Genomic DNA, 144,179 nt, shown 5'->3' with positions numbered 1-144,179 from the left:
TAGACCTCTTTTATATACAATTTTCCATGTACTATTTCACATATGCACATCTCAAATACTAACCAATTAGTTATATGAGCAGGACTGAGTTTGAAAGTGCAGCATGCAGCACTGATTTGCATCTTATTATTACTAGTTTCCATCACTGAATATGCACAAGTACGTGTGTGTGTCTTCTGGCATCAAAATAAGATCGGATTTTTTAAAAAATGGGGGAAAAAATGGAAACAAAATTAATTGATTTAATCTGTCTTCCTTCTTGACACCTCCAAGAAATGGATTTGGTGATTTCTTGCCTGAACATTGCTTTCCCCAAATGATTGCTAGATTAAAGTGCTGTAGCTTATAATTATAATTTATAACTCATTTAATAGACAATATTAGCTAATCTCCAGCAATATGATAGCAATCTATAAAAACTCTGCCCTCATAATGTAGAATTTATAAAGCACTGCTGCGTTGCTCTACAAGCCTTACTCACAGTGCCCATCCTAAGCATACCCCTCTAAGTACATTGAAGTCAGTGGGGGTATAACACTCCTTAAGATGACATGATTAAATGAAGAAGTGTCAAGAGGCAACGTGAACACCCCAGATAAAGTTTCTCTGCCCCCCACCAACTCACCTAGATCCAACTCTAACTTCTCATATGAAATCATATGAATTCGTCGGTGCCACCTGCCCCCCCCCCCCCCGTCAAGTCACAGCTGACTTATGGCAACCCCACAGTGTTTTCAAGGCAAGAGACGTTTGGAGGTGGTTTGCCATTGCCTGCCTCAGTGTCATGACCCTGATATTCCTTGGAGGTCTCCCATCCAAATGCTAGCCAGGGTCAGGGCTGAAAGTGTATGACTGGCCCAAGGTCACCCAGCAAGCTTCCATGGTGTGAGTGGGGATTTAAACTTCCGTTTCCTAGGACCTAGTATGACACTTTAACCACTACACCATGGTGGCACCATGCCCCCCCAAATTTGTTATTCCCCCTCCCCCAGCAGTCCTGCTGAAATTAATCAGACATGTATGACAACGCTTGATGAATTTATATTTGCTCTTCATTCTTTTATATATCAAGGCCCAGGGCTTTAACTTTGAACCGGCCTCCACTTGCCCTGGGCTCAGTCTCTCAACTCTGCATGCAGGAACACACTTGGCACATTTTCCAGGCACGCTCAGGCACTCTTGCAGCTTAACTGCAGAGATAGCATTTAGAGGCCCACACTGGAAACATTTCAATGCGCACACAACCACATGCAGGGTGGCCAACTGTCCAGTTTTCTGCTACCATGACCTGGTTTTCCCCCTTCTGGCCAGCTGCCAGATTAAGGTTTTTTCCCCTACCATAGTAGAGGGAACAGGAGAAACCCAGTTTTTATCTATTTGATAAATATTTGTTATTTCCTCCATGGTCAAAAGGTCTTGGATGGCTCTGAGGGAAGGTGGTAATTGCACAAACTAAAAATAAACATTTTCAGCTGTAAGACTGATGTATTCTTTCAAGTTTAATAAAAACGTTCCTTAGTTATTTGAAGTTTGGGACATTTTGCACTGATACCTTTAAGACATAACAAAGCCTGGTACACTTTAATCCATCTGTTTAAACAAAAATCACAATTCTTTCATTACCTTCTAAGTCTCCAAATGATGTACACTCAGCCTTGGTTGGCTGCCGCTTTGCTGTCCGTCTGTGTTTTATAGCTACTATCAATTGTTTGCAACCATTTTAAATATCTTGCTGCTGGCTCTTAGCCTAAACTTTCAATCATAATTTTAGTCTAAATTTAATTCTCCTCTTTTATCAAAACTTGATGCTATTAAATATTTTGTAGCTTTCTTGGATTGAACTGATGTTGAAAATCACCCTGAGACTTTTGTTGGGAGTCCAATATATACATATTTTAAACAAGTAATGTTCTATATTTTCAAATTTTGAAATGTTTCACCCATCACAAGAATGTTTTAATTAGTTAATTAGATGTGACAAAGCATGTATTACTCACAGAGAAGACACCTTGGGGCCATCAGAAAGAACGTTTATTTTTTATGAGAGTCACATATAATTGGTAATGTCACGGTGTCATTTTAAGCTTTCCCAGTATCCACCTGAAAGGAAACAAGCAGATGTTAATTTCACTTTAAAAGGTGACTATTTTATAAAAGATTTAAAAGACGGTGTAAACCACCTTGAACTTTGGGTAAAGCGTGGTATAGACTTTCAAATAAATACAAGTGTAAGTTGAGCATGAGTTTATTTTTACTGCATTAGCCAGAACAAGAGTATAAGTGTAAATTGTAAAATACAGTTGTTAGGTTATGAATCCCAGCTTGGGAAATTCCTGGAGAAAGGGGACAGTTCCTGAGGAGGGCAGAGTTGGGAGAGGGAGGATCTTAGCTGGGATATGAGGTCAGTTTAGGGCTTCCATTTATGTTAAGACTATTGTATACGAAGGTATTGGTTTTTACAAAAGTGAGAAGAGAACTAAGATATAAATGGATTTTAGAGGGTAATGAACTAGCCTTTTAAATATCTGGGGATAACTTTCATTGCGCATTTAACTTGGAAACTTCAATGTAATGCTGTGATGACATCAGTGGCCTGCTCTAGTGCAGCAATAAAGCATTTTTTCTAAGGAAAGGTGCACAGGACCTTCTAGCAGCAATTATAGTTTTCAATGCTAAGCTATTGTCTCAACTACTATATGGAGACAAATGGAGCAGCAATCTGGGTCCATGGGATAATTGAGAGTATAGATTGGCCATTAATGCAATTTTTGTGTCTGATCTATGTGTTCTCAAAATATGTGGCTGGTACTGCTCTAAGATTGGATCTTGGCCAGCATTCTATTGAATATCATATGATGCCCAGAGAAAGTAGTTTTTGGGTGAGGGTGGACCCTAGCCCATAAGACTATCAAGCAGTTGATCATGAAGATTGATATCAATAGAACCATCTGCCGGGCTAGGCGTATTTGCTTAACTCTCCATATGGGAATCCCACTGCTCATTACAATCCTAAAATACTTACAATTCCAAGATACATGCGAGCAATTATGAATGCAAGATTAAATGTGCTACCTAGGGTTGCCAACCTCCAGGTAGTAGCAGGAGATCTCCTGCTATTACAATTGAATTCCAGCCGATAGAGATCAGTTTACCTGGAGAAAATGGCCGCTTTGGCAATTGGACTCTATGGCATTGAAGTCCCTCCCCTCCCCAAACCCCGCCCTCCTCAGGCTCCACCCCAAAAACCTCCTGCTGGTGGCAAAGAAGGAACTGGCAACCCTAGTGCTATTGTCTGTGATCTCTGAAGGCCATATATTAGGTGTACCGTTTTCAGACAGATATTGCAGTTGCAGTTTAGGGATCATAGAAACTGCCAGAGAGAAATGGATCAAACCATTTATGTGCCAGCGAAATAAGCTTCCCGTAGATATTTTAGTTACTAAACTTTTTAATGGACTCTAGGCTAGCAAATATTTTTTCATTAGCTAAATTCCTTGTTCAGGCCATGAGTGTACTGGGAGCCTGTGACTAGACATCTTCTCTAATATGGTATAGCCTGCCCTCTCTGGCTTGAATTCTTCCTTTCTTCATCTTATTCCTAGTTGGGATTGATTGATACTACTCAAAACCTGTAGGTCAGAGGAGTAGAGAAAGAAAGAAAGAACTATGGTATACCCTAGACTGTGTCCACCCTCAAAAGTTGTCATTTCCTCCAGGGGAACTGATCTCTGTAGCCATAAGAATGACTTTGGTCAACAAAGGGTTAAACAACTCAGGCCCCGCTGTTTCACAGCTTGCTCCTAAGTTAAGTTGCAGCCTGGCCCAACACTCTTCATCCATTTCCTACAATTCCAAGAGCAATTATGAATGCAAGATTAAATGTGCTACCTAGGGTTGCCAACCTCCAGGTACAAATACCTAGAGGCTAAAGAAAATGAACTTGGAAACAGGGCACTTTAGGGAGTCAAGGTTAAGTTGCAGCCTGGCCCAACACTCTTCACCCATTTCACCCAGGACAGACAAATCAAACAGTCGGTAATGGAAGCTGGGGCATCGGATGCAACAAAATGGGCCAGGGCGGCCAAGCGCTTAGCTGATTTCATCAGTCCCTCAACCGAGTAGTTTCATGCTCTCCGCTCAGAAAGGTTCACAATGGATGGCAGACATCAAAATAGGACAGAAGTACAAAAGGTGTTTTTCTCCTCTTCCTCTTTTTATCTCGTTTCCCTTTTCAGATTTGTTTTTCCCCCTTCTCTTTTATAAGAGCAGTACTAAAGTCTGAATCCAGATAATGCTTGAGGATAAAGTCCTCAGATAATTAGACGCTGAGCCTCAAATGTCTGGGCCTGCATTCATCTTTGTATATCAAGCGGATGCAAGTCCTCAGATATTCTGAGCAAGGTTGGGAGCAGCAGCAGGAAAGCGAGGACTGTTCAACTCCCCTCCCTAAAGATGTACATCCACAGTACACATTTCATCCAAGTTTCAAGATCACCAAAGAGACTGGAGGTCTTGGGAGACTATGTATGTACGGTGTGACAAGCTTGCCGGCTTTCATAATTATACCAAAGACAGATCTACTACTGATGGTGTCTGCCTGTATAATGGATTCAAAGACATGAATATAACTCCTTAATTTTCAAGCCTTTCTTTTTTAAATTAATATTTGAAAAAGAAGGGAAAGTAGCTTGTTAAGAAAGAAGATTTCTAAGGCTGCAGTTCTTGCATAGAAGGACGCAAGCTTGGTGGCCTCTCTTGTTATAAATGTTCTAGTACTCATCTGATACCCACTTATTTATGGATTTTAGACTAAAAGCTCTTTTTTGCCAGTTTTCTTCACAAGCACTTATCTCAACATCCTCATTAGATGGGTTTTCTCTTTTCTTTTTTCCAAGGCCTATCCATGCCCTCGGTACTTCTTTTTGTTCTGTTCTGCAAAAGAAATGGCTTTAAATGATCACTCTCCACCAGTTCCAACTTTTTCCCTTTGTAATTAGCTTTATTTGAAGGCCAGAAAAGTAAAAGGACCAGAAGGAAGTAAAAAAAAAAAACCCCTCACAGTTGTACAAAAGAGATGATGTTCTTTACTTCAGCCATATGCTGTGCAGACCATGTGTACAGAGTGGGTCAGCATGTCTTCATTTTGAAAATTAGCTTAAAAAAAAAAACCTTATTGTCATAGAGACTGCAAAGATGTAATAGGCATGTAAGAAATTTTGCCCAGAATAGAAAGCAGTCATTCTAATAAAATAAAATTACCATTTATTAGAAACAATGCTGGCGAATAATTTCCAAGAGCAAAATATTTTCCAGAAGTGCTATATTTAAATGTACATTTATTTATTTTAAATACTTATATTCTGCTTTGGTTATACACAAAGCAGCTTACTCAAACTGTATATTTTAGCATCGATGGGCTGACAGTCTGTGGTCCACTCCATCATGCTGTGTTTGTACTTACCCTGTCCTTGTTTCTTGAACTGTTAATGGGAGGAGGAAAAGGAGAAGATGGTACATAGACTGGATGAAGAAAATGCAGTGGGCCTTGCTAAGTAGCAACATCCTGAGAATGCTAGGATACGGGGGATTCCACATATGGAAAGCAATTTCCACATATCAATCTCCTCTCTGTGAATCATTATTAATAGAGGTGTGTACTGTGTGGATTAAACTGATGTTGACCGATCTCTTGATCGTTATAAACGTTGGTGGTGATACTACAAGGAGCGGGCATTGATGGGAAGTACATAAAGGAATTCTGGGTCTTTATGAGATTCAGCCCATATAGATGGGATCGTACCATTTCCTTCCAACGGCATCTTTAAATATCACTATAGGTCTATCCCCCCCATAATATCATGACTTACACAGGTTGAATATCCCTTATCCGAGAATCCAATATCCAAAATGATCCAAAACTTTGAGCGCCAACAAAGGGTAATAACAATAATTTATTTGCAGTATTAAGACAGATAAAACACAAATAGTAAATTTACATTGAATTTACATTGCTAATCCAAAACAGCCACTTTGCACATTCCAGTTTATTCATGGAGGTTACTCTTAAGACATTGTATCTTCTACTGCAACCGCAAAGTATTTTGCCACCTGAGATGTAATCAAAGGATTATCTTCCATCAGACACTTATTAGTCCATTCCCCCCTCTACCCTCAAAGGGTAATAAAATGGCACGTGTGCAGGCCGGTTGTGCCAACGGCAGGTTCCCCACAATGCCCCACATGCACAAAATTATTTAAAATATTGTATAAAATTACCTTCAGGCTATGTGCATAAGGTATATATAAAACATAAGTGAATTTCGTGTTTAGACTTGGGTCCGATTCCCGAGAGATCTTATTATGTATATGCAAATATTCCAAAATCCAAAAAAATCTGAATTCCGAAATGCATCTGGTCCCAAGCATTTAGGATAAGGGATACTGAACCTGTACTATGAAAGGCTCTTTCTGTGTAACCGTTTTCTTCATGACCCACATGGTAATCCAGGCTCAGATTAAATGTAGGTTAGATTACTGCACTGTGCGCTACATGGGGCTGCATTTAAAAATGGTCTATACGCTTTAGCTGGTTCAGAGTGCAGCAACCAGGATACAGGAGCAGGATACAGGGATCCTATCACCCTTTGCATAAAAATGTGTACCGGCTGCCCATTCGTTTCTGGGTACTTCAAACTGTTGGTTCTTAGCAACAAGCCATAAATTAGATTGGGGCTGTGAATCTGCAGAGGTAAGGCAGGTGGTGATGAGACACAGGGCATTTTCAGTGGTGGCACCTCACTTGTGGAATTGTCTCCACCTTGAGGGTCACCTGGTGCCTACTCTACCCTTTAGCCACCAGGCAAAAATGTTTCTTTTTTACGCAGGCTTTAAATTAATGGGTTGATCTTCTACCATATTAAAACTTAATTTATTTATTCTAAATATTTATATTCTGCTTTGATGGCCCTTGAAGTGGGTTCTAGCCTGAACTATTTTAGATGTTGCTTGTGCCTTTCTGGTCTGTAAAATAATTAGTGCAGGGAAACAGTTTCCACAAAACGCCTTCAACATTTTTTTCCAGCTTCATATCCATCTATTACAAAGAGCCCCGTGGCGCAGAGTGGTAAGCTGCAGTACTGCAGTCCAAGCTCTGCTCACAACCTGAGTTCGATCCCAACGGAAGTTGGCTTCAGGTAGCCAGCTCAAGGTTGACTCAGCCTTCCATCCTTCCAAGGTCAGTAAAATGAGTACCCAGCTTGCTTGGGGTAAAGGGAAGATGGCTGGGGAGAGCACTAGCAAACCACCCCGTAAACAAAGTCTGCCTAGTAAACGTTGGGATGTCACATCACCCTATGGGTCAGTAATGACCCGATGCTTGCACAGGGGACCTTTACCTTTTCATCCATCTATTGTTATGTATCAAAAACAGCAAAATCTACAGCAGCTGCCCATTGTCCTTTATGACCATTACAATGTCTTTTTAGAAGTTTTCTCCTGTCCTGCAACACACACCCAGACTAGCTTTATAAATTGTGGAGGTCAGCAGCACAACGTACAGCCATCCTAGTCCTCCAGTGTGGTGTAGTGGATAAGAGTGGTGGTTTGGAGCGGTGGAGTCTGATGTGGAGAACCGGGTTTGATTCCCCACTCCTCCACATGAGCGACGAAGGCTAATCTGGTGAACTGGGTTTGTTTCCCCTCTCCTACACACAAAGCCAGCTGGGTGACCTTCGGCTAGTCACAGCTCGCTCAGCCCCCCCCCCCACACCTCACAGGGTGTCTGTTGTGGGGAGGGGGAAGAGAAGGAGATTGTAAGCCGGTTATATTCTCCCTTAAGTGGCAGAGAAAGTCGGCATATAAAAACCAACTCTTCTTCTTCTCCATCCTATCTGTTAGATGTAGTGTAATGTGCTTCCTACTTTCAGTGGATCAGGCTTCAGAGAACACCATGTGAACAATAAAATCCTGTTGGGTTGGGTTTTATCAGATTGCATGGAAAGGCTGAAAGTATCTCTGAACCGAATGGAAATAAACTTGCATGTTATACTTAATCATGACATCACTGTTGCCACTTGCACCGCTAATTAGCAAGTAAATACAAACTGTCTAGAAAGTTTGAAATAAAAAATAGCAGCCATTTTGAGCTGTCCCCCTCACTTCACGGATAGTGCAGATACCTAAAAAGTTTACCTCCGGCCTTCCTCCCAGTGCATAAAATATAATTTAAAATGCTGTTGGGCATCCTAAGGGCATTTCAGCACTGCTAGCAAGATACTTTATCCTACCCTAGTAGGGAAATACATAACAATGTTCTTAAAAAATTAAAAATTTAAAGGAATCTGAATATAAGCCCCCTCTGTCAATTCTCTAGGTTGGCATCATGTTATTCTCCAGCGTTCCATCAGAGTGAATTCATTCTGAAATGTCTACATAGCCCGTGGAAAAGCTGTTTGTGTGCACCAAACACAGCATCTAAATTAAGATTACACTTGCTCTGGGTTTGTTCTGGGGACGATACAATAACTTGAAAAGAGAGCTTTCAAAAGTTGCTAGCCAGGCAACAGAACTGATGTATACGGTAAGTAGCTCCCAATTTTCAGCTACAGCACAATTTCAAAGGAAGCTATTAATGCTGACTGGCCACAGATTTCAATTTTGTATTATTTAAAAAAAACCCAGTATGCTTTTTAGAAAAGAATCAGTAGCCATGCTATTCATATTTTCATACTGGAAAAAATGCTTTGCTTGGAGGTTCACTGCAGTCAGAGCCAGAGTTGTAAACATCCCACTCTTTGGACCACTTCTAAGGGTTTAAGTAAGCACAGGATAATTGTTCCTCAATACAGAATGCAGCAATTTAGACATGAATCGATATTTTGTATCATTGGTTCTGAGAATTGCATTGCTCAGGTAATTAAGAACTATAATGCAAAGAACCTGGAAGCCCCCACCCGTTTACCATTATCTATATTTCTAAATCCGAACTGTGCCCCCTGCCTGTGGATACTTAAATCCCCAAATAGGGGCACACTCACCCCAAACAGATGTTTCTGCAGACTCGGGGTACCCCCTAGGTCTGCAGAAAAAACACCAGGGGGTTTAAATCCCCTCGTTTTTTAACAATCAGAGAGAATGCACTTACTGTTCAGGGCTGCTTCCAACCCCCGCCAACCCAGCCAAGCGTAGGGTTGAGAAGCTGCCACGCCACCGTGCACTCGGGAACTGTTGGGAGGTCCATCCGGCTGCAGCTGGCTTGGAAGGTGAGTGTGGGGCAGGGAGAGGGAGATGGGATTCTCCTCCATAGGTTTTGCAGGCCTCCCCCTCTGGCTCTGGGTGACTGGCTCCAGGCGAACTGGTGAGAGAGTGGAAATAGAAGGGAATAGGCTTCACCGCACCCGCCCGGAGAGGCTCTGGGCAAGCCAGCAAGAGAGCCAGACTGGGGGGAGGGGGAGGCCTGCAGCCATGATAGAGGGGGGAGATGGGATTCCCCCCAACAAGGGGTAGATGGGATACCCTCCATGAGTCTTGTGGGCCCCCACTTGTGGTTAAAAGAATCACAACAAAGGGCATATTTTGATTCTGGACCCCTCCTAGAAAGTTTCCAAGGCATTTGGTCAACCACTGTGAGAAACAGGATACTGGACTACCTGGACCACTGGTTTGATCCAGCAGGGCTCTTCCCAGTTTCTCCTGTTACTTAAATAACCTTGAATTCTGAAGTATGCTATGACTGTTGGAGAAGGTGAGAACAATTAGAAATGAATTCTGTAAAGCTTTAAAACAAGTATTTAAATACATCTTGCTTCAGGACAGAACACAATAGTTTGTCTTTGATGCATATGTTCCATTCTGTTGATCTCACTGACCTTAAAGTATTGCACAGAGTCTTAAATGATTAGGCCAATTCACACATTACAAAGTCTACAGGGGGAACACACGACTGTCAACAGATGTGCGCCTCGAGTTCAATGCTGGGAACTCGATTAGCAGGTGCATGGGGGCATGATTCAGATCAAGGAAATCGTGAGTGAGGAGGCAAGGCTTAAGTCTTCCTCCTTGTTCTCTTTTCTTAACCTGAAATGTCCTTGGGAACTGCTGAGGAAAAGTTATGTGTGTCCATCAGTACTTGTAAATTTCCTCAGTGGCACAAATAATGGCTCTTGGGGCCATTTCAACTCAGGAAAACAGCTGAAGGGGCTTAAGCTCCTTCTCCCCTTGAACTGCAGTCCTGATCTCAGTCAGGTCCCCTCATGCCTGTGAATTGAGTTCCCAGCACAGAACTCCAGGCACACATCTGAAGTAAAGTTCTCAGGGAAGCCAAGTGAACTTTGTGGTCTAATAGAGGCCTCCTACTCCAAGTCATACTTTTTGTGACTTATTTTAAAATTACCAACAAAGCCATCAAAATGGATCTTAGACTTTGCCGTACAACCATATCTATTTGAAAGCACATCTCAGGGTACATTGTTTCAAAAGTAAAGGAGGAAATGCAAGTACTTAATACTCTCCTAATACTGTAGGTATAAACAAAGTATGAAGATCTAATTTTTATATGTACTAATCCCCCAACACTTCTGCAGACCTAAGGACAGTGCTTGCCAAATTGGTGTATTTACTAAAAATAGCCGCTCGTCTGTGCTTTAGTGCCATTTTCTGTCACACCAGCATGACAGCACTAAGTGTTTAGTTGAAATAAGTGGTTCTACGTCCTTTGATAATACAACATGGTTCCAGCATTCTGTTCACTACCATTTTAGCTCCATCAGGGGTGGCACAAGACATCTCAGTATTCCCAGAGATTTTCAAACTGTGGCGCATGTGTTGTATTATGCACTCAACTCATCTGGTCCATTTGGACTAGGTTCATGAGGGAATACAATTAGCCGGCCACTTTATTTACACAGCCTCGCCTGCCACTATGTTTTGAGCCTCAGTTATTTTGATTTCCCCCTCTTTCTTTGATTTAGGTTTCTCTAAGAAAGAAGACCTCAGTAATGTGCTAGACACACACGAGTCTTGCAGGCCTCCCACTTGTATTTTATAATATTGATAGATATTCATTATTCTCACTTAAAACAAAGCACATTCTCACGATATAAAGATACTTTCTATTATGTTTGCAAGTAGGACTCAACTATCTCCACTCTTTCTCCACAGCAGCTGCAGCCACTCCACAGTTCCTCTTTGAGACAGATTAAAGTAGGTTTTGCCCTGACCTGGATAGTCTAGACTAGCCTGATGTCATCAGATCTCGGAAGCAAATCAGAGTCAGCCCTGGTTAGTACCTGGATGGGAGATCATCAGCTTGTTGGCAAAAAAGACGACATTTAATCTGGCTCAAAGGGGGGAAATATGAAAGCCAGAAAAGTCTCAATACTGTGGGGGCATCCCGCTACCAATGCCATGTGGGGAATAAACCCCATGTGGAAAAAGCCCAAGATCAGTGGAAGAGTACTTCATATACTTGGTAAAAGTGCTGTCCCAAAGGCACTCACCCAGAGGCTTCAAGGTTCCAAAGTAGCTCCTTGAGAACACCCAGGAGAAAGATGCATAAGGAAGTTGTGTTAAGGATCTGTGTGTGTGAGAGAGAGCCAGATCAACAAAGGATGTAGTAGGGCTTAAGTATGGGCAAGGAAGAGGACGGCTGTCTCAGTAATACAGTAAAAGTGAAATGGCAGAAAGCATGATAATTGACAGAGCAGACTGGCTGAAGAAACTGCTTCAAAACATATACAGAGTACATTAAACTCACCAATAAATAATCACAAACAGTTTCTCTCCTTCTGGCTTTCAAGCAGCTCTAACCATGGAATCCTATGCAGAGTTACTCAGGTCCAAACCACTGAAATCAATAGATTTAGAATGGAGCAACTCCGCACAGGAGTGCAATGTCACGTTCTTTCTCTGGGTCTGACCTCCCCACCCACCCAAAAAATAATTGCTATATAACCGTCACGGATAGAGCAGATGTTCTAATAAAAGAGTTATTACATTACAAGTTTCAAGGCAGGGATGATCTATGTGAATTTTATTATAGTAGAATTGGAATTACTTGACTTTAAAATGTATGGGTTAAAATCTAGATGCCTCTCCGTAATCTGATGTTACATTTCAGACAATGATGAAACTCAGGCATCCGCAAGCTTATTCCTCTCATCATGGGAATTGATTCATCACACTGCAATCAGTCTTTGGTTCTTATCTGAATACAGATTAAGATGATGAAAAAAGATTTACATGTTTGCACTGTTCAGAGAATGCCCAAGAAAAATAGATTTGAATGGTGATAGGGTTTAGCTCAGTACCAATTACCCATAAAGGTGACCTGCAAAACATGATTTACAAACCGAATTGATGCCATCTTATGTTTTTCCGAATATAACCACCACCACCCCCGAAATATTCTAACCTTTTCTCTGTTTATCACTAACTTCAGAAATAACGTTAAGATTTGATCTTCCTTGGTCTATTCAAATACCCTCCATCGATAGCTTAATGTTTCTTCCTCCTCAAACATCTCACAGAACGTGCAGAAACATGGCTTTAAAATGACGCAAGCAGTTCTTGAACAGACATGACCAATAACAGAATTGCAGAGATGGTTGCCCCTTAAATCTGATGGGGTGGGGAGGGGGGCTGGCAGAATGGGTCCAGGAGGCAGTGTGGAAGCAACTTGTCTACAACCCTTGTATACCTGCTGTTGCTCAGCTCCTCAAAACCCTATGTGCCTGACCTTTGGACTGGATTTGGAGTTTGTTGCTTGGATTTACCCCTGACCTTGGACTGTGACCTAGCTTGTGCTTTCTAGATTTGCCCTCCTGTTTTGGTGCTTGAACTCCTAACTACTTGTGTACTGACCCTGGACTACGCTTACTGCCTGTTGCCCCAAGTGCCTGCCTGAACCGGGACAATATTCTATCCTAACAGTAGCTTCTTGTCCAGAGGTTGCACAATAATAGGATGTTGTGGCACACCCATTTCCTTTAAAACCAGCCATAGCTTTTCATGATCCACACAGTCAAAATTTGTGGTACTGGTAATCTATGAAACACAAACTGATTTTCTTCTGAAATTCTCTCATATGCCCCAGTAACCAACATAAATTTGCAATATGATCTCCAGTGCCTCTTACTTTTCTGAATCCATCTTGAACATCAGGCATGTCTCATTCCATATATGGTAACAGTCTTTTGATAGACTGGGTTTCTGTGGCTTGAAACAGCTCTATCAATATTCCATTTGTACAGCGCAGCCAAATCACAGGAGACTTATAGAGACCCCAGAAAGGGGCTTTCAAGGCAAATGAGAAGCAAAGGTGGTTTGCCATTGCTTTCCTCTGCAGGGTCTCCCTTGGAGGTCTCCCTTCCAAGTACTGACCCTGCTTAGCTTCTGAGATCTGAGGAGATTGGGCTATATACCATGCTGCTTTCCATCCCAGTATCCCATCTACTTCTGGTGACTTGTTTCTGCTGTCAGTGCAGCTTTCACTTTTCTAAAACTGTAGGTTCTTCTTCAAAAGATTCTTCTTGGAAGGGATCTCTCATCTCTTCTGTATAGTTCTTCATTGAACTGTTCCCTTCTTTTCTTTATTTTGTTCTGATCAGTTAATGCATTTCCATGTTGATCTTTCAGCCTGCCTAACTGTGCTTTAAATTTCCCTTTGATTTCTTGGATCTTGTGGAACAGATCTTTTATTTTTCCTTTTTTTGTTGTTCGCTTCTATTACTTTAATAGTTGTCTTTGTCTCTACATGTGAGTTGCTGGAACGCTGCATTTAGACTTTTGCTTCTGTTTCTGTCGCCTTTTTCTTTTGCTTCTCATCTATCTTTAGCAATTTTAAGAGTTTCCTCAGTCATTCAGGGGGGTTTCATTTCTTTTGGCTACAGGAATAGTCTTTGTGCATTCATCCTTGATAATATCTTTGGTTTTAACTTCTAGCTCTTCTGGTTCACATTCACTTAAACATTGTTTAGTTATTTAAAGCTCCTTTTCCAACTTGTTAAAGCAGAACACATTTAAACATACAAGTGCCTTGCTGGATCTGACCTATGATCTGTTTAATCAGACATCCTGTTCCCCATACTGACCAACCAAATGTCCCCCAAAATATCTAGAAACAGGGCACAGATTAACCTTTCATCAATCAGTTATCAATTTCCAGCAACTGTTATTCAGAAGTATGCAGACTCTGGGAATGGAGGCACCATGTGTTTATCTTAGTTTATCACCACTCATGGACCTATCCTCTATTGATCCTTTTAGTTGCACTGTTTCCACATATATGATCCCCTCTTTGAGATGGGGGAACCAGAACTGTACACAGTATTCTAAACACAGCCACAGCATAAATGTATACAAGGGCATTATGCTAAAGCTACTTTATTTTCAATCCCTTCCCTAATAATCCCTCATATGGAAGCTGCCTTTTTCACTGCTGTGACACACGTAACATTAACAATGACCCAGCCACCATGACCCCCAGTATCTTTTGTCTCATCATCACTTACTACCAGTTCAAATATCCTCACTTGCAAACACGCTTAGAAAAAGTTGATAAAGCAGTTTACATTTTTGAAGAGATGCTATCTGACCTGGTTCTGTTCAACTCACTGACAGCAGATACAGTTCATGGCGCATGTTGAACTACACCTTTGCGGAGAGTTATAGTTCTTTTCCTTTATATGGAAAGCAGAAGGTGTGGAGACTTCTGAAATAGATAATTAATCTCTATTGCTATCTATAGTTTCATAGTTAACACTGTCTCGGAAGAAGTGTAAAAACACATTCACACCTTAGAAAATGGGTGATTAACTAATCAAATGACAATATGAATGGTAGACAAACACAGAAATGACTGCAAGCTGGAGCTATTTATGAACAGCCACAGTTTATGCAAGAGAAACTTATTCTTTGTCATTTATAAACTGCAGTTTTTAGTCGTGTCAAGAAGTTCCTAAAACTTTTTTTTGTATTTTTCTGGTTCCAGTCACCATATCTACAAGAAGTACATACTTCCTCCTTTCTCAGGCCACATGCACTCAAGCATAGAATCATAAGAGTTGGAAGGGACCACTAGGGTCATCTAGTCCAACCCCCTGCACAATGCAGGAAATTCACAACGAATGACCTCCCCCACACATCCTCAGGGCCCAGAAGATGGCCAAGATGCCCTCCCTCTCATGAACTGCCTAAGGTCATAGAATCAGCATTGCTGACAGGTGGCCATCTAGTCTCTGCTTAAAAACCTCCAGGGAAGGAGAGCTTACCACCTCCCGAGGAAGCCTGGTCCACTGAGGAAATGCTCCACTGCAACCAGTCCCTAGTCTAAACAGAATCACACCCTTCTAAATTCCCTGTCCAAGTCACTAGACTTGGAATGGTGTAACTCCAGAGTCCCCAACATTTGTGAGCCTGTGGGCACCTCTGGAATTCTGACACAGCAAGGTGGGCACTGCCACAAACCGGCTGCTGCAGCTTACCTCGTCATACCCTTAAAATGACCATGTTGCTGTGGTAGCTGCTGCCAAAGCAAAGCCTTTTAAAAACTTGCCCAGCCAATCAAATCCCCAATGGCCAATAACCTACACCTGGCCATGCCCACTTTCTAAAAAACACTTGGTGGGCACCTTAGCGGGGACTCCTGGTATTACTCTACTTTGGACTGCACTAAACACACACCTTTAGACAGGAGTAATACTCTTAACTCAGTGGTTCCCAAAGTGGGCAGTATCACCCCCTGGGGGGCGGTGGGATTACCTAGGGGAGCAGTAAGAGGCAAGAGAGCAACAGGGGGCGCTAGGGGTGGGCCCCTTCGACTGTGTTGTTGGATAGGGGGCGCTGGGGTTGAGTTTGTGGAACCAAGGGGGCGGTGGCCCCAAAAGTTTGGGAACCACTGTCTTAACTGAGGCACACTGCCCTGTTTGTGTGAATACATCCTATCATTCCTCTCAGGATATCTGCACCCACCACAGAAAGTAGGATCATTTGCACAGTAAAAGGGATCCTTGTAAGGCACAATTCCCCACAGCGCTTCTTAAACAACGTGAGAGAACAGTGCACCCCCCCCCAAAAAAAGGGGGGGTAACGTGCTTTGAACAAACCCTTAAAAAAAAATACCCGAGCATGGTTCTTGTGAACACACAGCTTTGCGTGCCTAGAAATGGAGAGGGATGCACTCTACCAGGACGCAGCAAGATCAACCCAGAACATGGAAATGAGTCAATTCATAGTGGGTCGCCGTGTTAGTCTGTCTGCAGTAGTAGAAAAGGGCAAGAGTCCAATAGCACCTTAAAGACTAACAAAAATATTTTCTGGCAGGGTATGAGCTTTCCTGAGCCACGCTGTGGCTCAGGAAAGCTCATACCCTGCCAGAAAATATTTTTGTTAGTCTTTAAGGTGCTACTGGACTCTTGCTCTTTTCTGCTACTGCAGACAGACTAACTGTGGCTCAGGAAAGCTCATACCCTGCCAGAAAATATTTTTGTTGGTCTTTAAGGTGCTCCTGGACTTTTGCTCTTTTTCTACTAATGGAAATGAGTGACAGCAATGGCTTATGAACCCAGACCCCTCCCCTTTCAGTGCAAGGTGGCGTTAAGGATGACCTTTCTTCCCCAAAGGAAGATACCCCTACACGCTATTCCTTGAGACTTTCCCCATCAGAACTACAAAAAAAACACGAAAGCAAAACACCACTATGGACACAGCCTAAAATCTATCATTGGCATTCACTCTTATTCTTCAGGCTTCACTACCACGCATGCGCACACTTCTACCCCCCCCCCCGGGCATTCTCGTCTCAAGCTGGCGAGCTTTTTCGCGCATGCGTGGCGGGGCCGAGGCCGCTCGAGCCTTCGCCTGTGACGCAAGGGTCACGCGCTGAAGCTGGAAGTGTGGGCAAGTCCGCGCGTGCGCGCAGCGCTTCTGCTCAAGTTGCCGCCGCTTTAGCTGCGCTGCTAAGGGGAGTTGCAAATGGAGCCTGTCTCTGGCATGGAAGGTAGGAGGGTGGTTGTTGCTCCTTCCATTTGCATGCACGACTGTGGTGGATGCCGGGTCCTCTAGAGGCAGACGCGCAGCGCTGGATGCTCTTTCCCTTCCTTTTCCCCACCTTTCTGGATCACCACCGTCATTGCTGTCCTTGTTTCCTCTAGGCTGCCCCACAGTCTCTTAAGAGCACAAGGGGGGGGGTGACCAACGAAGGGACAGTTAAAGCAGAGTTTGGGCTGGCCCATGACTGCCAGCCACCCTCTAGAAGTTTTCCAAGTTTATTGGAAGTTTATTGGCGCTGCTCGCTGTCATAATTACGGGAGGCCAAGTTGTAAAATAAAGTGACAGGGATACAGGTGAATAAGTCGAGCCTGGTCCAAAGGGCAGAGACTGCTAATTGGTCCCTAGATTCAGGATCCATGCCCAACTGTAGTCTACAGTAGGTAGCCATGTTCGTCTGTCTGCAGTAGTAGAAAAGGGCAAGAGTCCAGTAGCACCTTAAAGACTAACAAAAATATTTTCTGGTAGGGTATGAGCTTTCGTGGGCCCCAGCTCACTTCTTCGTGAACCACAGCTCGCCTTCAAGACTAACAAAAATATTTTCTGGTAGGTATGAGCTTTCTATAGTCTGGTTGATAGCTTTCTTCCCCAAGTTGCACACTCTCTTATAGGGCTCGTAAGAGTGCTGACCGTAAAGAGAGGAAGATTACATCTGTCATGAGTTCTAAAAGGCATAATGAAATTTCTAGAGGATGCTGGTTACGGTAATAGATTGCCTTTATTCCCTTTTGTTGCTTTTTTAGCTGTTCAAAATGAATAACTCTGATCTCGTCGTTATTCCATTTTGAACCTTGGCAATGACATACACACCCAGAGTGTGCGATTGTTGTTGTTAGACTTAGCTGATGGAAAGGTAGCGTGTCAGGCTGGTAGCACTGAGTATCTTCTCAGCCAGAAGGTACAGGAAATTTTGCTTTCAAGATCTGATGGCTTTAACTTTCCCTGGTTCCACAGATCCTTCTATAGAGCCTATAGCAATGATATGGTATTTACTCTAAAGGACAATGACCCTAAATGTAAGATGACTCCTTTAAAAATGTTATAGACACAAAACAAAATTTATTACTATAACTGAATGTAAGATGACCCTTCCTTTTTTCATGGGCATACTTGGAAAAAAACTAGTCTTGCGTTTGAGTAAATACAGTAACATTGACACATATGCAGACAGTATATCAGTATGTGGATACATTTTGTCAGGATCTGTATAAGGGTATACCAAACCCATTCTCTCTGCAGTACACTAATGAAGGGGAGGAGGATTACCCAACTGGGTACGAAAGATGTTGTTAACATAGGAGAAGTAGTGCTGACTGTATTGAGATCTCCAGCTAATACCTGAAGGTTGGCAACCCTAAACGGGGCTGTGGGGCTCCAGGGGGGTCACTATCTACCTTGTACTCCGCCCTGCCTCTGTGGTCATGGCAAAACACCTTTGACACTGAGAGGGAAGGAGGTTGACTCCACCTTGTTCCTCCTGTTTTCCCAAGCCTCTTCTCTGTGGCCTGGAGAGATCCTGGAGCCTCCTCCCTGGCCTGCCATTTGGCCCCTTATATATATGGGCTGCGTTTATTCACGTGCAAGGCCAATTGCCTGTTGAACCCCCCTGCACTGTCCCTATGGCCTGGCTGGTCTAGTCAGGCCACAGCATCAGTAAGGGCCCTTAGAGTGGCTGCTTGATGGTGGTGGTGCTGTCCTTCATCCAGTCAGTTGGTGGTAGCCTGCAGGGAGGCCAGGTGGCTGCTGGGGCTATATTAGGGCCTCTGTAAGTCTCTCTGTGCCCTGACCTGGATGGCCCAGGCTAGCCTGATCTCGTCAGATCTCAGACGCTAAGCAGGGTCGGCCCTGGTTAGTATTTGGATGGGAGACCACAAGGAATACCAGGGTTGCTGTGCAGAGGAAGGCACTGGCAAACCACCTCTGTTAGTCTCTTGCCATGAAAACTCCCCAAAAGGGGTCGCCATAAGTTGGCTGCGACTTGACGACACTTCACACACACACACACACACAAGTCTCTCTGTGGCTGCTGTAGCTGTGAGACTTGATGAAGGTTTTACTGTCTTCTTGGAACCAGAAGTCTTCAGTTGTACAACAAATGAAAGCTGATAGCAGTATAGGGTTGCCAACCTCCAGGTGGTGGCTGGGGATCTCCCGCTATTACAACTGAGACAAGAGATCACCTGGAGAAAACAGCTGCTTTGAAAGTTGGGTTCTATGGCATTGCACCTCATTGAAGATCCTCCCCAAACCCTGCCCTCCTCAGGCTCCACCCCCCCCCCCAAACTCCAGGTATTTCCGATCCCGGAGTTGGCAACCCTACAGCAGTAATTGACTTTGTAACCTTGGTGCCTTTGCTTAAGCACAGACTTCCAGGTTATGGTGACAAAGGATTGGCCTTCTTGTATGTGCTTGTTTGGAACAAATGTATTATCAAGTGCCTTGCTCAGTTTTAAGAGAGAGAAATTTCTTAAGGCAATTTTTACTGAATCAACATTTTTTTTAGTGCTGGCACGTGCAAGTTTTTGAACTGTCCAAATTCTCCTTTCTGTGTAATATGAAGAAGAGACTTATGCAACTCGTTAGCTTGGATTAAACCAGAAAAGGTTGATTTAATAAAATATATTCCCAATATCTTGTTCCAAACAGAAGAGAGAACCTGATAACAAATCTCTAAAATGAATTTTAGCCATTAGGTCAGGACTCTTTTTTTGAATGGTACTGTTTGATATTCTCTCTTAAGTGTTTGGGACTAGGTGAAGGTAACCTTTAATATACATAAAATCATAATATAAATCTGTCTAACGTGTCCTTCCATTTCTACAAAAGTTAATGGTAACTTTTCTGTGTACACTTTGCTTCTTGAAAGAACATGGTTCAAAAGCTTGTTGTATTGCTCAACTTGAATGGGTCCATTAAGAGACATGATAATTACCTGCACTAGGTATTGGATTTTGTGAGTGCGACATTATGGTCTTATGGGTTTGACTTCTGGATCCAATAAATTATGTTGGTGATCTCCTAACAAGTATAAGTTGAGATAGAACATTTCAGATATTCTTCAATTGTTGGTCATCAGAGGTCTCTTGATAGTTGAATTTCTGAGAATTTTGTACCTCTGTGCAATTCCTATATAACATGGCCACTCTACAATATCATATATAGCACATTGGCAAATTTTTTCTATGTTATAACTTTTTTCTCCAAAAAATTCACCAGAACTTCCTGTCTACTTAGGTGGTACTTCCTGTTAATGTAGCCCTATTGAAGAATGTCCTAGTTCTAGTACAGAGAATGCAAATTAAAATTCAACAAGTACTGTCCCCAACTAAAGCGGAAGTTGACTTCATCAACACCAACCCTTGGTAATGCTTAACACTAACCAAGGTTTGAAGCAGGTTTCAAAACTTGAGTTAAGAGCAAGCTGTGGTTCACATTAACCATAGCTTAGATAGGAATGGGTTGCCATGGGGTTAAGATGTTGAGGAGAGGAGAAAGAACTCTTGCTTCTAACCCAAGTGCGACCTTCTAGCTGCTGCCCCCTAGAGGTCCCCATGCTAGCGGCATTGTTCCCTATTCTCATCCAGTTTCTAGAAACGTGTTTTTATGTTCATCACTTAACTCACTTGTTTGTCTGAGATGCCCCTCTCAGCTACAAGAGTGTTATACAGAGGGGTGCAAACCTTCTATCATGTTTTCATCTTCACTATCAAAACACTTTTTAGTTTTGAGGAGGCGTACATGCCAGGTTCTGTCAAGGCACATTCTCACCTGTGGTTGGTGATGTGCTAATAAGTGTATGGCTGGTCTGTGGTTGTCAGAGATCCGACTCCTGGGACTGTTCTTCCTAGCAGCAATACATGCTGAAACGCTGCTTGGCGTTGGCAATGTTAAACTCCTTAAGTGACTGCCGTCACCACTTTGTCTTTGCTGTCATGTGTATCTGTTTGGAGTCACAGTGAATGTGGTGGTGCTTATGTGCATCTTTCAGCAAGAAATCCAGATTTAAGAAGTTCAGGGGCGGGTGTGTAGAGTAGTTTACCAGCCAAATTGTCAGTTATGTGTAAGTGTCATTTAGCTTTGTTCAATCACAACTGTAACCCCCTTATAGATTCACGCTGTAACCATATCTACACTTACCTAGAAGTAAGTCCCATTGAATTTAGTGGGGCTTCCTTTAGATAAACATGCTTGGGATTAGGCTGTCTGTCTTCTGTTCCCAGTTTTACTTAACGGATCTGTTAGCCTTGGAGATACCCCTCTGGACACCAACACGCATTAGTTTACCTTGTCTCATTCCTTCCCCTCTCCGCGTACTTATTGGATGTTCTTTATGGTTCCAAGAAAAAATTTTACGCAGTCATTATCAAACTGTATGCCAGGATGCTAGCATGAATAAAGAGATCTTTCCAGTCGCAGCAGTGTAGTGGTTGGAGTTTTGGACTAGGATCTGGGAGACCCATGTTCAAGTCCACTCTGCACCATGAAACCTGCTAGGTGACACCAGGTCAGTCATTCACAGGGTTATGAGGATGAAATGAGGAAGGGAGAACCATGTAGGATACTCCAAGTCCTTCGAAGAAGAGTGGGATAAAACTGTACTAAAGGTAAAGGTCCCCTGTGCAAGCACCGGGTCATTCCTGACCCATGGGGTGACGTCACATCCCGACGTTTACTAGGCAGACTTTGTTTTATGGGGTGGTTTGCCAGTGCCTTCCCCAGTCATCTTCCCTTTACCCCCAGCAAGCTGGGTATTCATTTTACCGACCTCGGAAGGATGGAAGGCTGAGTCAACCTTGAGCCGGCTACCTGAAACCAACTGTACTAGATAGAAACTAATTAGTGCATTGCAAGAAGAAAATAATTGAAATAATCAGAGGCTGCTGTCAGGCTTTGGGATATATCCTATCAACTAGCATCCTTTGTAAAGTTACGGAGTGACCTGATCACCCCAGTGCAGAGATGTATCAGAATGAATTTTCCTGAATTATTAATTTCCCTGAATTGTTATCTTTATGCTTTGATCAATGCTAGGGGGCATGTAAATCTACCTCTTGGACCACCGTGGCTTTTAATAGCTATGGTTGAAGGCAGCACATCTCTTATGCCTTAGCCCCTTTTATTTTAATTTTGTATATTGCTTTTTACTATAAATGGCTCAGAGCGCCATCAGTGGAGTGGCATAAAAAAGTAAAATTAAATCAATTACTACATGATGGTTCACTGCATGGAATGTCAGCAATCTCACTATGGGTTTGAAAAGCAATAGTGACACCATTTCTAATACTCTTCTGAATACTATTTCCTTTTCTTTCTGCTCCCTAAAACTGACCACTCTTGGGAAGTGAATGGTTATGACAGCAGCCCTAAACACTCTAGGAAGTGAGGGCTGTTGAGCTTAATGGTCCTTACTGCTAAACAAAAATGCTTAGGATTGCACCGTGTAAGGTTTGGTTTTACGAACTTATAAGGATTACGGGTTCAGGTCCTGCACTGGACATACATTTTCATTTCACCCAATTGTTAGGTTAATTGTTAACCTAAACTTTAGCTAAAGCAAGATGAGGCTTCTTGTAATAGTACAATAAAGTACTGTGGAATGTGGCGGTGATGTAGCTTGGTCAGAGTGTATGACACAGGGCTGTTTGAAATTTTGTTTTAAAAGTCAAGAAATGTCTCTGTAATGCAGAGTTTCCCTATGTTTTCTTTTATGAACTGTTTGTAGTTTCCCAAAGGACTGTTTCATCTGTCATCTCTCAGTAGCTAAGTTAGTCATTCTGTAATGGCTGTTGATAGCCCTGGTCAAATGAAACCGTTCAAGGAGGGAGCGTTGTATCAGGGTGTGAAAATGTTGCTCTTCCTTTTTTCATATGGTTTTCAGTAGCTCGACATGTATGTATTTTGCATTGTACATTTCTGTTTTGCCCCATAGTGCAGAATTGCTGCAAAACCCGATTCCCGACTTACAAGGCTATAAGCATTGTGATTTTTTTTAGCAAACATGCTTGTCAGTATTCTCATAATCCAGTACTGCTATATTGCAAGAACACATGAGCCCCAAAGCAAAATGTAAGGTAACAGATTCAGCCAGTGAAAAAGGTGAAAATTGACTTCAAGGTGATGATAGAATAGTGAGAAGTTAAAGCTTAGAAGTTTTTTTCCCCTGGTGTTGTCGTCCTTGTGCTCTCTCTTCATTTAAATTGATATGAATGCGAGGTAAGAAAATCTCAAAATATGAAACTTTTGCAAACTATGGAAAGAGACAATTTGCTGAACTGATTTTCAGAAACGAGGGGTATTTAACACAGACCCATGAAGCAAAGTAAACGACATGGACTGAATCTATGCATGTGTAACTGAGGAGGGAGTAAAGTCCTCCAGAAATTCCTTGAGACTGAAATTGCACATGCATTGTAAAAAATTACAATTTGTAAATAAATGTTCTTGAGGCAGAAACTTGGTCAACCACATTAAAACTGCCTTTCTGTTTTGTTGCATGTGCCAACAAACAGAAGAAAGGTTGAAAAGCTCTTTAAGGGGTACAAGTGAATTCTCTCTTATTCCAATAACTGGGATAGGATTGCAGCTCTAATTGTATAAATGTTAGTTCTAAGAATGCAAGCTTCTAATGGAACACATGTGTGTTGCCATCTCTGCTTCCCACTGATAACCAGTTCTGTTGTAATGCTAGTTATGGAGTCATCTTCATCCGAAAGAACAATTTACATCCAAAATCACAAGCCTTTTCCTATAACAATGATGGGGGTTGGTGCTAATGCAGTCATGCTTTAAACTAATCTGTATGTACACCTGAGCTTTTGTCCACTGGTAATTGAAGTATGTGGGGATGAAATAGGGTTGCCAGGTCCCTCTTAGCCACTGGTGGGAGGTCTGGGGGCGAAGCCTGAGGAGGGCAGAGTCTGGAAAGGGAGGGACTTCAATGCCATAGAGTCAAATTGCCAAAGCAGCCATTTTCTCCAGGTGACCTGATCTCGATCGGCTGGAGATCAGTTGTAGTAGCAGGAGTTCTCCTGCCGCCACCTGGAGGGTGGCAACCCTAGGATGAAATGATAGGAGAAGCCGGACAGGGGGGCAGTTTTTACATGTCCTGTGATTTAAACTGAATAAGGGGGCACCTGCAAGAAAGTTGAATCAGATTCCTGGTGTTCTGTAATCCATTAGATGGAAGAAAGAGATGGACAACTTATTCTGTACAGCTGGTGGGGCCAGTGAGTACTTTGCAAATACTGTCTGTGAGGATGGAGAAGCAGGCAGGCAGCAGGGCTGTTCTCTCAGGAATTGTGGCATGAAGGAGTCAAGTGCATCAAATAGGGTGAAAATTATCCGTATTAATGCTCTTCTAGCCCCCGGAAAGGTGCTTAGATTTGAACAAAAATTGGCCCAGTAGGTAGGTTAAGCATTTGTTTCACAATGCTTAGTGTCCATGGTTCTCCCGTCCTCTGTTTTAACCCCCAAATAACCCTTTGAGGTAGGTTAGGCTTAGAGTGTGTGACTGGCCCAAACTCACATAGTGAAGTTTCAAGACAAACGGGGACAAGAACCTGGGTCCAACTCTCTAACCATTACACCTCACTGGCTCTCTTTTACATTGAGTTGGATCCAAGGGTTCCTTTCTACTTAGTGCATAGTCTCTGATGAAAGAAAGGAGCCCCTTGATCCAACCCATTATTTAAAAATATAAATAAAAGTAGTGTCAGCTTTGGTACTGGTGGTGGTGGAAAGTGCTGTCAAATCGCAGCCAACTTATGGCAACCCCGGATAGCCCAGCCTAGCCCGATCTCATGTGATCTCGGAAGCTAAGCAGAGTTGGCCCTGGTTAGTATTTGGATGGGAGTCCACCAGGGAGGTCCAGGGTTGCAATGCAGAGACAGGCAATTCAAACCACCTGTGAATGTCAGCGTTGGTACTACCTCACTGTATCTAGCTGCGTGTGGGAAATTTAAATTGGTAAACAGATATCATGATAAATAGAACAGCTGTTTATATGGTATCAAAGTGACAAATGGACACTGATGGCAATGGCGTCCTTGCAAATATGCTTAAAAACGGTGGGCTTCATACATCATATCTGAACAACCTTCTTATCCTTTCTATTCTTTTGTGACTTGAATGTATTGTTGTTCTCTTGCAGAGGAACCAAAACTCAGACATGTCGAGAAGGATGTTTTGATTCCCAAAATGATGAGAGAGAAGGCCAGAGAGCTATGTTCAGAAAAAGTGCAAGGTAAGAGTAAAATTTACCAAAATAACCATTCTAATTGTTTGTGTCCTGCTAAATGGTATACTGTGGTTTCTTCAGGGGGCTAGTAATGGCCAAGCAGTTGAAGTTCCTACCAAATGCATTAAACCAGCAAGAATTACCAACCCAGTCCTGTGTTTTAAACATGAAATAATCAGCTGCATTAGAGAAGGAAACTGAGACACAAATCATTCTTGACCATAGCTTGTTCAATAGGGCCTAGAAGATATTTTCTTGTCTCCCTCCATCCCCTCCCCCATTGCATTCTAAGTTAGAGGTATGGAGGCTTGGGAAACTGTTTTTTCCTGGAGGGTATCATTTTAATTTTTCCTGCAAAAACCCCCCCCCTCCAATTAAATATTTTCTTTTTTTTTAGCACGAGTGAAATGCTTCTTAAAGCAGGGTTTTTCACATTGAAAATATATTGCATGAGAAGTCCTCAAGACTCAGGTTTTTTCCAATGGAAAAATTGGGAAATTTGGGGGAATACTGGAAAAACTCCTATGATTTTCTTTCCTTTTGGAATGAGTGAAATGAAATATAAGGTTTACTCAAAAAAATATGTAGTGTGAGAATTTTCAAGTTGGTCTACAGCTTTAGATAACAACAAGCAGGGACCCACAAGGAACTTGCTGAGCAAGGGCATCCCATTTCCCCCTGCCTTTAGGTCTTCTCCCCCACCCCTTCTCTGACACCCAGCCCCTCTCTTTTTTATCCCCACCACTTCAGTCATTCACCAACCCCTTTCTTTCTGCCCACAAACACTGTCTGTCCACCCCGCCTATGTTGCCAGCTTGGGGGAGGGCAGTGATAACTCCCACACATTCTCGTTCCCCTTGCTGACCCAGCAAAGCTGATGGTGAACAGCGGCTCCTCCCCCCCTTCAGTTTTGCCAGGTTGGTAGGGAGGGGGGAGTGGCAAATCCTGCACCCCCTCCAGCATTGCAAGTTCAGCTGGAGGGGGCAGCGATGACTCCTCCCCCCCCCCACCACACATCTTTGCCAGCTTGGCGAGGAGGGTAGTGACGGCTCTCACACTGCCCCCCTCCCACCTCCAGTGTTGCCAACTCGGCAGGAGGGGAGCAACAACTTTCACCCCCTTGTCGCCTCCAGCTTCGCCAGCTTGGGGGGGGGGTGCCTCAGTGCTATGCTTATCCAGCCAGCGGCCACTCAGCACATTATGCAGTTCTGCCATGGTTATCCTGGCCACAGGTCCCTTGTAGAACTTCGCCACTGGCTGTGCTCCACACCCGGCTGGAGTGTCATGCTGTGAGTTCATCAGGGCCCCTTAATAGGGGATCCCTAATAGGGCAGCCAGAATTGCTCTCTCCCATTTTCCTGGGATTCACCAGCAAGGAACAGCACTATTCATCCTGTTTGTAGGTTTCGTTGAGGTATCTGTGTGATCTTGGATTATAGTTATTATCTGTACAGACTACAAATATCCTAAAACTCACCCTAGGATGAGAACTAGTATCATTTTGGGGCTGTTTCATATATTATCCTGCAATAAACTCACATTTGCCACTGGGTATGCTGGCTGTGGCTTAAGAACATAAGAACACAAGAAAGGCCCTGTTGGATCAGACCAAGGTCCATCAAGTCCAGCAGTCTGTTCACACAGTGGCCCAACCAGGTGCCTCTTCCTGTCAAAGCTAGGGTTTCTGGCATGTAATGATTTTATATGTTTGTTTAAAACACATATCCCACCTTCTGTCCTTACACTCAGGGTGGGTAACAGTGTAGCCACAAATTGTAAAAACACAAAAAGGTACGTTTGTTTTTTACCTTATTAACATGGAAGTTAAAAAACAAATTAAGAATGATGCACCATGTTTTCAAACATGAATTAGTTACATCCATCTTAGGTGTACGCCTAAATATAACAAGGTTCAACACAATATTGGAAACACCATGGTATGCTGCATTTCTTTGGTATTCTTGGTGGAAGTGGAATACCAGGTTGTGTGAATCTTTATTTGCATGCTGAAACAATCCTCCAGTGAGAGGTAAAGGAATTTCTAGTGGCATCTGGGAGCTTAGCTCTGCTTGCATAGTGTAGTCTGTAATCTCCAGTGGCCAAGGAGTTGTCTATTTTTACCTGTTATGTACTGTACAGTATAGCACTTTATACATCATAATTATTAGTAAATATTAATATTTTATAATACGAATATTAGTAAATATCCACCTTTGTTGCCTTAACAGGGTTTTTCCAGAGGGTATCTGAGTTGGTTTGAAGTAGAAAAGTTAGATTTGAGTACAGTAGAACCTTGCAGACCAACAATATTTTCTGGGTATAAGCTTTCAAGACCCAAAGCTCCCTTTGTACTGAGATTCTTCAGCATCGTTGTCCACTTCCGAATTGTTAGGTAAACTTTTATGTGTGTTCTGTACCCTTAGTATAGGTTGCAGCATCTGTAAGCCAAAATAAATGAAGGTTACATTTCATTTATAATGTTGCATGACAATTGAGGGAACAAGAACTTGGAATCAAATGGCATAAGACGTCTCACCTCTGTGCATTCAGCTAAACTGCCAATGTGAGGAGCAGCTCCCCATATGTTTTGGAATTACAGGGGAAAGAAGTGTGATGTTGTGAAAATTGTAAAATAACCTAAATCTTGTGAACAGGAGGGAAAGAAAGAAAGCATTCACTCAGGGGGAAGTAGGTCAGATAGCTGGGGTACTTCCTGTACTGCCATGTACTATAGTTGTTGCCTTGGATATGTAGATCAGCATAAAAAGACAAATGGGGTGATTTGAGATTCTGTCATTGTCTAAAATATAATTTGTAAGTGTCTGAGACCTAAGGAGCTCAGAAGGGTGCTTGGCTACAGAATTAGCTACTAAAGAATATGAAGAGCTCAGATCATTATAATATCTCAATATACGGTCTATGCAAAAAAAGGAGAAGCAAAATTTTTTTGATAATGATTCCCTTGATTCATTTTTGCAAAAGGAAGACCGTAACACATCCTAGAGAAATGTATTCTGTGAGCTGTAAAGCAAAAGAGCAGTTGCATATCCATTGAGATCAATGCCACGTTGTAATTATTTAAAGCAGTAATTGGATTTACTGATATCTTAGCATAGAGAACATACAGAAAGCTGCAAATGAGTCCCACTTATACTTAGTGAAGTCATTCAGAGCCATTAATATATATGGGGCCTTTGCCATTAATTTAATAGGTATTTGGTGTTAGATACCAGGTGGTAGTACTTCTAACCAAGCAAGGTTTCTGGGGGCCTAGTCAGGTGTGTACGCAACTCCCAGCATTTTTTTTTTTAATCAGGCCTGTGGGAACCTAATTTGGGTTGGGATCACAACATGAGGAGTGGGTTTAAAGTTTAAACCTTCCCCCAGCACCATTTTCCCAACCTGAAATGGTCACAGGGAGCCATTATTTACCCTACTGGGGAAATTTATGGCTTGAACCCCCTTCCCCTTTCATCTCAGTCCCAATCTGAATTGGACTCGAGCATGGATGATAATGAAGATTTAAGAGCACTGGGAGCTGCAGAAACATGCATGTCTGGGTAGACCCTTGGAGTTACTGTGGTTTGCTTTATGGATTATCTCAGTGAGCTGCAGCTATTATGAAGGGAAATAAATATCATTAGAATATATGAAAATATCGTGTGTGTGTAAAGTGCTGTCAAGTCGCAGACGACTTATGGCGACTCCTTTTTGGGGTTTTCATGGCAAGAGACTAACAGAGGTGGTTTGCCAGTGCCTTCCTCTGTACAGCAACCCTGATATTCCTCCTTGGTGCTCTCCCATCCAAATACTAACCAGGGCTGAATTAGCCTAATTTAATTCTCAGGCTTGCAATGAAGCTAAAATACTGCTCTGAACTCCATTATATAATATAATATTGTTATGGGTCATTCTTGATGTTGTTACTAACTGGTGACAATTTTCTGTACACAATTAATTTTAGTCAGATCTTTTCTCCTCTCCCCTTTCCTCCTGTATTTTGTCTCTACCCCCTCCTACCCTCCATTTGTCTTTTTCCTCTTTCTGTGTGGGGGTTAGAGGTGGGCCTGAATTGTTTATTGTAGGGTGAATTGGTTGAAATTGGGGTTAGGATTGTTGTAGGGTGAATTGGTTGGGATTGGGAAGGGTCAGGATTGTTGGATGTGTTTTGAATGAGTGGCTTGCTTTAGACCCCTGAGAAATGCAAATAAAATGTAAGCTTTATTTATTTATTTTATTTAAAACAATATCCTGCCTTAACCTCTTGAACTCAAGGCAGAGCACAGTGTAGTAACCAAGTTGCAAAGGCATAAATTAACAAAATTAAAATTGATCAATACACACAGATTACCAATTTAAAAGTATTTTCAGTGTCAAGTGACTCTTCCTACACACTTGACACTGAGAGACACTGTCCTTCAGTGTTACTCCTCTGAAGATGCCGGCCACAGCTGCTGGCGAAACATCAGGAAAGAAAATACCAAGACCACGGTTACACAGCCCGGATAACCTACGAGAACCAATACTGACGATGGAATGATAGTCTGATTCAGTATAAGGCAGCTTCATGTGTTCATGTGACCAGCAAATTCACCCTTCACCAAAGGCTGTCTGGAAGAGGACTGCCTTCCTAAATATCTATCAAGGAAAGATTTCCTCCTCACCTGCTCTGGCAGTTTCCTCCAAAGGACCAGGCCCATCACAGAAAAGGCCTGTGAGAGGAGAGGAAGGAAAAACAGGAAGAGTTCCAGACCAGCAAAATAGTTACGGGATCTGAAAAACTGCGCATATAGATAAAGGCTAAAAGAAGGCGTCTGTTTTGAAACACAAGAAATATTGAGAAGATTCAGCAAAGCGAACAAATATGCAAATAAATAAACCGTTAGAAATGAACAGAAAATGAAACAAAACATTCAGTCTGAGTCACATTGCAATCAACTGTAGCACCAATCAATAGGATGCTCTTCTACATTAATAATTTTGCACTGAGCCATAGTTTTGGCCACCCACAAAGGATGGTGATCTCCATTTCAATCACTTCTACTCATGACATAAGAAACAGAACTACCATCTTGCTTGATAAGAGAAACCTCAGTGGCTCTAAACCACACAACACAAACTGTTTGAAGTATTTCCTTCTCAGGTACTACAGTCATGGATCAAGAAGTATTTCCTTCTCAGGTACTACAATCATGGATCAACGCAGCCTCTGAAAATGCCCTAATATGGCTGTGTTCAGAATGGTCTAGATCCAATCATGAAAGGTCTAAATCCAATCATGAAAGAAGTGGAGGCAGCTATAAAATCTGGTGACCAAAGTATAGTTGAAATATCCCAGATCAGACTCATCCTAGCTGTTCTCTTCTAGGTATATCTTCGTCTGGATGGAGCATTGACTAGCAATACAGCTAATCTTAAATTCTCCAGCTCTCATTTACACACGGGTATGATATTATAAAGTGCACGCAGATCTTTAAGATACCTCATTCTCAGTTTAATATGACAAGTCTGTTCTGCTGTGTGTGTGTTTCTGTCATGCATACACACCGATTTTTGCCCCTATGTAGAAAAAGTTGCATTCTAATTCCCAACTGCATTAAAATTTGTTAAGAAAGCTATGGAATATTGAATACAGGTGTTCGTATAATTGTGATACATTCCACAGTGTTCAAGTTTACACTTCCACATATGTGTTGTGACCATGTTATCTAGGTGTGAATAAAATACAAACAAAGAGAATTCCCTTTCCATATATTTTTATTAATCTGATTACTCTGTCACAGAGTTTTCGATTCTCTGAACTTCAGGTCAAGCTCAGTATTGCGTTATGAACTGCATATATGGTATTAATACTGCTTACAGGGTTTGTCTTAAATTTAGACTCTTTATCCAAAGTATGTATAGATCTGAATGTTGTGATTTTAAAAGATGGCTATTTCAGTGCAAACACATTCAGATTCTTCTAGGAATGCAGAAGATTTACCTTTTTTGTATTTCCCCCATGTAGAAGATTTCCCTTGTCGTGCTGACTAGGTCTCAAGAACCACCACGTCCCATTTGATCAAATGTGTACAGTTTAAGTAGTCTGAAATGATTGCATTAATTTTTGTAAGTAGTATGTAATGGCTGGATATCCACATAAAAGGCCTTTGAGTTGGTTGACTAATTGCTTGACAGGGCTGTGGCCTCTTTTATTGTATTGTATTTAGCATGATGATTTAATCTTTGTAAATGATATTCTGTGGTTGATATTGGATGCATTGGGGGTCATGTATTGGGACAAAAGGTGGCATAGAAATTGCCTGGATAAATTAATGATAAATACTTGACAAAACTATATTGCTAGAATTGGGGAAAGTGTTTGGACAAAGGCCATTTCCAAATACCACTGTTCTTCTTCTCCCTGGGGACTGCATTGATACTTAGTGAAGATGATGGGATGAAACACCACTTCAGGGTTCCCTATGGAAGAGTAAGGCCAATGTCAACCATAGTTTCAGTAATACACGCTAGTTAACAGTCCTGTAGCTGGGATTTGATATGTCGCCCTTGGGGCCACCTGCGCCAGAGCATGACCCTCGCACCTGACACATCAAGAACCGCAAAAAAGAATGCAATCCCAAAGCTTGGACAAACGTTGGCACTGCCTATTTCAACGCCCAAAGACACCTGAGGTCACACTTAATAAATGTCTTATGCTCTCTCGTCAGAAATGTAGATAACGAAATGGGTGATAGTAGCATCATACTGTGACTGTATTGTGGCCGTTCCTCATTCTCTTTCCTAATTTAAAAAACAAACAAAATTCCAAAGGCTAGAAAAACAGAACATCCTGGTACAGTTAGATGGGATTCTAAAGTATAGCTAGCAATATTTGGGAAGACTTACTTCACAAAGAGGACTTATTGTGCAAAGAGGTTGGAATACTGGCCCTTTAGTAAGCAAGCTTTAAAAAAAAAAAATCTATCTGTTCTGCCCTAAATTACTACGGTACTTATTTAGTTTTCCAATAATATTAGAAAATGTCCAATAAATTGATATCAATCCCGCCTTTCAAACTCTGCCAGTCCTGTGTAGTAGAATAACTATAGAGCTACATAATTTCTCTCACTGGCAACATCTCTGCTATTGTGGGGCCCTTGCTTGCTTTGTATTACAGCGTTGGTCATCGGTGAGCTAGCGTTCCCAATAATGGAGAGTCACGCCCATGATGGCTCATCATTTTCTTACTTTTGTTTAGGGGTTTCTTTTCTTTTTGAAGAAAGAACAAAGGTAGAGATGGAGAAAATGATGGGGGTGCAGGGAATGCCATAGAACAAGGAGGGGGGAAATAGCTGCAGGATTGGAAAGTGGGTACATTTTTAAGCTCAGGTTGGAGTTAGATCCCAGGTCTGGAAGGTTAAATGTAAATGTTAACGTCAAGGTTCAGAGGCCTGATTTAAAGAGATGGAGTGAGTGGTTTGGAAATAAGGTGGTAGGAAAATGTAATGCCTGATCTGCAATCTGTGGTCCATTATAAGTGCCTTCACATTAATCATTCCTTGAAAGCGGAGAACAGGCATACCTCCAAAGGACCGGGCTTTAACCTTTCTCCCTGATGTGATGTTGTTTTATTTGCAGGAAGTTTTTAAAGGGAAAACATTAAAATGTGATTCTCCTTACTTGTGTGTAACGGTATAGCCCATTTTGCCACCTAGACCTTCTTCCATGTAATCCTGCTGCATGTGTGGACCAGGCCTCTGGCAGTGGCTGTAAATGGAGAACTGGTGATCAATACCTAGTTTTAGTCCCTGTTTCCTCCCCAGGTATATGCCCCACACATAGGAGGAGAGTGCGACCGATAGCAAGAATAGGGGAGGGGCTGTGGCTCAGTGGTAGAGCATCTGCTTGGCATGCAGAAGATCCCAGGTTCAATCCCCGGCATCTCCAGTTAAAGGGACTAGGCAAGTAGGTGATGTGAAAGACCTCTGTCTGAGACCCTGGAGAGCTACTGCTGGTCTGAGTAGACAACACCGACTTTGATGGACTAAGGGTCTGATTCAGTATAAGGCAGCTTCATGTGTTCATGCGTTCAATAGCTGGTCTACATCATAAGTGACTTGGTAAATATAGCCGCTCTGTGGCCACCTGACTAGAAATGTGAAGGCCCGGAAAAAAATGGAAAAATTCCGGGGGGAAATATTTTCTTAGGCCATTTTTTAAAATTTTCCAATGGAAAAATTGGAGATTTGGCGAAAAAATATTGTAATATAGAAGGATACTTAATCTTCAGAAGGGGAGCATGCTGTGCTTTAATTGCTTTTCAGCAGTTGCATGCCTTCTCTGTTGTCCTTTTGACCTGACGTGGTGGGCCTTTTCTCTTCTCCCTCAAACCACTGTGACATTTATCCACAGACTCGGTAAAAAGCAGCTTATTGCTCTACCTTGCAGGAGGGAGAAGATAAGATCAGGAAGTGCAGCAGAACCTGCACCAAAGCCTCAAAGGAAAACTGAAAGTTTAATCGAGAACTTAGCTCTGCCTAAGTAAGGTAGATGTGTTAAGACCGCACAGGGGCCATCAGCTTACAGTTTTCTCTCAAGTATTGGGTATATTTGCAATTTTGCCTCTATAAATCTAAGGCATTTAGAGTTTTATGGAGTTTTTAAACTCCATAAATACATCAAATATTGCAATTTTCTATGCTAAGTAAGTTATAAATGATGCGTTTTATGGTGTTAAAGCAATAAAACTTCAAAGACCCTAAGCATGGCTGTAGCAAGCTAGATTTAGGGCTGCGTCATATGTATTGCATTATATGTGAATATACATTAAATATTTAGTATGCAGCCATTTCTGTCCCATATCCTACATGGCTTCATTGTAATTTCATCTTCATTTACTGCATCCAGAATCCTTTGAATCAGTAGGGAGCATATTTTGCACTGGAATAATAAGCCTGTATAGCCACCCTCCATAATAAGGGTGCATGATAAATCATCTGCTTGTGCTTTCATGTTCTGTAGCAGAATGGGGGGGGAGGGGGTACATCTAAACACCTACTCAGAGGTGAGGGGTTTAGATTCAATTACGGTACCTCTTTCTGCTGGCTATCTCCCTTTGTATTAACTAAACGATTGTATCTTAACAAAGTGTTCTGGCATACTTCCGTTCAGTGATTAAGAAAATCTAGATATTGAAAGGCTAGCATTAGGGCTTCCAAGGAAACTTGTTTCTGACATAATTTGGGGGTGGAGTCAGGGAGATTTCTTTCCCCTATTTGATTTTTTCCATGTCATTTCAACCCAGGCTTGGTCACAAGAAATGGGTCAGTGGGCTAACATCGCATTGCAACTACGTTGTTTTTTTATATATATAAGGGATTGGAGCAGCTTTTGTGAGGACAAAGAGAAATGAAATCACTTTCAGCAAAAGAAAGAGGCCTCATTATAACCACCAACAGCAGTTATTGACAGCTACACTTCCTATTAACAAGGAGCGTTTAAGAGTTTGGCTGTTGGATCTTTGGACTTGATCTAATTTGCTAGCATTAATTAGTTTCTTTTGAGCACAGACACTTGGTGCTCACAGCTATAGATTTAGATGACTAATTAGGACAGAAATTGAACAGAATGGGGTAAGGCATTAACCTTCAACCATTACCAGCTGGGACTCTTATAAGGACTACCAAGTCCAAATGGTTCCTATTCATATAAGGAGTATCCTAATGAATATCAATTTCAGCCAGGATACCTTATTCTGATCAGCAGTGCCTTAATTTTTATATTAGCCTCTATGAAGTTTTAATTGCATCTCTTGAATTATCCAGATTTCAGGTTTAATGCTGAAAGGAGGCAGGCATGATGGCAGATTTACTTATATTTACTCAATTATCTTTCATTTTTTTGTTCCTTTTAAAACAGTTGACACTGGCCTTGAGCTTTTGCTGAGACTCTGTATGTTGAGTAATTTGAGGTCAATATGCCATTACTGTCTTAATCATTATAATGTAGGTAGTTAAGCCATCAAGTTAAAACCCTGCCATTAACTGAGAGGTGTTTAATCCTGACACATTCCCTGAATATATTTGCATTAATCTCCACAGCAAGAACTCTGATATAGCCAACTCCTGAGGCTCAAACAGTAGATTGCTAATTAAGTACATCTTCATCATTAGCTATTCAGATGATATTCAAGCAACGTGGTGATGTGTTAATGTGGGTATCTAGGTTTATGAGTAGGATTATTTTGGGGGGCCATAAACAGACATATGTTTGCTTACATGAAAGTAAGCTCTACTCAGTTCAACGTTACTTATGTTTTTACATTCCTATATGTGTTATTGTTTTTGGCTTTGGTAGACTCTAGGTCAGGCCTGTAAGTTACATCAACACATGAAGGAAATTCTAGGGTGACTGGATCCACTTTGAGTGCTGATGAATGTTCAAGGCCCATTTCCAGTCACCTGTAGGGAGTGCACCATGCTTGTTTTCCACCCTGAGGCCAAGATGGACTTGTCTTGTCAAAAATGTAAGCTGACAGTGCTTTCTGAAGAGAAGGTTTGGAGCCTGGAGGAAAGGATTGCTACCCTTTGTGAGATCGAGGAAGGGGAGGATTTCATTCACAGGAGCTGTTAGGCCCTCCATAGGGATGGGGAGATTGGCCAAACAGGCATCAGAGTGGTTGACTTCCCTAATGAGCCTCCTCTGAGTGCTTCAGCACAAACCTGAAGGCATCGAGCAATATGGCACTCAGTGCCGTTGGAGCTCAGGAATTGATTCCAGGGCATTGCAGTGGCAACAGAGACAGAAACACTGGCAGAGGAAAAACCACAAAGACATGAAAGTCCAAGTGAGGAGGGCATGGGGATATGAAGAAATGGCATTGGAATGGAAAGGAAAATGTTGGTCATTGGTGACTCTCTGTTGAGGGGTATGAAGGGTATGTGTACAGGCCTGTCCTAGCCCAAGAGGTGTATTGCTTGCCAGGGGCAAAAATTAAAGCTATTGCATATTGGATGCCAAATCTGATCAAACCTACAGAACATTACCCATTTGTCTTCCAGAGGAATGTGATTTAGAAGGTACTACTGAGATTTGGTGGGATGATTCCCATAAGTGGAATGTAGTAATGCATGGAAGTGAGTTCAAGAAAAACAGAAAGGATTGAAGAGGAGGCGCAGTGGTGCTGTATGTGAGGAGAGGGTTTGCTTGTTGGGAAGTACTGGAGGAGGCAGATGACATCTCAATAGAAAGTATCTTGGTGAGGATAAGGGAAGGAAGGACAAACAGTATTATGGTTGGAGTCTGCTGTAGACCACTTGACCAGCGTGAGGAGGTGGATGCTGCCCTCCTTGAGCAGCTTGACAATGTATCCAGGCAACATGGCCTTGTAGTTATGGTTGACTTAAACTCCCCTGATGTGTGCTAAGCGTCCAGAGTCATACAACTTCCTGACCTGCCTGGCTGACAACTTCCTTTTTCAAATGGTGGAGGAAGCAATGAGTAGGGTTTCCAGGTCCCTCTTCGCCACCGGCGGGAGGTTTTTGGGGTGGAGCCTGAGGAGGGTGGGGTTTGGGGAGGGGAGAGACTTCAATGCCATAGAGTCCAATTGCCAAAGCGGCCATTTTTTCCAGGTGAACTTATCTCTATCAGCTGGAGATCAGTTGTAATATTGGGAGATCTCCAGCTAGTACCTGGAGGTTGGCAACCCTAGCAATGAGGCACTCAACCATACTTGAGTAGTTGTCAATGGCATTTCATCTGATTGGAGGGAAGTGTCTAGTGGGGTGCCATAGGGCTCAGTTCTGGGCCCAGTACTTTTCAATACTTTTAAATAAATGATCTTTATCGATTTGCCTGCTTCTAGTTGAGCTACCTTCAGTCCCTAAGTTGCTTTTGTCATCATTCTTCTCAGCCACTGTTTCAACACTTCTGCCTCTTCCACCACTTTTAAAGGGTTCAAGCTGTGCAATAACTGGTGCAATTTAGAAACTTTGCACAATAGTTGTGTAGCCCCACTCGTTGCTTATATGGGGCAGCTATATCCCAGGAGTCTCACTAAACTATCCTTGCATTGTTTTGGTAGAGAAGGCACAATAGGGATTTTAAACTAGGCCTGAGCAAGCAGGTGTTCACAATATGTATTTAGGGGGAGGGGATGTGCTGAGGCACTGGATAGCCCTGCCTACTCTATGTACCTGATACCCACACTTTGGCACATATACATCCATACATGAAAATCCCAATGTAGATAGACTCCAATTCTACATTCTGAATACTGCAAAAGTGGACCCCACAGGGGTTTTAGTCAACATTCTAGTCAGCGCATGGACATTGAGTGTGGGAAGGAGGTTATGCTAACCTGTGCACCCACAATTGTCCACCCACCCACCCACCCAAATCTGTTATGGTGAACATCTGCATAGAACTAATGTCTCCATTGGGTCTGTTCTACCAGTCTACAAAGTGTTGCCTGGAAATTTACTTTGCCCATGTATCTCTCCCCCATGTTCACCCCCCCCCATTTGCTAAGTCTTTTTCTTTGTTGGTTTGCCACTGAATAATGGCTCTATGTAGGAAGTCGTTGCCAGGCTACCCTTGAAGACCATTGTTCAAAATACTATGTGGTTTCTGAAAAATTCTGCAGCACAACTGAAGGAATGCTGGAAATCCCTCTTTGCTTCCCTGTGTGTGGAATTCTCTTTTTTTTCCCATTTACCTCCCACCAGTTCATACTTTCTTAGCTGAAGATGCCAGGGTTTGAACCAGAGATATTGCTTCCAGAAAGCACATGAAGCTGCCTTATACTGAATCAGACCCTTGGTCCATCAAAGTCAGTATTGTTTACTCAGACCAGCAACAGCTCTCCAGGGTCTCAGGCAGAGGTCTTTCACATCACCTACTTGCCTGGTCCCTTTAACTGGAGATGCCGGGGATTGAACCTGGGATCTTCTGCATGCCAAGCAGATGCTCTACCACTGAGCCACAGCCCCTCTCTCGGGCCTCAGTGTTGTACCACTGAGCCACATGCTCTGCCCCTGTGGTATAGTCCATCTTTATTGCTAGTGATCCGATGGCTCCACACTGGCAGCATGTTAAGAAACTGTCATCGTAAGCCATCAAATCTTACCCAAATAATCCCCCCCGTCCGGCCCGCTCAGGATAGCATCTGCTGATTTTCCAGTTGCCTTCCCCAGAAATTTAGCACTTGATTACTTGTTTACTTGTTGGATAGTCTGTCATTGTTGTTGCTTGTTTGAGGGCTTTACTTGCTTCTCTTTCAGAGCAATTAATATTACACATCTAAGTGAGAATGGAAATATCTACAAATACTGTGGCATATGCCACTTTGCCAGTCTAAAAATAATACGGGAGTGACATGTTGCTATGATAGTTGCACGTGACAAAGTATTGTCAATGAATGCTTGCAACAGTAATATGAAAATCAGAAAATAAAGAAACCCCCCCACTGTAACTGCTATATATTAATCACATATGTTATACACTAAAGAAATCTTAAGCATCTCCAGTCCTCTTTCTACAATCTGGTGTTGTAGTAAGTGGCCCTGTATATGTGTGTGCATGTACAATAAGCACATTTTACCAAGACGGCCATACTACATTCCTTGTGCACATGTGTAAATATTTATATAGAGTATGCATTATTAATATTGCCCTTAGGTTACTTTCACACTAGAAATGGGTTATTTTTCTCCTGTTGAGTCCAATGTGCATCTTTCAGGGAAATGGAAAAACGGCCTTCTGATTTTGGTCAGAGAGCTGTCCATTGAAGTGATTCTCATTGTGGAAACCAAACTACTAGCCAGTGGCTTTGATATGAAATGATGACTGTAAGCCTAATGAAGCAGCCATTGCTGCTCCCAGTTGTCACAGTAACAGTTTGGTCAGTTTTCAAAGGTGGCTGAAAATGGAAAGGGAGTTAGGTTCTCTGACTACAAAGGTTCCACTGGATTTAACTGTTCTTACTTTATTTTTAAAGTTGTAGCAGTCATCCAAATAAGTCTGTTGTTATTCTGCAGAGGAGAACACAGAACAGACCTGTCAAACTGAGCTGCACCTTTCCACCAATCTCCCCATGTCTTTCCTCTCCACACTGCTAACTCCACACTGCTATCCCAAACCTGAAAATACACCAACTAAACTTGTTGGCTGAAATGTTCAGTACGTACATTTAAAAAGAAAATTCAGGATATGTCATTATTATTCAACAATTCAACAAATAATCTTGAATCATCCCCCATTAGGAAACTGATGTAAATACTTGAGAAACTCTTGTTTAACCTCCTTGCTGCGTTGAAAGATAACAGTGTTTGTTTTATTCAATTCAACTTCTCTAGAGTCCCATACTGATCTAACTGCAATAGCTTATTTAGAGAGTCAGTAACATCTGAACTTCTTAGTTTCTACAGTATTGATCATTTGCTTTCTGTCAAATAAAATATTCCTTTGCACCAGTTTCAGAATTGAAGTTTGCAGAATAAATAAAGACAGTGATTTGGATCAGTTGAATAAAGTAATAGTCTGCAAAGGCCAACTCTATTCCATCAGTGAGCTTTTTGACAACGTTTCTGGTGTTCTCAACAACACTTTCATTCTAGCCTATCTCCAAGGAGCTCAGGGAAGTGTGCATGATTTCCCCTCTCCATTTTTATTCTCAAACTGCCCAGCGAAGTAGGTTAGGCTGACAGAGAGCGACTATACCAAGGTCACCCAGGGATATTCAAGGTTGAGGGGAGATTTGAACATGAATCTTTCCAGACCTAGTTGAACAGTTTAACTACTATACTACACTGGCTCTCCTGATTGTCACAATTAAATGTCATGGGTCTAAGACCCTTAACACCTCTGTGGTATTCAAATAATAACCCAGCAATCCATTAATTTTCTGTGAATAATTTTTGGTATTCTGACATAATTTCTGGTATTCTGACATTCTTTCCTTTTATAATAAAACACTTTCCCCCATTAAATTCATTTGGTTGGATCCTGACTACATCAGCAGTGTCCACCAGTGTCTATACATTATCCTCCTCTCCTCCTTTCTATCCTCACACCAACCCTGCAAGGCAGGTTATGCTGAAAGTATGTGACTGGACCCAGGTTACCCAGCAAACTACCATGGAAGAGTGGAGATTTGAATCTGGGACTCCCAGATCCTAGTCTGGCTCTCAGTTGCTGAGGTTGATGCTGCTTCTGAATGAAGAGGAGGTGTGATTGTAGCACAGTTGAAGGGTTTGGCAACTCTAACTTAACCACTTGTAAGTCATCTTCCATGTAACTTAAAAAAACACCATAATATCCCAATTTCCAATCCTATACCTACACTTTAGTCTTACACTTATCAGAGGTGTACCAGGTGCTTATATGGACCAGACCCTTCTCACGATACTAAGACTAGGGAATATTCTCTCTAAAGTGGCTTACTCTGCTTCATCTCTATTGGGTTTAGAAGGAGGACCTAATGAGAGGTGATACTGGGAAATCCATGATCAGATCTTCCCAGTATTTTAAAATACAGATACAGTGCAGTCCTAAACTGAATTACGCCCTTGTACATCCATTCAAATCAAGGGGCTCTGTTTAGGATTGAGCTGATAGTCATGTGGAACACAGGGTGGAGTGGAATTGTACAGAAGGTGGAAAGGGGGTAATTGTTGATCCCTGCATGATTTTGCCAGTGGAAACTGACCCACACTATTACTAGTCTTAGATGGGTTTCCACCCTGTCTTTTGTTTTCCTTGCAGGGTTAATACAAATGTGGGGTACTGGTTTTAACTGGAGAAACTATTCAGGGAAGAGTTAGATCCCCCTGCGCAGACCACAACAAATCTTCTGGGCATGGAGTAGGGGTCACTGGGGGTATGGGAGCGAGGTAGTTGTGAATTCCCTGCATTGTGCAAGGTGTTGGACTAGATGACCCTGGTGGACCCTTCCAACTCTATGATTTTATGAAATCCCTGGTTGGTTTCTTTTTCTAGTTTTTTTTAAAGGTAGGAAGATTCATTCCCTTAGCATCTTGTCCAGGTAGGCCTTAAGATGCTTCACTTTTTTTTTTTTTTAGATGGCACTTGGAGCAAACTGAATTCTTAGTTAAAAATGTGTAGCTTAACTACTAGATGTTATTTCTTCTTGTCCTTAGTTTGGGGCTCACTGGCTTCTATTAATCTGTTCAATTTGCAGTGGGTTTGCTATCTGGTTCTGTGTTAAATTTGTTTTAATTATTATTTTTGTTGCAAGTCATGTTGTGGGCCTTTACATTTGGCTGAAAGCGGGGTAAAAAGTATCTTACGTACTGGGAAAATAACCTTGTGACATGCTCCATGAATGGAAGCACCAGGACGATACCACCAGACACGGTGGGGAGGGGAAGAAGAATCTGCTTGATCAACAAGATGTTTCAAACATCTAAAAACAGTTCTAAAGGTCTCATTAACCTCCTGGAGGCAACATATCATTGGTATATTAACTTGTACTGAATTCACAAAAGTGCAATTAATTGGTTAAAGTCAAAACAAAACATTGCACTACCTTTGTTTGGTGGAGAGGTGCCAGGGAGAGCTACTGAAGCTTCTCCAATAAGAGAAGATGAGAAGCCCAGGGCTGCTAAGCTTTGCTACCTCTCATGCCATTTCCTGTTTTTCTCCCCCCCCCCAAAAAAAACCCCCTACAATGGCTGAGTGTGGTAGCTTTTGATTATGTTGGAGACGCAGCATTAGCAAAATGACTTAGTTGCTGCAAAAAGGAGCAGCCAGGGGCAGAGTGTGTGCAAATGAAAGTAACTCTCCTTCCAATCGCTTACTGTGTTCGCTGCTCTTCACAATAAAGAATAGTGTGTTCTTTCTCTCTTTTTAAGGTTCTTCTTAACCCAGCTTAATTGCTTCTTATTCAGATGCATTAAATTGGTTTGCAAACCATGCTGACTCAAACTGGGGGAAGTTGGGTGGGGGTCTCTAAATTTTATTACCTGTGGAATCCAAACCATTTCTGATTACCTGTTCTGCTTGCTAACTCCTTTGGGGAAATTAAAAAGTAGCAAAGAAAAGCTTCAAACTGGAACTGAAGTTAGTGAAGAAACTGGATATATAGGAAGTCTTACTCTGAATCTTAGTTGCCCTCTAGAGGCTTTACTTGTAACGCGGCAGTAGCACTCTTATGTTTTGCTTTTAATACTGTGCCGGTCCTCCTTAAAAACAATTAAGCACGCACAAACTCATTTAGCTAAAACCCCAGAAATATTTGAGATATTTTGCTTTAATGGCTCCAAAATATGTGCTTTGCTCTAGCTTTCAGTGGCTTGACTACTTACGATGAGGATTACATTGTTCTCAATATATCTCTAGTATTTTTTAAAAATAAATGTTCTAGACTGGGAACCCCCTGCTCCAAACCTCCAGATCTTGAATACAAAACAGCTTTAGAAGTGGGCTGTTTTCCTTGGGTTTTATGGTCTGTAGTTGCTACCTAGGACATTTTTTGTGTCTTCTAGGGTGTTTTTTTTCTTTTCATATGAAGAAGTCTTTCAAATTTGATTGAATAGTATTTGGACAATTGTAAAACAGTCAGCGGCTTTTATAATCAGAGGCCCTAAATTGTCTGGGATCAGACAACTTTCAGCTGCTACACATACCTGTCTGCTATTAGGAAATTGTGAAGAGGCCTTTTTCTGAGTCCTCCCCACCTGCAAAAGAATGGTAGCTGGAAATAGCATTTTTTTTTTAATGGTGTTACCTCCCCTCATGAAATCTGTCACCTCCCTAAATCTGCTTAGCTTTGGATGCCGGGTAAAGATATGTTTAGTTTACCCGGATTTATAATAATCTGACCCATTGGATTTATGTCATCAGAATTATTGCTGGTTTAAACCTTTAGATTTTGCTTTTGATTCATTTAGGTTGCCGCTTTCATTGTGGTTTCACTGTCTCATTACTGTGTGTGTAAAGTGCCTTCAAGTCGCAGCCGACTTATGGCGACACCTTTTGGGGTTTTCATGGCAAGAGACTAACAGAGGTAGTTTGCCAGTGCCTTCCTCTGTCTGCACAGCAACCCTGGTATTCCTTGGTGGTCTCCCATCCAAATACTAACCAGGGCTGACCCTGCTTAGCTTCTGAGATCTGACGAGATCAGGCTAGCCTGGGCCATTATTACTAGTGATACTTTTTTTTTCTTGTATTTGATATTTGAATCAGGTGTGTGTTCTGATTTAATTGTGTATTGGAAGCTGCCTTGAGAGCTTTCTGGGCTGATAGTCCTAGGTTTTCAGTTTTAAAAAAATGAATTAGGCACGTCAAGTGGAGAAGTAGCTCACCTCTCCCTAAACTACATTCCTTTTTTTAAACGACTGTGGGGACTGACTCTGTTTTGTTTACCATTATGTTTTCCCTATCTTCAGTGAGCGGCTGTTTCTATTTTTGTGGCTTTCCTTTTTCTTGACTGCTGGTTAGCATGTGAGTATTGCCTTACCACATTTTGGTCCCTGTGTTGTTTTCTCTGTGATCGTTCCGCTGCTTCACACGAATCAAGGAAAAAGTAATAGAAGATACCTGAATTATCCACAAAGCCACATTTCTTGCTTCTGGATACTGTGCAAACAAAAGGACTCTCGTACCTCCCCTACAGGGAGATGTCTATTTCTAGTTAAATGTGGTACCGCTGCCCCACAGGAAGAACACCCACATCTACCCATGGAGATTCCTAGAAGGTGAATGTGCAGTCACTTGGCACATACTCTGTTGCAGCTTCCTTGCCATATGCAAAGCACACAGACATCTTTCCTTATTTGTGACTGTCGACCCCAGGTGAGATAATGTGGTCATTGTTCCCTTGTCTTTTAATGAGGAAGCAGCATCTCTGTTCTGGCCTATACACACTTTAAGAAGTAGGATGGAGGAAACACTCTGTAACAGGAAAACACTGAATCCATGCTCAAGTAAGTTTCCAGTTTATTACCCAAATGTAAACCAGTGTCCAATTCAGTAAAGCAGTCCATATTTGATTTAGGTAGTTCCTTTATGAATGCTTGACTGTGTATATTTACGGCAGATGACATGAAGGATGTGCTACTTGGAAATCTAAGGGTACTGGAAATAATTTTTCATATAAAAAGAGTGGTCTTCTAGTGGTTCCACGCTTTTATGAACTGGAGATATTCTCTCTCATGTGACATTCCATTTGAACAAAAGCAAGTATTCTTGCTTTCTAATCACAATAACCCCCCAAGGGTAAATTCTGCTAGATTATTTTGTTCCAAAAGAATGGCAAAAAAACCCTTTTCCATCTTGATTTTTCCTTTGAAAAGGAAGCACTCTCTTACCATGGACAGGCTTTAGACCACAGTAATGGTACTGGCATTGGTTTCCAGTACCCAAATGTCTTATGTATCAGACAACTGCTAAATTACCTGCTTTATCCCCACCTTGTGGTGAAATGAAGTGTGTTCGCTACAGAGTGTCTGGGTTGTTTGGCCAAGTGGGTGGCACTAGGTTGCTTTTGGTGGGGGGGAAGGATGACTTTTTAGATTACTGACAAATGTAGGCTACTGCTAGAAGTCTTATTCTAGCAGTATTGAAGTGTATATCTACACTGTAGAATCTACATCACACCTTCTGTCCAATCACCCTTTTCCAGTTGATCCTACGGGATATGGGAAAACTAAGACTAAGGCTATATTGCAGTGTTGGAGTTCAGTGTAAGGTAATATAGAAATAGGCACTGATAGGTTGTAGCTATAGGGAAGCTTCCTATGTGCTCTGGTTTTGCCTCTTCTGGAGTCTGATGCTGTGACACTTGAGGTCAAGAATTCAGAGTATGGAGAAGATAATCAAATTTAAACTTTAACCAGCCCACTTAAAGGTAGCAGTTGTTCTGAAAGGGACAAGCCTAATAGGCTAAAAGGGGCCAAGTTTGTCACATAATTTAGACCTGCTTCTTGACAAAGCCTGCTTCGTTGTTACAGGTGTTGGGATGCGAGGGAGGAAAAGTCTATAAAATGAATACTTTGGGGGATGATGAACCCACTGGGCCCGTTTAGCCTACTAAAAAGAAGGGTGTACGGAAAGGGGATGATCTCACACTCCCTAATTACATTGGAAGGGTCAAGTCAATGGTGCGTGGACACTCATTTAGGTTAAAAATGACTTCAGGATGAGAGCTAACTGTATAGTTAATTTTTTTTTAACTTTAGAGGTCAGGAGATGGCTTATTTTAGTACCTTGCACACACGTCATTGTGAGTGTTCAAAGCACTTCAGATGTATTCAGCTGGACCAAAGGTAATTTTCCATTCACTGGAGCCAGTTCTCTCAGCAGAAGGGTGAGGCATTTTCACCAGTCCCCTTCCTGCTTCCCCCCCCCACGCTGTTCCTGAGAGTCTCCTGCCCCCTCCCCCAATCAGGTTGTGTGGAGTTTTGGGGGGTGTCGTGGCTCTGCTGATGCTACAGATGATCCAACTAATTTATTTTGGTATTCCTTAACAGGCCACTTGTCTTGAGTTCATGACTGAGATGACATTTGAACGGGCAACTTTTCCTGTTCATATTCTCACACATTACCTTATACAGAAGTCAGGTTGTGATGGCAAAGGACTTCCATTGATTTTTAAGGCAGAGTTGGGTACATTTGTGAAGGATTTGGAAATCTTTTGAATATTGCTTTCAGAAAGAAGCTCCCTCAAAGTCTTGGATTCTCTCTCACTCTCACTCTCTCTCTCTCTCTCTCACACACACACACACACAAATACAGACACACACATGGAGAGTTTGGATCAAAGGTTACCACAACTTGAGAAAAGCTTTAAAGGGCCAGGGAAACATTTTTGTGTCTATGTGTGTGTGTGTGTGTGTATATGTGTGTGTGTGTGTGTGTGTGTGTGTGTGTGTATAGCTGTTACCAGATAGAGTCCAATTTGCACCTTTGCCTAGCACAGATCTTTTTACACTGGAATCTAGTTGGATTTCCCTTTTGGGGAGGGTGGATCATTACCTGCTCATTTTGCAGCTCTCCTCCTGCATGTTTCATTTTGTGGGGCATACAAAACATTTTTGGAAAACAGAAAGGTGGCTCACATATTGCTTTTTTGGGGAGGGTGGATCATCATTTGCTCATTTTGCAGCCGCTCAGCTCTCCTCCTGCATGTTTCATTTTGTGGGGCATACAAAACATTTTTGGAAAACAGAAAGGTGGCTCACAAATTGCTCAGAGTATTCTGAATGCACGGCTGCTTCGGCTCTGCGTGAAACCCCGCCACCCCTTTCTGAATTGTTGCAGCTTTTTAGGAGAACATTAGCTTTGTAAGCAAAACAAAAAATGGTACGACAATATTGCCTTCTGTGGCTTGGTACCATTAAGTAGACAAGGCGGTTTGGGGAGGGGGGAGAAGAAAACATGTATCTGAACATTAAGGTTATAGCTCAGGGGACTGGCACCCTGTAGGTAAATGGATTTGGAATAGATCAGAGGACCAACAGTTAAAACAGACCCCTTCTTCTGGACTCCTAACTTCTTTCACATCATATGTACCTCTGTTTCTGTATGTTGGCTAAAAAGGGTGACACAGAGGTGAGTTCTTCCTAGCTCTTTCCCCCCAAAAGCTTACTGCACTGCTATTCTGCATCTAGTGAAATGAACAATGGCTGCTAGTGCAGCATTGTGGTATATGAGATGGGTGGGATTGGCCATATTTAGGAATGGAACACAAGTATCTTTTGCCCAGGAGTTTGAAAGGAATTAAGGCCTGAACACTGGGCTTATCATAGATGTAGTTGGATGGCATCCTGAGTATAGGGTGATTCCTCCCATCAGGATAGGCAGGCAGAACAATTCTCCATATTTTTTTTAATGTCAGGAAGGGTAATTGCCCCTCCTTCTGTTCAGGGCTTCCATAGAGGATGTATAACCCCTTTGAACTGTACTAAGAAAAACAGTAATCAACTGAGTAGAAAATGAAAGAAGTACAGGTGAGAACTACTTCAATACAGCTGGGAGTATGAACAAATGTTGATAGACTCTAAGTCTGTGGAGAGATGCATACAATAGAAAAGAGTGGTAGTGGGGATTTATTAGGAGATTATTCAGTGGTATAGGATCTAGTAGAAGATCATAAAGCATCCCCCCCCCTCCTTACTGAGTAGAGAGAACACCTACAGTACATCCGTTTTTCCATTTTCATTTGGAAGAGGAGAGCATTCTGACATGGGACTCACAATAGAAGTGTCCCAGCCAGAAGGAAAAACCAGGCTGTCCACTATTGAAGAACTCATACTATCTGCTGGAGAACACTGTGACTAAAAACCACATAGGGTGAGGCGGAGTGTCATTTGTACTGCTGATGAACGTAGAAGAGAATGTCCATGTTGCTGCTTTGCAGATAGCCTTGTGGGAAGTGTGGAACATCAAAGCCTGCTGAAGAAGCTGCTCCTCTAAAGATGCTGAGAGATTTCTGCTGCAGGTGCCTTGTGTTGAATAGGGCCAAAATAAAGCTGTCCTTGATCCACCCATTTAACGAGAACTTGGAAACTTTCCATCCATAAAGTGTAGCCCCTGATATCTTAGCTGGTCTACCTGGATGTTGTGTGCCCTGCTGAGGTGTTTTCCATTTACTGAACTCAGATGTTGTTCTTCCCATAATAGTGGGTGAGTCATCTTTGGATGTAGGAACTAGGATGTGATGTCCTCCTGAATGTTGATATGAGTCTTGTTGGTGACATCTGTTGTTACTAACATGTGTTGGTGCTGGATTCTAGGGATGAAGGACATGATGAATCTGGCTCAATTTATGCTCTGTCTTGGTCACTGGCTATGGGGAGAGAACTCCTGGCAATGGGCGTTTTACCCCAAGAGGCTCACAGCTGGTATCTCTTGACTAGTTGGATATGCACTGGAATAGGTTTAGATTGAGCAGAAAAGTAGCTTGTTAAATATCGGGTTTGGGGATTTTATATCTCTTGTCCTTTTAGTTCCATAAATTGCTAATGTTACTTGACAAATTTGGAAATGGAGGCTTGGGGAGGCTGCTGAATTTCATGCAGGCTCAGAAGGAGAACCGGTCAGTATTTAACATGGGATTATAAGCACAGTGTAGCAGACATGAACACAAACAGCCTCTCAGATCCAACAAAAACGAGGCAAATTTTAAAGAACCAGAGTTCATACTATGTCAATCTTCTGGTTGCCCTATAATTACTCCATTCCATCTGTCTGTATTCAAATTAATCTGGTTTTTCTATATGTTCTTGCTCAAATTAGAATAATTCTTTAATCAGCTCTGTTATGCATGCCATAGTAGGCCAGAATAGAAAAGGTACCTCCTGGCACACATGGATGATGTTGTATATTTTATTTGTTGCTATAATTTAAAAGTAAAATAAGAAATATTGATTTCTACTTGACTGGAGAGATGATTTAGTTTGAATATCAGCCTGATCTTAATCAGGTGAGAATTAATTGAGTTGGAGGTATTAGATATTCAGTGATGTTAACTGAACCGTGATCAATCTACAGAGAAGCTGTCTTTTGTACTGTGTCGGAAATATCAAATAGCTCACGTACTACAATGTGGAATAGTCTTTTCATGTTCACCGTACCATCTACTTGCCTCATTAAATGCACACACAAATCCATTCTTTGCACAATGTATAATGTGCAAAAATAATAAACTAATAAATCACAATTTAATACAAAATTTAAAACATTTAACTTTTTTTTTTTTTTAAACAACCACTGGCACATTCTTAGGTTTGTAAAAATCATTAAGTGTCCCCTAGCTGTTTCACAAAACACATGATTTCCAATACCTAATGGGTTCTGTAATTCCTAATCACTGTTTCTTTTCCTCTATTGAGTCATTGGAGAATATACTCCCCTATTTTTTGTCCAAAGTGGGAGGGGGTTATAACTTTAAGCTTGCTCTGGTTCATGGTAGATGTTTTCCTATTTTAAGAGTGTGATAGCAATATCATAAGTGTTGGGGAAAATATAAATGGTGAGATAACACCTCCATAGGACCAGCTCTTAAGTAGTAAAATTGTAAACCTTTTATATAAACTACAGAGCCAGTCCAAAGATCATCAATGTTACCTTGGTAATGAGTAGTACTGCTTTATTGACTGTATAGGGAAAACACCGTTATGATACCAGTTTTAGTGAGAAACGCTTGCATTACATTTTGATCATTTAAAATTTGGCAAGTTTCAGGTTTCATGCTAAGAAAACCCATTAAGCAAAGTAGTTAAGCTGAGCAATGTTCTACATTTATGTCATCACACAAACAGATCTAGGAATTCCTCTCTGCTTAATTGTATAAGACTAGAGATAATTCTGGCTTAGGTTGTAGGCATTGGAACTTGTGGATTTTTTGTGGAGAAATTCTGTTTAAAGCATTTTTGTGCATTCAGAATAAATGATGCATATTGTATAAATTGAAGCGCAGCTGGTACTTGTTTTCCTATTTCAAAATCCATTCAATGCAACAAGGCTTTTATGTTGAACATGCAAAAAGCCAAAATTAGCCTATGCCAATATTGGAATAATCAGTGGGTTTGATCCAACCAGCTTTTCTGCTGGTGAAAAAGGATGAAGTAAGGTCCTCTTTGCCCTGACCTGAATGGCCCAGGCTAGCCTGATCTCGTCAGATCTCAGAAGCTAAGCAGGGTCAGCCCTGGTTAGTATTTGGATGGAATACCAGGGTTGCTGTGCAGAGGAAGGCACTGGCAAACCACCTCTGTTAGTCTCTTGCCATGAAAACCCCAAAAGGGGTCACCATAAGTCGGCTACGACTTGACGGCACTTCACACACACACACACACAAGGTCCTCTTTGACCACAAAAAGGCTATACTGAGAATCCTGGGATCTGCATGTATAAAAGCCATGTGGGATTGGGGAGGGGGGTTATAATATGGACAAGAAGTGGATAAGATTGAATGACAGTGCTAACTGGATACAACCCAGTGTGTACAACAGATTGTTCTCATCCCATAACTTCCTTGGTGAGTGAATTGTGACCCTTTTCAGTGTTTTTCAACATGTGTCCTGAACCAACATTTGAAGGGGTTCAGGTTTGTTCTACTAAGTTATCTATAGCTACTAAGTTACCTGAGAGCTGTTGTGGTCTAATGGCTAAGGTTTAGCCTTGTATGTGGGATATTTATGTTTTGCCACATTAGGAGTTCCATGCTGGATCAGACTGGTGGTCAATCTAGTTCAGCATCCATCACACTGTGGCCACCTGGTTCCCTAGAATGCCAACAGCCAAGGCATAGAGGCCAAGGCCTTCTCCAGATGTTGCCTACTAGCATGGTATTCAAAGAAAGGCAGCTAATGTTTTTACATAAATAAAATAAAACAAAACCTATAATTCTGGTATTCTGTTAAAAACTACCATTTGCTATTGTTGTCTGTGGATACAGAGAAATGTCTCTATGATTAAATCTCTTGTATTGGAAAATAGAAAATGGAACTGTTTTTCACTATCTGGAAGTAACTCTTAAGGCTATATAGAAACTATTCCTCTTTGGTACCTCTCACCTAATTAGAGATTCTAGAGTTGAGTTTTTGGATCCCAGCAACCAATCAGTACATTCTCTGAAACCAAGTGACTGTGATAGTGTGGCTTTTAGAGCCCACCCACTCCCCAAAGAAAGGGTAGCAGATTCCTTTCCCAGAGCTCCTGCTACCATTCCTACAACTAAGAGGAGTGTGAGAAAGGCTCACTCTCTGCCCTTACAAATAACTCCGAAATGCCAAATCAAGAAACATTGGTAAGAGGGTATTTTTAAAATGTCATTGCAGAAAGTTAACCTTCAGTATATGAATACCATGTGTCGCTTTCACTGGACTCATAGCTGATGAGGATTCACCCTACAGAGACATCAAAAGTTGGGGAGGCTCATCTGTCCCCTACTGTTGCTGTCTTCTGCAAGTGGGTGAAGAGGAAGAGTTGGTTTTTATACCCTGTTTTCTCTACTGAAACGAGTCTCAAAGCAGCTTACAATCACCTCCCCATCTCACAACAGGTACCTTGTGAGGTAGGCGAGGCTGAGAGATTTCTGAGAGACCTGTTACTGGCCCAAGGTCACCCACCAGGCTGCATGTAGGGGAGTGGGGAAACAAACCCGGTCCGCCACTCTTAACCACACCACACTGGCTTTTTTGTTTCATTTGACATCCCCTCAGTTGATCCCTCCTTCCTGACCAATGCTTTAATTACTGTTTTTATATCTTTATATTTATTTTAGCTGTTTTTAATTGTTTTAATGATGTGTGTTTTTGTGAGGGGGGGTTGGTTTTAAATGATTTTAAAATTCAATTTTATGATGTACGTTTAATTTCTTAGCTGCCTTGGCAGCCCTTGCGAGGGCAGAAAGGCAGGATATAAGTTTTGTAAATAATAAATAAACAATGCAATGGCCAACTGAGGCTGTATTCTAACCAGTAAAGCTTTGGTTGGGGTGGGGCGACAACCTTTGGTTGGAGTGGGGCGACAACCATTCCCACCTGACATTTTCTTCCCTATCTATTATAACGTTCAGAAGATGAAATTGGTAGCCATTCTTTCAGCTGTGGGGAGCTTGGGCGGAGTTTGACGGTAGCAACAGAATTCGCTTTATTCTCGTATTACACTTGGCTGGAGACACATTCATGACAGAAGCAGAGGTGACCTAACCCTTAAGGTTACATAAAAACTTCTCTCAAGGCTTTCTCCTTTTTCGTATCTGTGTGCGACTCCACCCTCATACCCTCCCAGTTGCATTTCTGAATCTGCATTTCCAGACAACAAACCTGTGTGTGTTTTTTTAGAAATGGGAAAGTGTCATTCTCTGGCTTGTAAAGTGTAGCTGCAAGCCACACAAATGCAGCCACACAGAAGCAGCATGTATTTTCACATCTACAATATGTTAACTTCTTTAACCACGGGAAATTGCTTTCCTGATTATTATTTTTTACCTCATGCTTTGATTTTTTTTTTCTCTTTAAGGAGGCTCAAAAATCAAATAAGGGTTATGGATTTTTGGATGGATTTTTCTTGCCCCTCCTCTCCTTGCAGTGCTAGACTAGACTTGAAAGGCCAACTGTTCTTCACTCAGCATGCAATATATGTCAACTGCGGCCGGATTGTGAAAAGGGTAGTGCCCTGCAGTTACAATCTCCGTTGGGAGTGAGTTGAAAATACTGTGAAAACACTGAAAATATCATGAGCCTTTATTCTCTTCCTGAGTATTTATTCTCATGTTGTGCCATTTATTACCCGTCTTTAAGGTATCTTTCACATTATGGAACAGGAAACTAGATTGGGGGCTGATTTGCTGAAAGCTAATCTTTAATGTTTGTGAGTTCTTATGTCAGCTAGTATCCCACTTGATTGGTGAGGCTGTTTTTTCCAAAGTGAATTCTAATTAAATAGCTGAGGCTGTTTAATGTACTGCGTAAAAATCCAAAGAGACTTCCCGTATGCTCAAAATCGGAAAACAAAATGACAGGTGCGGGGTTTCCGTACTTGTTGAGACTCTTAAATGTTTCTGACCGAGTTATGTCTGGATTCGTTTAGGTTTTTCCCCCCTCCTAGCATCACAGGAATTTTAAAAGGCTAGGGATACGAGAAGCCAGTAGTAATTAAGTGGCGTCATATATTCATGTGGAGGGATCTAATATTCTCGGGTCTGTTCCTTCTTTTTTTTTTTCTTTTCCTTTTTTGTTAGCATTAACAACATTAAAGCTATATAGCTGGAAGCAGTTTTATCACATTGTAATGATGCTTCCCATGGCCGTATATAGCTTCGGCAGGGCCTGTCGGAAGCCGGGGTGCGCTCTCTGTAGCGGTTCGGTCTTCATTTGCTAGAACATCACACCTTTAACCAACTGAAGCTGGTGAGCTAACAAGTGAGAGGGACCTCCTGTTGTCCTCAGCTTTTATTTTATTTTGTATTGTGGCTGTTTTCCCCTTCTTTTCTTTTTTCTTTTCCTTTTTTCCCCACAAACTTTCACAGCTTTCAGGAGAAATGATTGCAAAGAGCACAAATAGCCGCTGCAGTACAGCGCTGCTGCACTCAGGGCCAGTGCCGGTGGGAAGGCAAAATCCAATTGCTCTCCAGACCAAAGGTTCAGCTTGAGAACCTATCAGCATTTGCCAACTAATTTATAGCCACCGTGCATTTTTTTTAGAGGGGGGAAATATGGTGTTGCTAGATGACATGCTACACAGACTGAATTTTACGTACTGTTTCTTGATGCTGGCATAATTTTTTTTGTACTGCTCCAAGTTCAGTAGTCACTGCCTACATTTATTGTGTGTGTTAAGTGCCGTCAAGTCGCTTCTGATTCATGGTGACCCTATGAATGAAAGTTCTCCAAAATGTCCTATCTTTGACAGCCTTGCTCAGGTCTTGCAAATTGAAGGCTGTGGCTTCCTTTATTTAGTCAATCCATCTCTTGTTAGGTCTTCCTCTTTTCCTGCTGCCCTCAACTTTTCCTAGCATGACTGTCTGACTGACATTTATTAGGAACATTTAGTAGAGATAGTATGTAAAGGTCCCCTGTGCAAGCACCAGGTCATTCCTGACCCATGGGGTGACGTCACAGCCCGACGTTTACTAGGCAGACTTTGTTTACTGGGTGGTTTGCCAGTGCCTTCCTCAGTCATCTTCCCATTACCCCCAGCAAGCTGGGTCCTCATTTTACTGACCTCGGAAGGATGGAAGGCTGAGTCAACCTCGAGCCGGCTACCTGAAACTGACTTCCGTCGGGATCGAACTCAGGTTGTGAGCAGAGCTTGGATTGCAGTATTACAGCTCACCGCTCTGCATCACGGGGCATTTGAAAAATCCTGTTTTCCTAGGTCTATCATTAATGTTTGGTTACAAGGTCAGAATTTTGACAGTTTCTTTAAAATGCGGAGTATGCTCAGTTCAGTGCTTTGTATTTCAAGGGGAGATGAATTTGATGCTTAACCCAATGTGGGAGCCAGCAGGGTGTGGTGATCCCCACCTTGGGACCCTGTTTGGGTAGAAAGGTGGCAGAAAACTGTTTTATATAAAATAAATTTAAATAGCATGTTGGACTAGGGGCCCAGGTTCGAATCCCCACTCTGCCATGGAAGCTTGCTAGACAGCCTTGAGCCAGTCACACATGCATAGTCTAACCTTGTTGTGAGGATAAAATGGGAGGAGAGAATGGTGTACACTGCCCTGAGCATTTTGGAGGAAGGGAAGGATAAAACATACTCAATAAATAAATTAACCCAGCTCAGGGCTGGGCATTGGCCATGCTCCATGTTCAGGAATGCTTTGTGGATAAGTCGCACTCTTGCCTCTTGAGGATTTGTGTTACAACTACTGTGTAGGATAACAGAGTTGCACTTACCTGTAACTGTTGTTCATCAAATGGTCTTCTGTGCAGGCAGGCATGGGAACTGCACTTGTGCAGGCTAGTTGGCCCATGCAAGCACAATTCCCATGCGGGATTGCACAGAATCCACAAAGATGAATTGGTTCTGTCTCTGCATTGTGGCAGCGGTAAAGAGATAGGCTCACTTTTTGAATTTCCAGTAGGCAGTTTTTTGCAGACATGGCAAAATATACGTATACATTAATCAAATGTACTGACGTACACTTGGTTTTCCTACATTTAGGCTGCATATGTAAGGGGAAATAGTTTTGTGTGCATAGTGTTCTTCAGGAGCTGGCAATACACAACGATGATTGAAGGCAAGCTGTGTTTATCACACTGGCTGTGACTTGTTGAAAGCCGTATGAAAAGGAGAAGGGTTTCACCTCTAAATTTGTTACAGAATAATACAGTTTCATAAATAGTTTAGTAGTATTGAAGATCACTCCAAATATGAGCAGTGTTAATTTGTTACACAGTGTGAAGGGGAAAATCCTAATTATAACCTTGTTGCTAAACAAGTGAGAAAGACCTTACAAACAGCTCGAGGCAGCAGGCCAAAAGTGGCTAAGCTCATAGATCGGACTGGGTCACGGATTGAGAAAATACTTCTCTGCGAAGATTCTTGACTAATACAACCGTGCGTGGTTGGTGACTTGGATGGCTTCCTAATACAGATGTTATAATTGCTGGAGTATTTTGCTCTCTTTGGCGTGTAATTTTTAAGAGACAGGTCATATCAGACCTATAAAATAATGCCTTTTGAGACCAATGTGTTGATGTCTGAATGCAATTCATGAAGTCCAGCCTTCAGCACTGGGCAGCTCCCACCCCAGGCAAGCAACCCAGAAAAATACCATGGTTGATGGTACCAACATCACTGAGAGGTCCTGGAGAATCCATACTGTCACCTTCCTCCTGTCTCTCTCTCTCTCTCTCCCATGAAGGCAATCAACCAGGGCCACCCAAGTAGCTTCAGTTTTTAAAACTGAGCTGCCTGCCTGAATGAACTGAGTCTGGATAATCTGTTATCCAGGAAAACGTGTAATTTGGTCACCCTCACCCACTTGAACCCTGCCCCCTTGAAGGGAAATTAGAAGGCAGTCCATAGGGTCTCTATGAGAACCACTGGCTCCTTCACAGAGGTCAGTGCGACTCCCTCTCATCGTGAGGCATTTGTCACTTCTGGGACACAGTTATTCCCTTTCAACTAAATGTTATCAGCCAAGATGGGCAGGAGTTGAGTATACAAGTTGTAGGCTCCAAGCTGCAATAGCTGATCTAAGTACTTAAAGTAAGATCATGGTAAGAGAGTGTCCTGCATTCAACACAGTATCCAAATTAGAGGGGATGTGAGGAACTTTGTACCCTACGTGTTTAGCAAATAAGTTGCGGTGGACCTCTGAGGGATCTAGTTGATGCTGGAGATCCATATAAAGAACTCTACTTGACTAAGAAAAGCTACATTGGATGGCAGTGTGTGGATGCAACTGTGAAGCAACTCTTTGCTATTACCTCCACAGAATAGTCCTTAGCGTGCACAGAAATTTCATTTGACCAGCATTCCAATATGCATTCTGAAATGTACAGTTCGGTGACTAGGCCTCTCATATAAATGCTAGCAGTCAGCCTGGGCCACTGTAAATATTTCTTCAGGCTTTGTTAATGTTTGTATGTGGACCAACTGTATATCTAAAAACAAAATTCATCCCTCATCTGAATGTATACTGTGTGGCAATGAAATGGCATTAGACTAGAGGGAAAATTGCATTCTGAATATGCATTCTCTGAACATTTTATTACAGTACAGTAATTTTTATCATGTTGCAGCTTTTTCCAAATGTTGTCAAGACTCAGGCTTTCTGATGGTGGTACAATGCAGAAAGGAAAACGCAGCCCTGAAAGAATGTCTCACTGCCCAGTAAGTACAATTTGGGCAGAAAAGTATGTGCCTAGCAATAAAAAAAGAACACTAATCTAATCCCATTGTTTAATAAGACCAAATGGATATTGGCAAGATGGCTTTGTGTGTGTCAGAATCTGTAAAATAGTGTATCTAAACAGAGGGATGCTTCTCTTCTAGTATAGCTAGTACTGGCTGGCTGATAGCCTTTTGCGTTCACATCTATTTATTTATGATATTTTAAAAAAGGAAGCTTGCTAAGCTGTCATCAAATGCAAGTTGTGTCTAGACTACAATATGACAACATGTGAGAAAATACAACTTCGTTGTTGCAATATATTTGGAAACTGTTGATAAGCTCAATTTGACACAATGGTAAAGAACTTGGCAGTGGTTGGATTCCCACCAGGTTTTCTGTTGGTATAAGAGGGAGGAGGGGCAATATCGCTCAACTCTTTGCTGTGAACTGGGGGGAGCAAAAGCACCCCCTCCTCCCTTTTGTACAATTGGAAAACATATGTAGGCAATATATTTGCCAAGAGAACCATCTTGTCTTCTCAGTTTGTTACAACTTAAATGGTCTTTATCACAGAAGACATTGAAAATGCTAAAAATGCAAGTATATATACTTAAATCTGGAAGGAAATACAAATAATTTAAATAATGCAAAAATGCAGATAATGTCACTTTTAGATTATATTAATACATCTTAAGAGAACAATTCAGTTTAGGGACATGGACCCAATTACTGTAGTAATAACAAAAACCTGAAATTGCCTTCTACAAGAAAATAAATGTCTCAGGTTCAAAAGTGGCAAATAAGCGTTGAACAACATTGATTTCACTTCTCTCTAATGCCATGTGTGTTGGTTCATTGTCAGAACCAATGGGTCAATTATTACAGAAGAGATAATAAAATAGGCAGCTTGTGGGGGACGGAATCTCATCCTCCCAGCCGATCCTCCCCCCAGGCTATCTCAGTATTCCCTCCTTTATTCCCTCTTTGCACCCCCTGTAGCCTTTCCCCTTTCCCTGCTGCCTGTCTTAACATGCCACAAGACCCTTATTTTGTTTTGACCCTCTGCAAGTATTGGATTTGTTCCGATTTCCTTTTGAAGCAATTTTTTAAAATTTAAAAGTTTTAAAATGTGGACACAAACACAGTCAATTTATGAAATGGCATTTAGGTTAGGTGAATGAAGAACCTGTTCAGCTATTGTGCTTTGCAACACTCAGAAATTAACCCAGTTCTGAACTTCTGTTTGGAAGAGAAGGCTCGGGAATCCAAAGATCATTAATAGGCCAAATTGGTTATCCAATGCGATGCTTACATGGAATATGCACAGGAAAACAAAGATGGCTATGTTCTTTTTTAATATATTATTTGCCATTACCTATATGTATTTTATACAGTAGAAAGTGCTATTATGTAGATAAATTAATTCCTATTTTCACGTTATGCCTTTCTTTCAGCTATACGAATCCAGCATTTTATGAAGAATGCAAGATTGAATATTTAAAGCAAAGGGAAGAGTTCAGAACAACAGGAATTCGTCCTGGTCAGAAGGAACAGAGAATTCCTACCAGTATGTAGCTTTGAAGTGTTTGGCAGATTTTTTTTTAAATTTGAACTATATATGCCTTTAAATGATGTAATAATTTAATAAAATTCTATTTTTTAAACCTGATCAACTTGAAATGAAGCATCAAAGTATGGAATATAACATGAATCCAGAAGTGCTGGCATTTAAAATATGCAGCATCCTGGAAATTACTATAAATTGAGCTTCAGCTGCTGATTATGACAATCTACTTCATGTTACACATGTGAATATTATACATTAATTGAAAAGCTGTTCCTTCTGCACAGTTTCCTGCCCGAATTAGACAAGCTTCTCACATGAAGCTACCTTATACTGAATCAGACCCTTGGTCCATCAAAGTCAGTACTGTCTACTCAGACCGGCAGCAGCTCTTCAAGGTCTCAGGCGGAGATCTTTCACATCACCTACCTGACTAGTCCCTTTAACTGGAGATGCTAGGGATTGAACCTGGGACCTTCTGCATGCCAAGCAGATACTCTACCACTGAGCCACAGCCCCTCCTTCCTTATAGGGATCCTGTTGCAGAACAGCACATTTCTCTAAGTAAACATGCTTTTCTGTATAACTTATTAACATGCTAACTATGGCAAGACTGATCCTCAGGCAAAAGCAGTAGAAATTTAGCTGTGTTGTGCATCTTTTGGGTAACTTTACCTTAGAAGAAAACCCATTTTAAGGGCAGCATAAGGGAGAAGTGACACTATTTTGGAATTTTCACCCTACAGGATGTTTTGTTCTGTTTCTTCCTCTACTTGATTGAAGAGGTGGAAGATGCTTTTCAGATTTTTGGCCTTAGTTCTATGTCCCTCGCCTGGGACACCTGTCAGTGAGGTGGTAAGACTTGAGTCTAAGTTATTCTGCCTTGAACTATATAGGCAAGAATTCTTTTGAACCCAGAAAGCTCCCTCTTATAGAAAACGGAACAGATAGAAGTGTTCTAACCTGGCCATCTCCCTGAAAAGTGCTTGGGGTTTATTTGTTCTGGAGGAGCATTCGGACAGCTGAGCCTCAGCTTGTGCTTTTAGCTAATACAGCTGTGTCTCAGGTTTAATAGCCTGTCAGGAAAATGTACTCTTACTGCACCTAGTCCACCTCATTGTTTCTGTCCCTGTTTTCATGAAGGGAATGTAATATATATATATACTGTTGTTACAATTGAGTAGGCTGTAGCTGCTTGGCCCTGCTTCAAATCGACCTTGCACCGTTCTGCAGAAGCCAAACTGCTGTAGCTCACCTCCTAATGGAGCATTTTTATCCTTAAAAAGAAGACATTAACCACCCTGTAGAAAAATGAGATACATGCAAATATACCACTTAAGACAATCCCACACCATATAAGGACTGCTGCAGCCCTTTTTGGTAGCTGCCTGAGGGAAGCTCAACACTATTTATTGTCCTTTCCTGCCTCCTTGTGGAAACATCCAAATCGTCGTCCAGAAGAATGGCAGGGCCACACACTGCCTTTTGTGTTCCTCACCTTAACATCAGAGGTAGCTGATGGATTCGGCCCTACTTTTGCCACTGCCAGCCAGCCACAGCATTATCAAGCGAAGTCTGAATGAGCAGGGAAGTAAACGCCTTGTGTGCTCGACTGGTGAGAATCACAGCTAATGCTTAAAGGCAGTGGAGGAGGAATACAGATAGAAAGAGCTATGATGGTTTGGAGAAAGATGATGGCATGCTTTTATTCCTTTTCTGCCCAGTGCCATGGGGTTATAATGGAAGCAAATATTGAATTAACCAAACGTTTAGCAGTTAAAAATATTGTCGAAGGCTTTCACGGTCAGAGTTCATTGGTTCTTGTAGGTTATCCGGGCTGTGTGACCGTGGTCTTGGTATTTTCTTTCCTGACATTTCGCCAGCAGCTGTGGCATCCATCTTCAGAGGAGTAACACTGAAGGAAGCAGTTAGTAAAGCAACATTTCATTCTTGAGCTAATAAAATTGGTTCTTGGGGATTTTGATTACGCTTGCTTCCTATAAGAGCTAATAGATACGAAATAAAAGAAATCCTTTATCTAATTAGTATTCATCTTTCACTAAAAAGCAGCACACCCTATTTTATGCCTAACTAAATGTATATGTTTCAGTTCAACTATTCTGTATTGTTGGCATTAAGTAGTACAATATCTAACAAGCCAGAGTGGCCAAGTAACATTTATCAGAAATTTTCAAAAGTCTGCTTTGCTTCTGTCAGTGTTGCAACTTACACATTTGCAGAGTACACACACTCTGAGCACTTCTGGGAATTGACAGCTTTCCAAGTTTTATATTGATTCCATTGGGTAAGTGTAGGTTTTATGAAAACGATACACCTCACTCTTTATTGTGTCACAAATTGAGACATCAGCAAAGATGCCTAAAGAGACAAATATTAAATGCTTCCCTTATTCACTCTAACTGTAGGCTATCAATTTCTCAGTGAACTCACTTCTACTTTTCTCTGCAAGAGCCTCCTGAAGACCTGAGGCAGAAGACAGCCACTGAGGATAAACTGGATTAGAAACCTAATCCAGATTTTATATTCCCTGATCAAAACCATAGCTCTTTCCCCATAAACTACCCCCAACACATCAGCTCCAGCTGTGTGGTTAGACCCAGGTTCGAATGCCCAATCTGCCGTGGAAGCTTGTGAGGGTAAATATGTAGGCCAAAGAACCACCTCAAAGAACAGTTTAAAATTTAGCCTTTTGTTTCAAGAGACAGGGTAAAATTTTTAAAAGTCAACTCAGTATGACAGATCAAAGCAAATACAGCTGCCCTCCTAATTAGGAATATAATTTACAGGTGAGTTTTTGAAGGAATAAAATGAAATAATTTTAATGTCAGACAAGCTGGGGTAACCTGCTCTTAAAAAAATCCAGATTCCATACCAAGAAAAAATCTAATTCTACCATAGACTGTTGTACAATCAGATAATTAGCATGCATCTTTTTTTCATGATTTATTCTGCTACACCAGAAGGGTGAAAGAGCAACAGTCCAAGCCTCTTATTTCTAAGGTTTTCAAGCAATAAGATCAGAATTTTTTCAAGTAATGATTTCCAGGATTTAAAATGATACAAACACATTTAGCTCAATCACAAAAACTCTAGTTTTTCAAACAAAAATAATTTATTTTAAAATATTACAATTTCTCCAGTACATTGTTCAAATGTTAAGTGGGTTGGTGTGTTGGAGAATGTCCTTTATCCATGTCTCTGCAACCAAAGAAGCAGCCTTGAGAAACACATCAGAGCTATGTAGCCACATGAGAAATGGCTTCGGCTGCTTTGTTATTACACAGGTAGTTGGTTCTATCAGCTAAAGTCTAGTGACTTGGATTTATTTTATGCATATTGGGTTTTGTTCTATTACTCTGCAGGAGATTGTACTCCCTCGAGTCTGCTATGTTCATTGGTCAGAATAAATTCCAGTATCCACAGTATTTCCATTAATCACAGACAAGCCAGGATACGTGAGCAAGATAAGAGATAAAAAAACAATATCTGGTGAATGGCATGTACGTTATTTATGTATGCCATTCACTAACAGTAGAAGGCATCCTTTCTTCCTCCTCTACAGTTAAAATTCTCTCCAGACTATATGAAAAAGAATAAAGCAGCTAGCACTGAAATCTTTAAACTACAGTGCAGGGAAAGGAAGATATCTTCTTCTGTCACAGAACACCATTGATACGGTTATACTGCCGAGGATTACATTTTCACATCTCCGCAGTGGGGAATTTCTTTTATTAAAGAACAAGCTATACTGGGTCTTATTCAAATGTCACTATTTGCTGTTAATGTCTCTCAAGTGCAAATGTGGAAACAAGGAGAAAATGGTAGGAAGTATGATTTTGTAATACTGGAATGATCCTGACACATACCTTCCTGGCCCAGCATTGCATTGCTAGGCCTTCATTCAACCTTTCCAGAATTTCAAAGTGATAATTTGCTATTTTCTCACTGTATCTTAAAGACAAACCGGGAAAAACTAATTCTAGAAATCTGTCAATTTACTTGCCCTGGTGACATCCACTCTTCTTTCTTTAATACAGATTAATGAATTTTACTATTAAATCTTAACTTCAAACTAACTAATCAGTAATATAGCATTTAATCCCAAATTACTTTGTATAAACTAGTTTGGTTAGAGTTTGATAAGAGCAGCAAGGGGCATAAAAATATCTGAATGGGAACAGACTACTTTTTTACTCAAGGACATATGTTTTGGACATTTGACACTAGTGAATAAGATGGTAGTTATGTGTTATCAAAAGTAAATGATTTCAGACGGTTCAAGTTCTACCTACTTATATTAAGGCGTCTGGAGGTTTCTATATCAAAGCAACAGTTAGTGGGTTTAGAAGTTATAAAGTGAAGGTTTGGTAACTGGCAGATTAGGCACCCAAATGGTCACTGCGTTTTGGATAGGCCACAAGAGGCAGCAGTGTATACAGAATGCCATTTGTGAAGAGATCACAGAATCTATCATGTTTTTAAGAGATTCTCATTTCCTCTCGGGGTGAAAGATTCCACTACTTCAAAATCTTCACAGTAAGGCTGATGAGAGGGCACACTCTCTCAATAACGACTCCTAATCATTTGGCTTATTATACATATCACAATCATTTTGTCTGTTCATGTTTTCTCCCCAGCAGATATCACGCAGCATGAAAAAACATAACAGTTTTTTACTGGAGGTAAAAACTAAATCACATTCCAACTGCATGCTTTACCTGAGAAGCCCAAGGAGAGACTGACAAAGAAGAGGGTATTCTCAGCTTGAAGGAGTATCTGAACATACTGTATTTCAAAGCAAAGTTATTCACACAGTTAGCTGTAGTGTACAGCTTTTGTTTTACTTAGAGGTTTAATACTCTAGCAGTTTGCAGGTGCGCAATCAGAAACATCAGGGCCAACTCACATACATCATGTACCATCCCTAGATTTCAACAGACCACTTTCTAAGTCACACTACAGTGGAAAAATTAAGATCCAGCTTGGATGACTTACGACACTGTCACCATGTTCTTTTCCATTAGTTATATGCCTCTTACGCATACCGGAACCTAACAAATTCCTCCTTAAGCTCTTAGCTCTTGTGCAAGCAGTTTTGGTTACACTGATCCAAATTGTTTTCTGAAAAGTTTAAGTGAGATGTTTTACTTTTCATTTCCCAAAACATTGTCTCACTAGGTTTAGGAGGGCTTGGGAAGACCCAAGAATTATCTTCCAGAGAGCTCTTTCCATAAGAGTTATGTTCTTGAAAGGGAGAGTTACAAACTGGGCTAAGTCTCTCGTCAGTACAGGATGGGGAAGAAACAGCACCGCTGAAAACTTGGTCATGTGGTACAAGTAGCCTCTTCTTGTACACTGCACTGGAAGCAGCAAAATGGAGATTTGTGAAGTCCCTTTCAAGGTCTTCAATACATTGAATAGGTGCACAGGATGACACTGCAGAAAACACAGCAAATTATCAATTTAGTTAGTCCGCACATTGGATCCATTCCCCCCATCAATATCTGACATAACGGAACGGGAATTGCTACTCATGAAACCATCAAATTATTTGGCTTCAGTGTGACTCAACCCTTTTTTAAGAACCTCAGCAATTCATGTTTAACCTTTCAATTGTTAAATTAAGGCGACTGCTCACATCCCACAACAAGGAAGGCTATGTCCAATGCCGTAAGGACCGTGTGTCTTCTGGAGAAAGAAGACTGTGAAAGTTAAAGAATTGTCTGTTCCCACCAAGTGCCGTCTGGAAGATTGCTTGTTCCTCCGCAAACATCACTCTCACTGCTGGGCCTGCACACAGGGTAGCACGGCCAAAGGTGGTTGCCGAAGTCCTAAACTTGTCTGTGCCACAAGAAAACCTGGCTTTTGATAAATCAAAAGGACATCTAAGTTTTAGAACTAGTGAAAATTATTTATTCTTTTCATCAACAGTCCCATTCCTTAGGAGATTAAATGGACCACTCAGAACCCCAGCAAAGGTGCCTAACATAACTCTGCATGAAATTCATAATGCTGGGTAAGCGCTCTTTAAAAAGCCTAAAGCAAGATTAACTCTTGTGATCTCTAGCTGAAACTACTGGGGGACCCTGAAGACTGTCATGATACAAATGGATACACAGTTGCAGTGTAAGACTACATTAAGACCTTTTATAATATACAGTGTTCAGGAGTACCTAAGGGAAGAGGAGAGGTGAGAGGAGTTAGTTTTCACTTATCAGTGAAAAGGGAAAATATTATTAGCAAAATATGCTTTCAAGGAGCTGCTTTGGCACGTGGGATCAAACCCCATGCTTAAGATTGGAAACCAAGGTGTCTTCCATGAGCAGGATGACACTTTTGGGTCCAACCCATAAATAACATTTGTGACTCATTTATTTATTATCAGATGATAAAGAGACACATGCTTTACCCATAAACGGCTCCTAGGTACAAGGTAACTATCAAGTGCCAACTTCATACAAACTGTCCTGTCCCCCTCCACCCACCCCCCCGGTAGGTAATCATATTTGATGATCTTACAGTATTTAGGGTTGGTGTATGGGTGCTAGAAAGAAACATGCAGGCCAAGACTTCTCATATATGTACACACAACATACATTCATTCAAGTTATTTACCTAAATGGGAGATTATCCACTATGCGCTACCAGTGTCTCCTGTATATAAATTTCACAATATAGGAAGTGAGCTGAGGATTAAAGAATCATCCCAGTAAAAGGTTAAAAATACACTGTGCACATTTTAAACAAAAGCACTTGTAAAGGAATGCATCTGAAAAATGAAATATCTGTGGTGCTTTTTCTAATATGAAGTAGTTGTGGTAAAAGGTCAAATGCAAGTAAACTTAACACCTCAGTCTCATACGAATAAGCAACACTTGAATGAGGAAAAAAGCCACAAGGGGAAGAGAATGCAGCATAAAAAACCCCCACCAGCAACACCTTTATGTGTGAAGTTGACCAATATGCGACAGAAGCCAAGGCAGAAAATGGGAGGCTGGAACTTTAAAAAATGGGGGTTTATCAGCATCAAATGATGAGGTTTTGGTAAGATATGCAGTGGCTAGAACTGCACTCCAGAAAGGTACAGCTTAAGTCAGTGGTTTGGGTTCTCAAGGTATCTTGCAAACTCTGACTTGCCTTTCTTGGTTGCAGATGGGACCAGTTTCAGCTTTCTCAGCACTTCGGCTTGCACTTCAGTCACTAGATGCAGATTAGACATCTCCCTCTTCAGTTCCCAGTATGCTTGCTGAAGGTTTTCACTGAAACACATTTAAGTTAAATTTCAGCAGTCTTATAACTGCAGAACATTTCTCAAAGCAAAAGTAAATTATTCTAGTAAAGCTTAGCAGTACTGTGGCCCACTGCAAAAAACAAACAAACAATTGCTTCAATATACAGGTAGTAAGGGGCTACTGTAAAGAGCTCAGATTTCACCAGGGTAACTTCATTAGCTGTGTTTTTCAAATGCCCTGCCCTTTCTATAAAAGGATGTTTAAAAAGCAGTACACAACCCAATAGCAGCTGGTGTAGCATAGTGGTTGAGATGCCACAGTGTGAGCTAGAAAATCATAACTACTTTGTTAAGACCTACATAGTTCAGCCTTCCAATTCCAAGTGAGATGGGAAAGGGTGAAGGCTGTCCTCCAGCCAACTGCCCCACCAGCTAGTTTTCAGAAGTATGCTTCTTATGTACATAGGTTCTGTTTCACCGCCACTGTTCTATTTAGCATTCTAGCCCTCCTTAAATTTGTTTACTTTTTAAAACTCTAAGCCGATGACCACTGCATCTTGTGGTAGTCAATATCCTAAAAGCCTTTCCAGCCCCCCCCCCCCCAATTACTGGACAATCAGGCATTTTGTCATAACATCAGTTCCAAACATTAGGCCAGTTATTTCATACCTTGTTGGCAATATTTTAAATAAATCTTTTACCAATACTGAATGTGTGTTTTACAAGTCAAAGCAGATGTAATAAAGTCACGCAAAAGTCAAATTAAATATGCAGTATTTTATTTATTCTACTTTCTTGCAGAAATTCTAATGCTGAGTCTAATGCTTTCTTGCGTTAGACTACAATTCTTCCAGTTTAAAGAAGACACAACGAGAATCTGGTGCTTGGGGATGAATCTAGAGAGATTTTAAGATGAGGCATCACCAGTGTATCCATCTCACATTTAAATGCACAGATTTTTGTTCAGCAGTTCTCATAATTTACCTTTTTTCTTGATTGCTTTCCTTTAAGACCAAATTTTCCAGCATCATTAATACCTTAGTATTTTTGTTCAGTATAAAAAATGAAGATACATAACATGCTTTAACTACATAAACTTATTACTGCAATAAGAGTAACAAGAATCCACTACCATAAAACGAGCCAGAATTCCTTTTACCAACACAAAAACCATTCTCCCATCAGAGAATCTCCTGTGCCATTGACAAATATACAGTATTTGATTATAACAATATTAGGTGTTAATATTGACAATGATATTGAACCAAAAGATTTGCTACAAACACAGACTTCAAAGAACTTCACCTAGGTAGTACTTGTTTTCACAGTCGATGTGAATTACATAAAATAGTCAAGTTTCACAATGTATGATAATTTATATAGAGGACTATTACCAGAGACCTGCTTTTAGAAATAAATTTCCTCTAACAGAGCTAATAACTTATTTTACCAAACAGCTACAATTCTAGTACAATGTTTCTAGGAGCAGCAGACAATTAGTACTTTAGACTGCATGACTGCTGCTGTTATCCCAGAAAGCACAGATTTCACTGGTGGAATTCATGATTATTAGGCAAGAAGCACCTGGTGAAAGGCTAGACAAACCTCCTGCAGCATTTCAAAATACTGATCAAGAAATAATATATATCTGTATAAAGTCTTATGCATGTTCCAATCTGTTAAAGCATCGATATGGCTAGACACAAGCCCTGGGATCCATGGTTTCTCACATAACGGCTCCCTGATTCTTGTCTCAACATGAACTCGGTTTGGTTTCGTCAGTATTCAGTGATCACTGCAGGGCCTTCATAAAAGTACGTTACTATTCCCCCTCTTCCCTCCTCTCCCAACTCTGTAGGTATCAGCATGCTGGTCTGGTACTAGATACCTGAAGGCCCAGAGAAATGCAGAAAAATTCAGAAATAAAATGAATCTCTTCCTGGTTTAAAAAAATTGAAAAAAATTGGGAAACTAAGGAACAATTAAAAAACTCCCATTACACATTTCTTTTCTTTTGGAATGAAATGTGCTAAGAGTATTGGATGCAACAGGCTTGCAGCTCTCTCTTTAGTATTGAACGTATTTGCAATTTTGCTTAAGGCAAAATTCCATAAATATGTCAATTAAATATAATTTCATATGCATGCTAAGTTATAAATTACACATTTTATGTTAAAGGAGCAAAATAGGTTCAAGTTTGACATGAAAGTTAGTACTGCATATATTTCAATCCCCCACATCCCCAAAACCAGAAACTGATTTTTCCCTACGTTTTCAAAATTTCTGGAAATGTTACATCTCTTACCTAGTACCACCTGAACCTGGACCCAAGTATTAATCCTTAAGAGCCGTCAACTGCCTACAAGAGGACCATGGAGGAAATTAATAGCTCAACTGTGCAAATGCCCAGGCCAGCCCCATCACAAAGGCTTCAGCATAGAAGTACTTAAGGAAGGATTGTTTGTAATAGCTTTTCTGCTCCTCCAGATTCTAGAATGCTTTGAATAGTTAATGCATTAACTATTACAATATGTTTACAATACAAATTTGTACACATTCCATTCTTATATACTTCAAATTCTGTATCATTTGCTTCCAAGGTTAGGGCCACTGCTCATCATTCTAATAGGTTTTGCAACACAGTTTATTTTATATTTTACCACCCTGCTCCTAAATAAATCCCTGTCTAAAGGCCGTGCCACTTTTGCAGTTAAGTAATTCAGAATGGGGATTAACTTCAAGGATTCATCTGTTCCATAAAAAAACAATAAAATTCATGAGATCTTTGTACCTATGAATGTTCTCAGGTTGCAAAAATTCTCCATTTATTAAAGTTCCTTCGTGGGACTGAGCCTGCAAAGACACAAACATTTTACAACTGATTTTTGTGAAATTCTTTATCACTTGGGGAAAATTGTCATGCTTTTCCTAGTAGTACAGTTAATAGGAAAACCAACTGGCAATAGGCAACAATTTAACCAACACAACACTCATTGCTATGTCTGGAGACACGCACAGCAGAAAACCCAGGGGCCGGAGAGACTCACAAGTTGTATCACCTGAGATGATCCCGGTTTTAAATGTCCACGAAAGGCAGAACCAGGGAAGCAAAGCACTTGTGAAAAATGGGAAGCTGCTTCCAAATTTCATTCTTTTACCAAGATCAACGAATTTTTGATGAATAATGCTACTGAAATCATTATGACTAGCAATAGTTACTAGGCTACTTCAGAAAAATTTGACCTGCGAATTGAGAAATATCAGTTCTCCCTGCTGTTAAACCCAGACTAACTTAAACTCATTCCACTATCTTGCATTTAGCACCATCTAGTGGAGTTTATTTAAATCTACATCTTATCTTGTTTCTTCTACCAGAAAAACCCTAAGACTAAATCAAGCTGCTTTCTATGGAACATGCCCAAGGTTATCAGCTATTTAGGCTATCTGGAGGAATGTTATGAACTAGGCTCATAAAATTAGCTGTATACAACAGCTAAGGGTTATTTTGCTGAAATATGCAACTAATCTAACAAATCCAAAACTTCCAAGATACTACAATAGTAACAGTGCACAGCTGCCCCCTTCTGAGCCAACTGATATCAAGGTCTAACTCTGTTTAGGACTGCACTATTAAAAACAGGGTCTCAGTCCTTTCCTGCAACTAATCTAACAAAACCAAAACTTGCAAGATATTGCAATAGTAACAGTGCAATCCTAAACAGAATTAACAGATATACTGCCTTCACCTATTTGAACCTGGCCAGGATCCAAAGTGTGGGTAATCCTATGATATTTTAGGTAAAGCAGGCAGAGACCAAAAAAAAAAAAAAAAGCTTTTTGGCTGCTGCTCCAGCTGAGGGGTCTTTGGTTGCCCAGTGGCCTTTCTACAAGATGTAAAGACCATTTCTGGAAAGCCCTCAATAAGAGTAAGTTACTGTTGTACACTGAGCTTACTGCAGCTGATTTGTTAGTTTATGGTTGCAGTTAGTCTGAAATTTGTATTGCGGTTGTCCTGTTTTAATTGTACACGCTTTATTAAATCATTGGTATTATTGTAAGTCACTGTGGGTGCTTCTTTGAAAGCAGAAAAGTGGGGTTTGATTAGTTTCTCTGAACAGTCTAGTTAGGAGAATGTCATGGGGGCCTATATCAAAACTGGAAAATATAGGATCTGTTGCATTCTTCTTCTAAAGAATATGGAGGTGGGCAAAAAAAAGACACTTCATTTTAATTTTAAGGATTGTATTGCTTTTATTATATGTATTATTGTCCATTTTCCTTATTCAATTCTTTATTCATTTCAATTTTTTTCAATGACAAATATTTCTGACTATCATCACCACCCACAACTGAAACAAGATATTTCTGGGACTGTACTCCTTTATCTAAAGCATCTTTCTGCGTTTCTGGCAGACAGCAGGAAGGGTCACCACTTTTACAAACAATTAACAGTGCAATCCTAAACAGGTCTAAGCAGAATCCTACTGAAGTTTGCTCAGTGGGGCTTACTCCTTTGACAGTGTTCTTAGAATTGCACTGTGAAATTTTCACATGTACATCAGACACAGGCAGGTGTTCGGCAACTCAAAAAAGCAGGCAGCTGACAGAAAGAGCCTTGAATTACTTACCGTTAAGGCTCCTTCTGCTCTGAAGTACAGAGGGCGTCTTCAGCTCGGGTTCTTTTCCATTGGTTGCTAGGGAGGCAGGAACAAAAATTTAAGGTCTTCCTGTCTCTCGGAGGAAATGACCCCCTCCTTTCTGAGAGCTCCAGTAGTTGAAGAGCTATTCTAAGGTAGACAGAAAGAACCTAACTAGAAGGAAAAAAACAGGACCTTCCGTGTGTAACATCGTAACTTAAACACAGAACAACATGGGGTAGACAACGGCCCCGTGAAAACTTGTATTGTCCAAACATTAGAGGACTGTAATAAATCAGGTATTATAATTATTAATGTTAATCTTACTTTACTTGCAGGTACCATCGGGAGGGGAAGGCGCCCTCCGTACCTCAGATCAGAAGGAGCCTTCATGGTAAGTAATTCAAGGCTCTTTCTCGCTCTGAGGCAGGAGGGCGTCTTCAGCTCAGGACGTACCAGAGCTACCTACGTAGAGGGCGGGCACGATTAGGTACTCTGCATTGCTTGAAGTACCCTTCGTCCGAAGGCGGTTTTTTCCTGGGCAAAAGAGTCCACTCTGTAATGTCTTGTGAATGTAGAAACCGACGACCATGTTGCCGCGTTACAGATTTGCTCCAGTGAAACTCTGTGATTGAGGGCTGTCGTCGTAGCCACACTTCTAATGGAATGGGCTGTGATGTGGAGCGGAGCAGGAAGTCCAGATGCCTTGTAGGCATGTGTGATGCAACTCCTAATAGTGTTGCTGATGGCGGCTCTAGACATCGCCTTCCCTTTATTGGGGGCTGTCAGCGTAATGAAGAGGTACTGCGAGGCTCTGATTTGTTGAGTGCGTCTGATGTAAATCCTCAAGGCCCTCTTTACATCCAATGAATGCCACTCTTTCTTGTTTGTTAGAAGGGTTGGGGAAGAAGGTGGGCAACACTACCTTTTGCTCCCTATGAAACTGTGTTGATTTTAGGCACAAACGAAGGGTCAGTGCAGAGGACGACCCTGTCTTTGCGAAAGACACACAGGTCAGGCCTGATGGATAAGGCCCCTAGCTCTGACACCTGCCTCACCGAGGTTATTGCCGTTAAGAACAGAGCCTTCATTCGTAGCCACTTTAGATCCACCACTCTCAGTGGTTCGAAGGGGGGCTTGGTGAGGGACTTTAGAACCAAGTGAAGGCTCCAGGTAGGGAAAAGGTGTATCACTGCTGGAGGAGGATTTTACTCCCCTTAAAAATGCCTTGATGTGTGGATGTGAATTTAAGGCGTAACCTGAGACTCAAGGGATGAGAGTGGCGATGGCCACCAATGGGCGTCGCATAGTGGAGGTCTTGAGTCCCAAACGTCTCCCATCTTGGAGGAAGAATATGTCGACCGCCCTAGGCTTGAGAGGATCAACCGAGTTATGGCCGCACCAAGCTGCAAAAGCTCTCCAGCTGACTCCGGTAAGTGGCCGGTCTTCTAGATGCCAAGATGGTAGCTATAATGTCAGCATTGTACCCTAGATCTAACAGCCGTCACCTCTCAATGGCCAGACAGTCAGTTGATACCATCTCGGGTCCGGGTGGCAGATGTGCCCCTGAAGGAGCAGGTCGTTTATGTCCGGAAGGTGCCAGTGGGGCCAGATCGACATCTGACGTAAAGCTGGGTACCACGGCTGCCTTGGCCAGTCTGGCGCCATGAGAAGAACTGTGGCCTTCAGCATGTGAATGTGCCTGATAACTCTGGGAATTAGTGGGGGGGGAGTATAGGAGCCCCTGAGGCCATGGAGTCAGAAGGGCATCTGTCTCCTCCGCTCCCCGTTCTCGGAACCTTGAGTAGAACCTTGGTAGATGAATTGGACGAGGTAGCAAACAGGTCCACTATTGGAATCCCGTATCTGATGCAGATTTGGCAGAAGATCTCTGGGTGCAGGGCCCACTCGGCTTCCTCGAGGCGCTGGCGGCTCAGCCAATCCGCCTGGACATTTAGAGTGCCCTGATATGTTTGGCTGAGATCGAAGCCAGATGACGCTCCCCCCAGTTGAGGACTTAAGAGACTTGTTTGTGGAGACTGGATGATCTTGATCCCCCCTGCTTGTTGACATGGGCTTTGGCCGCCACATTGTCCATTCTGACAAGCAGGTGTTGTCCCCTTATCTGAGGGCTGAAGTGTAGAAGAGCCTTCAGAATTGCCGAGATTTCTAAAAAGTTGATACTCTTGCCGCTTTCCTTGGATCCCCAAGAGCCCTGAGCCGGTTGGTTTTGAAATGTAGCCCCCCAGCCCGTCAGGCTGGTGTCAGTAAGCAACTGGACTGGTGGGTCGTGTAGAAAGGCCAGTCCTTTCGATAGGTTGTTCGGGACTGTCCACCACCTCAGGGCCAGACGCGTTGGGCTTGGAATTGTTAGGACCTTGTTTCTTTTCCAGATGCTGTCTAATTGATGTGGTCGGAGAAACCATTGCAGCGGTCTGGCATGGTATTGTGCCCAGGGAACTGTGGGAATACAGGCAATCATACGGCCCTGTAGCTTGGCCAAGGTCCTGAGGCGAAAGGTTGACAATAGAATCCGTTTTGCCAGGGTGGAAATGGATGAGACCTTCTCCTAGGGGAGGATGAGGCAGTTGGTGAGGGTGTCGATTATCACCCCTAGGTGGAGCAGTCTCTGGGACGGCATCAGGTGGCTCTTGTGCCAGTTGATTAAGAACCCATGAGATTGGAGCAGCTGGGTGACTAGCCTGGAATGGGACAGACTGAGGTCCTTTGATGGTGCACAAATGAGTATGTTGTCCAGATACGGGTGTACCTGGACCCCTTGCTTTCGCACTTTGACCATCAGGGTCACCAGGATCTTGGTAAATACCCTGGGGGCAGACGATAGTCCGAAAGGGAGTGCGCAGAATTGATAATGCTCCCCCTGGCATGGGAATCTCAGGTATCTCCGATGAGAGGGGTGTATTGGGACATGAAGGTAGGCCTCGGTGAGATCCACCGAGATCAGGAAAGCCCTTGTTGCCAAGGCCTCTTAGATCAACCTTAGGGTCTCCATTCTGAATTGTCTGTATCTGACGAACCTGTTGACGAACCTCAGCTCCAGAATGGCCCTCCAGTCCCCGTTCCTTTTGGGGACCGTGAAAAACATGGAGTAGACGCCTGAGAAACGCTCCGACTGCTCGACGGTTTCAATGGCTCTGATTTCCCGAAGATGGTGGACCGCCGCCTCTGTCCGGCGGAGCTTGTCCCCGCCGAGACAGCAGGGTCTTGAGGATCTTGTCTGGGGGAGGGTGGCAGAACTCTATCAGGTAACCCTGGTTGATAATTTGGGTCACCCAATGATCTGCGTGGGAGGACGACCATTCTGTCGCAAACTACGTTAAGCGACCCCCCCCCCCACTGGCAGAACCCTGGCGTCACTGCTTGGGGTTGCAGGAACCTCCTCCTGACTTGTCTCTGCTATTTTGGTAGAAGCGAGGAGGCCGAGAGGAGCGTCCTCCCTCCAAAAGGAACCTCTAAAGGAGTTCCAAGCTCCTCTCTTATAGTCACTTCTAAACCTGTGGAGGGTGTGGGTGGAGCGAAAAGAATGAGGGGCCGAGCTCTTCTGGTCCCTCCTATAACTCTTAGGTAGAACTTTTTTCTTATCCTTTGTCTCTATCAGGACAGTATCCAATTCATCCCCAAAGAGCTTATTGCCCTGATAGGGGAAGGCCATGAGCTCCGCTTTAGAGTGGTGATCGGCCTGCCAGGGCCCTAGCCAGAGGGCCCGCCTGGCAGCCAGCTGGGTGACCATTCCGCGTGCTGAAAGGGACATAGTGTTCAGGGTGGAGTCAGCTAAAAAGGTAACTGCCTTTAGCACTCTAGAGACGCCCTCCAAGGCGTTTCTGTCACTATCCGGAATCAGCTGTTGCAATTTACGTGTCCAGACAATAGCTGCTCGTGATATAAGAGCAGAAGTAATAGAGTCACGTGCCGCTATGGAGGAGGCCTCATGAGCCCTCTTGAGGGCTAACTCTGCCTTTCTATCTAATGGGTCACGTATGGAACCCATGCTGTCTCTTACCACCAGATCGAATGAGTGCAGAGCGGTGACTGGGGCCTCTACCACCAAAACCTGCAGTAACTGGGCAGGGGCAGATACTAACGAATAGAATTTCCTGATCCCAGCTGGCAGCTGTTTGTTGGCCAGGGGTTTCTCCCACTCATAAGTGATCATGGAGGAGAAGTAATCAGGGAATGGGATAGCCCTAGAGGCAACTGTGTGCCTGTGAAAAAAATTCTACAGATCCCTTCAGCTTATCAGTGGGCTGAGCCTCCTGGGCCTCAGACAGGTCCAGGGCTGCCAAGGTCTTGGAGAGCAGTGAAGGCAAATCTTCCTGTGAAAATAATCTCAATTGCTTCTCCTCTGTAGGGGGGAATTCCCCTTCATCTGGGGAAAACTCGCCTTCCTCTCTTTCCTTATCATTAGTGGAGGCCTGAGATAGTTCAGCCTCTGCATTTTTAGAGGCATAGGTTTTCTGAGAGGCACCGTGAGATTTTGAATGTTTTCCTCTCACTTGAGTCTCCCTGTACTCATGGCTTGATCCCTCTAAGGGATCAGTATGCAAATCCCGCACTGAGGGGGCAGGGGAGACTTGGACACAAAAAAGCTGAGGATAAGGTCCGTCAGCTCTGCTATCAACGTGGCCAGCCCCCCCAGTCACCCCTCTTGAGAAGGAAATGCGGGTGGCTTTACGTTACCACTCGAAGCAGCCGACTGGGTCTGGACAGGCGCGCTGGGCTGTAATGCCAGCTGTGGGACGGTTAATCCTCCGGATCGATGAGGAGTCCCCTGAGGCGCTGAATTAGAACGGCTAGAAGCCGCGCCGTTTGCCCCGAGCGACAGGCTAGAAGCCGCGCCCCCGCCGTCGGTTCTATCATCAGAAGGCGAGGCACTGACAAGCGGCGTCTGGCTAGCAGCCGCACCGATTTTTACTCTTTCCACCACCAAAGTTATGGCGGCTGAGCTGGGCATCCGGCTAGAAGCTGCGCCGGTGCGTGATGTTACTGCTACTGTGGAGCCTTTCTTCTTCTTCTTCCCCCCCTTGTCTTTTGTACTGGGCGCCTTTTTGTACTTTGCCCCCGTGGTCGGGGGCAGGTCAGGGTCCCCGGCTAAGCAATCGTCCTTGGGACCCTGCCAGGATCGATCCGCAGCAACAAGAAGCCCCGAGTCCTAATCCCTTGACAAGATAAACCCGTCAGTAGAGGGCTCCGCTATTTTTTATTATTATTATTTTTGACGGGAAAGGGAAAACTAGTTAACTAGGAGCTGGGAGCGACAGACAAAGGACAGACAAGGGGGGGGGGGAAACGACAACAGTCTAAAAATCTAAATAAAACCGACTAACAAATAAGCCTAAACTATTCCTATTTCTTATAAACTACAGACAAAGGCAGCAGGACGCTGCCAGTACTGCTTCCCTAACAAGGCAGAAAACTTAACTGGAGCTCTCAGAAAGGAGGGGTTCATTTCCTCCGGGAGGCAGGAAGACCTTAAATTTTTGTTCCTGCCTCCCTAGCAACCAATGGAAAAGAACCCGAGCTGAAGACGCACTCCTGCCTCAGAGCGAGAAATAATATACAGTAGGAGAATTCTCATGTATAAGTCTGCTCATTCAAATGGTGGGGGGAGAGAGCTTTTTTAAAAAGAAGAATAGAAATGTGCCAGGCTAGGCTACCAATGGCAATGCACACATTTAATTCGTCCTTACGCCCTCAAGCTTGTGATGCAGCCATATAGCCAACACATTAGAAAGAAGTAACCATGAGGGCAATCCTCTTTTGTGGAAAATCAGCATGCTGCTCTGATTTTGCAAATATCCCTGTTACTTTTTTATGTGCTGAGCCACACTTCTCCCTATTCCTCTTCCCTCTGATCTTGAGCTCTAAGCAGACAGCAGGAATCTGGATAATAGCCACATCAGTATGTTTATTACCGTTATTAACCTTCCGAGTTGTATTAAACTATAATATTAAATAAATGGGGTTATACATTTTGGAGCAAGCGAAGGTGCAACAGCACCTCGCCCAAGCAAAACACTAAACCTTGCCAAGGGAAAGAAAACTCATGTTGTGCATGAGATTCTCATCAAAGCTGGTACCAGTTTTCCTCTTGGTGAATGGCTTGGAGCCAGAATACCATAGAACTTGCTCTACATGCCTAAGGGGAGGCTGGGGTTTTTTGATTCTTAAAAGGTTGCCCCGCACATCGCATGGCAAACTCAGTTTGAACTGGAAAAGACTTCAAAAGCAGCTTGTGACATGGGGACAGGTGATCTGCTGTGCAGAGAAGTCAAAATGCACCTTTGGGCATCCTTAAACAAACAAAATTATTAGTATATGGTTCATAACAACATTCAATTGTAGAAGTATGACTAATGTTATAATTTCACACTCTCTCTTCTCTGTATCAGAATGCAAAATGCAGTAGTACCTTCCATATGGATGTTTTTAATTCTTTCCTAAGAACATTACATTCTTCTCTCAGTTTCTCTAAATCTTTCTCCAAACTGTGCACCTTAAGAGCATTATTCAGCTTGTCTATTTCCCAACTGGATGGATTACAATTCAGACTCTTCATCACTGCCAAGATAAAAGGGAAAAAAGGATTATTCAGTCGCAATACAGACCAGCATTAAGGAATAAATTTCATAATTCATTAAAAAATATCTTAACATGTAACTAATTTACTGAACAATTTCTCACATGTTAATTTTCCCAAATGGACTACCAAAAATTCTTTCACTAGCTTCTCCTCACGCTACCAGAAACAAAAACACATCTACTTTTTAATAAAAGAATGAGGGTTACCTCTAAACTTCACATGCGAAATATATAAGGACATGGATATTGCAAAATGGAATGTCTTGTCTGCCTAATATATGCATCTCAAGTAGAAACAGCTTAACTGTCAAATCTACAGGGCTTTCAAAAATGGAACTACTGAAGCCTTTCATGCATTACAAATCAGATGTCTTCATGTTCAAAATGTATTAGAAATTGCAAGTTTAGAAGCAGTCTTGATTGGGTAAGAAGGACTTGCATTGGAATTACCAGAAAGGATCAGACAAGGATCTATCTAGACAAGCAATATATACTTAGTAATGACCAGTCAGATGGGTCTGGAGGTTTCCAAGTGGAATATGATGGCCTACATCCATTCCCAGAACCACTGTGTCCATGAGTGTATTAAAGATGATATAACTAATAGCCCCTGATAGACCTAAACTTCACAAATTTGGATACTCCTTTTTAAAAGCCACTTAAAGGTGGCACCCATTGTAGTGAATCCCATTTTAATTTACTGCAAGGGTTTACGATTCCTAGAAATTCTGTCATGATACAAATGTACCTTTACCTAGAAAATCAGCCGAAGTGCAAAACACAATAAAATTGTTATTTCTTGATTTCTTTCTGCATCTAACAATCAGAAATCATAAGGTGGGAAGAAAGTACACCACTTTCCCCAACAGAGTCCACTTGTTCCTTTCTACAGATTTTCTATCTAGAGGTACACTAGAGGATATCCAGTTTCTGAATATCCCCAGAATATTAAAGACTAATGCACCCATCTTAGTTTTCAGTATTCTATCAGCATCATATGAGTGCCTAGATATTTTAGCTGTCACTTGAATATGTAATGTTCAGCCTTTTCATTGTCAGGCATTATTTTCTGTGTACTTGCAAGTCAACTTCTTTGCTCTCAAACTGAAAAAGGACAGAACACTAAGATCCTCTTTCTTGAGATATGAGGACAACTGCTCCCTAACCAGATGTGTCTCAGCATCTATTTTCATCTTCTCATTTGGCCCATACACAACTTGAAAGTTGTCTAAACATTTCCTTTGGGGCTGCATAGAGGCTGCAAGTCCACTCCCACGCCAAGGAAGTGGGTACAAAGAATAGTTTGGGGCCACACCTGGCCACTTGAGCAGCTATGATAGGCCCGAAGGACCACATGACAGCCTTCTCCAGCAGCAAATCATCTGTCATTTATGAAAATTTCCAGAGGAAGAAGATTTTGCATGGCCTTGTCCTCAGCCTCCTTTAAGCAAAACTCATCAGGCAAGACTCTGAAGCAGTTTAGACTTTATTAGGAGCAAAATGAGACAAAGTAAGAAGCTTGCTGCCTTCGGGGCATAGAAGTCTACTAATGAGGAATCAAGGCAAGGATACAGGGTTAAAATACAGTTCAGACTTCAGAGATGGATGGGGCAAGGTACACAGGCAGCTACAACACATGATAAGCTTTCTCAGGATAGGTATAGACATAACATATCCATGTAGCTGGGGTGATTGTGGTAAACAGGATAGGCAGAAAACGCAGATACTGTACAAAGGCATAGGAACCAGGAGCACATGACCAGGGCTCTGACTCTGAGCCAAACTCTGGCCTACTCGGGTCAGGAGCCTGGGAGTGTCAGGCTAAGGCCGAGACGCAGGGCCTGACATTCTGCCCCCCTCCGTCGCTCGCGGCTTTAGGGGATAGGCCTCATGAAACTCACGAACAAGGCGAGGGGCAGAGACGTCACGCTCAACTACCCATTCATCATGGCCAGGTCCCAGGTATTTCCAACGCACTAGGTAGAAGAGGCGCTTCCCCCGGAATCTAGGATTTTAGCTATTTCGAAGTGTTCCTCTCCTTCCACTAACACAGGGGGTTCGGGATTGGGACCTGGGTGCCAGTTAGGGGACGGTACCACTTTCTTCAGTAGACTGAGATGGAAGACTGGATGGATGACCCTGAGAGTTTAGGGAAGGGCGAGTTCCACTGTGACTTCATTAATGAGGCGTGAAACGAAACGGTCCCACAAATTATTCAGTGAGTTTTTTAGAAGGTCGAAGAGACTTGAGGTTTTTTGTGGACAAGTATACCTGGTCCCCCACCTTGATATCCCACCCAGGGGAACGATGTTTGTCAGCTTGAACTTTATACTTGTGTTTGGCTTTCTCCAGTTTTTTTGGCAACCAGGGCCAGGTATCTTGTACCACGTTCACCCAGTCAGCTACTTCTTTGCCCTCCCCTAGGTGATTACCAAAGGGACCGAATTCTTTACCATACACCACATGAAAGGGACTGAATCCTGTGGACTGATGAGAAGCATTATTGTAAGCGTATTCAGCAAAAGGTAACAGGTCTACCCAATCATCTTGATGATAATTGACATAGCAACGTAGATGACATTCTAACACAGCATTGACACGTTTAGTTTGGCCATCCATCTGGGGGTGGTATGCACTAGACAAGCCTTGTTCCACCCTGACTAGTTTAAGGAAAGCTTTCCAAAATTTGGCCACATATTGGGCCCCCCGATCCGTTATCACCTTGCGCGGAAAGCTGTGGTATTTAAAGATGTGCGCCACAAACAAGCGAGCCAGTTTTTGTGCTGTAGGCAGCCCTTTGCAAGGGACTAAATGCATTTGTTTGGAGAACAGGTCAGTGACCACCCAAAGTATCGTCTTTCTCCTGCTAGGAGGGAGGTCCGTAATGAAATCCATCGCAATAACTTCCCAAGGGGCCGAGGGAACCTCCAGTGGCTTTAATAAACCAGGAGGTTTCCCCATCAACCGTTTAGCGGTGGCACGCGTGGGGCAACTTCAGATGAAACTGTCTAAGTCCGTACGCAACCCTGGCCACCAAAATTGCCTGCACAGAAGGTGCAAAGTTTTTACAAAGCCAAAATGCCCGGCTGTCTTAGCTCCATGAGCTTGATTCAACACCTCCCTTCGTACTGAGGCTGGTACATACAACTTGTCTGCTTTGAACCAAATCTCTTCCCGCTGAGTCATGTCCTTGGGAAGATTTCCCGCAGCTTCTTCTTCCTGGCAGTCTTTAATCAAACTGAGTTTGAAGGAGTCTGACAAGCTCTCTAGGGGAGGTGTTTTTAGTGCCTGAGAATGGGTGAGAACAACTAGGCCTGGTGAAACTCCTCATTGTTCAGGGGTGAACAAAGATTCCACAGGACGATGCACTTTACTTTGATACTGGGGAAGTCTGGAGAGGGCATCCGCCAGCTGGTTTTGTTTACCTGGTACATGTTTCAACACAAAACAGAATTTGGAGAAAAACTCAGCCCATCGAACCTGCTTGGCTGAGAGTTTGTGAGTCCCTTTTAAAGGTTCTAGATTTTTATGATCCGTCCAGACCTCGAAAGGAATTTCAGCCCCCTCCAGGAACTGTCTCCACACCATGAGGGCATATTTTACGGCGGCTGCTTCTTCCTCCCAAATAGGCCAGTTTAGCTCAGATTGGGAAAACCTTTTAGAGAAGAACGCACAGGGCTGGAGCTGCCCAGTCTCCCCCCGCTGGAGAAGAGCCCCCTCCATCGCTACGTCCGAGGCGTCGACTTGCACAATGAAAGCTTTTTCACAGTCAGGATGTGTCAAGACGGGTTCAGAGGTAAATAATCTTTTTAATGTATCAAAGGCTAATTGACATTCGGCACAGTTGAGACGAGCGGACGGCTGCGTCGCCGCGCTCCCCTACCCCTTTGTCTTTAACAGATTTGTGATTGGTAATGCCACCTGGGCAAAGTTTTTGATGTGGGAACGGTAGAAATTGGGGAACCCTAGAAACTGCTGGAATTGTTTACGTGTTTTGGGTGGTTCCCATTCAACAACTGCTCAAACTTTCTCAGGGTCCATGGCAAGACCCTGGTGCAAAATCACATACCCCAGGAAAGTCAAAGATTGTTGATTGAACTCACATTTAGGCACCTTGGCATACAGTTCATTGTCCCGCAGGTGTCTTAACACCTCTTTAACTAGTTTTACATGTTCATCATACTTTTTGGTATAAATCAGAATATCATCCAGATATACAATTACTCCTTTGAGAAGTAAATCATGTAACACCTCATTAATTATTTGCATGAAGTCACTAAGGACCCCACTTAAGCTGAAGGGCATCACAAGGTATTCGAACATCCCAAAGCAGCTGGAGAAGGCCGTTTTCCATTTGTCTCCAGCTTTGATTCGCACACGAAAATAGGCATCAACCAAATTCAATTTGGTGAAGATGTACCCATCCTTCAATTGACTGAGCAGATCTGAAATTAACGGGAGGGGGTAGGCATTAGTTTGGGTGACAGCATTAAGTCGACGAAAATCTATGCACAAACGCAGGTCCCCCGTTTTCTTTTGTACGAAGGAGGGAGCAGAGCAGGGCGCAGAGGAGGGCCTAATAAATCCACGGGTAAGGTTTGTGTCCAAAAACTCCCGTAGGACCGCTTATGGGGTAAAATTTTCCTTTTGGCAGATTACCTTCCCCTACTATTTCAATGGCACAATCCGTCTTTCGGTGGGGCGGTAACACATTACTCTCCTTCACATCAAACACGTCTGCAAACTGAGCATATTCCCTCGGTAGTTGGGGAAGCCTCCCTTTTGGGTACTAACAGCGGCACACCCTCAGACTGCCACCTCCTGTCGATGCCTTTCACATTGTGGTTGAGTGAAGGCTATAGTCCTGGCTGCCCAGTCTATGGTGAAGTTGTGCCCCTGCAGCCAATTCACTCCCAACACGATCGGGTACCTGATCCCCGAGGCGATGGTGAAATGAAGCTGTTCCCAATGTGCCCCAACACCCATGGCCACCCGGCCCATACGTTGGGTGACTGGCCCTCCCTTAAAGTCACTGCCATCCATTTGTGCAAAGTGGATGGGTTCGGGCAGATTCACTGCCTTTACTTTAAGAGTTTTAAAAGTCTGTTCGCTGATCAGGGTTTGGGCACAGCCTGAATCTATTAAGGCTTCTACAGTCAATGGAGGTCCCCCCTTTTGTTTCGTAAAACTACATCCACACACATGGTGTCTCCCCAGTCTCTTACCATCGCTGGAGCTCCCTGCTCTTGAACCGGCAAGGTCTGCTGCAGAGCCCCAGTTACAGCAGACGGGTCGTTTTTTGACGACTGGCTCCAAGCCTCCTCCTCACTGGAAGTGCTGGAGGGGCTGTCACGGTGGGCGTTTGTAATCCGTGGCTCCGGTGAGCCGGAGGGAGATGAGTGTTGCTCCTTCTGACCAGGCCACTGGAGGTTGAGAGCGTTGGGCTTCCCTCGCCATCCTGCCGCTGTGCTCCAACGGTGCGCCTTCCCCTCGGAGCACATGGCCTCCTCCTTGGGTGCTCGCGGGGTGGCTGGTGGACCCTCCGGCCGGGCAGGGCAAGTGGCTGCAAAGTGGCCCATCTGCCTGCACAAGAGGCACGCATCACTCTGGAAACGCTTGGTTCTCTCCACTATTGGGGTTCTCCCCGGGGTCGGGCCACCTCTCCCCAGGACAGCTCACTCTTGCCATGGTCTCGATTCCCGCGCACTACATTGCCTTGACAGGGTCAGGAGCTGCCAGCGGCTTTCCACGTCCACCACCAGACGAATCCAGCCCTCAAAACCTGGAGGGTTCCCCTGCATAAAGGCCCAATGTAGAAAATCAGGATGAAGCCCCTCACGGAAATATTAAAGCCAGGTGGCTTCACTCCAGTCCAGGATTTTGCTTGCAAGCAATTGGAATTCGCTTGCGTACTGCATCACCGGCTTACTCCCTTGGCGCAGCTGTAGAAGGGCTGTCTTTGCCCGCTCACCCTGGTGGGGATCCTCAAAGCGCCGCCGGAGGGCTAGCATAAAGTCATTGAGACTACGAAGGGCACGGGAGCGCAGTTCACACTGTTGAACCATCCAGGCTGCCGCCTCACCCTCCAGCAAGGAAGCCACATACTGCACACGACTTTCTTCCGTAGCGAAAGTAGTCCCCTGCTCCCTCATGTACACATCCACTTGGATCAAGAAATAAGACAATTTCTCACTAGCCCCGCCAAAAGTCGCCTTCAACTCCCTCTGGGGAGGAGGCGGTGGAGGGATCGGTCCCACCAGGGCCAGCTGTGGAGCCGGTTGTGGAGGGGGCACTGGGGCCGGCTGCGGTAGAGCTGGTTGCCCAGCGGCCCCACTGGCTGGTCGGCTGGAGGAGCGCGTCGTAGCTCATCCATCTCCAGCCACATATCCCACATAAACTACCTAATCGTGGCAAGCTGTTCTTCCAACTCCCGATTCTGATGCAGGAGGTGTTGGCGCTCGGTGTCCCACTCACGCCATTGCCAATCCCCAGGAATGGGTCCAGACCCCACAGATCCTCGGGAAGTCCCGAAACCGCTGGCGCCCGCCGGCGAGCATCCGCCCCCGAAGCCATCCACGACCGGGGGAAATCCAGCCAGGCGCTCTGGCAAAAATCCGGACGTCCCCTCGGGCGCTCTCCCACCAGGCGTTCCTCGTCCTTGGGCTGGTCCCGTGTTGGGCTCCTTGAGGTCTGTATCCAGCACTCCGTTCGAATCACCATCCTCCGCCATAGTAAACCAATGCCGGTTCACAAGACAGGAGAAAGGCGAGAGCTGAGATTAGTAGCCTAATGTCAGACTCAGGTGTTTGTCCTCAGCCTCCTTTAAGCAAAACTCATCAGGCAAGGCTCTGAAGCAGTTTAGACTTTATTAGGAGCAAAATGAGACAAAGTAAGAAGCTGGCTGCCTTGGGGCATAGAAGGCTACTAATGAGGAATCAAGGCAAGGATACAGGGTTAAAATACAGTTCAGACTTCAGAGATGGACGGGGCAAGGTACACAGGCAGCTACAACACATAAGCTTTCTCAAGATAGGTTTAGACATAACATATCCATGCAGCTGGGGTGATTGTGGTAAACAAGATAGGCAGAAAACGCAGATACTGTACAAAGGCATGGGAACCAGGAGCACATGACCAGGGCCCTGACTCCAAGCCAAACTCTGGCCTGCTCGGGTCAGGAGCCTGGGAGTGTCAGGCTAAGGCCGAGACGCAGGGCCTGACAGTAAGGGGGGAAGAGAGGGGGGAGATTGTTAGAGAAGGGGAGGGGGAGAAAGAGGGGGTGGAAGATTATTTGAGAAGGTGGGATAGGGAACAAAGGTGGGGGGGTGGTATGCACCCTCCATGCACGTTTGTTGAAGGTTCCCACCTGTCTTATATGCTAATAGCGAAGTTGGCCAAATCTTTGTATACTTAAATCCAATAACTGGAGCTGTGAATAGGCAAGACAGATCTTTCTACATACCTGAAGAGCCCTAAGGTTGCAGAAAGCCCTTAAATCTAAAAAAAAAAATACATTGGGGTTTAAAAAAAACTAAAATGATAGAAGGAGCACATGCAGCTTTAAGCAATGATTCCCTCAATGGCTGTTGCTAGGCAACTACAGCATTCCAGGCTTCAGTTTCAGTGAGTAAAAGGCAGAGGGAGGGGACAGGGACCTTCCCAGGCCTATTTTGACATTCGAGGGAGGCCTTATTGAGGCCAGGCCTGGGGTTGCCAGTTGCCGGTTGGGAAATTCCTGAAGATTTTGTGGTGAAATCTGAGGAGGGCAGGGTTTGGGGAGGGAAGAGGCCTCAGCAGGGTATAATGCCATAGAGTCCACCCTCCAAAACAGCAATTTCCTCCAGGGGAACTAGCATTGCCAACCTTCAGGTGAGGGCTGGAGATCACCTGGAATTATAACTGATCTCAAATTTCAAATTCAAAAACCTTTATTGGCATAATATACATATAACTGATCTCCAGATGACAGCAATCAGTTCCCCTGGAGAAAATGGAGGCTTTGGAGGGTGCACTCTATGGCATTATACCCTGCTGAGGCTGCTTGCCTCTCCAAACCTCACTATCCCCAAGGTTCCACCCCCAAATCCCCAGCAATTTCCCAACCTGCAGCTGGCAACTCTAATGGGAACTGATCTCTGTAGCTGGGAGATCCATTGTGTTTCCGGGAGAACTGCTGCTGCCATGGCTGCTGTGGAGGGGGGGGAGGAAGAAGGTGGGAGGCTGAGAGGGTGATGGGGAGCAGAAACAGAGTGATGGGTTGGGGGGGGGGAAGAAAGAGAAAGAATGATGGGGTGGGGAGCAGAAAGAGAGAAAGTGACCAGCATAGAGAAGAAAAAGGGTTGCAGGAGGGAGAAAAAAAGAGACAGAGAAGGGGTAGAGGGGAGGAAGCAAAGGTGAAGGGAATGGGACAGCTGCTCCCACAAGTGCCTTGCAGGTTCCCACTTGTGTACATCTATATTCTATGTGAGATAATGTGCACCTTGTTGAGTTTCCACTTCAGTTCTCAGCTGTAGGAGCTCCACTTCTTTAGACTGCAACTGCTCATTCATGAGTTTCAAGGATTCTGTGCTCTCTTTCATCTAATTTGAAAAAAGGAACACATCGTAAGGGCTTGCCAGTTGTTCAATCCTACCTTCCTGAATTCTCAGACTATACACACACACAGCTAGCCTGGCTCTTCATGAAGAGAGGGCCAAGCTGTCAGATGTCTGTTTTCTATTGTTTCTAAAGTACTACCGAATCCCAATCAGACAGATGCCATAGCCTTGCATTCCATGAAACGTGAGAGGGCACGTCACCAAATCTCACCATTATCTAAAAACATCAAGCTGAATTAAGTGGTCTGGAATGCCTTCCAACCTTGTTTCTACTTTTGCTGTTACTGTTTGCTTTGCTTTATCAGTTCTCTGACTTAATTGGGCACAAAAGGACCTCACCAGTAGGTCCTAGTATTATTATTAACAATATTCCTTTTGTAAATATTGCTGTATGCAGCATATTGTAACTCTGGAGTGCTTCTGTAACCTGAAACCTCTGTATCAGGCTTATCATCTAATTATATAGCCCTTGCTTTCTTTTAGAGAGCTTACACTTTCACAGAAAATCAACATCCTAGACAAACGATAATAGTTTCTGAAGTCTTAATATTTCACTTTTGCTTTAGATTTCTCTTCCCCTCCACCAAAGATCCACACACACTTGCTATTGTCCCAATATATTTTAAGTACGTTCAAGTCTGATTTCTATGGGAAGTTTTAAAGAACATTCTTAATTCTTCCACTGAAAGTGTTTAGTTCAGCTCTCTCAACACAATATTTTTAATAACTAATTGATCCGGTGTCCAGGCCTCATCTCACCAGCTCTGTAAAAATCACAACAGCCTTTCTATACTACACCTATATAGCATGCTGGATTCATTTAAAGCTTCTGCAGAAACATACCATTTTATCAAGTTTACTTTTCAGATTATCTCGTTCAATACAAGCCTCTCGATATGCTTCGTAAGCTTTGTTAACCTGCTCGGGCCCTACAGAGCTTGTGGTTTCTTCCAAATGGGAGCCAAGAAGCTAAAAAAATAGAGATATATGTGAAGGTTACAGGTTCACTATTATCCATGTGCTGTCAAATTTAAAACGTAAATTACATGATGTTGATAGACTAAATTTTTACAGATTATTTCACAGCATTAAGCAATGGTACACATTTTGAAAAACCAACCCCCCTTCCTTTCTAGTTATTTTACCAACTGCTAAAAAAGACATATATAAGCGTATAAAAGTTTTTTTTCTTTTTTAGAACTTTAACAATTATTTTTCTGACCAACAATTACTATTCTGACAAAATCACATCTCTGTAATATTGTCAGAAAGCTACTTACCTTTTCTTCTAGCAACCTCACTCTTTTCTTTAGGAAAGAATTATCCCTTTCTGTCTCTTTGAGTCGTTTTTTGATATCTTCATAAGCAGTGACAAGTGCAAAATGTGAAGCAACAGATTCTTCTCCTGTATACATAGGAATAGGGATGTCTCCATCTCTCTTATGATGAGTGTCCGCTTTTTCATGGTTCAAAATATAAATATCATCTTCAGCTAATTCATCCATGATACCTGAATAAAAACATCATAAAAAATCTTAACACTCCACATACTTAAAAACACAGTGTCAATAAACCACTTGGCAGCAGGAAAAGAGGAAGATCCAACAAGAGATGGATTGACTCTATAAAGGAAGCCACGGCCCTCAATTTGCAAGATCTAAGCAAGGCTGTTAAGGTTAGGACACTTTGGAGGACACTGATTCATAGGGTCTCCATGAGTAGGAAGAGACTTGATAGTACTTAACACACAAAAGATAAAACAATGATTTAGATCAGAATTTGCCCTGAATCAAAACCAGAAAAGCAACAAGTCATTCTGAAATTAATATCCTAGAGCAGTGATGGTGAACCTTTTAGAGACCGAGTGCCCAAACTGCATCCCAAAACCCACTTATTTATCGCAAAGTGCCAACACGGCAATTTAACCTGAATACTGAGGTTTCCTCCCAGCTCGGCAAGGGGGGGGGGCCGCGGGGAGTCCAGGGAAGGGGGGCGGCTTTGAACGGCTCCGCGCTCCCTTCAAAGCCCCCGCCGCCCCTGCGCGTGCCCACAGAGAGGGCTCAACGTGCCGGACTTGGCACGCGTGCCATAGGTTCACCAACATGGTCCTACAGTTTAGAGGGGGGAAAGAGGTGTCCAAGGGAACTTCCTCATAGCATGAAATCTTTTTGGTGCTGTCTGTATAATTTAATATTAAAGTAACAGAACATATCTGTTGAGTTTAGGATCCTGATTCAGAAAGTTCCCAAACACTTGATTTCAGAAAGAAATTTGGAACCCTATCTTGAATATGAGATTAACGAGAGTACAAATATAACGAATTTCAAAGATCAGCAGTGAACAGTTAATTCAATTCATGCAATTTAGTCTAAGAGGAAATTTTTATTTATTTGCTTCATTTACACCCTGCTTTTCTCCCCAAAGCAGCTTACATCATTGTCCCCCATTTTAACCTTTCAACAACCTTGTGAAGTAGGCTGGGCCAAGAGTATGTGACTGGCCCAACGTCACCCAGCAAGTTTCCATGGCAGAGTTGGGATTCAAACCTGGATCTCCTAGATCCTAATCCAACACTCTAACCCAGTGGTCGGCAAACTCACCAGTCAACAGAGCCGAACATCAACAGCACAACGATTGAGATTTCCCTTGAGAGCCACCTAGGCTCCGTCCCCTTTTCCCTCAACCCGAGGCTATAAAGATCCCTTCCCCCGCACCTCTTCCTCTCCTCGCCAGGAGAGTTGTCTCAGAGGGCGGGGGCCTCGTTGTTGCCCTCCCCTGGCTCTTCCGCCCGCAGCCCGTCTTGCGTGGGGTGGGTCTTTCCTTCAGGCGTCTCCTCTCCGCGCCTGTTCCCCTCACCATCCCGCCAACCGTTTCCCAGTGGGAGCTGGGACTGGAGCCGTGCCGACCCCTCTGCCTCCCCGGCGCCTCCCTCCGCCATCGCGCTCCCCCCTCCGCCTGCCAGCTGATGGGCGGTCTGTTCGGCCTCTCCCCAGGGACCTGGCTGGCGGGTCAGCCTGGGGGCCGGGGGCCGTCGCGACCACTGCAGCACCCCGTCGGCCGGGGGTGGTCTGCCCGGACTGGTTCTCCGCTCACCAGCTTACGAGTGGGCCGGCAGTTGTGGGGACCTCGAGCCCGCCCCCCCCCCCGGGCGCTGGGAGGTGGCTCTAGCCGGCTGCCGCTTGCCGCCTCTCCAGGCTTCTCTCCAGGCGAGTTGGGGTCTGAGGGCTCATCCCCCTCCCCTGTGGGTTGGTGCTGGGACCGGGGTTGGGCTTGACGGCCCGGGGGCAGGCGGGCTCTGACCGCGCACACGCGGGGGAGCAGAGCCCCGAGCGGGAGAGGCGGTGCCTGCACAGAGGTGTCGAGGAGGAGGAGGGAGGGGCGGCCGCCCGCCGGCCGTCACAGCAACAGGAGAAGCGCCGGCAGGAACCGCGGCCGCGAGGGCCCCGGGGGAGACTAAGCAGCAGGCATGGCGCCCAGGGGCAGAGCCGCACCCAAGGGGCCAAAGAGCCGCATGCGGCTCGCGAGCCGCGGTTTGCCGACCACTGCTCTAACCAATACTCCACCTTGGCTCTCCATATTACCACATGACTGTTATACCACAACAGGAAAGGTACAGAAAGGAATGATACTTAATTTCAGTACTCAGTCTTTACAAATGAAAACATGGGAATCAAATACGTATTAAAAATAAGTACAAATATGGTTACTACTTGTTGTTGGGCAAGAAACAGACATAATGTATTGCAGAATTTGAATCAAGAATATTGTTTGGAGGTATTGTTTTTCTATATAAGGGATTGTGAAGCATATTCTCATTCACTGTGGAGCCCAACAACGCCAGAGGGTCTTCAAATGGAGAAAGAACCAAGATGATGGTACTGGCTAAGAGGTGGGCACCAAACAACTAGCCATCCCCACTAACCTCTGTTTCTGACTATAATCATTCTGTTTTCCCCAATCTAGTTCCCTAGATAATGAAAGTCAAAGAGAAACTACTTTGCGTTTTCTTCCTCGAAATATTCTAAAGTGAAATGTTTGTAGTGTTGTATGTACATTGGCCTATGACTAGGACGAACCACGAACAAATCCCCAGTACGCCATGAAGCTCACTTAGCAAGTCACACACACTCAGCCTAACCTACCTCACAAGGCTGTTGTGAGGACAAAACGAAGGTGTGGAGAACAGGTATGTTATCTGGAGCTCCTTGGCGGAAGGGAAGAATAGATCTGTAACAGAGAAATGTCAGTTCATTATGCAAATACATTTTTTTTAAAAATTACACTGCCCTGTTTAGAGAAACCAATGACAACTTCCCAGACCCTTATATATACACCCAATGAGTAATGCTACAGTTATGTGCTTTAGCATACAACAAGACGGCACATCATCAGATGGGATGTTTGTTAGCAGCTACTTTCTGAGAAACACTCTCTTTTATATTAAAGCCAGAAGTCCCCACCCAAAGAAGTTTATCACTGGACTTTCCCTTAAGTGTCTCAACACCAGCCCAGATTACATAATACCATTACAAAGAAAGATTCCTACAGCCCCAACACAACAGCAGTTTTTGCTAGATCACCCTCCTGGTTGCAGCCTACCAACATAAACATATGTAGTCCAGTTATAAAAATTATAACAGCATATAAAATGAAATTAGTTTGACTAAAGTCACAGATACTATCTGTTCTTTAAGGGCCATAGGATGAGTAGACTAGAAAGCCCTTCAGAGGGCTTCTGTTGGCATGGCCAGATTTGAGGGGAAAGAGAAATTTTAACAGCAAGAAGGAAATCTCCAGAGCCAACACTTTCTACTGGAGACGATGAACAAGTAAATAAAAACTGCTCTGTATACACTGGTATCCACGGAGAAAAAGCCCAGCAAGCACTGCATATGGTACACTTGCCGTGAAGTATCTACAACTTTATTTGTTTGGGACTACTCATATGAAGAACTGAGTTTTCAAAAGCTATTAATGGAAAAAATGGGGATAGTATGTTGGCTTTTTTCCCCATTAATAGCTTTTGAAAACTCAGTTCTTCATATGAGTAGTCCCAAATACAATTGTACACAAATTGTATTTGATAACATATGGGCAGAAAAACAAGGACGTTGCATTAAGTCAGTCATTTTACAAATGCCTTAAACGGAAGCTGCTTCCACACAGAATGTTATAGACAAGTCACAGGCATAGTGCCATCCAGCTACCCAACTCTGGCACAGCAAGCATGACAACAAATCTCACACGTACAGGAAGTCTGCACCACCACTGCATGCAGGCCCTCTTGGCCTGTGCAATCTATATAAAAGGAAGTTTATAGTAAGAGGGGGAAAGGCCTGCTTTCAAAATCGTGAGTGTATGGACTTTTGACTGCAGAAGGAAGCTTGCATGACTGAATGGTCCTCCATACCACAAGACTGCCTGCAGGGAGAAAACTGGTTATGTCAAGGAGAACAGGGCATTTCCCTGCTCGACGCCTAGCTTTCTCTGCGCAGGGAAGTCTTTGGGAGGCAAGGGCGTGCAATCGTGCGAGGTCTCCTCCCCTGCAGTCCGAAAAGGAACCGCGCAAGCACCCCACTTGAGAGAAGAGGGCCAATTCTGTCGGGAAACCGCGAGCCACGCAGGCCCCGCTGCCCGCGGTGGGGCACAGAGCGGACCCGGGCACACCGACCCAGCTCCCAAACAAGGAGGAAAGGGGAGCCCCCCCGCGCATCAGAGGAGGCCCCCGGCATGAAGGCCTGCAGACAGCTGGGAGGGAAGTGACCGGCGCAGAATCCCTGCAAGCAGAGACCGCGGTTTAAGGGCAGCGGGTTACCTGCAGCCAGCCAGTTCCTCCGAGAAGTGGGCGGAGCCGTTCCGGGTTCCTTTCGCCTCCGGTCACAGAAGTCACCAACGCGACGGAGCCGCCGTCGCCACGGCGGAAGGAAACACAGGAAAGGCGTCGGGGCGGCGGGCGGGGCTCCTCCGCGGCCGCCTCATCGCGCTCGACCCAGCTGCGGAGCGGCGGCGGAAGCCGACCCAGCCATGCCCACGCCTCTCTCTCCCCTCCGCCCCCAACAGGAAGCCCACCGCCCGCCCTCTCCCCTCACGTGACAGCGACACACACGCCCCCTCCACGTTGGCCCTAGCAACGGAGCGGGGCATGGCGGGATTTGTAGTTTCGCTTTTTCTGCGCCTGTCACAGAAGCGCTTGAGAGAAAGAAAGAGAGAGAGGTTCAAAGCGGCAAGCTCTGATCTGGAGAACCGGGTTCGATTCCCCACCCCTCCCCTTGAAGCCTGCTGGGTGAACTCGGGCCAGTCACCGTTTTCGCAGCACTCTCCCCGCCCGTGCAGAGGGGGGCAATGGCCGACCACCTCTGAACGTCTCTCGCCTTGCGAACCCTACGGGGTCGCCATAAATGAGCTGTGACTGGACCGCACACGCAAAGCGGCCAGAGCCAACGGCTGGGGAGGACGACGGTTGGGCCGCGAGCTCTGGGAAGGGTGGGGGGGGTATTCCCAGCATGCAACGCGCACGAACGGAGCCAGGAGGGCTTTATAGCTCTTCGAGGAGGGCGCGCGGGTGAGGAGATTGGCCGGTGGTGTCGTGTGAACGCCGCTCTTCTCAACGAGGCCTCCGCCGGTTTTTCCCCTCCTCTGGCTTGCTTCAGGCGCCTCCGTTTCCTCACGGGCAGGCCGCTCAGGCGTGGAAGGTCGTTGTCAGGACGGAGGTCGCCGTGTGTGAGTTTGAGGCTGTGGGTTCGCACAACAAGCGGCCCCCTGGTTCGAGCCTGGAAGAGCCCGCTTCTTCCGCAGAGGCATGAAGCGCGTGTCTTTAGTTAGAAGAGAAACTGCTGAATTACAGTTGATACTCCAACTAAAGTCAATGCATTTACCTGGGCTGAGTAAAGGCCTTGCATTCATGGCTCATGACCAGTGCTGATTTCTCCACACCCATCTCTCCCCTGGACATCACAGACTCTTCTGCAGACCACACCTCATCCCATCACGCCTGCTATTCACATTGACATACTGTTAACATTTACATACTAATGCTTGTCTGAATTCACTCTCCTCTACTTCAAGACAGATGGATTCACATTCTAGCTGTATCTGAAGAAGTGAGCTGTGGCTCACGAAAGCTCGTACCCTGCCAGAAAACATTTTTGTTAATCTTTAAGGTGCTACTGGACTCTTGCCCTTTTCTACTAATGGAAATGAGTGACAGCAATGGCTCAGCTGTAGCTGAAAGCTCATACCCTGCCAGAAAATATTTTTGTTAGTCTTTAAGGTGCTACTGGACTCTTGCTCTTTTCTACTACTGCAGACATATTAACACGGCTACCCACTGTGAATTATCTTTAGTTAGAAGAGTTTTTTAGTTTCATGGGCGCTGAGACACGCGTGTGTGGAAGAAGTACGCGTGCCTGTGTAGGTCTGCAGAGCGAGGAAGACGCGGCGGTCGCCCCCCCGGGATCCCTTTTGTGTGCGATCTGTCGGAGCGCCTCTCAGGCCAACGGTCGCCGATGGGCTGCGCAAGCACGCCGCGTGTGTGGGGTTATGGCCGCTTTATGCTTGAAAGGTGTTCCTACTCAGAGTGATTTCTCAGTGAATTTTACTACCAAGTAATTGTTCGCAGGGCTCTGACCTGGATGGCCCAGGCTAGCCTGATCTCGTCAGATCTCAGAAGCTAAGCAGGGTCAGCCCTGGTTAGTATTTGGATGGGAGACCACCAAGGAAGTCCAGGCTTGCTGTGCAGAGGAAGGCACTGGCAAACCACCTCTGTTAGTCTCTTGCCATGAAAACCCCAAAAAGGGGTCGCCATAAGTCAGCTGCGACTTGACTTTACCCACACACAATTGTTTGCAGTCCGCTGCCCAAAGGGAATCATAAACTTAAAAGCAAGTGCTAATTACAGATCATTTCTGCTTTGCCTCTTCCCTTTATTTAAATGTTAAGCGAATCTAAAGCACCTGGGAATATTTACACGGGGCATTCCTAAGCAGAGTTGCACTGTTCTAAGACTGCTGAATCCAGTAGGCTTAGGACTGTGTTTAGAGTTGCACTCATGGTATTTTTGTTATGCTCGCTTTGTTTATTTAAAACATTTGTATGCTGCCTTTCCACCCAATTCAGGATCCCTGAGGCAGCAAACATTTCAAACATTCAAAACCACAAACACATATTTATGTATGCAAACAGAACACAATGGAAGGAAATAGATACACTTTCAGTAGCAAGCAGATTTCCAGAAGACATTTTGCAGCCCCCTGGCCCAGGTAACTTCAGCTAGCAATTTTCTCGCAGTTTACTATTCCAGACTGGTTACCTTGTTCTCTCTGTCAGCCCATTCCTGAAACCTGCAGGGGACAGGGTGGCGGCGCTGCAGGAGGAAAAAAGGCATTAAAAAATTAAAAGGGGGCAAAAGCCCCATAGAGAACAGCGATGCTGCATCAACAAAAAGCTGTTACAAAAGGGGGTGTTTCTGAGCAGAAAGAGATCAGGATGCCCTGGGAACGTCTCCCAGGATGTCAGTGAGAAGACTTGCACCGACGGGAGGCCAAGCCGGCATCTGAGGGCCGTACTGCTGCAGCCGTCCAGGGGGGCTGGCACAAGTGGCTCTACGGCAGTGTCTCTGCCAGTTTGCATGGCACAAGTGGCATGGACGTGATTCAGCCCCCTACCTCAGGAATGCGCTCTGAGACACACAAACTCCTCTGCAGAACACTCAGACACACACCCCTCCGCAGGTAGACTGCAGTTTGGTAAATCATCCATAGGCCTTGAGAAATAGTGTTAATATTATTTTGTTTGGTCCCTGATCACTCAGTCACAGTGGTTGAGCTGGACAAACTCTCAATATCATTGACACTCAATTATTGTAACAGAATTTTTAAAATATGAGTGGTTTGCATGACTAGCTATACAGAGAGGGTTTTGCAGTTTGTACTCTAATTAAATATTGGGGGTTGCAGCAATAAACATTTCATATGTTTTGCTCTGCTCCCAGTCAAACAACAATGTGGGGATTCATGCTGTACCTTTAAAATCGTAGGTGAAACTGCCACAGCTTCACCTACCTTTTCCAGTAAAAATTGTGTTTATTTATTAAAATACGTATATCCTGCCTTTCCTTGTGGCCCAATTTACAATTTAAAACAGCACTATTTAAGATATGAAAAGTAAATAAATAATCCCCTCCCCTCTATTAAATACTTGCAGTCTGTACACCATTAAAAGCTGTGGCAAATAAAATGCCCTTGGTGCACCACCTGAAGATTTCTAGTGATGGCACCCTCCTCCTCTCTTCAGGGAGTCCATTCCACTGAGTAGGAGCTAAATTAGTAAAGCAATGGGCTCTGATTGATGCAAGGCAGGCTACCTTAAGTGGGGAAACAGGCAGTAGGTAGCTTCTGAAGGGAATGCTCTGCCTTATCTTTAATACTCAAGTATTATTTAATGTAGTGGGTATCGTAAACAAAAGTTAAAAGAACAATGTATACAATATCGAAAACTGCAAAAGATAAAATCCCTATAACCTTGCCGAAAGCTCTAAAAAGACATTTTTTAATAAAATCAACAAAAAAGTTCTGAAAAAGCCATGTTTTAAAAGCCAACAACCATTCTAGAAAAGAGGGGCAGAGTCTGAAAAGACCCGTTTCCTAATTGAAATTAGTCACTTGCTCAAGAGGATGGGAATGTTTGCATGAAAGCTTCTGAGTTCACTTGCACAGTTTCATAGCAGGAGAGGCTGTTCCTCAGACGTGATTCCCAGAAATTAAGAGCTTTAAAGCAGATTGGGAGCCAGTATAGCTGCTTCAGGATTGGTGTGTGATGCTCAGATTGCTCCCACCTATTTGCATATAGGCAGTTGCATTCTGGACCAGCTGGAGCTTCTGATTTGTCTTCAAGGGCAGCTTCTACATTACACTACAGTAGCCCATCCTGGAGGTTATGGTAGCACAGATCATCAGAGTCACATAGACTGTGTCTGGAGCAGTTTCTTAATCAAGTGCAACTGGGGGTGGAGAGCTCTTTGTCACAGCAACTGAGGATCCAATAACACCCCCAAACACTTTACATATTCATATAAAGAAATGCTAGATAAAATATTCAAGGGCTGCAACTGTGTTGTCCATGTTCCTGAGCTTCTTGTTCACTTGGGTGATTCAAGACCTTCTGCATCAACCAGTTTCACCCATCCTGTCTAAACCTATGATTTTGCTATGTTCCCATAAAGACTGATTTACTACTATCACTAATTTCTTTTCTATCCCTTCCAGAAGTCCTATGGTCTTCTCACTTAGGGACGTCATTTACCTCTCCTTCATATTTACAGAACTCTTTCTGCCTGTAGTAGCCATGATTTTCAGTTAGCCACAATTCTTAGCCACCCATGAAAACTGGCAATGGCTGACCGCCATATGCTACGTGGAGCAAAGAATCCATACAACCACTTTAGAGCAGCAAGACAGTGCAGGAAAATAATCCAAACCCAACAAAGCAGGAGTTGTATTGTTAATGAAGAAAATATCCTTGGGAATATGTTAATACCAGCTAATTGTTACTATGGTTTGCTTCAACTCCTGCTGATTGTCACTGCATAACTAGTCCTTGCTTTTGAGAACCTAGCTATAAATTTTACCGGAAATGTTTTATGCAAGCATGAACCTTGTGGCAACTATCTAAAATTGCTTTTGATTTATGTTAGTTTAAAGCTATTGTTTTCTTTATATTTCAGAGGATCAAAGCCTTTAACAGCTTCAATCTTCTATCAGAGTAACGACTCTGCTATATGGATTCTCTAGCAGATGACAATTTTTATTTAGACAAAGTGTGGATACAGTGTGAAAACAGCAGTTGTTTAAAATGGAGACTGTTATCAAGGGATGATGCAGCACATGTTGATCCCAGTGCACATTGGTATTGTTATATGAATGCTGATCCATGGTTTAATAAATGCTCTGATTCTGAAGAATGTTTTCCTGAGGCCTCTCAGTTTCGAAAACACGGATTAAAGTATGTTTATTCAAAGCTTCCTTTAGGGAGTTTAGTTTTGGTGAAAATGCATGGGTGGCCACGGTAAGTTTAAAATTTAATTGCAGGGAAATACATCAAATATATTCATAGTATAAATGAACCGCTGTAATGAAAGCTAAACACAGTTCTACTTTTGAAATGGTGGGAGGACTTTCAGTTATGTGTTGAATATTGTACTGTGAAAAAGTTTAGAGGAAAATATATTAGAATAGTAATTATATCCTAACATTTTTACTTTTTCTTGTGCATAATTTTATATTTAATAGTTGACAAGCAAAGATAGTTTATGATATTACCTCAAAGCTCAAGGATAAAAATACAAAAGCAATTACAGTAATATTCCATAATTTTAGAAAACAAATTCAGTTGACATCAATGCCTACTAACAGCCCATTCCTGGGGGGGGGGTGAATCCCCTCAGGAGGCGGTGTGACCTCGCTGCCCGCGTAAGTACGTGTAATCGCGTGATTACACGTACTTATGCTGGCAGGGAGGCCAAGGCTGCCGGCAGACGAGCACCGCAGGGCCGCTCCTCACCCCTCTGCCGGTGCGGCCTCTTCGTGGCGCTGGCCACGTTGTATAGAGAGTCTGCACCGGTGCAGGGGAGGGCATTCCAGGGGTGGGTCAGGATGGGGGAGGAGCCGCTGGCTAGGTGGCTCCCTAACCCGTTTCGGCCCAGTACGCCGGGGCCAGGAATGGTGGTGCTGCACCTGCTTTTTAGCAGCCGCAGCCTCGCTGTTCCCTATGGGACAAAAAGCCCCTCTTGAATTTCCTTCAACGACGTGGGTGAAACGGCTTAGGAAGAGGCGCCGCTGCGCCTCTTCCCCGCCATTCCCCTAAGCTTTCAGCTCAGGAATGGGCTGTGAGTATCCCACTTGATGTGGCTTTTTGTGGAAAAATAATTTATCCTTCTGCGTGTTTGAGAGAGAGGGAGAGAGTAGGCCTGCTTACTCTTTTCTGAACTGACCTTTAAAAATTTTATTTTAAGGTGGCCTGGCATTCTTTGTCCCGATCCTGATACTGGGCAATATGTGGTATATGATTCAGATGGAAATGCTGAAAGTCATCATGTAGAATTTCTGGGGAAACCCCATTCCAGGGGATGGGCTGCCATAAGCTACATAGACCAATTTCCTAGCTCATTTAAGGTAGGAACAGGAAACATTTCATACATGTTTTTTCTTATACAGTCTAAAGTTAAAAACGACATCTGTCATATAAGCACAAACTCTTCTGACCATCCCATGTAACCATTAATCATACTATCAAAAGAACTGAGAATATAGTTTTCAGTAAATTCTTTATCTTTCGTTGTTATATGCAGAGCTCAAAAATGTTATTCCTTATCCTATATCTGCAGAATTATAACTCTGCCAAATAGAGGGTTAGCTGATAGCACTGATCACCTGCTCTGGGGAACATGGGAATAAGACCTGAATTTCATCTCTCTGCTTTTCTAACAGGTGATTGGGGTTGTCAGAACTGATTGCACCAACTAAATATGTTCAGGGAAGCATGCACAGATGCATGAATTACAGTTTATTCTTTACCTTTGATAGAGGGAGTTTAGCATTTGGAATACAGTGCATGCTTTGTTTGTGTAGGCCATTAGGTTATACAGTTAGCTGTGCACGTTTTATTTTTAAGAATGTCATGTTGAACCCAAAGTTGTTTTTCATTGGTATAACTATCTTCTGTTAAAGTAAGAGGACATTTTCTCAGCCACCTTTGCCACAGCCCACTGAACTTCTCTAAATAGTGCTTTTGGTGAAAAGGGACTCTCAGGAATGGTATAAAGGAAAAATAGGCGTGGCAAAATAGGCAAAAATACTTGAAAGCTCCATAGAATACAATGCTTTTTAGGACTGGAATGTAAGAGTTCACTTTTCAGATTCCTTACAGCCCATTACTGAGCTGGCGGCGTGCGGAGACGGCGAGGAAGAGGCGCAGCCACGCCTCCTCCTAAGCCGTATCACGCACGCCACAAGAACGAAAAAAACCTTGAAAAGGCTTTTTGTTTTCAACGGGGCTAAAAGCACCATTGAAAAACAGCAAGGCTGCGCCTGCTAAAAAGCAGGCACAGCACTGCCGTTCCCAGCGCCGGTGTAATAGGCCGAACAGGGATAGGCAGCCGCCTAACTGGCGGCTCCTCCCCCCAGCCCACCCCGGGAACGCCCCCCTGCACTGGCGTGGCCATTCTACGCCGTGGCCTGCGCCACAGAGAGACCGCACTGGTGGAGGGGCGAGGCACGGCTCTGCGGTGCTCGGGCGCTGGTGGAACTGCCCTTGCCAGCAGCGTAAGTGTGTCTAAATACATGTTTAGACACACTTATGCTGGCGGCGAGGTCACGCCGCCTCCTAAGGGGGTTCAGCCACCTCCCTCAGGAATGTGCTGTTAGAGAAGATTCAATAGGAGAACCTGGTGAAACTCCAACTCAAAACACAGTAGGTTGGATACTGCAACCCTCTTCTGCTGTTGGATCTTACAGTTCCTATCCACCAAGTCATTCTCCATTTGAGGAAGTCTTTGTCAAAGAAAGACTTAACTATACAAAGTTGCAGAATCTAACCCTTTGAGAAAATATGGGTATGCAATAACAGTGTTTTCTGTAGTTTTAAACAGTTCTTATTTCTATTATTACATGTGTTCCTTTTCTTTATTACATATTTCAATGGGTTTTAATAGAAAGAACATTTTTACAATTAGCTCCTCCCCCTAGTCCAAGTGGTATGAAGTTCTCAGGGCTTGTATCCCTAACACATATTTCTTCTTGCCAAATTTCAGGCAGACCATTTTTTCCTGCAAGAACAGGCACAGACTAGGCAACTCATAAAAGCAGGTGAACACAGATATATTGTAATAGGTCCTTCCATGTGGTCCATTGGTTCACATCTAAAGCTTCCCTCTTCCCATGCTTTACCTTGCTGCACTTTGATGCTTGAAGCATTTTTCTCCCAACCAGGTTCCTACATCAGAAGTGATCTAGTCTGGGAGAGAAATGCTGAAACAAATGGCATGCTGTAAGGTAAGACACAGGAAATGACAGAGGTTTGCTCTTTTGCCCCTTCTCTCAATTTTTTCTTTGTTTACGAAAATATTTTACCTCACCTTCCTCCTCCTATGGGGGTTTACAAATCAGCAATTTCAAACATTTCTAAATAAATTCAAAAACAACAATGAATGTAATAAACAATAATGAGCTATGGAGAATAAGAAACAGACCCAGCCCTTGCAGCCTCCAACTACCAAGAGATCTTAGCCTCCTCCCAACTGCCACCATGCGCTGGTCCATGGAACCAGTAGTGGATCCATTCGAAAATAGTGCCAGAAGCTGGGCTGTCATCAAAATACTCATTAGATTCCAGAAACTGGTCTCTCCCAGTTCCTGCTGCTCTAGGAATACTTTTAGCATTTACCTTTGTAGGCTTGAGTAGCCAAGGGGTGAGGTTCAGCAGGTGGAACAAGCTCAACCCTAGATGGAAAAGTTCTAGCTCGGTAGAAAGCAGCCATTAAAAATAGACACCTCCACACTTCTGCTTTCTTTACACCTGAATGGAAAGTTTCCTGTCTTTTTCTGTACTGTAGATGAAACATAAGGCCAAGGTTGATGGTGCAAAAATAGGTAAAATATATTCTGTTACTCAGTTAAAATTCCCTACCTGTTTCACTCATGAGGTTTATTGGGGGAATCTGTTAGCTGTAGTGTTTTTTCAAAGATGAGTACGAGATCAGTGGCTACTGAATTTTAACTTAGTGATAAAATATATTTTACCTCTTTTGCACAATCGGTCTTGGCCTTATATTTTGTGACTGGTGCAGCCCTTTTATTTCTCCTTTTTCTGTTCTGTGGCTTACAATAACAGTGGGGGATTTCTATATTGGAAATTGTGCAGGGTGGGAAAAGAATTGATCCTAAATTGTTTCTCCCACAGTTGTTTTGTTAGAAAAATGGCATCAAGAGATCAATTTCCCCCCCTTGAATATTTATTCAGAAGTAAGTTCCACTGAGTTCAGTGGGGCTTACTCCCAAGAAAGTATGCATAAGGTTCTGCCTTAATCTGGTGAAGACCAGCCTGCTCCTTTGAATGCTCCTGTGATTGTGGAATCTCAAAGTCAGCATGGTATAAAATAATGTCTTTTCCAGATTTGAGAGCCTCCAACTCCTAAATCAGTTTTTGCTGGAAGAGTTTAATTATACTGCCCCATCCAATCTGAAGAAACTCTGTAGTGATTTTAAGTTGACTTCACAACTTCTGCAGAGCCCTTGAGCTGTGATGTTCCTTTGCCTCCTTTTAAATTCACCTTTCAGCAATGGTTTCAAAAAGCAAATGTCAAGTTCCATCATCTTTTCATTGTTATCAAAGTTAAGCTCTGGTTTGGGTACAATGTAAAATGACTCAAATCTTTACTTTTGCTCTTCAAGTAGTACACAAGGGTTCTACCTTTTTATTGGATGAGCTCTCCTGTAGCTAAATCACTTGCCAGTCATTTTGTAGTTTGATAAAGTGCCCCTAAATCTTCTCTTATTTTTTCCATTTCCACTTCAAATGCCAGCCTATCCATAAATGTTCCACTGTCCCCTCTCACTGATCTTTTAAATTCTATTATCTTTTATTGTTCCTTTCATTCTGTACTTGGCCTGTTTTCTTTTCATGTGACACAGCTGAGCTGAGCTGGGGACTACAGGCAGAGGTGAGTTTAAACTTTGCCTTTTTTAAACGCTGGGAAGCCTTACTAAACGAGAATTTAATTGAGGTGTGCTGGGAGAGGATTGTGGTTGTTGTGCCAGTGGGTGATTAAGGTTGATTGCTGCCTGAAAGCTTGATTGTTACCTTGTTAAGTGGGGCTGTTGTGATTGGAGCTTGTGTGAGAGAGGTGGGGGCGGTGAGCATTTAAATTCCAAGGCTCCTGCTCGCCAGAGGCGTGAACACAAGGCCTCTTTCCCTGTGGCTCTTAGCCTGTGGATCGTAACTGGGGATCTGTAGGGTGAGTATAAAATCTTGTTATCTTGGCAGAGTAACTCGCTCCATCCAGTTGGAGTACCAAGCAACTTGAATATCCCTGTGAATTAATAGCGGATAGCTGCAGGGCAGGGAACTTCGGCACTCAGTTCTTATTTGGTACAGGAAAAGTGCAAGAGAGTAAAAGGCAGGGTTACAACACCAAAGAATAATATAATAATTAATAAATAAATAAAATACCAGTTATGAAGGTAGAAAGCCAGCAGGGGTCGGGGGGCTACCCAGTGTGCTGCATGGAGTGTCACATGTATGATTATCTTCCTGCTGGACAGAAGTCGTGGGTGTGTGCTCGGTGCGGGGAGCTCCTGGCTCTCAGGAAGCGAGTTCACTTCCTTGAGGCCAAGGTAGCTCAACTGGAGGAGCTGAGGCAGGCAGAGAGAGAGGTGACTAAGGACTCCGGGGATGAAATAGTCATATCCCAGTCCCAAGGTGACGGCAACCTGCCAGTCACGGATGATGGACCCCTTGGGGAAGGAGGCCATCTCACTGAAGTAGGGGAATGTGGTTCCTTAGAAGGGATCTCTTCCTTGGTGGATGAACAGGTACCCTCTCGTACCGAGGATATGCCTCAGAGGGGAGGGGGCCTTCTTGTAGTGAGGGATTCAATCCTTAGAAATGTAGATAGCTGGGTTTCTGGCGGGTGCATGGACCGCATGGTGACTTGCCTGCCTGGTGCGAAGGTTGCGGACATTACCCATCATTTAGGTAGTCTGGTAGATAGTGCTGGGGAGGATCCAGTGGTTGTGGTGCATGTTGGCACCAACGACGTGGGGAAATGTAGTCCGGAGGTCTTGGAATCCAAATTTAGGTTGCTAGGCAGGAGACTAAAAGCCAGGACCTCCAAGGTAGCTTTCTCAGAAATGCTACCTGTTCCACGTGCAGGACCAGCTGGGCAGGCACAGTTGGTGAGTCTCAATGCGTGGATGAGACGGTGGTGCAGGGAAGAGGGCTTTAGATTTGTAAGGAACTGGGCAACATTTTGAGACAAGCCGGGCCTATACAAAAGGGATGGGCTCCACTTGAACCAGGATGGAACCAGACTGCTGGCGCGTAATATAAAAAAGGTGGCAGAGCAGCTTTTAAACTGAACCTGGGGGGAAAGCCGACAGGAGCTGAGAAGCATCCGGTTCGGGCAAACTCAGTGCATATGGACAAAGGGAAAATTGCTTCAGATTGCCCACATAGGAATTACTTAGACATGAAAGGGAATGGGGAAAAAATGATGGATAGCCACTTAAAAATGCCCAAAGGCTCATGCCAGGCAAGTCAAAAGAGAGAAACAGTGTGGAGGTGTTTCTATGCTAATGCTAGAAGCCTCCAAGCAAAAATGGGGGAATTAGAGTGCATGGTTTTAAGAGAAAACATAGATATAGTGAGCATTACAGAAACCTGGTGGAGGGGAGAGAACCAGTGGGATACAGTCATCCCTGGGTACAAACTGTATAGAAATGACAGGGAAGGGCGTATTGGAGGGGGTGTTGCTATGTATATCAAGGAAGGCATAGTGTCTAATAAGCTAGAGACCATAAAAAGGGCAGACTCGTCCACAGAATCCTTATGGGTGTCAATTCTGGGCCCCAAAGGAGATTTAGTACTGGGGACATTCTACCGGCCCCCTGACCAAATGGCTCAGGGTGATCTTGAGATGGAGAATGAAATTAGGGAAGCATGTAAAGGTAACGAAGTAGTAATAATGGGAGACTTCAACTTCCCTCATATTGATTGGATAAATGTATGCTCCAAACAAGCCAAAGATATAAAATTTTTAGACATCCTAAATGACTGTGTCCTCAAACAGTTGGTCATAGACCCAACCAGAGGGGAAGCAATCCTGGATTTAATACTCTGAGGTGCTGCCGGTGACTTAGTGCGGGATGTGGATGTAGTTGAGCCAGTTGGCAATAGTGATCACAATGGCATCAAATTTAATTTAGATGTAAGTGAGAAAGTGACTGGGAAATCTCATACAATTACCTTTGACTTTAAAAGAGGGAACTTTTCTAAAATGAGAAAACTGGTAAAGAGGAAGTTGAAAGGAACAGTTAGGAAGGTTAAATCTCTTGAAAAGGCTTGGGGGTTACTCAAGTCCACATTACTAGAGGCTCAGCTAGCTTGTATACCGCAGGTCAGGAAAGGTAGTAATAAGTCCAAGAGGTCACCACCATGGCTAACGGGTAAGGTGAAGGAAGCAATTAGAGAAAAAAAGTCTTCCTTCAGAGACTGGAAGGTTTGCCCAAACGAGGCGAACAGAAGCAAACACAAACTTGCACAAAGGAAATGCAAGCAGATAATTAGAGATGCAAAAAAAGATTTTGAGGGGCTTATTGCTAAACACATCAAAACAAACAATAAGAAATTCTTTAAGTATATTAGGAGTAAGAAACCAGCTAGGGAAGCGGTGGGACCATTGGATGACAATGGGAGTAAAGGAACTGTAAGGGAGGATAAAGCGATTGCTGAAAAACCAAATGAATTCTTCTCATCTGTCTTCACTGTTGAAGATACAGGGCAGATTCCTTCTCCTGAACAGAGATTTTGGAGAGGAGAAAATGAGAAACTGAGGCAAATAGTGGTAATAAGGCAGGAAGTCCTAGAACGTCTAGACAAACTGCAAACTAACAAGTCACGGGTACCAGACGGTATTCATCCTAGAGTTCTTCAAGAACTCAGATGGGAAATTGCTGAACTTCAAACAAATATATGTAATATGTCCCTTCGATCAGCCTCTGTACCAGAGGACTGGAGAATGGCCAATGTAACACCCATTTATAAAAAAGGTTCCAGGCGGGACCCAGGAAATTACAGGCCAGTTAGCTTAACGTCTGTTCCGGGTAAATTAGTGGAAAGCATTATTAAAGATAGAATTGTCAAGCATATAGAAGGGCAAGGTCTGCTGGGCAAAACCCAACATGGCTTCTGTAAGGGTAGGTCCTGTCTCACTAACCTATTAAGAGTTTTTTGAAAGCGTCAATAAGCATGTGGACAGGAATGAGCCTGTGGATATTGTGTATTTGGATTTCCAAAAAGCTTTTGACAAAGTCCCCCACCAAAGACTGCTAAGCAAACTTCATAGTCATTGGATAAGAGGACAAGTCCTCTTATGAATTGAGAGCTGGCTGAAAAATAGGAAGCAGAGAGTAGGAATCAATGGTCAGTTCTCACAATGGCGGGATGTGAGCAGTGGGGTGCCTCAGGGATCTGTGTTGGGACCGGTGCTTTTCAACCTGTTCATCAATGACCTGGAGTTGGGGTTAAACAGTGAAGTAGCCAAGTTTGCAGATGACACCAAATTATTTAGGGTGGTTAAAACAAAATCGGACTGTGAAGAGCTCCAGAAGAATCTCTGCGTACTGGAAGAATGGGCATTAAAATGGCAAATGAGATTCAATGTGAGCAAGTGTAAAGTGATGCATATTGGGGCAAAAAATCCCAACTTCACATATACACTGATGAGATCTGTGCTGGCAGCGACAGACCAAGAAAGGGATCTTGGGGTGGTGGTGGATAGCTCAATGAAGATGTCAACCCAGTGTGTGGTTGCTGTAAAAAAGGCAAATTCCATGCTGGCCATAATTAGACGAGGAATAGAGAATAAAACTGCTGATATCATACTGCCCTTGTACAAATCTATGGTGAGACCACACTTGGAATACTGTGTACAGTTCTGGTCACCACACCTAAAAAAGGATATTACAGAGCTTGAGAAGGTGCAGAAAAGAGCAACCAAAATGATTAAGGGACTAGAGCAACTGTCCTATGGGGAGCGGTTAGGACGTTTAGGGCTGTTTAGCTTGAAAAGAAGGCGGCTAAGGGGAGACATGATAGAGGTCTATAAAAGTATGCATGGTTTGGAGAGAGTGGACAGGGAGAGGTTTTTCTCCCTCTCCCATAATACTAGAACACGGGGTCATCTGCTAAAGCTGGAGAGCAAAAGATTCAAAACAGATAAAAGGAAATATTTTTTCACACAACGCATAGTTAAATTGTGGAACTCTCTGCCCCAGGATGTGGTGATGGCTGCCAGCTTGGAGTGCTTTAAGAGGGGAGTGGACATATTCATGGAGGAGAGGGGTATTCATGGCTGTTAGTTAGAATGGATACTGGTCATGCTGCATACCTATTCTCTCTAGTATCAGAGGAACATGCCTATTATTTTGGGTGCGGTGGAACACAGGTAGGATGGTGCTTCAGTCGTCTTGTTTGTGGCTTCCTAAAGGCACCTGGTTGGCCACTGTGTGAACAGACTGCTGGACTTGATGGGCCTTGGTCTGATCCAGCAGGGCCTTTCTTATGTATGCAAATCTGCTCCTTTTTTCTTACTTTACTAAATTCAAGGACAGTGACTCTTGACCAAAGAACTGACAACTTCTCAAACCTTTTCCATGTCACTAAATGAAAGAAGGAAATATCTGAAAATGGATATACAATATCAATCCCTATTTGTTCATTGTTGTAGGGTTTCTTCTAAGCCACATATCTCTCTATCTGCTATCTAAATAAAAAAAATGGCTTATTTACAGCTGTACTAATTTATAGCCTTTGCCCAACCTTGCATGTAACCATAGGACCACAAATACATTTCCAAAATCTGTGAGAACTGGTGAGTTATTTTGGTTACAGTGTTGAGCTAGGGTTCAAGTCTTCACTCTGCTGTGGAAGCTTGCTGTGTGGCCTTGGGCCAGTCACACACTCTCAACCTAACCTATCTCACACACTTATTGGGAGGATGAGATGGGCAAGGAAGAACCACTTAAGCCACAATGAGCTTTGGGGGGGCAGGGTGAGATAAAAATGTTCTCGCTCAGAGGGAGAAGGGCATCTTCATTATGGGTGTTTCCTTTTCCTCTTATCTCAGGAGGCAGGAACCAAATATTTAAATTTTTCTGACCTCTGAGGGTAAACCCCCCCTTGTGATCAGTTCTATTTCCTGCCTTGAACGGGAGAGCAGCCTTCTAGCAGCTCTCTGCTACAGAAATAATAGAGAAACCTTAACCTTACTTATTAGACCTAAAAATATTCTTATTTTAACAAACCTAAACTTAACCTAACTAATCTACTACTCAATTCTATTTACTGTCTTAATTTTCTGCCTATTCTCCTCAGAAGGGTCTTTTCCCGCCAAAAAAAAAAATAAAAATAAAATAAAATGGCGGATCGGCATCAGGACAGCTATAGAGCGCCTGCCAATTTAGACCCTAGCCTGCTAGTAGCCTTACCACTACAATTAGATGAACCCTCGGACAGTCACTCTGGTGACTTGAGGACCAAAACTCAAAAGGGAAAGGCAAAAGCGGCAAGAACGGCGCAGGCAAGTACAAACGGCTTGGCTTGACCGCTAACAAGCGCGCCAAATGCCTGCTGCAAAACGCACGCTGCTCTGCCGCGCCTGAAAGACGCGACTGCCAGATCGCAACAGAAAGCGGCCGGGAGAAAACAGCGGCGGTAGCCGCTCCTCCCACGCAGCACGAACGGGGGAAATGAAGGAGGCTGGCGGCTCGCCTTTTTGCCTCGCCCGCCGTGCTCCGTCCTTAGGCGGCTCGCCTATTGTTATTCAAGGACGGGAAGCAGCGGGAAGCAGCCAGGAGAACACAGCGGCTATAGCCACTTCTCCCACACTGCACAAACGGAGAAAATGAAGGAGGCTGGCGGCTCGCCTTTTTGCCTCGCAATGCTCCGTCCTCAGGCGGCTCGCCTATTATTATTCAAGGACGGGAAGCATCAACGGAGACATCGACTGCCGGTAAGGTGACTTCGCCCCCCCCCCCTCATAGATGCAGCCTGTTTTACTCCTTTAAGAGCAGAGCTCTCCGCCCTGATTAAAAACGCCTTCTCAGATGGCTTAAGGGCAGTACAACCTCCTTATCCTGCCCCATCCATACAGGGATCGTAGGGATCACACCCTCTAGCACCACAAACAGTAATCTGATTGCTAAAAGGGCAGAATATCAGCCAAAGCAGGGGAACGGCTGTGGCTCAGTGGCAGAGCGTCGGCTTGGCATGCAGAGGGCCAATTCTGGTAGTAGGTGATGTGGAAGACCTCTGCCTGAGATCCTGGTGAGCCGATCACCAGTCCAAGTAGTACCAAGAGAGTACGTGCTGGCCAGCCTAAGCAGCGCTGAAAGCTAATTCACGGTCCCAAAATTGCCAATTGGTACCCAGACTGTCTATAGTATTTAACGCAGAAGATTTCCTTCTGCATTGGCATAAAACCCTAGCTACTCTTGATCTCTCAGAGGACTCAGAGTGGGAGAAAAGACTCCAGATAGGTTTGTGCCAGCGCTTGATTATTTCTAACTCTGTTGAAAGCAGAGCGGGAGAAACCAATGGCACCCATACAATGCTCCACAGCCTCTAGGATGCCTTTATATTTGGTTTATTGGTGCTTCTAAAATTCTAAAAGTGCCTTCAGTAGAATCACCTGTCACTGCCTTCACTCCTTCAACCTTGTTACATGGCCTTGCCATGATTAGGGACCCTACAGATAGGAAGGCAGAGTTAGCAGGCATAAATGCTCAGAGGCCTTGGCACTCACTATCAAGCGCTTCTATCACATCTGCCCTAGTATACAGAGCGGCAATAATTTGGACTAGGAAGTTATATCAACTTTTTCCACAGGAAGAAAGAAACGCCTTTACAGGAGTACCCATGTTTTTTGAGAGTGGTATTCTTTCTAACTGATTCGAACTTCGATACCATGCCATATGCAGCTAGGACACTAGCCGCAGCATCAGATGCCAGAAGGGCATCCATGTTTTTTTTGAGAGTGGTATCCTTCCAGCTGATTCTACCTTAGATACCATGTCATCCATGTTTTCGAGAGTGGTATTCTTTCTAGCTGATTCCTCTTAGATAACATGTCATATGCAGCTAGAACACTAGCCACAGCCTCAGCTGCCAGAAAGGCTCTCTGGGTACGCCCCTGGCAAGCGGAGTATATAGATCAAAATTGGTTATTATGGGCTTCCTGTATCAGGGAAAGACCTTGCTTGGAGACAATTTGGTCCCCATATCAGTGGAGACCAAAGACAAGTTTCTATGCAAGGAATCCAAGGGATCACTCCCTCTATGTCCTTTCGTGCATACCACATACTTCAAAGATACAGACCTGATCAACCTAGAAACCACCGGAACCAGAATCGCAGCTCCTTTAGTAAAGGAGGACGATTCAATAAATCTCCAAAATCCTCCACCTTCCAGGGCAATAAAGGGGATAAACCCGACCGCCCAACCAAACAGTGACGCCAGCCACCAGTCAGTGGAAGGCAGGCTCAGCCTATTACACCGTCAGTGGTCACCTCCCAACCAGGCCTCTGGGTCACAAACATTATCTCACAAGGCTATCAGATAGAGTTTTTCTTACACTCCTTCACATCGACTAGTAATATCTCCAACATCCCCCCCCCCAAAAAAAAAAAATCCATAGAACTTCAGAGGCCTCTTAGACATCAAGGCGATGGAGCCAGTCTCACCATTAGAGCATACATTGGGAATCTATTCAGTATTCTTTACTGTTCCCAACAAAGGCGGCGGATGGAAAGCCATCCTAGACCTCAAGTTTCTGAACAGATTATCCCATTAAAGCGCTTCAGGATGGAGACACTAAAGTCAGTCACACAGGTCCTCAGGGAAAAGCATTTTCTTACATTCTAATACACCCGGCACATTGTTGTTTCCTTCGGTTCCCGTACAAGGGACACCTCTTCCAATTCAGGGCCTTACGATTCGGGTTATCATCGCCCCTCCTCGAGTATTCACCAAAGTTCTGGACACACCAGTCACATCTCTGCGCAAGGAGGGCGTGAGAATGCACCCTTCTCAGACGACATTCTGATTTGCGCAAGCTCAAACTAGCAGAGCATAGATCATTCAGAGAGAGTTCTGAAGAGGTTAACAGAACACGGGTCATAATCAACTTCAGAAAGACCCACTTAGTTCCATCCCAACGATAGAGAGGGATGGGGGATGGACATAGACACACTGACAAACTCCTTATACCTTCCAGTGGACAAAAATCCACAACATTTCATCTCTAGCAAAGAAAGCGATTAATTCCCGGTCGCCTTCTCTAATGTCCCTGACCAAACTGAAGGGTCACATGTCTGCATGCATTCCCGCAGTTCAAGGGGCACGCTTACGAGCAAGACCTCTTCAATGGTTCTTAAGGCCGTACCAAAGAGACATACCAAGGAAGAAGTGACAGAAATCTCATCCTGACCGAGGAAGTCAGATCAAGACTAGTATGATGGTTTCAGTCTCAGAATTTGACGAAAGGAAGTTGGTATCTCCGTCCAACACCAATTCAAATCTTCACGGACGCGTGTCTATCAGGTTGGGAAGCCACACTCAAGGGACAATGGCTCAAGCAACATGGACCATCAAGAACAGAATCTTCACATCAGTGCCCTAGAAATCAGGACGATCCTCAGAAGCGACTACATTTTTCCTTGGGCCGAGTCCAACCTCTCATCAAAATCAGCGGAACATATTCAGGGCACAGTCAACATACAAGCAGACTGGCTCAGCAGACAGGACATCAGCGAGGCAGAATGGTCTCTACATCCAGAGGTCTTTCAACTGAAAGGAGATGACTTATAGCCCTAGGTTATAGCCCGGTGGCCGTCACTACCATATTGACAACAAGGAAGCCATCAGGAGGGACAGAGCTTAGGGCTAGCTACCTGCACTCTACAAAGGCAACTGGCATCTATAGCTACCATAGTACCCAAGGTATCTGGATACCGCTTAACCAAACACCATCACATAAAAGCCTTTTTAAGGGGCGTCAGTTATTTAGCTCCTCCTGTTAGACACGGGTTCACAACTAGAGCCTGCACACAGCTTTGACAGCACTCACACAACTACCATTCGAACCAATCACTGAGATAGGACAAAATGTAGCTGCAAGTTTCACAGGGAGCAGGACATAGTGCTTACATCTTCTGCACTAACCCCAAGAATCCTAAGGAGAAGGCCTGGCACTAGCTAGACCTAAGAAGGGCACTACCTGTTTACATTTATCTTACTAAAATTATTAGGAACTCTGACTCCTTATTCGTTCATATCTTACCACCTGACAAGGGCAAGCATATGTCCAAGGCATCCATTAGTAGGACCATCACCTTATACATAACACAGGCTTATAGAATAAGTAACCTACCTGCTCCTGCGGGCGTTACTGCCCACTTGGGAAGAAGTGCGGCTACTTCAGCAGCCTTCGACTGCCGTGCTTTATGGAAGAGATATGTAAGGCCGCAACTTGGTCCTCGGTGTCCACATTTGTGAGACACTACAAATTAGATTTATACTTGTCAGCAGATGCCGCCTTAGGCAGACGAGTACTGCAAAGTATACTTCAGGACGTCTAACCCTCCCAAGGGCGGGGGACAGCTCTTGTATGTCCCATAATGAAGATGCCCTTCTCCCTCTGAGCGAGAAAGAGCCTTGGCTACTTACCGTGAAGGCTTCTTCTGCTCAGAGGGACGAAGGGCATCTTGCCCGCCCAGACGTCAGTAAAATATAAATAAAACAAATAAAATAAAATTACAGGTAATCATGGTTACATCTAACTTCCAGTTGACATTCAATTCAAGTTAAACGCTGTTTGTTGGTTCATGACTTATAGTTATCCTAAAGGTTCATCGTTAATGTTTATTAGGAACTTATTTCTTGTATAGAATTATAACTAACATGTTTCTTCAGTCTATCTTAAATATATAAGGCTCGGAAAGTCTTTAACTGATCACAAGGGGGCGTTTACCCTCAGAGGTCAGAAAAATTTAAATATTTGGTTCCTGCCTCCTGAGATAAGAGGAAAAGGAAACACCCATAATGAAGATGCCCTTCGTCCCTCTGAGCAGAAGAAGCCTTCACGGTAAGTAGCCAAGGCTCTTTCTAGGTAGATTTATTATTTATAGGCAGCTGCTCAAAAGAGAAATGACCAGCCACACCAAAGTTTGCCATCACTACTTTAATTTTCCTAAGCCAGTTGTTGCAGATGCTATAGGTGGTTGAGTACAACACTTTAAAAAGTCTCTGCCTCTTGACACTTTCTGTGTGATTGCAAATGAAGTCATTAAGACCATTGGTAGATAACCATATTCAGTCCAAATGTTGCAACATAACAAGCTCAGCTGTGTATTCTTGTTATGTCCCCTTTCTAGAATATTTCCTTTTCAAGAGTATCAGTACAATCCTGTGAAGAGCTACACCAGTCTAAGCCCATTGAAATGAATGGGTGTAGACTGAAGTAATTCTCCTTAGGATTGCACTGTATGTTCTCTAATTGCTATAATAATCACCGATGGATTTAATTGGCACCAGCTATGGTAGGATAAAACTTGTACAGTTGTAAAAATATTATAGAACTGAGAGTTATTGGAGGAAGACTTCTTTCCACTGGATCTATAGATCTAGTGCATTCTTTATACTAAATGTACTTGTCAATTACCTTTCGTCTCAAAAACTAAGCACTCAAAGCAATATAAAGCAAAATTCAAAACAAGTTCAGCACAAAATATTTTAAAATGTCATGATACAAGCAGAAAAAGCCAAGGGCTTTGTAGTTTGAGAATGCATGTTTCTTGAAGTACTTCTGGATGTATGGCTCCTCAGATATATAGCTAGGCACTCCAACAATTGTGCTGTGCCTTGATGGCTGCAGATCTGGTACCAGAGCCTGGCTGCAGGCTTAACAGAAAATTAAAATTGTCATTAGAAACACACTGTGGATGATGTGCTGAGTAAGGAGTGGAGTTATGTCTTCATCAATAGACCAGCCTGCTGACTAATATTAATTTGTATAAAATTCCCTGTGAATTGCCCTGGAACAAAAAGCTTGACATCATGAATTCTTTTGTTGGCTTCCAAAATCAGCCCAATCCTGATAGTTTCATTTATATCCTCAAGTAACTCGCTACACTTCACAGATATGAAAACACTATAAATCAAGATGTCAGAATGGTAATATGCACTACAGTTGCAGGGTGAAGCAAACATCCCTAGCTTTTCATGGCTAGCATTACAATCACACAGAAATCCCTTTAAATGGATCAAACAGATTAATCTTTAAAAGGAGAAGAGATATAAAACATGAACACAGAAACTTTATTGACTGATAATTTTCAATTAGTCTATTGCCAACAAAGTAGTTCTTTCTCTCAGTCTAAATATACTAAGCATAGCTTAGTTTTATAGAAATAGTATTGTTGTCTACTCTTGCAATGGGTTCTCAGTCCTCAAAGGGTTTCCCCCGTCACCTATCACCTTATCTCCTTTTTACTGGAGCTGTTAGGAATGAGACTTCTGCACACTAAGTATGTGCCCTGGCACTGAGCCACGCCCTCCCCCCACTGGTTTCTCATGAAGTGCATTCTTTATACTAAATGTGCTTGTCAATTACCTTTCCCCTCAGAAACTAAGTGCTCAAAGCAATATAAAGCAAAATTCAAAATAAATTCAGCACAAAACGTTTTAAAATGTCATGATACAAGCAGAAAACAGATGGCATAATTCAGTGGCAACAAAAACAACCTTTGAGGGTAAAAGACCCAGTAAGCCAATATTCCTAAATACCACCGAAATTGTGTTTTCAGTTGACAGCAAAAACTGTAAAGAGTGGGTGCTAATCAAATCTTGCTTCTGATGAAGTGAGTTCTGGCTCTCGAAAGCTTATGCTGAAATAAATTAGTCTATAAAATGCCATTGGTGCCCTGTTTAATTTTACTGCAACTGATTATTCATAGAATTACAGAGTTGGAAGGAACCACCAGTCCACTGGAACAAATCTCTCATGAATATCTGGTGAAGTCCCATAAAGAATAACTTGGCTCAAGGCAAAATGCCAACAGAGGCATATAGATAAAAGGCCATAAGATGGAGAGAGAATAACCATGTAAGCCGCACTGAGCTCCTTGGATGAAGGGCAGGATAAGTATCTGAATTCTTCATGTCCTGTCGCTTGTCACTTGACCAGGGCCGTCTTGATTATACCAGCTAAATGAAGACAACAGATTGTGTTATCTCTGGATAACATGTGAAGATTACACTGAGATGTATTATTAGTTATGAAACTTTCCCCTACATACCTGTCCAAGAGTAAACATCATTGGATGTAGAGCCCCTCTTTAGGTTAGTTTTAGGATTAGGCTGATGGGGTAATTTTAGCCCCCTTCCTTTAAAATATTATTCTGAAGCTGAACATTTCTAAACTGAACTATTTCAGCTCTTTTAACTGCTTTGGTTAAGTGGGTTATACCATACTTTCTCCTTCCTTGGTGTGAAATTATTCGTTGAAGATGCAGCTTTTAAAACACTACAGCATCTCACCACAAGGTGGCACACATCTATTAATATACTGGGAAGTATTTGCTTGCATCCTTTGTACTCAGTTTTATTAGGCATTCCTTATTGGCACACCAGAATTGTCAGGAAAACGACCTTATATCAACCTCTAAACATCTTTTTTCACTATGTCATTCTTTTAAAATGCTAGCTAATTTATAAGTATTGCTGTGTGTTTGTTATTATATCAGGCGCAACAGCTTGTGAAGGATGCCTCCCCTTGTAATTTAAATGTGTTCATCTTAGTGTTGGTCTTGTTGACCCTACACAATAGAGACATTAACAAGGATAACTACTTTTTCTGGAATAAATGTAGTTTTGTTATTTTAACTGTAAGTATTCAAAAGACAAATAGGACTTCTGTGAAGCATAGGTATTTGGAGCAATTAAGTTGGTGAATTTAAACAGTAATTGTTTTAGTTATTGTTAAAGGTGAAATTTTAGGACCTGAAGCCAGCTGTGAATATAGAATAGAACAGAATCATAGAGTTGGAAGGGTCATCTAGTCCAATCCCCTGCACAATGCAGGAAATTCACAACTACCTCCCCCCAAACACACATCCAGTGACCCATACTCCATGCCCAGAAGATGGCCAAGATGCCCTTCCTCTCATGATCTGCCTAAGGTCATAGAATCAGCATTGTTGACAGATAGCCATCTAGCCTCTTCTTAAAAACCTCCAGGGAAGGAGAGCTCACCACCTCCAGAGGAAGCCTGTTCCACTGAGGAACCGCTCTAACTGTTCGAAAATTCTTCCTAATGTCTAGACGGAAACTCTTTTGATTTAATTTCAGCCTGTTGGTTGAATCCAATTATCTCTTTTGATGTACAATCTTTACTATAATGAATTGTGTTGCTAACTGTACAGTCCAACGTATGCATAGTTTTTTACTTTTAGCATTTGTATCTTTTTTTAATTTGAAAGTTTACAAACAAAATGCAATGCAATTCTATCTTTTCATTAAAATCCATAAGTTTTATTTGATCTGTGTTAGGCACTAGTTTCAGGAGCAACCTTTAGCATATGGTGGTCAGCACAAACTTCAAAAAAAAGCGATCCAGGCACTTTGTGTGGATGTATATGTCATCAAGTCACAGCTGACTTATGGCGATCCAATAGGGTTTTCAAGGCAAGGGATGTTTAGAGGTAGTTTGCCGCTGCCTGCCTCCACATCATGACCCTGGTATCCCTTGGACATCTTCCATCCAAATACTAGCCAGGATCAGGGCTGAGAGTATGTGACTGCCTCAATGTTACCCAAGAAGCTTCCATTGTACAGGTGGGGATTCCTAGTCCGACACCTTAACCACTACACCATGCTGGCTCTGCGGGCAAATATGCGTGTGTGTTAAGTGCCGTCAAGTCGCTTCCAACTCATGGCGACCCTATGAATCAAAGTCCTCCAAAATGTCCTATCTTTGACAGCCTTGCTCAGATCTTGCAAATTGAGGGCTTTGGCTTCCTTTATTGAGTCAGTCCATCTCTTGTTGGGTCTTCCTCTTTTCCTGCTGCCCTCAAATTTTCCTATCATGACTGTCTTTTCCAGGGACTCTTGTCTTCTCATAATGTGACCAAAATGTGATAGCCTCAGTTTAGTCATTTTAGCTTCTAGGGTCAGTTCAGGTTTGATTTGATCTATAACCCACTTATTTGGGTTTTTTTGGCAATCCATGGTATCCTCCAACACCAACAACACTCCACTCCTCCAACACCACATTTCAAAGGAATCTACTTTATTCCTATCAGCTTTCTTCAATGTCCAGCTTTCACACCCATACATAGTAAGAGGGAATACGATGACATTAATTAATTTAATCTTGGTGGCCAGTGACACATCCTTACACTTCAGAATCTTTTCTAGCTCCTTCATGGCTGCCCTTCCCAGTCTCAATCTCCTTCTGATTTCTTGGCTGCAGTCTCCCTTTTGGTTGATGATTCCAAATATATCAAATAAATAGAAAAATGTGGCTTCTCCTATTTGACCAGCTGTATGGAAAATATATTTTGCGGGTTGAAAGGAAGCTGATTCAAAGCTCGACTGAGATAAGAGTTGCATTCAGAAGCACAATCCATCAAGTTCTGATCCTGGGCAACACGATTCATTATAGTAAAGCCTGTACATCTAAAGAGATAATTGGATTCCACCAGAAACTGAAGTATGTACAAAAAGCAGAAGCAGTCTTTGGAATTATTATGTAATTGTTGTAGATTGCACTAGTTTTGCCAATCACAGGGAGGTCACTGAGGAGGAGACCCTATGCAGAATTACTCCAGTGTAAGTCAATTGAAATTGTTGGGCTTAGATTGGAGTAAGATTTTTTATAAGATTTAACTGTAAGGATCATACTTCTCTAACATCCAGGAGTCCAACCTTGCTGTGTGCTGATATAGCAATGGCACTGTGAAGCTCCTCCCTCGCCAGCATGGCCTTCAGCCATCATGCCACTTTCACTTCCAGTGTTCTCCCCAGGCCTCAGAATAGAAAAAGGTGGGGGGAGGTTGTGTCACCCATGTCCCCCCTCTCTTCCCTGGAGCATTGTTCTTGTCTGGGCAGTACAGGGAGTACAGCTCCCTGTCTCCTCTCTGGCCTGGTTGTGGAGCCACCATTTATATTTTCTCTGCAGATCAGCCCCACCCCCAGGCCCCATCCCTATGGCCTGAGCCATTATCTGGGCCAGGGGTTGGAGCTTCACTACCCCCAGTCTCCTGCCCCATCCTTGCTGGCCTTCCCCCTTTCTCTCATTGGCCAGGTCCTGGGAGGCCTTCAGCCAGGCCCTCCTTGCCTGGCTCCTCCCAGGTTCCTGCATGGCTGAGCCCCTCCCATACTCCACCCACACTGGTTGGGCTTCTGCTGGCTGCCCTCCTTGCCTGGCTCCTCCCAGGTTCTTGCATGGCTGAGCCCCTCCCATACTCCACCCACACTGGTTGGGCTTCTGCTGGCTGCCTTTGTGCTTGCTGGCTGGCCCGATGGGAGCCAGGGTGGTGTAGTGGTTAAGAGCAGTGGTTTGGAGCGGTGGACTCAAATCTGGAGAACCAGGTTTGATTCCCCACGCCCCCACATGAGCTGCAGAGGCTAATCTGGTGAACTGGATTTGTTTCCCCACTCCTCCACATGAAGCCAGCTGGGTGACCTTGGGCTAGACACACTCTCTCAGCCCCACCTACCTCACAGGGTGTCTATTGTGGGGAGGGGAAGGGAAGGTGATTGTAAGCTGGTTTGAGCCTTAAGTGGTAGAGGAAGTCGGCATATATAAAGTAATTCTTCTTCTTCTCCTTCTCCTCCTCTCCTCCCAAGGTCACCCAGCAGGCTTCAAGTGGAGGAGTGGGGAATCAAACCTGGTTCTCCAGATTAGAGTCTGCTGCACTTAACCACTACACCTCACTGGCTCTCTTTTTACACTACATTCTTTTTACACTACATTCACTGAATTGCTTATTTCTAAGTAACTGTGCGTAAAACCAAGTTGTATTCTTCAGTGGTTCTGCAACAAAACCAAATTAATGTCTTTTTCCAAGTAGTTTGATTTCTCTTATGTCTGGTTCAGAATAATATTATTTCTCTTCATTTTTTCTTAAGAGCGTAGTAGAAACAGTACCATGCACAGAGTCCATATGCTGTCCCTTTTAGTATGTGATGAGCGATGGCACTACTGTCTTTTGATTACTTTTTAATGTGGTGGTGAAGAGGAAAAAACCACCTACGTGTTATTGGGACATAATAAATAACAATCCCAAATCTTTTTTGCTTTGAAGCCCTCAACAGCCAATAAATAAATGAAAATACATTCTTGCCATAAACTCTCTGTGCAGGAAACAGTTAATAAACCTCAGGTAAACTTCTTCTCCCTTCAGAAAGTTACTGCTCTCTCTGTTTGCAGCAGCATCTGTGAATGTGCCTGGATTGCCAAACTAAGAGTTGAAAAATTATAGTAGCTTTAAAAGCACAACCCTTCTTAAAATACGGCCTCATTTGTGTTGTGGCTGTTGGAGACACAAGGCACATAACAGCAATGTTTAGAAACTCTGCAACTACGAAATTACGAAGTTTCTGCAACAGCTGTTCTACTGTTGCTTCCCACCTGTCCTCACATTGCAAATACCACTATTTATTTATTTATTTATTTATTTATTTATTTATTTTCTTCATTATACTCCACTCTATTACCCAATGGGGAACCAAAGCTGTTTACATCATTATCTCCTCTTTTTTATCCTCATAACAATCGTTTGAGGTAGGTTAGGCAGAGTGTGTGTGACTGGCCCGAGGTTATCCAGCAAGCTTCCACGGTAGAGTGCAAATTCAAATCTGTTCCACTAGGAACAGCACTCTAACCATTACACCACACACTGAATCTCAAAGGGAGTTTGTGGAAAGGAAAGGTACAGACCGTCATACCTGTCTACAGCCCAGGACAGCCAGTTCTGTGGCCTTTGTGGTCCACCTTTGCACTGACCCACAAAGTTTCAAGGCTACTGAGGAGCAGGTATTTATACACAGTGCCATTTTAAAATGTTAGAGGAAGAAATATCTTTGTGTGTGTTAAATGCCATCAAGTCGCTTCTGACTCATGGCGATCCTATGAATCAAAGTCCTCCAAAATGTCCTATCTTTGACAGCCTTGCTCAGATCTTGCAAATTGAGGGCTGTGGCTTCCTTTATTGAGTCAATCCATCCCTTGCTGGGTCTTCCTCTTTTCCTGTTTTAGCTTTTAGGGCCAGTTCAGGCTTGATTTGATCTATAACCCACTGGTTGTTGTTTTTTTGTTTTGTTTTTTGGCAGTCCATGGTATCCGTAACACTCTCCTCCCAACACCATATTTCAAAGGAATCTACTTTCTTCCTATCAGCTTTCTTCAATGTCCAGCATATCTTTAACCATTTTTAATATGCTCGGTAGGAACTTCATAATTAGTGAGAAAGCATTAGGGAAAGGGAGTGGTGGGTGAAGATCCAAGCCCACGCAGGTAGATTAATGTAGATCAGAGAATGGGGTTCACTCCCCATATGAAAGGCTGAAAAGTAATGTGAACATGCATTCTTTGAAAGGTCCAAAGCCATCATCCGTGCCTCACCATTGTATCAGGAGCCTGTTGATTTTGCCGTTTAAGAACTCCCTAAAGCCATTAGAGTTCTATAGTTTACTCTATTGTGTCAACTTGAATAGGAAGTCTAAAGTATTGCCAACTTGCTGTTGCGGCACAGCACTGCAAACCTCAAACTTCTTTCCTGTCTGCGCTGCAAGATACGTTCTTTGTAGTTTGTTCTGCTGTTTCCTATCTCTTGGATGTAACACGTGTTTCCCTCTCCCCCATATCTATGTTTGTTTAAATGTTCCAGGCTAGCCTTTCATATGGCTTAGTGAAGTTTGCTTCCTTTTATCTGAGTTAGATAAGAATCAGAGTTTTCTAGGTTGTACTCTTTCCTCCTTTACAGCTGTCACAAGAGTTTTCCAAGTTTCACAATACAAAAACAGTTTAAACTACTGGGCAAAAAAAGAAGTGCAAATAGCTGTGAGCCTGTTGTGCAGTGGTTAAATATATTGCTTTAAACCACTGATCAAAACACATGGGCATTTTCCTTCTCAATGATATATATTGGATCCACATTCTGAAAGACATCTTACCCTTTAGAAGCCTTCATATGCTAAATTTATATACAGTATATAAGAACTCCAAAGATCCAACTGTGCCTGACTTGGAGGTATGCGTAATGTCTCAAAAACACATAGGCACAGTTATAGAGATGGAGCAACCTGCTTAAACTGTCTGCACTTTTGGCTCAGAGAACTAGGAACTCTGTGGGTGTCAGGTGGAGGAAATGATTCCATGCTTTCACATGTCTTAGCTTTGCCCAGACATACCAGAGGGAAGAAGGATCAACAAGGCCTTTGGCAATTGTCAACACAGCATGTAGGCACTAAACTGCACTTTTCCTCCATTTTCTGTGCTTCCCAGGAGAAAGAATAGCACACAGGTAAAAGCTCCTTTTTGTCCTTAGCAGATTTAATACTTGTACTATTAAAAAAAATTGTCTTTCGAACTCTGAATCTTCTTGCATGGGAGCGGGGGAACCCTGATTGATAACATAAACCATCCTAAACATAGACCAGGACTGCAATAAATAGTCTTCTTGGTGAGAAGATGATAAAAAGAGAGAGAAATATTCACTGCTTCTAATCAGTTGTCTTTATTATCAAGGAGAACGCAACTTACCATTTCTGCATAAGCAGGGATAGAATGCCGAGTTCAGTTATTGGTGCCTAGCAACAAGCTAAAGGCGTTTCTTTTAGACTGGAATAATTCTGCAACATTAAGGCAGTGTTCTAAACTTCTTTCATTGTATATGCTTTACTGAGGCACTGCAATCCTCTGCATCCCTACTGGGGAGTAAGTCCCATTGATCCACTCAGTGGGATTTATTTCCAGATAAACATGCTAGGACTAATTAGGTTGTGAGTAATTAAGAATATGAACCTTTCATCTTAGCCCCTAAAGAATTCTAATTGGTTTTTCTTCATAGCAAAGGCACAAATTTGACTTCAGTTTAAGTAAATGTAAATATTAACATACAACATTTACCAAGGTGCAGTACGTTTTTTTAATCTGGCAAATCCTGGTTGAAATGCTTCATTTTGAGAATGTTCTTTTGCAGTCTTTGAGCAGGGGGATATACATTTGGATATTAACTAATCACATCGTTAAGGGAAAAACCTGTTTTTATTAATACTGCTATTATTAAAAAAACAAAAATAATGTTCTGTGATAGTCTGTAATTTTGAGATGTCTCCATTTCTCTCGTGCTTGGCTGACTGGGTTAGGGGAGAGGAGAGGCAGAGGAAACGTACAGAAATGTTTCATCCACAGGCTCGCGCATGTGTTGACACCCAAAATAGTTGCCCTGGTAGGTGCCCACAGGCTTGGAGAGAAATTTAAAGAAGTGGCTCCTTTTGCTCACGCTAGTCTGTTCTCCGGTGCTGTTCACTAGGCACAGAGGCTAACATTTTGCTTGCGTCCCCTGGACCAAGGCAGTGCTGCAGACTGTGTGTGTGTGGAAAGTTCTGTCAAGTCACAGTCAACTCATGGCGACCCCAGCAAGGGGGTTTCAAGGCAAGCGAGAAGCAGAGGCGGTTTGCCATTGCCTTCCTCTGCAGAGTCTCCCCTGGAGGTCTTCCTTCCAAGTACCAACCATACTTAGCTTCTGAGATATGACGAGATTGGCTATATGATGCCGCCTTCCACTGCAGACTGAGTGGGGGCAAAATAGAAGCTAGTGCTATATTTGTCCTCCCCCTAGATACAGGGTTCCCAAATCCAGGTTGTAATGGAGATTTGGGGGTGGCCCCTGGGAGGGTGGGGCTTGGGAGGGAAGGGATCTCAGCAGGGCGCCATAGAGTCCACCCTCCAAAATATTTTCTCCAGCAGAACATCTCCGTAGTCTGGAGATCAGTTGTAATTCTGGGAGATCTCCAGGCCTCACCTGGAGGTTGGCAACTCTACCTGGGGGCCAAACAGCACCTCAATCGTGTATGTGCACAGGAACTAGAGAAAGATGTCTTAGGCAGAACCTACAACAAATGTTTTCTGTCCAGTGGAGAGGGTGAAAGCATCCTTGGCAGTATGTGTACGGCAATTTTTGGCAGGAAAATGGCATGGAAAGAGAGGGCTAAGAAGGCCTGTATCCACCCTTGAAATTGCATCCCTTGTTGCATTCAGTACAAAAGACAAAAAAAAATTGGTTAAAAGGATCACAGAACTTCTCATGAAGTCCCAACTTTAATTACTAACCACTAAGTGCTCAGCTACACAAGTTGCTGGAGATCAGTAATTGAATCTCTAGCAGTGCCATACTAGGCAGAGTGACATCTTCTAAGTCTATTGAAGTCAGTGAGCTTAGAAAGGTGTAACTTTTCTTAGGATTGCACTGTAGTTGTCTTTAGATTTCTTTAAAAGGAGCCATGATGGAAGGCAATTTGTATCAGGGCTTTGGTACTGAGATTCAGGGAGAGGGTATAACTCTTTCCTTCTGCACCATTTCCAGGTTAAAAAGAACCCCTACACACACACACACACACACTGCAGAAGACAATAGCAGAGGGAGACACACAAAGATTGAGAGAGAATAACTGTACCAAGGCCAGCAAGCAAGCTTCCATTGCAAATTGCTACCAACAATCCCCATCTTGGTCCAGCCAAAGATATTTTGGCATCTGAGCCCCCTCCCCCCAAATATTTTGTTATCCTTTAATGATATATCAAGTCTGCCAGATGAAGTAACTGCATGGCTCTACCTTGTGACAGGAAACAGGTACAAATGCCTAACTTCTAATAATGGATAAGCTATTTTTAATATCAAGATATTATAACAGATCTTTTATGTTTTAGATGTACCGTAATGGTCATGCAATTGCATGGTACATACAGACCCCCAATTACAAATCTATTCATTCTGTTTCATTTTTGCACATTTTTAAACTAATACAAAATTTCTGGGAAAAGGTACCAGTACTATGATCACTAACACAACTTTTTTTGTTTCATAGCCTGACACATGTAAGAGGGGAAAAAACTGGTTTGAAAGTGCATTGGAAGAAGGCATCAAATCGCTTGCCTGTTCTGCTCAGGAAAGGCTCAAAATGTGCTACTTATCAAAAAAAGGTATCTCTGGATTTTGATTTGTCTTTAGACATTGGGCTGGATCCAACAAGCTTTTCAGCTGGTGAAAAAGGGAGGGAATCTGTCTGACCACCTAGAACAGCTATGCTGGGGTTGCAGGGACCTACATGTACAATAAGCCATATGAGATGGAGGCTGGGATAAGGAACAGAATTGGTTTAGGCTGAGTGAAAATGCTGGCTGGATTCAGCCCATTGACTTATGTTGTTTTACATGCAAATATTCATTAGTTTATTTATCATTTACTTTAACATTTTAGCCTTCTAGTGTGTGTGGCAGATCCTTATAATATAGACATTAGATTAGATTATACATCACATCCCAACGTTTACTAGGCAAACTTTGTTTATGGGGTGGCTTGCCAGTGCCTTCCCTAGTCATCTTCCTCCCTTTAACCCCAGTAAGCTGGGTACTCATTTTACCGACCTAGGAAGGATGGAGGGCTGAGTCAACTTTGAGCCGGCTACCTGAAACCAATTTCCGTTGGGATTGAACTCAGGTCGTGAGCAGAGCTTGGACTGCAGTACTGCAACTTACCACTCTGCGCCACTGGGCGCTAGTAAATGTCAGGATGTGATGTCACCCCATGGGTCAGGAATGACCCGGTGCTTGCACAGGGGACCTTTACCTTTTTTTACTTGTATTGTATTGTATTGTATTGTATGGTGGCTCCTAAGCAATGTTCACATTAACAAAACTTTCCCAACTCCCTGCTGCAGCTTTCTGTGTTCCTTGTAATCCTGCTTGGGAGTGGGGGTGTCAGCGGAGCCCTGGAAACAGTATTGGGTGACTTCTGGCAGTCTGCAGGGAGAAGGGGAATTGAGAGAAATGTTGCACAAAGAAAGTGAGCCTAAGGATTGAACACAAACGTCTTCAATATTTTGTAAATACTGTAGTGCTGGACTAGGATCTGGGAGAGCCTGGTTCCATCCTTACTCTGCTATGGAAGCTTGCTAGGTGACCTTGGGCATGTCACACATACTCCTGCCTAATGTACCTCACAGGGTTGTTGTGAGGATATAACGGAGAAGAAGAGAATGTTATAAGCCACGTTGGGTCCCCACTGGGAAGAAGTGGGGTAGAAATGAAGTAAATAAAATCATCCTGGGAATGATCAGGGGCCTGGAGACCAAACCCTATGAGGAAACACTGAGGGAGTTGGGAATGTTTAGATTGGAGAAGAGGAAGTTGAGGGGGGACATGATTGTTCTCTTTAAGTATTTGAAGGGTTGTCACTTAGAGGAGGGCAGGGAGCTGGGAGCTGTTCCTGTTGGCAGCAGAGGATAGGACTTGCAATAATGGGTTTAAATTGCAGGCGGAGGGGTACCAGCTGGATATTGGGAAACAAATTTTTACAGTAAGGGTTGTTCAGCAGTGGAATCAGCTACCTAGGGAGGTGTTGAGCTCCCCCTCACTGGCAGTCTTTAAGCAGAGGTAGGACAAACACTTGTTAGGGATGCTCTAGGCTGATCCTGCATTAAGCAGGGGGTTGGACTAGGTGGCCTATATGGCCCCTTCCAACTCTGTGATTCTAAAAATGATCTTGCTAGTTCACAGTTGGCCCAGGATGATTTGGTTATTTAGCAGGATCTGTCCTCCCCACCACAAAGTATAATCTGCAGTGAAATGTGAGGTTTACATGTTTAAGTGCTTAACAAATAGGCCCCATTAACGTCGACCATATACACATTTCCACAACTTTTACTTTGTGTACATATTCACAATGTGTCTCTGGACCTATCTGATAGCTACTTCCTTTTCTTTTATACAAAATTTTTATTATTTTCCCAAAATTATTAATCACAGGGTTTAACAAAGATATAAACAGTAAGAAGTAATAACAGATAGGTAGCTTTGTTAAAATATATATATATATATATATAATCAAAATTTGGACTTACCCTACATCTCCCTATGTTTTGCAATAAATTGGTAATCTCTTTTGCATAAGTTTCTAATCCTAGTACTATTGTTAATGCTTATTGATCTCTTTATCATTATATTTTCCATAGCAGAACAAAAAAAGAAAAAAAGGATTTTTATAATTAATAATATCATATAAGGGGGAGATAAAAAAAAGTAAAAAGAAAAAGAAATAGTAAATCTCCCTACAAATAAATGGATTAGTATAATAAAAAGCATTTAATTATTTCCATTGAAAATTAATTGTTTTATAAATCCTCCATTTCTCCCTAACACTCATTTAACATATATTGTTTTCTAGTAAATTGATATCATATGTAATTCTATTTCCATTATAGCCAATCCTTTTAACCAGCTTTTCAATCAAAACCAGTAGAGAAACTAGACTCTTCTTAAATTAGTCCCTTTATCCTGAATTTCCAACATTTCTTTCTTTTCAACATTAACAATAATTGACGAGGGGCATCCTTGAAGACTGTTGGTAAAATCTCTTCTGCAGAAGGACCATAGTAAAGCCATGTTGTATTACCTTCCATCCCAAATTCCAAAGAGGAAATCCTGACAGTCCCGGTTTTTCTACTCCTCAATTCCTCCAAACAGCTGTTGAAAAGTTCATCAGGCAGATCCAGGTAACAAAAGTCGAAATCGGTCACTTTGAAGAGTTCATCAGACAGATCCAGGTGGCAAAAGTCAGAATCAGTCATTTCAATTCCATTATTATCAGATGGGCTGTTGTAGATTGCTTTTTATAATTCCTCATTTCTTCTGCAGAATTCTTCTGTTCTCCATCTTTCTTGAGAACTGGAGGGCCCTTTGGTATCTCCTCTGATCCAGTTGTAATGTAGGGTTTTTAATTCTTTAACCTCATCTAGGATAATGTCCATTTTTTGATTAAGGCATTGAAATGTAGTGTTCGTCAAAGCCAAAAGTTGTTCCATCTGCTTAATCAAATGTTCCATGGTTGCCCTTCTAAAAGTCTATTAAAACTCAGTTAGTAAAATCCAGGCAGGTTCCAGTGTAATGAATAGCAAAGAAGTACTGCAGGACTCAAACAACGTAAACCTTCCCTTCTTTGTAGTCAGGAACTTGGGAGTTATTTGCTAGTAACACACTGGTGCCACACTTCCGATTCCAAGTTCTCTAGCTCTCTCGCGATGATAGGTCATTTCCAGGAAGGACGTGGCAGGAATGCTTTGTTTAGTAAGAAAGACTGCCTTCGGGGTGGGGGGAATTTCCATTCCTCACTCCCCTTGATTCGTAATGGCTCCTGATTGGTAATTGAAGCGTCTTTCAAAAGTCTTAATTGTTATGTCTTCCCACTGATCAAATTGATAAAGCTCCTGCTGAGTTATCTGATCTTTTCTTATTTTTAAAGAGTCATTTAATCATTGAGGGAGATACGGATTCACCAGATAAACTTAGCAATTTCCTGGGACTTCCAGATCCAGGTAAAACAAAAGAGTTCTTTCAAACTTACTCAGATTTCAGAAGAGTAGGTATTTTCACTTCTGTATAGTTGCCAGATGTTGATAGATAGGGGAGAGAGAAGCCAAAAATTCCAAAGAGACGTCTTCGGCGATTTATTACTCCTTAGCTGGCGGTGACTGCTATTGAGTCTCCAAGTCATAAAACCCAGAGATTTTCAGGAGTCTAACCGCACTTTGAGGCTGCAGGAGATTTCCTGTCACCCGTTCCACTATTTAGGAATCGGGGGGGGGGCGCATTTAAGCCCCTATTTACGACGTTCTTGGTTCCCCTCTGGGAGCCCCCAGGGAGACTACTGCTGCCCTAGCGGAAGTCTTTTGATAGCTACTTCCTATTTGAGCAACTTCCTACACAAAGGAGATTAAAGAGTGAGCAGATTGCTCCCACAGTCTTCCATGCATGACCTGTGAACATGTTTCCTGTCAGTGTCTACATTCATGAAGCCTCATGAAGGATGCAGTTTGGAGGTGGCAGTACTGTGCAAAAAAAAAAACCATAGCAAATAAAGCTAAAAAATATACACAAAGAAGTTTGTGTGAGGAAAAGGGATGGAATAAAATAGAATCCTATGTAATTAGTTACATGAGTAAGAAAGGTATTATGTTATAAAATTAAGAAACCTATACTTGAGTTCTTTATTGTTGCTGCAACTTTGTATAGTAGAGAACAGACCAAAATGCCAGGATAAAATGCTTTTATTTACAAAAAATAATTATCATTAAAATCTTGCTTTAATGAGTTTCATGATGCTTGCTTTATAGGTTCAGTTAAGAACAAAGAAGGTGAAACTGGTACAATATTGTGCAGCAAGACAGTAAGATATATGCTTACAATTTGATACTCTTGTGTACAGTATATTCTTTTACAATTTTATTTATATTTGGAACTCACAGCTGACATTTTTCTAAACTGTATTTGTAAAACACCTGTTTTCATCACAAATACTCAAATACCAACTTTCGCGTATTGCTTCAAACCCATTGCTGATAGTATTCGAGCCACACTTTTAAAGGTTCAGCTTAATTTTTTTAATCACATTAATTTTCTTTTGTTTTCAACACACATGTTCTTCTAAAGGACAGCGATTCAAAACTGAGACAGTTGACAAGCTTTTATGGGCGCCTATAGACTATTTTTTTAGCAGATTAACAGTGCAATCCTAAGAACACTTTTATAGGAGTAAGATCAATTTAATAGACCTGAGTAGAATTATTTAGGATTACTCTCACAAAGATTGCTCCCATAGAAAGCAATCATAAGCATGCCTACTCAGGATTCAGCTCCTCTATTCAATGGGGCTTACTCCCAGGAAAGGATTCTTAGGACTGCATTATACGTGTTGCTTCCCACAGCTATGTTTCAAATAGTAACATACTGAGAAAACTAGTGATGATAGAGCAATTACTATGGATTCTTGAAGCAACCAATAGATTATTTTGTAATGCTGAAGTTCATCTCTACAGCGTTCATAAGACTGTCGCTGGGATCCAAAGTCCATGGGCTCATGCAGCCCCAGTTAAATGTGCGGCCTTTCCCCCTGTGAATGGCACCTTCCCATGCTCTTTCACAAGTGGGTTGTGAAACTGTCCTCAATTTCAAAAGGCACTGGCCATGTTGCCCCAGAGGAGATATAGCCTTGCTCAATAAATAGATCCAAAAATTCCAATCTGCACACAACAATTATTGTGTCATTCTTTGAAGCCTGACGTTGCTGTTTTCTATCAAGGAGAAGATAACATTCTCATCAGTGTCCAGCAATACCTTAGTTGTGCAAAGGACTGGATTTTCCTTGCAATTACTTCAGGTTTGTATCCAAAAAGACAACTAGGACACTTCTTTTGAAACAGTACAAACTGGGTCTCAGACTATATTTTTCATGTTGTATTTGAAGGGAGGTAATGTTTCTGAAAATATACAAGAAACACCTGTTGAAGAGTTTAAGTCAATTTCAGCATCCTAAAGCATTTTAATGTGTGTTTCAAGGAATGCAAACTTTACAGAAAAAAATAGGCTCATCTGCCATAGAAATACAGGGACTTTTACTATAATATGTATAGTGATTGTTACCTTACTTATCTGGACCCAATGCTTTCTTAGCAGTGTATTTTTGTTTATATACATATGGGGTGCTCAAATATATTGGAATGCCCGAGAATTTACTTGGAGGATCAGACCAGAATCCTTGTGGTCCAGTACTCTCCCTTCTAGAGTAAATTCTGGACAGGGAAACAGTACATAAGATCTCTGATGTGTGATAAGACCCGCCACCATTTTCATTTATCCCAGATCCTTGTTCAGTGGATCATGGTCTTTGCAAGGCAACTTCCTGCTTTACCTTCTACTTTCAGTTTCAGCAGCTATTTCCAACCAGTGTTGTTGTCACCACCATCAACGGTTACATTTTTATTGGACAAGCTATGTTAACTTTCTTTGAGATGTCAGCAGCCTACTTTTGAGACATATACTATTAATTCATACTTTTCTCTTTTTTATTTAAGGCATTACTTTGTATATTAAGCTTAATCATAGTTTTAAGTGAACAGTATGGAAAGGGGGGTTAAGAATCTAAAGAGATAAATATAGAATCCCACTTGGGAATGAAACAACAGAATAACTAATCATTTTACCATGGGAACACTTCTTGACATTATGCAAATTGGTAACTAGCATATATCTCAGAGATATCTTGACCAAGATCCATGTTTTTCTCTTGTGGAGTAATCTTAAGATTTTTGGACTCTGATAAAGATCAGGATAGCTACCATATTTTCTGATTTGGGGACCCTCTTCATTACTACTGAAAGGGTTTAAATTGAGTGGTAGTAAACCCTTCAGTCTTCTGGGATTGACATCCCCTTGGTGAATTTCCCTCCCTGTATTGTTTAGTAGAATTCATAATGGGAGATGATCCATCATTATATAGAGAGTTTCTCCACCCCCATCATGTCAAAGGTTGCTGCTGGGGAATGGGGCAAAGAAATTCTCTTTATTATTGTTCCAACCCATGATGAGTCCTAAACAATATGGCTGGAGTGTGTGTGGGTAGTTAATGATATGAACACCAATCCCTATTATGAATGTGAGATCATGTGCAAAATACTGAATATCATGACATTCCAAACATATCAATGATGATCATTGTTATTTGTTTCTTAGGTGAAAGCTTGGACAAAAACTTGTAATAAGAAAAGTAGCTCCAGAGTTGGAAGAAAGAGAAAGTAAGTTTAGCATTAGGTGGTTAAGTAGTTGTATTTGGCAGTTTTAAAACATCTGTTAGCATTAATGTGATCCCCATGATATCACAGGAAAAATGAGTTTCCTCTCTGGACATGGACATAAGCCTTTGCTTTAGACTGGTGCCCCCTGAAGACAAGGAATTTGTGCATGCCCCAACATATTTCTTACATGATGAAGCTACACATACCTTACATTCTACTTCCAGCATACATACTTAGGTTTCTTTTCTTCATGGAGATTTCCCATGAAGCTATGATGCAATCTTCAAATTCTATAAATGTTTTACTTACAACGTCTGAGGAAACACTGGCCCAGATACACACGTGTGAATTATGTGGCAAATATAAGGGAGGGTTTGGAGGGAAACTCCATGTGATCACAAGAAGATGGTTGTTGGGAGGGGGATTGCACCACTCAAACTGGACATCAAGATAGATTGGGCTGGTATGATATCAGTGGCCTTGTCACTAACCCCTACAAAGACACATATGCCTATGACCAAAGACTGTACATGTGGACACTGTTGCACGCATGGACCACATGCAAGAATTTTCCTTGCCCTGGGAACATGAGGGCTTTTCATGTTTGTTCCCTGAGCAAGAAAGGAAAGGCAGAGGAGAGTTTACCTCAGAGACAGATTACAAAAGCAAAATTATGTTAACTGAGTGAGGAATTTATAAAAGTTATGTTACAAAATTAGGATCTAAGGAACACTACGAGAAGAGCAAAATCAGAGACCATTTCTGTGTTTAATTGCATGCAAGAATATGAAAAATTGGGTTGCCTGGGTATTTAAGAAAAGTGAAATGGAGCAAAGTAAAGTTTACAGAGAGCAGTGCAGTCAGCATTTCATGTAGTAGTAATATACAACATCATTCTGTTTTAGCAAAACTTAAATTGTATAGTTTACATAACCTGGTCTAAGTATTTCTTTTTTATGGATGCAAAGTCATCAATAACATCATCATAATTTATCTCCCATGGTTCAGAGATATGAGAGGAGCATGTTAATGGCTGTGATGAACCCTTCAGCCCAAAACTTACCTTGAAGGGAATAGAATGTGTGTTCTGTACTGGCTGGCTCATTGTGGAAGCACTTTCCCCTTCACAGGCTTCAGTGTGTGTCTTAAATCCAGTGGTGATACCTAGTCCTTCAGTCATGACATTAGAAGACATTGGCCAGGAATCATTCAACAGTTGCATTTCTTGGTGCTCTCTCTTATCCAGTGTGATGTAGTGGTTGAGAGTGTTGGACTAGTATCTGGAAGACCCAGGTACAAATCCTCACTTGCGCCATGGAGGCTCGCTTTGTGAACTTGAGCCAATCACACTTTTCCAGCCTAACCTATCTCACAGGGTTGTTGTGAGGATAAAATGGAGGGGAATGATGTAAGCCACTTTGGCTCCCCTCTGGGGAGAAAGGAGAGGTATAAATGAATAAATAAAGAAATAAATATTCCATTGTGTGCTTAGATCCCTGGAGAAGCTTGCTTCAGATGTTGATGAACTGCAGTACCATGTACCACCCAGTAATCAAAAGAATGAACTCAGTTCATTTGGTTGATTTAGATATTTATTTACTTTACTTCCCCATGGCAACCCAAAGTGGCTCACAACACTGTTCTGCCCTTCTCTGCTTTATCCTCACAACAGCAACCCTGCAAGTGTTAGGCCGAGAAACACTTTTCTTGTTTAAAGGCAGGGATTAGAAAGATAGTTTGTGTATAAACATACAAATGTCTTCAAATATCTATTTTTGTAGGGAAAAAATAATGTGTTCTTTGGAAACTGCAGAATCAGAAGATATTCTGTCAGCAGAAAATCTAGGTTTGTATAAACATGCATAAATATTTTAATCAGGAGATTCATATTTTCAAGAGTGTATTCATGTTTATGTAGAATAAAGACCATGTGTACCTTCCCATGTGGAAAATAGTGCTTGTTCGCGAAGAATAATGTTATGTTAACTGTGTGTACATAGTAGATATGTGGAAATCGAGGTAAAAGTACACAAACAGGCACTAGTGACCGAAATAATCAAACATCTGAATTATTAGCAAAGTATTCACAGTATTTGCCTAACTAGGAGTGTTATTTGTGTGTGTGCATGAATGTGTGTGTATTTATATAACAAACACTGGCTTCCTGATACATATATTCCAGATATGTGCATCATAAACTTTTAGATATCAATTAGCTGGTTATTTCAAAACAATGTAAAATTCATCCTCTGTCTCCTTCTGTCTCTTTACCACTCAAGTACCTGGTCCCTGTCAAACCTTAACTGCATTTCCTTGCAAATACTATATAGCCTTTTATATTTGTATATAGCGGGTATCATTCTAGATGTGAGGGGAAGTCTAGAAGGACAATAATACAATACGTACACCATCAGGCCACAACTTATTGTTTAGATTCCTCCTTGCCATGACATGATAGCAGATAGTGGCCATGGCCCACCTGCTGACAGTGAGTACCCCAACACACCCGTTGGAGGATAATCAAGGGAGGAAAACTGATTTAAGGCAAAAAGCACCACAGGCCATGTGCAAAAGCCTGATGACTCCTGGCTACCCTATCAACAGCCCTCTCTCCTTGTGGTGAAGAACAGTCCCTGCTTACAGAAAGGCATCAAGCTTCCTAAGCCATAGGAGAGGATTCTTTCCCCAGCTTCCTTTCCTCAACATTCTGCCTCCTTGGTTACCTATCCTTTCCTCATATTCTTGCTTCTGAATCCATTGCCTAATTTTTCTGCTGACCTGCAGCCATTGTGGACCCTTTCATAGATCTCTAGTCCTCTCCTTGTTCATCATCATTCAGCCTCTGAAGACTGAAGTTGCTGGGCAGATTCAGAGTTCAACGTGATCTGGATTCATGTGGTCTACAGTGCAACCCTATGGAGATTTGCTCCATTCTAATCCCATTGAAATGAATAGGCTTAGACTTGAGTCACTCTCCATTGGATTGCACTGTAAGTCTTCATGGGTTGATGAGTTCATGGGACGTTAGACTGGCATTGATCTTCATGAACATTTAGAACGCCTTAACTTTTGACTTCGCCTCAGGACTCTCCTGAGCTTGTATCCCTGTGTATGTTCCAGACGGGTGTACATGCTTTTTATTTAGCCTGGTTTGGGGTGGCCAAGAATAGAAAGGATATGCTGGAATCCTTTTGTACACTGTTAGCTGCTCTGAAGCTTTAGAATAGGGCTAGATGTCCAATAAATAAATATTTTTCAGCTGTTTTCTGCAATTAGGTTTAATATGTTATAGAATAATAAGGAGACTTGTTCTCCTGGATCACATACTAGTTTATCATAGCAGCTATCACATAGATAATTAAACTATAAGTGGTTCATGGTTCTTTGATGGAAAAGGTCTTTGACAGAATAGTTAACCAATGGTAGATGCATTGGTTCTGGCTGACAGGGTTTGAGAGAAAAAATTGATTAAATTTGCTATGCATTCTACAAAGTTTAGAGAAGAAAAGGTGTGAAATACCCAATCCTATAAAGTGATCTGTTATCCATTTCCTGGATGCTGGACTACCTCCTCTTCGTTGGGTCAAGCAACAATGTGGTTGATGGGGAAGGAAAGAAGAAATAGGTTGATTTCTTTGTTGTTTACTGTCTGGGACTTTTATCATTTTGTTTTTGATCTGTAGAAGGCTAGAACAATTCATTTAGCAAAGTAAAGTGGAACACTAACCTAAGATTTATCAGTATATTATGCTTCCACTTACAAGGGAACATTGTTTCTCCCTCTCCTCCAAATCTGTGAGTTGACCATGTTATTTTTTGGTGGTGGAAAGTGCCGTCAAGTCACAGCTGATTTATGGCGACCCCATAGGGATTTCAAAGCAAGAGACCTTCAGAGATGGTTTGCCATTGCCTGCATTCGCATGGGCTGAGAGAGTTCTGACAGAACTGTGCCTGGCCCAAGGCCACTCAGCAGGCTTCATGTGGAGGAGTAGGGAATTGAAATGGGTTCTCCAGATTAGAGTTTGCCACTCTGATGGCACTTTCACACATGTTGAATAATGCACTTTCAATCCTCTTTCAATGCACTTTGAAGCTGGAGTTTACTGTGTGAAATGGCAAAATCCACTTGCAAACGCACGTTAAAGTGCATTGAAAGTGGATTGAAAGTGCATTGTTCGGCATGTGTGAAAGCACCCTTAACACCACGCTGGTATGTAATTGACAGATGTAACAGTATTCACTCTAAGCCGCTGCATATCCAAGTCATTTCAGTCCTGAGTAAATTAAGATACCCTGGACGCTAACATCTGCCGACTTAGGATAACACTTGCCACATCTGATGAAGTTGGCTGTCCTCTGTGAAAGTTTATGTCACAATATGGTTGGATGCAAAATAGTTTCTTAGTATATGTCAACTGTAGGACTTCTCGATGGGGAGTGAAGCTTAAAGTTATTAACCTACTTCCATATTACTCAGGCATGAATGGGTGATCTGAATGTACTACAAATATATGACATCCTATAGCCACAAAAATTATATCACATAGAATTTTTGATGACACTTTATATTCAAGAGCACTTTTTTCTGTCAAAATGTGTTACCCATAAAAGCAAACTCTTAACCTGCATATGCATTGCTGTGATTTCTCTTTTCTCTTCACACTAACAGTTCTTATTGTTAACCATTTTTAAAAGTCTACAAAGTGTTTACTTACTGTGGTGGCAGCCAACAACAGCAAACATCTTCTGTAAATTAAATGTTTCCTGCTGCCCTGTTTCCTTCTAAAACACAGGAGGAGGAACATTAGTTAGCATTACAGCTGGTGAAAGTAGCTGCTGACTACATTTATTAAAGTGTATAGTCTTAACTTATTCATTCTGTCAATTCAGGTGTAATATCTAGCAATAAAGGATTCAATCCAACTTCATTAGAAAGCTGTGAGAAATTTGTCACTGGTTTCAGTAGCATTTGGATTGAGATGCAAAGTCAGGAAAACATTACAGGAAAAGGCTTAATGAATATCTGTAACTGTAAGTGTCTTCTAAATTAGATTTTTTTTTTTACTTCCAGTATGCAGAAAGGAAAGCTATCCCTGGATAGCCTGATGTTAGTGAATGTTGGGGAAAATCTGGACCCATTTCAGTTTGGCTTCTCCATTGTTTTTGGAACTGAAAGTATCTTGGTTGAGATGATAGATTATCTATGCCAGGAGAGAGACAGTGGGATCATGGTGGTATGACCTGCTGGTTCTACTGCACCTCTGAGCATGTTTCTGTATCATTTACCATGATACCCTTTTGATCAAGATAGTACCTGGGACCCTGGTGTTTAGTGATACTAGTTCTATCTGGCAGCTCAGTTCCAGAAGATGGTGCAGGGGAACAGTTGCTCAACTTCATGGCATTTGTGCTGTAGAGTCCCTCAGGGTTATGTATTGTCCCCCATAATGTTTAATTATGACAGAGATCATCTTGAGGTCATCTAGATCTAGAGGTCATCTGGAGTAGGTGCCAGCATTATGCTGATAATACCCAACGCTGTTTCTCTTTGTCAACTGAATGAGTAGACTACTTGAACTAGTAGAAGCAGTAACGCTCTGGATGATAAACGGAAGCTCAGACCAAATAAGCCTGAGAGTTGTACATCAACAGTATAGCTAATCAGTGATGAAGGAGTCAACCAGTTTCAGACAGGGTAACACGCCACCTTAAAGATTAGAGTCATCACTTGGGCTACTTTCGCTCTGTGCCTACATATGGAGGCCTAGTTCTCCACTGTTGAATGTGGTGTCTTTAATCATGCTAGCTATGAACTTGAGAAGTGAGATTTGGCCATGGTTATCCATGCCCTGGTCATGTCTAGGTTGGATTACTATAATGGGATGTCTAATGGTATAGACTGCAGCAGCAAGTCTACTGACTGGTGTGAATGATGGAAACCATATTCTGCCATATTATTGGCTGACAGTTCTTTTCCAGTTGCGTACCTTTAAATCCGTAAGCACGCTGTGACCAAGCGACTTGGAAGGATCACCTATTCCAGTACGAAATTGCTGCCAGTTAAGCTAAGTGTCAGGGGCCCTGCTTTGAAGTAACGTGGGTGGCAAGCAACTACAGACAGGGCCTTGGCAATGGTGACATTTCAACTGCAGAATGCCCCACAGTAGGATCGCACCTGGTGCCTAGTCTGTACAGTTTTAGAAAACTTTTTTATATTTCTGACTATTGTTTATAATTTTAATCCCTTGTGCTGAATTGCTTTGTCTTTTTTTATCTTGCTGGTTGTAATTTTAGTGCCCTTATTTAGAAATATTGCACTGAACTGTTTTATGGCAGCTTTTATCTCACTATTTTTATTCTGCTGCACTGCTGCTTATGATTTTATCAGTTTCAGTCACTGTAAGAATAGTTTTTCATTCTGTTTTCCCCCCTACTTGCAAGCTACTTCAAGAATTTTTTTGAAAAGGCAGCTAATAAGTACTCCAAATGCACAAATAAATAAAACACAGAACAAGGGAAAGGTTTTTTTCCTTCTAAACTAAAGGTTGTAATTGATAAGCAGATTTTAAAAATTATTTCTGTAATGAAAAGATTGTGCAGCACATCTTCAGTGTTTCAATGTGGCTACAGAGTTTGTCTAATAGAATCTCTAGTAACAGGTTAATTACATCATCACCAAAAAAGAATACATAGTCTACAATCCTTAATACATAGTTAAATAGATCCCAAACAATATCTTGGCATGGTTCTACATAATCAATTAACTAGTGTGACTGATGTTGAATGGGTTAACACATAAGGACCAGCTTAACAAACAATTACGCATGCCTTTTTATTGAAAGCAGCATGCTTTAAATTGACGAGATACCTTATGTATCTAAGGAACCATAAGGCTTCACTTGGTGTTTCATTACTTCTGGTTTTCAGTACCACAGCTGAGCCTTTTTGGTTGGACTACTGAAGTTTGGCTTGTTTGATCTTTTGGGTTTCTTTTAACTTTAGAAATAAAAGATTTTTAAAATTAACATGAAATACTCATACACCATATAGTCAGTATGTAGTGCCAAGTGTTGATAGTTCCCTGCTTCTTTCCATCATCCCAATCTTGCATTAATTTTAATTAAAACACTTTCATTTAAGGGTATTATCAATTTAACCTGGACATCAGGGCAACTATTTAATTCCAGCAGTATCAGCAGGATTGTATATGAAATGTGTTATCAATGTAATCATATGCCAGAGTTACTCCAGTCTTGGCCCATTGATTTGAAGAGACTCGAGAAACTGTGTTAAGGATTGGACTGCCTATCTTTCAACTATTTTAAGAGTAGATACAAATAGTGCTGTTAGCAGAAGCCAGTCAAGCTCTTCTACACTACCTCTCAGTGAGAGCAACCATTGTATTCTGCTATATAGGCTTCAATGTCATAGGAAACACTTCTTGTTTTGTTTTTAGAATCCTTAATAACTGCCCCTTCCCCTCTTTGCCTGTGGCCCAGGCAATTGATTGAGCAATAAATAGCATTGCATTAATATATACTATATATTTGAACTGAATTATTAATTCTGTTGTTTTATTAGTTGTCTCCGAGACAGAAATTATACTAAAAGATTTGGACCAAATTCTTGAGCATGTTGCAGCCTCCTCCAAGCCAGCTTTTGAATCATTTGTGGATAGAGAGGATAATAATGTGAAGGAAGAGGTATACATAATTCATAGTTCCTCTGCTAATGATTGGGAAAGACTTTTTAGACAAATTTGTATTTTTGGCAAAGAAACACAATTTAAAATATTTACTATTCTTACAATGCATTTACAAAAAAGGTGATCTAACACTGAATTGTTGTACCGTTTTTAGAAGTAAATTGTTCAGAGCATCTGCCCTTCATTGAGTTGAAATGCATGCATCTAATGAGGGAACTTTTGAAATTAATATTTATCACTCTAATCCCAGACCAGGAGAACTGCATCCACTGATAACCTTATTATTATTTGTTTTGCACATATCTGCATATGAACAGGCAGAACAGCCACCATTTTAGTTCTGTGCTGCCAAGCAGAGCTCTATATTATGTGGATTTTCTATTTCATTGTTTTATTGCACTCTTTTCTTCATCTTTATAAAGTGGGCCTGACAAAGTCTCTCAGCCTAACCTACCTCGCATGGTTATTATTGTGAGGATAAAGTGGAGGATAGGAGAGTGATGTGATAAGCAGATATAAATTAAAAGCAGGATATAATTTTTTTAAAATAAGCAGTATCATACCTTGTTTCCCTTGGCTGACGAGCATGTCAGATCACAGCAGTGGCATTTTCCACCTGTCCTGTACCCATTACCCTGCTCCTACTACATGCCATAGACTCACTGTGGCTTCATTACATGGATTTTCCTCCTGTAATATGTCATTAGCTCCTAAACAAGTTTAATAATAGTAGACCCTATCTGTGTAGCATTTGATCAACTTTGGGCCAGTTCATATATTCCCAGGCTTCTTCATGTAATGAACTAAGGCTATCTACAGGAATGTACAGGAATGTATAGAAAATGTGATATAATGATTTATGTACGTGAACCAAGCTGCTGTTATAAAAATAGGAACGTGACAGCCTTTTAGTAGGTCTGTGACTATTTTATCACTTATTCATTACATTTTCATACCACTTCCCAGCAAGGCTCCTGATCCTATCTCTCTTGCCATTTACTTGGGTCAAGGAAGATTATCATACATTTTAATTGACCTTCAGTAACCTACATAATGTTGTCTAATGGTCTGAATGTATTACAGTCCATCCACCAGATGACTATGTTGCTCTTTCACATTCTCGCTCAGAGGGAGAAGGGCATCTTCATTATGGGTGTTTCCTTTTCCTCTTATCTCGGGAGGCAGGAACCAAATATTTAAATTTTTCTGACCTCTGAGGGTAAACGCCCCCTTGTGACCAGTTCTATTTCCTGCCTTGAACGGGAGAGCAGCCTTCTAGCAGCTCTCTGCTACAGAAATAATAGAGAAACCTTAACCTTACTTATTAGACCTAAAAATATTCTTATTTTAACAAACCTAAACTTAACCTAACTAATCTACTACTCAATTCTATTTACTGTCTTAATTTTCTGCCTATTCTCCTCAGAAGGGTCTTTTCCCGCCAAAAAATAAAAATAAAAAATGGCGGATCGGCATCAGGACAGCTATATAGCGCCTGCCAATTTAGACCCTAGCCTGCTAGTGGCCTTACCACTACAATTAGATGAACCCTTGGACAGTCACTCTGGTGACCTGAGGACCAAAACTCAAAAGGGAAAGGCAAAAGCGGCAAGAACGGCGCAGGCAAGTACAAACGGCTTGGCTCGACCGCTAACAAGCGCGCCAAATGCCTGCTGCAAAACGCACGCTGCTCTGCCGCGCCTGAAAGACGCGACTGCCAGATCGCAACAGAAAGCGGCCGGGAGAAAACAGCGGCGGTAGCCGCTCCTCCCACACAGCATGAACGGGGGAAATGAAGGAGGCTGGCGGCTCGCCTTTTTGCCTCGCCCGCCATGTTCCGTCCTTAGGCGGCTCGCCTATTGTTATTCAAGGACGGGAAGCAGCGGGAAGCAGCCAGGAGAACACAGCGGCTATAGCCACTTCTCCCACACTGCACAAACGGGGAAAATGAAGGAGGCTGGCGGCTCGCCTTTTTGCCTCGCAATGCTCCGTCCTCAGGCGGCTCGCCTATTATTATTCAAGGACGGGAAGCATCAACGGAGACATCGACTGCCGGTAAGGTGACTTCGCCCCCCCCCCTCATAGATGCAGCCTGTTTTACTCCTGTAAGAGCAGAGCTCTCCGCCCTGATTAAAAACGCCTTCTCAGATGGCTTAAGGGCAGTACAACCTCCTTATCCTGCCCCATCCATACAGGGATCGTAGGGATCACACCCTCCAGCACCACAAACAGTAATCTGATTGCTAAAAGGGCAGAATATCAGCCAAAGCAGGGGAACGGCTGTGGCTCAGTGGCAGAGCGTCGGATTGGCATGCAGAGGGCCAATTCTGGTAGTAGGTGATGTGGAAGACCTCTGCCTGAGATCCTGGTGAGCCAATCACCAGTCCAAGTAGTACCAAGAGAGTACGTGCTGGCCAGCCTAAGCAGCGCTGAAAGCTAATTCACGGTTACAAAATTGCCAATTGGTACCCAGACTGTCTATAGTATTTAACGCAGAAGATTTCCTTCTGCATTGGCATAAAAACCTAGCTACTCTTGATCTCTCAGAGGACTCAGAGTGGGAGAAAAGACTCCAGATAGGTTTGTGCCAGCGCTTGATTATTTCTAACTCTGTTGAAAGCAGAGCGGGAGAAACCAATGGCACCCATACAATGCTCCACAGCCTCTAGGAAGCCTTTATATTTGGTTTATCGGTGCTTCTAAAATTCTAAAAGTGCCTTCAGTAGAATCACCTGTCACTGCCTTCACTCCTTCAACCTTGTTACATGGCCTTGCCATGATTAGGGACCCTACAGATAGGAAGGCAGAGTTAGCAGGCATAAATGCTCAGAGGCCTTGGCACTCACTATCAAGCGCTTCTATCACATCTGCCCTAGTATACAGAGCGGCAATAATTTGGACTAGGAAGTTATATCAACTTTTTCCACAGGAAGAAAGAAACGCCTTTACAGGAGTACCCATGTTTTTTGAGAGTGGTATTCTTTCTAACTGATTCGAACTTCGATACCATGCCATATGCAGCTAGGACACTAGCCGCAGCATCAGATGCCAGAAGGGCATCCATGTTTTTTTGAGAGTGGTATCCTTCCAGCTGATTCTACCTTAGATACCATGTCATCCATGTTTTCGAGAGTGGTATTCTTTCTAGCTGATTCCTCCTTAGATAACATGTCATATGCAGCTAGAACACTAGCCACAGCCTCAGCTGCCAGAAAGGCTCTCTGGGTACGCCCCTGGCAAGCGGAGTATATAGATCAAAATTGGTTATTATGGGCTTCCTGTATCAGGGAAAGACCTTGCTTGGAGACAATTTGGTCCCCATATCAGTGGAGACCAAAGACAAGTTTCTACGCAAGGAATCCAAGGGATCACTCCCTCTATGTCCTTTCGTGCATACCACATATTTCAAAGATACAGACCTGATCAACCTAGAAACCACCGGAACCAGAATCGCAGCTCCTTTAGTAAAGAAGGACGATTCAATAAATCTCCAAAATCCTCCACCTTCCAGGGCAATAAAGGGGATAAACCCGACCGCCCAACCAAACAGTGACGCCAGCCACCAGTCAGTGGAAGGCAGGCTCAGCCTATTACACCGTCAGTGGTCACCTCCCAACCAGGCCTCTGGGTCACAAACATTATCTCACAAGGCTATCAGATAGAGTTTTTCTTACACTCCTTCACATCGACTAGTAATATCTCCAACATTCCCCCCCCCCAAAAAAAAAAAAATCCATAGAACTTCAGAGGCCTCTTGGACATCAAGGCGATGGAGCCAGTCTCACCATTAGAGCATACATTGGGAGTCTATTCAGTATTCTTTACTGTTCCCAACAAAGGCGGCGGATGGAAAGCCATCCTAGACCTCAAGTTTCTGAACAGATTATCCCATTAAAGCGCTTCAGGATGGAGACACTAAAGTCAGTCACACAGGTCCTCAGGGAAAAGCATTTTCTTACATTCTAATACACCCGGCACATTGTTGTTTCCTTCGGTTCCCGTACAAGGGACACCTCTTCCAATTCAGGGCCTTACGATTCGGGTTATCATCGCCCCTCCTCGAGTATTCACCAAAGTTCTGGACACACCAGTCACATCTCTGCGCGAGGAGGGCGTGAGAATGCACCCTTCTCAGACGACATTCTGATTTGCGCAAGCTCAAACTAGCAGAGCATAGATCATTCAGAGAGAGTTCTAAAGAGGTTAACAGAACACTGGTCATAATCAACTTCAGAAAGACCCACTTAGTTCCATCCCAACGATTGAGAGAGATGGGGGATGGACATAGACACACTGACAAACTCCTTATACCTTCCAGTGGACAAAAATCCACAACATTTCATCTCTAGCAAAGAAAGCGATTAATTCCCGGTCGCCTTCTCTAATGTCCCTGACCAAACTGAAGGGTCACATGTCTGCATGCATTCCCGCAGTTCAAGGGGCACGCTTACGAGCAAGACCTCTTCAATGGTTCTTAAGGCCGTACCAAAGAGACATACCAAGGAAGAAGTGACAGAAATCTCATCCTGACCGATGAAGTCAGATCAAGACTAGTATGATGGTTTCAGTCTCAGAATTTGACGAAAGGAAGTTGGTATCTCCGTCCAACACCAATTCAAATCTTCACGGACGCGTGTCTATCAGGTTGGGAAGCCACACTCAAGGGACAATGGCTCAAGCAACATGGACTATCAAGAACAGAATCTTCACATCAGTGCCCTAGAAATCAGGACGATCCTCAGAAGCGACTACATTTTTCCTTGGGCCGAGTCCAACCTCTCATCAAAATCAGCAGAACATATTCAGGGCACAGTCAACATACAAGCAGACTGGCTCAGCAGACAGGACATCAGCGAGGCAGAATGGTCTCTACATCCAGAGGTCTTTCAACTTATTACTCAGAGATTCGGCACGCCACAGATTCATCTGTTTGCATCCAGCATCATCCACCAGCTGCCAAGGTACTATTCCATGTACCGTCAACAGGGGGTGGAACAAATGGACCTCTTAATGTCACCAGGGCCACACGACCTACTGTACGGGTCCCCCCCTCCCTCCAAGGGTATTGAGAAAGGTACGACTTCAAAAAGCATCAGTCAGATTCATAGCTCCATATTGGCTGCGATGACCGTGGTTCCCATCTATAATTCAGATGTCCATACAGAACCATTGGAGACTTCCAGACAGACAAGATCTCCCTCTACAAGACCCAATATGCCATCCCAATCCAGGGTGGTACAAACTGACCGCACGGGCACTGAAAGGAGATGACTTATAGCCCTAGGTTATAGCCCGGTGGCCGTCACTACCATATTGACAACAAGGAAGCCATCAGGAGGGACAGAGCTTAGGGCTAGCTACCTGCACTCTACAAAAACAACTGGCATCTATAGCTACCATAGTACCCAAGGTATCTGGATACCGCTTAACCAAACACCATCACATAAAAGCCTTTTTAAGGGGCGTCAGTTATTTAGCTCCTCCTGTTAGACACAGGTTCACAACTAGAGCCTGCACACAGCTTTGACAGCACTCACACAACTACCATTCGAACCAATCACTGAGATAGGACAAAATGTAGCTGCAAGTTTCACAGGGAGCAGGACATAGTGCTTACATCTTCTGCACTAACCCCAAGAATCCTAAGGAGAAGGCCTGGCACTAGCTAGACCTAAGAAGGGCACTACCTGTTTACATTTATCTTACTAAAATTATTAGGAACTCTGACTCCTTATTCGTTCATATCTCACCACCTGACAAGGGCAAGCATATGTCCAAGGCATCCATTAGTAGGACCATCACCTTATACATAACACAGGCTTATAGAATAAGTAACCTACCTGCTCCTGCGGGCGTTACTGCCCACTTGGGAAGAAGTGCGGCTACTTCAGCAGCCTTCGACTGCCGTGCTTTATGGAAGAGATATGTAAGGCTGCAACTTGGTCCTCGGTGTCCACATTTGTGAGACACTACAAATTAGATCTATACTTGTCAGCAGATGCCGCCTTAGGCAGACGAGTACTGCAAAGTATACTTCAGGACGTCTAACCCTCCCAAGGGCGGGGGACAGCTCTTGTATGTCCCATAATGAAGATGCCCTTCTCCCTCTGAGCGAGAAAGAGCCTTGGCTACTTACCGTGAAGGCTTCTTCTGCTCAGAGGGACGAAGGGCATCTTGCCCGCCCAGACGTCAGTAAAATATAAATAAAACAAATAAAATAAAATTACAGGTAATCATGGTTACATCTAACTTCCAGTTGACATTCAATTCAAGTTAAACGCTGTTTGTTGGTTCATGACTTATAGTTATCCTAAAGGTTCATCGTTAATGTTTATTAGGAACTTATTTCTTGTATAGAATTATAACTAACATGTTTCTTCAGTCTATCTTAAATATATAAGGCTCGGAAAGTCTTTAACTGATCACAAGGGGGCGTTTACCCTCAGAGGTCAGAAAAATTTAAATATTTGGTTCCTGCCTCCCGAGATAAGAGGAAAAGGAAACACCCATAATGAAGATGCCCTTCGTCCCTCTGAGCAGAAGAAGCCTTCACGGTAAGTAGCCAAGGCTCTTTCTTGAGGCTTTCAACCAGAACCTGTTCCCATAGTAGTAGCCTTGTGACACTAGTCTGTGTAGCAAAATAAGACTGCACACATTTTATTAGTCAGGTACTCTAAAGGATAACATTCAACTTATTTATGATTTTATACATCTTATAGTAGCTCAGCATATTTGCAGAATTAAGCGTATCAATGATTCCACCGTTCCCATATATTTTAAATATATGTCCATTTGAAGTTGATTGATCCTAAAGCTAATAATAATAAAATACAATCAACCCGATGCAGCAATAGCTGTAGGCATCTGCTGTTATGCAAGAAGTAATAGGTCTGCATATGGATGTATATTGACTGGGGCCCAGAGTGATATTGTGATGTGCATACAAATGCATGTCCAGATGCATGTATGTATTCACATTGGCCATGCAGATATACTCCTGCTTCTGCATACAGATTTCCGTTGCTAGCTTTGGGCAAAATCGTGTTTTAATATAACCATACTATGATTTTTTTTTCTTCAGGTAGCTAACTGCTGTATGGAGTTTACTGAAAAGGGGCCAATGGAAATCAATACCCAAGAGGACTGTATTATAATTGATGGGAAAGCTTTCAAGGCTGGAGAGTGCATTGAGAGCATAACAGACAGGTTTAAGGAAATAGATTCTTTAATGGCTGAATTCCAAGACAGCTTGTAGCGCTGATAAGAGAGAACCTATTATACTATTTACAGCTTTAGAGTGCATCCTTCTTCACATATAGCAAGAGATCCTTAACAGTAGTGCGACAATATAGTTGGTTCAAAGTTAGACTCTTTTTAACAGTTTGCTTTGTTTGGTCAGATAACATTGATAAAACAGATATCAACTCTACAGCCTAGGTTAGTAGAATTTAATAGTAAAGTCATGTACTTCTTGATATTATTTTCCTTGAATGAGAGAGGGTTTTTTCTGCCTTTAAGCAAATTGCTCAATGTCCAAAAATCAGATTGCAAACAAAGAAATCAAACTTGGC

The 144,179-nt window shown here is 42.8% G+C and overlaps 3 protein-coding genes across 4 annotated transcripts; 2 read left to right on the top strand and 1 right to left on the bottom strand.

The window, feature by feature from the left end:
• Positions 1-16,963: 16,963 nt before the first annotated feature.
• Positions 16,964-58,301, top strand: CMC1 (C-X9-C motif containing 1). Of its 2 annotated transcripts, XM_056857774.1 has the most exons (5): positions 16,964-16,993; positions 25,193-25,285; positions 56,482-56,572; positions 58,028-58,140; positions 58,259-58,301. In XM_056857774.1, exons 1-5 carry the CDS (start codon positions 16,969-16,971, stop codon positions 58,276-58,278), a joined length of 342 nt encoding a protein of 113 aa, XP_056713752.1. In that variant the 5' UTR covers positions 16,964-16,968; the 3' UTR covers positions 58,279-58,301. The 2 variants fall into 2 exon arrangements, with proteins under 2 accessions (XP_056713752.1, XP_056713753.1); XM_056857775.1 differs by lacking the exon at positions 58,259-58,301 and having other exon boundaries at positions 58,028-58,148.
• A 4,813-nt stretch (positions 58,302-63,114) lies between these two features.
• Positions 63,115-91,145, bottom strand: AZI2 (5-azacytidine induced 2). The gene is made up of 8 exons (XM_056857576.1): positions 91,039-91,145; positions 86,504-86,733; positions 86,067-86,192; positions 85,106-85,205; positions 76,457-76,605; positions 68,181-68,242; positions 65,296-65,417; positions 63,115-63,594 (listed from the first exon to the last, which is right to left on the bottom strand). The coding sequence occupies exons 2-8, from the start codon at positions 86,726-86,728 to the stop codon at positions 63,233-63,235; spliced, it is 1,146 nt and encodes a 381-aa protein (XP_056713554.1). The 5' UTR covers positions 86,729-86,733; positions 91,039-91,145; the 3' UTR covers positions 63,115-63,232.
• Positions 91,146-95,990: 4,845 nt separating this feature from the next.
• On the top strand, positions 95,991-143,863 carry ZCWPW2 (zinc finger CW-type and PWWP domain containing 2). The gene is made up of 8 exons (XM_056857996.1): positions 95,991-96,284; positions 97,231-97,390; positions 122,145-122,259; positions 126,447-126,499; positions 128,842-128,903; positions 130,685-130,749; positions 136,485-136,606; positions 143,690-143,863. Exons 1-8 carry the CDS (start codon positions 95,998-96,000, stop codon positions 143,861-143,863), a joined length of 1,038 nt encoding a protein of 345 aa, XP_056713974.1. The 5' UTR covers positions 95,991-95,997.
• Positions 143,864-144,179: the final 316 nt, after the last annotated feature.

Source organism: Euleptes europaea, chromosome 11 (assembly GCF_029931775.1).
Source record: "Euleptes europaea isolate rEulEur1 chromosome 11, rEulEur1.hap1, whole genome shotgun sequence".
NCBI lineage: Eukaryota > Metazoa > Chordata > Lepidosauria > Squamata > Sphaerodactylidae > Euleptes > Euleptes europaea.
The sequence above is the reverse complement of the archived record's forward strand: the minus strand, read 5'-3'. Positions and strand labels throughout refer to the sequence as shown.

Coding starts and splice junctions, on each gene's coding strand:
- AZI2 (XM_056857576.1), bottom strand. CDS start 86,728: ATGGATGAATTAGCTGAAGATGATATTTATATTTTGAACCATGAAAAA. Junction 86,193..86,503: donor TGAGGTTGCTAGAAGAAAAG/GTAAGTAGCTTT, acceptor CTATTTTTTTAG/CTTCTTGGCTCCCATTTGGA. Junction 85,206..86,066: donor AAAGTAAACTTGATAAAATG/GTATGTTTCTGC, acceptor TTTTCAAATTAG/ATGAAAGAGAGCACAGAATC.
- CMC1 (XM_056857774.1), top strand. CDS start 16,969: ATGGAGCCTGTCTCTGGCATGGAAG. Junction 25,286..56,481: donor ATGTTCAGAAAAAGTGCAAG/GTAAGAGTAAAA, acceptor ATCATGTTGCAG/CTTTTTCCAAATGTTGTCAA. Junction 58,141..58,258: donor GGAACAGAGAATTCCTACCA/GTATGTAGCTTT, acceptor CTTGAAATGAAG/CATCAAAGTATGGAATATAA.
- ZCWPW2 (XM_056857996.1), top strand. CDS start 95,998: ATGGATTCTCTAGCAGATGACAATTTTTATTTAGACAAAGTGTGGATA. Junction 97,391..122,144: donor AATTTCCTAGCTCATTTAAG/GTAGGAACAGGA, acceptor TTTGTTTCATAG/CCTGACACATGTAAGAGGGG. Junction 126,500..128,841: donor CAATATTGTGCAGCAAGACA/GTAAGATATATG, acceptor TTTGTTTCTTAG/GTGAAAGCTTGGACAAAAAC.